At 32.4% G+C, this 139,633-nt stretch overlaps 13 protein-coding genes and 1 long non-coding RNA gene across 42 annotated transcripts; 7 read left to right on the plus strand and 7 right to left on the minus strand.

Annotated features, from left to right (window-relative positions):
- Positions 1-12,437: 12,437 nt before the first annotated feature.
- On the minus strand, positions 12,438-16,674 carry LOC101267485 (RNA-binding protein 1). The gene is made up of 4 exons (XM_019212087.3): positions 16,157-16,674; positions 14,452-15,181; positions 14,005-14,185; positions 12,438-12,652 (listed from the first exon to the last, which is right to left on the minus strand). Exons 1-3 carry the CDS (start codon positions 16,382-16,384, stop codon positions 14,031-14,033), a joined length of 1,113 nt encoding a protein of 370 aa, XP_019067632.1. The 5' UTR covers positions 16,385-16,674; the 3' UTR covers positions 12,438-12,652; positions 14,005-14,030.
- Positions 16,675-20,390: 3,716 nt separating this feature from the next.
- LOC101248840 (thioredoxin-like protein AAED1, chloroplastic) lies at positions 20,391-27,520 on the minus strand. The gene is made up of 7 exons (XM_004233417.5): positions 27,005-27,520; positions 25,104-25,150; positions 24,885-24,999; positions 22,299-22,343; positions 22,145-22,204; positions 21,959-22,054; positions 20,391-20,814 (listed from the first exon to the last, which is right to left on the minus strand). Exons 1-7 carry the CDS (start codon positions 27,284-27,286, stop codon positions 20,695-20,697), a joined length of 765 nt encoding a protein of 254 aa, XP_004233465.1. The 5' UTR covers positions 27,287-27,520; the 3' UTR covers positions 20,391-20,694.
- A 1,223-nt stretch (positions 27,521-28,743) lies between these two features.
- Positions 28,744-29,757, minus strand: LOC109118706 (protein PHLOEM PROTEIN 2-LIKE A10-like). Its single transcript, XM_004233905.3, has one exon. The coding sequence runs from the start codon at positions 29,755-29,757 to the stop codon at positions 28,744-28,746; it is 1,014 nt and encodes a 337-aa protein (XP_004233953.2).
- Positions 29,758-39,325: 9,568 nt separating this feature from the next.
- On the plus strand, positions 39,326-48,138 carry LOC101248544 (uncharacterized). Its single transcript, XM_004233416.5, has 10 exons — positions 39,326-39,501; positions 42,031-42,247; positions 43,797-43,954; positions 44,062-44,207; positions 46,252-46,314; positions 46,415-46,507; positions 46,828-46,989; positions 47,113-47,219; positions 47,394-47,515; positions 47,591-48,138. The coding sequence occupies exons 1-10, from the start codon at positions 39,393-39,395 to the stop codon at positions 47,845-47,847; spliced, it is 1,434 nt and encodes a 477-aa protein (XP_004233464.1). The 5' UTR covers positions 39,326-39,392; the 3' UTR covers positions 47,848-48,138.
- A 1,194-nt stretch (positions 48,139-49,332) lies between these two features.
- LOC101266905 (uncharacterized) lies at positions 49,333-59,207 on the plus strand. 3 transcript variants are annotated; one of them, XM_004233904.5, is made up of 7 exons: positions 49,333-50,880; positions 51,496-51,947; positions 52,564-52,749; positions 53,154-53,261; positions 55,690-55,893; positions 55,968-57,835; positions 58,166-59,207. In XM_004233904.5, exons 1-7 carry the CDS (start codon positions 50,805-50,807, stop codon positions 58,731-58,733), a joined length of 3,462 nt encoding a protein of 1,153 aa, XP_004233952.1. In that variant the 5' UTR covers positions 49,333-50,804; the 3' UTR covers positions 58,734-59,207. The 3 variants fall into 3 exon arrangements, with proteins under 3 accessions (XP_004233952.1, XP_025885030.1, XP_010317179.1); XM_026029245.2 differs by lacking the exons at positions 49,333-50,880; positions 51,496-51,947; positions 52,564-52,749 and adding an exon at positions 53,771-53,955 and having other exon boundaries at positions 53,155-53,261; XM_010318877.4 differs by lacking the exons at positions 49,333-50,880; positions 51,496-51,947; positions 52,564-52,749; positions 53,154-53,261 and adding exons at positions 53,401-53,520; positions 53,771-53,955.
- A 260-nt stretch (positions 59,208-59,467) lies between these two features.
- Positions 59,468-70,901, plus strand: LOC138341740 (uncharacterized). 6 transcript variants are annotated; one of them, XM_069293399.1, is made up of 9 exons: positions 59,468-59,576; positions 59,676-59,778; positions 62,369-62,484; positions 63,100-63,551; positions 64,168-64,353; positions 64,758-64,865; positions 67,294-67,497; positions 67,572-69,439; positions 69,770-70,901. In XM_069293399.1, the coding sequence occupies exons 3-9, from the start codon at positions 62,409-62,411 to the stop codon at positions 70,335-70,337; spliced, it is 3,462 nt and encodes a 1,153-aa protein (XP_069149500.1). In that variant the 5' UTR covers positions 59,468-59,576; positions 59,676-59,778; positions 62,369-62,408; the 3' UTR covers positions 70,338-70,901. The 6 variants fall into 6 exon arrangements, with proteins under 6 accessions (XP_069149500.1, XP_069149499.1, XP_069149498.1 ...); XM_069293398.1 differs by having other exon boundaries at positions 59,676-59,753; positions 62,364-62,484; XM_069293397.1 differs by having other exon boundaries at positions 59,676-59,753.
- A 170-nt stretch (positions 70,902-71,071) lies between these two features.
- On the plus strand, positions 71,072-82,505 carry LOC101266601 (uncharacterized). Of its 6 annotated transcripts, none has more exons than XM_069293405.1 (9): positions 71,072-71,180; positions 71,280-71,382; positions 73,973-74,088; positions 74,704-75,155; positions 75,772-75,957; positions 76,362-76,469; positions 78,898-79,101; positions 79,176-81,043; positions 81,374-82,505. In XM_069293405.1, the coding sequence occupies exons 3-9, from the start codon at positions 74,013-74,015 to the stop codon at positions 81,939-81,941; spliced, it is 3,462 nt and encodes a 1,153-aa protein (XP_069149506.1). In that variant the 5' UTR covers positions 71,072-71,180; positions 71,280-71,382; positions 73,973-74,012; the 3' UTR covers positions 81,942-82,505. The 6 variants fall into 6 exon arrangements, with proteins under 6 accessions (XP_069149506.1, XP_069149505.1, XP_069149504.1 ...); XM_069293404.1 differs by having other exon boundaries at positions 71,280-71,357; positions 73,968-74,088; XM_069293403.1 differs by having other exon boundaries at positions 71,280-71,357.
- Positions 82,506-82,646: 141 nt separating this feature from the next.
- Positions 82,647-93,008, plus strand: LOC101248266 (single myb histone 6). Of its 17 annotated transcripts, none has more exons than XM_019212195.3 (8): positions 82,647-82,784; positions 82,884-82,961; positions 85,076-85,293; positions 85,509-85,723; positions 86,642-86,726; positions 88,137-88,220; positions 89,156-89,502; positions 92,452-93,008. In XM_019212195.3, coding segments are annotated over exons 3-8 (882 nt in total). In that variant the 5' UTR covers positions 82,647-82,784; positions 82,884-82,961; positions 85,076-85,143; the 3' UTR covers positions 92,453-93,008. The 17 variants fall into 17 exon arrangements, with proteins under 17 accessions (XP_019067740.1, XP_019067739.1, XP_025885034.1 ...); XM_019212194.3 differs by having other exon boundaries at positions 82,659-82,784; positions 85,093-85,293; XM_026029249.2 differs by having other exon boundaries at positions 82,673-82,784; positions 82,884-82,986; positions 85,093-85,293.
- A 118-nt stretch (positions 93,009-93,126) lies between these two features.
- LOC101247784 (ADP-ribosylation factor-like protein 8a) lies at positions 93,127-95,888 on the minus strand. The gene is made up of 6 exons (XM_004233413.5): positions 95,680-95,888; positions 94,169-94,250; positions 94,023-94,055; positions 93,811-93,932; positions 93,531-93,692; positions 93,127-93,369 (listed from the first exon to the last, which is right to left on the minus strand). Exons 1-6 carry the CDS (start codon positions 95,715-95,717, stop codon positions 93,252-93,254), a joined length of 555 nt encoding a protein of 184 aa, XP_004233461.1. The 5' UTR covers positions 95,718-95,888; the 3' UTR covers positions 93,127-93,251.
- A 1,468-nt stretch (positions 95,889-97,356) lies between these two features.
- LOC101247286 (adenylyl-sulfate kinase 3) lies at positions 97,357-102,295 on the minus strand. The gene is made up of 7 exons (XM_004233411.5): positions 101,561-102,295; positions 100,342-100,482; positions 99,008-99,157; positions 98,787-98,905; positions 98,603-98,687; positions 97,968-98,014; positions 97,357-97,667 (listed from the first exon to the last, which is right to left on the minus strand). Exons 1-7 carry the CDS (start codon positions 101,877-101,879, stop codon positions 97,569-97,571), a joined length of 960 nt encoding a protein of 319 aa, XP_004233459.1. The 5' UTR covers positions 101,880-102,295; the 3' UTR covers positions 97,357-97,568.
- An 8,822-nt stretch (positions 102,296-111,117) lies between these two features.
- Positions 111,118-114,012, minus strand: LOC138341742 (uncharacterized). The gene is made up of 2 exons (XR_011214622.1): positions 113,485-114,012; positions 111,118-111,350 (listed from the first exon to the last, which is right to left on the minus strand). It is a non-coding gene; the product is annotated as an uncharacterized lncRNA (long non-coding RNA).
- A 534-nt stretch (positions 114,013-114,546) lies between these two features.
- Positions 114,547-115,415, plus strand: LOC101246988 (large ribosomal subunit protein uL24z). Its single transcript, XM_004233410.5, has one exon. The coding sequence runs from the start codon at positions 114,736-114,738 to the stop codon at positions 115,174-115,176; it is 441 nt and encodes a 146-aa protein (XP_004233458.1). The 5' UTR covers positions 114,547-114,735; the 3' UTR covers positions 115,177-115,415.
- A 722-nt stretch (positions 115,416-116,137) lies between these two features.
- LOC101246688 (calcium-transporting ATPase 2, plasma membrane-type-like) lies at positions 116,138-125,657 on the plus strand. Its single transcript, XM_004233409.5, has 7 exons — positions 116,138-120,388; positions 121,523-121,577; positions 121,656-123,607; positions 123,729-123,887; positions 124,382-124,553; positions 124,689-124,987; positions 125,080-125,657. Exons 1-7 carry the CDS (start codon positions 120,212-120,214, stop codon positions 125,317-125,319), a joined length of 3,054 nt encoding a protein of 1,017 aa, XP_004233457.1. The 5' UTR covers positions 116,138-120,211; the 3' UTR covers positions 125,320-125,657.
- Positions 125,658-134,114: 8,457 nt separating this feature from the next.
- On the minus strand, positions 134,115-136,576 carry LOC101246400 (probable N-acetyltransferase HLS1). The gene is made up of 3 exons (XM_004233408.5): positions 136,030-136,576; positions 135,753-135,946; positions 134,115-135,324 (listed from the first exon to the last, which is right to left on the minus strand). The coding sequence occupies exons 1-3, from the start codon at positions 136,213-136,215 to the stop codon at positions 134,463-134,465; spliced, it is 1,242 nt and encodes a 413-aa protein (XP_004233456.1). The 5' UTR covers positions 136,216-136,576; the 3' UTR covers positions 134,115-134,462.
- Positions 136,577-139,633: the final 3,057 nt, after the last annotated feature.

The following is a 139,633-nucleotide window of genomic DNA, read 5'->3' on the forward strand; positions in this document are numbered from 1 at the left end:
TAAGAGTTTACTACGAATATCGTAAGAGAAACCATAACCTACCTCCACCGAATACTAGTGATCAAGCAAGAATTTCCCAAAGCCTTGTGTTTTTCCTCTTCGTTCGTCTCTCTCTATCGATTCTCCTTCTCTCTCTTTCTGTTCTTTTCTTTTTCTTATCAAAACCTCTTTCTTTTACCCTAATTAGCATATAATTTAAGAATAAAATATGGCAATAATAACCCACTAATTTACTCAAGGTTACCTCTTTTAACCCCCAAGTAATTAGACTTATTAACATAAACCCACTAACTTTATAATTAAAGTAGGAATAGTCCAAAACGTCCCTTAAAACGTGTAAAGAAATTTGACCTCGCCTGAGATTACGCAGCCTGTGACGGGTCGTCGTGCCTGCGACGGTCCGTCCTGCTGCTCCGTCACAGAGTTCAGAGACTGAAATTCTCTGAAGAGTGTGTGACGGTCCGTCACGCCTGTGACGGTCCGTCCTGCTATTCCGTTACGAAGTTCAGAGAGTCGATTTTCAGTACCCAATTTCAGAATTTCTAAGTGTTTTGAAACGAGACCCCTCGACGGTCCGTCGTGCCCATGACGGTCCGTCGTGGGTTCCGTCGTCTCAGCCTGTTTTTCCAGAAATAAAATCTGCTACTCAAAACGACTAAACAGGTCGTTACAATAGATACCAATTTACCCATCGTTCGTCCCCGAACGATCACAAGAAGAAAAATAAGGGCGAGAAGGAGTACCTGAATCTTTAAACAGATGTGGATATCTTTCTTGCATATCTGCCTCCATCTCCCAAGTGGCTTCTTCAACCGGTCAATTCTTCCATTGCACCTTGATGGATGCAATCTCCCTTGACCTCAACTTGCGAATTTCTCTATCTAGGATGGCAACAGGCTCCTCCTCATAAGTCAAATTTTCATCAAGCAAGACTGAATCCCAACGAATAATATAGTTTATATCCCCATGGTATCTTTTCAACATAGACACATGAAATACCGGATGTACTCCGGACAGCCCTGGAGGCAAGGCTAACTCATAAGTCACCTCCCCTACTCGCTTAAGTACTTCAAAGGGACCAATGTACCTTGGGCTTAGCTTGCCTCTTTTACCAAACCGCATCACCTCTTTCATTGGCGAAACTTTCAACAAGACTTGTTCACCCTCCATGAACTCTAAGTCTCTAACCTTTCGATCTGCATATTCTTTTTGCCTACTTTGCGCCGCTAGAAGCTTTTCTTGAATAGATTTCACTTTCTCTATCGAATCCCTCAAAAGGTCAGTACCCCAAGGTCTAACCTCGAATGCATCAAACCAACCAATGGGGGACCTACATCTCCTACCATACAATGCTTCAAATGGAGCCATATCAATGCTTGAGTGATAGCTATTATTGTATGAAAACTCCGCTAAGGGTAAGAAGTTATCCCAATGGCCACCAAATTCTATCACACACACATGAAGCATATCCTCCAACACTTGAATCGTTCGCTCAGACTGACCATCGGTCTGAGGATGGAACGCGGTACTAAGGTCCAACCTAGTACCCAATTCCGCATGCAATGTTTTCCAAAACTTAGAAGTAAACTGCGTACCTCTATCTGATATGATGAAGAGCAGAACCCCATGCAATTGAACGATTTCTGAGATATAGATCTTGGCTAACTTCTCGGCATTGTAAGTCACCTTAACCGGAATGAAATGAGCAGACTTAGTTAACCTATCAACAATCACCCAAATAGAGTCGTACTTACTCATCGTCTTTGGAAGACCAACCACGAAGTCCATTGCGATTCTCTCCCATTTCCATTCTGGAATGCGCATTCTCTGAAGTGTTCCTCCGGGCCTCTGGTGTTCATACTTTACTTGCTGACAATTTGGACATTTGGCAACAAAATCAACAATGTCGCGCTTCATTCTACTCCACCAAAAGTGTTGCTTTAGGTCACGGCATCTTGGTTGCACCAGGATGTATAGAATATCTGGAACTATGAGCCTCTGTAAGAATAGTGTAAATCAAATCATCAACGCGGGGTACACATACCCTTCCCTTGATTCTCAAAACACCTTCTTCATCGATCTGTGCTTCCTTAGCCTCTCCTCGTAATACCATATCCCTGATTCGGCTTAGTTTCTCATCGTCAAACTGCTTTCCCTTGATCTTGTCAAGAAAAGAAGATCTCGCCTCTACACAAGCCAAAAATCCTCCCTTCTCATTTACTTCTAATCTCATAAGGTCGTTAGCCAGAATCTGAACTTCTCTAGCCAATGGACGTCTAGAAACTTACAAGTGAGCTAGACTTCCCATGCTTCCCGCCTTTCTACTTAAAGCATCCGCTACAACATTCGCCTTCCCCGAATGATACAAAATAGTGATGTCGTAGTCCTTCAGTAGTTCCATCCATCTCCTCTGTCTCAAGTTCAAATCTTTCTGAGTAAAGACATACTGTAGGCTACGATGATCCGTATAGACCTCATACTTAACCCCATATAAATAGTGTCTCCATTGCTTTAATGCAAACACTACCGCAACCAATTCTAAATCATGAGTTGGATAGTTACGTTCATGCATTTTTAATTGTCTTGAAGCATAAGCAATCATATTCTTCTCTTGCATTAGCACTGCACCCAAACCCGAATAGGATGCATCACAATAGACAATGAAATTCTTACCTTCCACTGGCAAGGTGAGAATTGGTGCAGTAGTCAACAGAGTCTTGAGCTTCTGAAAGCTTTCCTCACACTCATCCGACCATACAAATGGAACATTTTGCTTAGTCAAGTTCGTCAGTTGGGAAACAATAGAAGAGAATCCCTTGACAAATCGGCGGTAGTAGCTAGCTAACCCAACAAAGCTCCTTATTTCTGACACATTAGTAGGTCTTACCCAATTCTTCACTGTCTCAATCTTAGAAGGATCCACCATCACTCCATCCTTAGAAACCACGTGCCCCAAGAAGGACACTGCATCTAGCCAAAACTCACACTTAGAGAACTTGGCATAAAGCTTTTTCTCCCTCAACATTTCCAATACCATTCTCAAATGCTCCTCATGTTCCTTCTTGATCTTTGAGTATACCAATATATCATCAATAAATACGATCACAAATAGATCCAGATATAGCTTAAAAATCCCGTTCATCAAACTCATGAACGCAGCAGGGGCATTCGTAAGACCAAAAGACATCACTACAAATTCGTAATACCCATACCTGGTTCTAAAAGCAGTCTTTGGCACATCCGTTGCCCGTATTTTCAATTGATGATAACCGGATCTCAAGTCAATCTTAGAGAAGACACAAGCTCCTTGTAACTGATCGAACAAGTCATCAATGCGAGGAAGAGGATACTTGTTCTTTATGGTTACCTTGTTTAGTTGTCTGTAGTCTATGCACATTCGAAAACTCCCATCCTTCTTCTTCACAAACAAAATCGGAGCACCCCAAGGAGATGCACTTGGTCTAATGAAGCCTTTGTTCAACAACTCTTGAAGTTGGGCTTTTAACTCTCTTAACTCCGCAGGAGCCATTCTATAAGGGGGTATAGAAATGGGGCGAGTACCCGGTTTAAGGTCAATACAGAAGTCAATATCCCTATCTGGTGGCATACCAGGAAGATCTGCAGGGAACACATCCAGAAACTCACGGACCACCGAAACCGACTCAATCGAAGGTACTTGGGTAGTGTCATCCTTGAGATGTGCCAAGAAAGCTAAACACCCTTTACTAACCATTTTCTTAGAACGAAGAAAGGAGATGATACGAACCGGATTGGAAGTGTAGTCACCCTCCCACACTAACGGATCTGTCCCAGGCTTGGCTAACGTCACAGTTTTAGCATTACAATCCAAGATCGCAAAATTTGGAGAAAGCCAAGTCATGCCCAGAATTACATCGAAGTCAACCATTTCTAAGATAACCAACTCTACATGAGTATTGCTCCCCATAAAAGTTACAAGACAAGACCTATACACCTTTTCAACTATCACAGACTCACCCACCGGAGTAGAAACACGAATAGGCATGTCAAGCAAATTCACAATGTAAATCAAGACCATTAGCAAATGCGGAAGATACATATGAAAATGTAGAGCCAGGGTCAAACAATACAAAATCCATGCAATCACAAACCGAAAGATTACCTGTGATAACAGCATCTGATGTTTCCGCTTCTGACCGCCCGGGGAAAGCGTAACAATGGGCCCTCTCACCTGTCTGTCCGTTGCCCCTACCATGTTGTGATGTAGTGGCTCCAGCTTGCCCATCACCCCGACCGTTTTGGTGGCCACCATTACCTCGACCACCACGTCCTCCAGAATAACGGCCTCTTCCATAACCACCTCTACCTCTAACATTTGGAGGTCTGTAACTCTGTTTTGGACAATACTTCTTAATGTGTCCAGTCTCCCCACATCCATAACACTCTCTAGATTCGAGCATAGGTCTCTCAGAGAAGTGTTGACCGGTCTGAGGGGGAGCCCCAACTACAGTTTGTAGTGAAGACTGAATGGGTCGAACTGAGTAACCTCCGGAGCCCTGTCCTCTCGAGTAAGAACCATTAAACTCACCTCCCTTTCGAAACCTCTTTGATGTCGATGCCATGGTGAATTCATCTGGCTTCACTCCTTCCACCTCTATCACGAAGTCTACCACTTCTTGAAAAGATTTCGCTGTAGCCGCTACCTGTAAGGCTGAAATCCGCAACTCTGACCTCAACCCCCTCACAAAACGACGAATCCGCTCTTGTGGACTGAAACAAAGTTGGGTGGCATACCTTGATAGTGCACGAAACTTAGCCTCATATGCATTGACCGACATCCTACCTTGCTCTAGGCTCAAGAACTCATCCCTTTTCCTATCCCTCAAAGTCCGGGGGATATACTTCTCCATAAACAAACTAGAGAATGAGGCCCAAGTCATAGGTGGTGCCTCTATTGGTTGACACTCAACATGTGACCGCCACCACATTTTGGCGTTCCCTTGAAACTGATAACTCACGAACTCAACACCAAACCGTTCTACTATACCCATCTTGTGTAGTAGCTCATGACAGTCAACCAGAAAATCGTAAGCATCCTCAGACTCAGCACCCTTGAAGACTGAAGGTTTCAATTTCAAGAACTTACTGAAAATTTCATGCTGATCATTTGTCATTACAGGCCCTGTAGTCAGACGAGGAAATGTGCCTATTTCCAATGAGGCATCCATGCGGGGAGCCATAGTGGCTGCATGTTGTACCTCTGAAACCGGAGGTGTTGGTGCAGAAAACACTGGAGGTGCCTGACCTTGATCAGACAACCCACTAAGATAAGCGAGAACCTGATTGATCATCTCTGGGGTAGGTTGGGGTGGCAATCCCTCATTCTGCACTTGTTCATTTTCCCCATCCTCCCCTTCTCTTATTACTTCTTCAGTCGGTGGAGGAGTCACCGCCCCAGTATCAGATGGGCTAGGTGCTCGTCCTCTTCCTCTAGAGAACGTCCTCCCACGACCTCTACCACGGCCTCTTGCCGCTGCTCTTCCTCGAGCTACAGCCCCAGTGGCTGGCTCAGACGCACCCTATCCCACCGGTGCTGGTGTTGGCGCGGTTGTTGCTCTAGTTCTAACCATCTGCAAAATAGAGTGAAAATGGTCAGATACCAATTTGTATCACCTAGATACCAATTGGACCCAAGTAATAGCATGAAAGAAAGAAAGAAAGAATGGAATTTTCCTAAAGTCTTATAGCCTCTTAAAGAAAAGTAAAGGCGTCCCCCTACCGTTCCTTAAGACTCTACTAGACTCGTTCTTGTGTGATGAGACTAACGAACCTAATGCTCTGATACCAAGTTTGTCACGACCCAAAACCGGGCCGCGACTGGCACCCAAACTTACCCTCCTATGTGAGCGAACCAACCAATCTAAACCTTAGCATTTCAATGTAATATCAACATAAAGTAATGCGGAAGACTTAAACTCATTAATAAAAACCAATTCAATAACTATTATTTCCCCAAAATCTGGAAGTCATCATCACAAGAACATCTACTTCAAATTACTAAATCTAAGAGTTTCTAAGAAGCTAAAAATACATAAAAGCTAGTCCATGCCGGAACTTCAAGGCATCAAGACATGAAGAGGAAGATCCAGTCCAAGCTAGAAGCATTAGCTCACCCTCATATCCGGAATAATGAAGACTGACTAGAGTTGCGGTTGAGTTGAAGACGATGGCACGTTTGCTGCACTCCACAATAACAAGAAGAAAACATAAAAGTAGGGGGTCAGTACAAACACAAGTACTGAGTAGGTATCATCGGCCAACTCAAAATAGAAAACAGTATATATCAGATAATATCATAAAATCAACTAATATCCTTAGCATGCAGCATTTACGATTACCATAACCCTTGGTTACAACACCAAGCTCATCAATGAGGACTCACGCCTCCTCATCATACTCATTTGGGAATTAGGTTCATTAGATTGAATATATTAACATCTTTCAAGATTCATTATCTTTATTCCTCTCGTGTCGGTACGTGACACTCCGCTCCTCAATATACTATCCTGGTGTCAGAACGTGACACTCCGATCCTCATTCTATCCTGGTACCGGAACGTGGAACCCGATCCATATACTATCCTGGTGTCAGAACGTGACACTCCGATCCTCATTCTATCCTGGTACCGGAACGTGGCACCCGATCCATATTCTATCCTGGTGTCGGAACGTGATACTCCGATCCTCATATACTATCCTGGTACAGGAACGTGGCACCCGATCCCCTAATCTCACTACTTTCGTCCATCAAGCCTTCTTTTATGCCAAGGCCTCATCATTAACAAAGAGATTAAGGTTTTGCAAGATTTGGGATTCAATAACTTCATCATGTTTATATAATCACAATTATATAATTACATTCATGCAAGCATACAATTAAGCACATAGCAGGGTTTACAATACTATCAATACATATCATTCGCTATTAAGAGTTTACTACGAATATCGTAAGAGAAACCATAACCTACCTCCACCGAAGACTAGTGATCAAGCAAGAATTTCCCAAAGCCTTGTGTTTTTCCTCTTCGTTCGTCTCTCTCTATCGATTCTCCTTCTCTCTCTTTCTGTTCTTTTCTTTTTCTTATTCAAACCATCTTTCTTTTACCCTAATTAGCATATAATTTAAGAATAAAAGATGGCAATAATAACCCACTAATTTACTCAAGGTTACCTCTTTTAACCCCCAAGTAATTAGACTTATTAACATAAACCCACTAACTTTATAATTAAAGTAGGAATAGTCCAAAACGTCCCTTAAAACGTGTAAAGAAATTCGACCTCGCCTGGGATTACGCAGCCTGTGACGGGCCATCGTGCCTGTGACGGGCCTTCGTGCCTGCGACGGGCCGTCTTTGCTGCTCCGTCACAGAGTTCAGAGACTGAAATTCTCTGAAGAGTCTGTGACGGTCCGTCACGCCTGTGACGGTCCGTCACGCCTGTGACGGTCCGTCACGCCTGTGACGGTCCGTCCTGCTATTCCGTTATGAAGTTCAGAGAGTCGATTTTCAGTACCCAATTTCAGAATTTCTAAGTGTTTTGAAACGAGACCCCTCGACGGTCCGTCGTGGGTTCCGTCGTCTCAGCCTGTTTTTCCAGAAATAAAATCTGCTGCTCAAAACGACTAAACAGGTCGTTACATAAAATTTGAGAGTTATGAGGAGTTAGAGATTATAGAAATATAAGTTATGAAGTTAAAGAGATACATATTTCTTAGTTTAAGAAGGGAAAATTAACGAGATTAATTTTAGGGAATGCTAAATTCAAAGTTCCAATTATGTTTGTAAGATTAGTTTCTCCCTTATCTATTTAATAGGAGAAAATGAAAAGGTAAGAAACTTAAAATGTTATTAATAACAAATTACAATAAAAAAAAAGTTCTCTCGTCGAAATTAATTTTATTAATTACAAATTTACATATATTCTCATACGGTTTCATTACTAGCTTAAAAAATACAAACTTTATATGTTTAATTAAAACAACAACAATGTAGTGTATTCTTACAAAGTGATACCGAGTGTGCTCAATTAGAATATATCATTAAAAATATTCAATACTGAAAAAAATATTTATTCATTTATTTTGTGATTGATTACTAATATAATAGACCATATCATATATTTTTAGGGACAAAAATATTCAGTAGATATTATAAAAAAGTGTACCATAGATAATATACCTTTAATTCAACCATGAAAAAATCTAAAATATTAATTATATATATATATATATATATATATATATATATGGAATAATAATTTTTTTCATCTTCAACAACAACAACAATGAATAGAATAATCATTTTTTTTTTGTTCAAAATGAAGAAATAAAATAAAAGAGAATAGAATAATATTAATTGGAATCAAAATAATACAACAATGAATTTTCAAAATGTTTGGAAATCATTCAAACTTTTATAATACTATGACTCTATCTTCCGGAATCTCCAAGATAATTATGCTTCCTTCTTCATTTTGTTGAACTTATACCAAATAATGTGATGAATCTTTGAAGAATATATTTATGATCTTCATCAAAGTGAAGGTCATATTGTGACATCATCTTTTTTATGTCTTCTTTTTATTATATACATGATTGATGAATAAAAAGACGAAGAAAAGAAAATTAAAAACCTATACTACTAAAAGGAAAGAATGAAAAAATGAAAATGAACATTCAACATCTCTATAGATGATAGGTATTTATAGATTGGATAAGCCACAAAAATAGTTAGAAGGAAATTGAAAAGATATGCAATTTAAGTGAGAATATCAATAGATGGAGGTTTTTTTGTAAGCATTATATATAATTACAATAATAAATATACTTGAATTTTTTTAATTAATAAACAAATTATTTCATTAAAAGAAAGAAGAAAAAATGTCAAAAAAGAGAGAAAATGAAAAAAAGGAATGGAGGCCATAGAGAGGTGCCACATCACCTTGTCTATGGTCCTCATTTATATATATATATATATTGATTTGAGAGCTTCAAGGGAAATCAATTAAAGTAGTAAATACTTCCATCATTTTTATTTATTCACTATTTTTAAAATATTTTTTTATTTTACATATCATTTTTCACATATCAAAGAAAAACAATTATTTTTTATATGTTTTAGTCTTAGCATTTAGTAGTACTAAACATCCATTAATAGAAATAATATGATAAAATAGCCATGTCAATCATTTTTCTATTGAGGTGAAAAATTCAAATTTGACAAGTAAAAGTAAATCGAGAATATTATAAATATCAACTCGTAGTAGTAAAAGTGAACAAAATAGTAAGACTTACTTGAAACTCTATTAATTCTATGTACTTTAGGTGTCATCTTCAGAATTGATCTGAAGAATTTTCACCAAGTGTTCTTTTTCACCAATATTTTCTTTTGTATTGTCGTGAAAATTTTTCTCCAAGTCATCTTTTTCTCGAGTTTATATTTCTTTCTCTAGTGGCGTTGTACTCTCATTAGCTACATCACAAATAAACTAATCATGAAGTGTAATTTCAAAGGCTTTAGAATGTACCACACAATTATATATGACGTGTTACTGCACTATATATAAGTTTCAAACGTTTTCCTTTCATTCTTAAATTTTATACCCAATCAAACATTATTACATAATTTTGAATTGATGCTTATTATAAAAATAAATTTATAATTACCTTATGAACTCTTTTTAAAAAAATATTACATAAAACTCACATGTAAATCCAATTGAGTGATAAAAAAAATTCAACAGAGAAGATGAAAACTAAATTTACCTGGAAGTGAATCATTTCCAACAAGTTGAACCTCAATAATATTGCATTCTTGGATATTCCCTTCATTTATCACATTATTTTGAATAAAAGTTAAGTAAGAGCCCCTATTATGATCCACTTGATTATGTGTTGAAATGTAGCAATTGACGAATAATGTAGAAATAAAATATAATACAACAGTTTGTGGGAAGACAAATAAATTTGAACCCGAATGATTAAACGAACTAGTCCAATTATTAGGTACCATAGTATGATTGTGGCAATAATGAGGGGCAAAACTTCCATTATCACAATTATAAATTTGCCACATTTCATAGTCAGGGTAAAATTTAAGATAATTACTATTGATAAGTCTCTGTTCCCTTGGCTTTGCTTTTTTTAACTCAACATATTCATTTATCAACCAGTCTCTTGCAATACATATATTACAAATTCTTTTGAATCATACGTAACAAACCCAAATCCTTAAGGCGTTTTGATTTCTTTGTCGAAGATAAGGTTAACTTGTAAAATTATTTCAAATTTTTCAAAATATATTTTAAAATCTTCTTCCGATAAATTAAGAGGCAGTCCACCAACGAAAATCTTTCTTCTGTTACTTTTGCCATTATTTTCTTGTCTTTGAAAATTTAAACATTCTGGACCAAATTGACTTTGACCGCTTGCACCTTTAGATATCACCAATTTAACAACAACCTACAATAATAATCATCAAACACAAAGCACATATCAATAGGTCACTAAACTAATATAGTTATACACAAATTTTTTTATAATAACAACAAAATGAAAGTGAGTTTTGGAGTGTAAGGAGAATAGGAGATATTACAAGTAATTATTTTTGATAGATCAAAAAATAAACCAAAATATTATAAGACAAGAAATATACAAAATTGATTAAAAATTAAGTTCTTATATCTTTTCATTGATTAAAAGTTGTACTTATTAAATTCTTAATTTTGTGAATTAAAAAAAAAAACATCCTCCTTGGAAATCCTTTTTCACACACGCACAAAAATGTTTTTAATTGCTTTTTGGCCGTCAGGCCTTTTTCATGTAAAATAACTTTTTTGGAAAGGTTTTCTTACAATTCTATAAAATAAAAAAATAAAAATAAAAAGAAACTTAATTAAAAAACTTTGAAATTAGAACTTTTTAATTTCCCTTTTTTTCTTACAACAAAGGAGATTTTCAATGCATAAGAATATTTTCTATATAGTAAATGAACATAATTTAAGAGAATTGAATTAAAGTTTTAAGTTAGTTTTTGTTGATTTATTTTCAGATTGGTTTGTACCAATTCATAATTTGTTTTTCTTTTTTAAGTTTGTAGATTTATGCGAAATTTTTTACGCTAATATTTCGAATTATTTAATTAAACCAGAGGGAAACAAAGAAAAAACGCGATCTGAATTATTTGAATAATTTAAAATAGCATCTTTAACTATTTATCGAATTTATTCTTTTAACTATTTCGAACTTTACCAAATTTGATTCCTTAAACATATACTTAACAATTTTAGTTAAAGAAGACTAAATCTGATACTATTTAGTTAAGAAATTATTTTTGACCTACTCCAGTAATTTAGGAACCATGTTCAACCACGAAAGCCAAGGGCAATATAGGTATTTTGAAGAGCTAAATTTTGTATTAGAAAATACATAAAAAATCACGTGCTAATGCTAATTTCATTGTAAAACTCTCTTTTAAAAATAAAATTTAAAAAGAAAACATAAAATTTCAATTTTATGTATTAACATCACGTCACTGTAATTATGCATAATAAACTGTGGACAAAATCAATGTTAAAATAGACCAAAAAAATAATAATAATTAAGAGAGGACTAAAAATGCATTAATATTACAAATATGAAAAATAATTAATACTTCATGCAAAAAATATAATACAAAATGACTTCGAATCTTAATGGAAAGATAAAAGACTATTTTGAACTTTTTTTCGATTAAAGTTGGTCAAATTTTGGCAAAGTTATGCTGTTATGTATTAACATCACGTCACGGTAATTATACATGATAACTGTGGACCAAATCAATGTTAAAATAGAAAAAAAAATTAAGTGAGGACTAAAAATGCATTAATATTACAAATACGAGAAATAATTAATGTTTTATGTAAAAATATAATACAAAATGACTTCGAATCTCAACGGAAAGATAAAAGACTATTTAGACTTTTTTTTTTGATTAAAGTTGGTCAAGCTTGGCAAGTTATGTACAACATCATAAAAGTAAAATACTCGAGAGAGGTCCCTCATGTTTGTAACATTGATGTATTTTTTGTCCTCCGCTAAACTTTTGCCTATTTTTTAACATTAATATTGTTCATAATTTTGTGTAAGGAATGTTCCATCGTCTTTTATATATTCAGTAGAAAAAATAATTTTATGTGAGAGAAGGTGAAAGAATACCTTGTTCTGTTCAATATAAATATAATTGCATCTAAACTAAGTCATTTTAACATATGACATTGCAAGAAAAGAAAAATTTATACTATTGTACATAAAATCGTCGTGAATCGTGATGAATCTTTCGACTTTATCTACAATACGATTTCTACGAAATAAAATAAGGTATTTTTCTTGTCACAATCTTTCGCACTGAGTTATTATTTCTACTAAATATATAAAATGATGATTAAGCATTTCATACGTAAATTATGAATAAAATCAATGTTAAAAATAGACAAAATTGTGAAGAAGATCAAAAGTGCATCAATATTGCAAACATGAGAGACTATTAATGTTTCTTATGAAAATTCAAAGATGACTTTGAATCTTAACCCAAAAATAAGCAACATTTTCTCTAAAATACTCTATATCAAAATACACCCTGCAAAAAAAATAATTAGACAATATGTTATTACCTTATAATGATAAGTTGAAAAAAGATGTATGTGCCAGGATTCAATATATATTATTCATTCTATCCCAATTTATGTGATATAAATAAATTTAAAAAAATAAACAAAATTTTACTATATTTTTTAAATATTTAAATTATTTAATATATATAACTCCATATGTTTCAATTCAAGGAATACAAGAGAGTCACTCAATTTTTTTTAAAATATCTTAAACAACTAATTATTGTAATTTATAATTATTTTATATATTATAATTTCCGATATATATATATATATATATATATATATATATATATATGGAAAATTTGTAGTAACACCTTGAAGAATGCTTTTTTGAAACTAGAGTAATACCTATCTTACCTTTTTGAAATATTAAAATTTGTAATAAAAATCAACATAATTGATTTCATAAGCAGTAAATATATTTAATTAATTTAATACAAAATTACAATTAATGATATTACCTAGTTATACTTATTGTCTGAACAATTTGTCATTCCTTAATTATTAGTAGTTTAAAATTGGAGTAGTTATAACTTTTTTTAAATCAATGATAAAAAAAAATTCTATTTAATTTGATTAGTTGCAGTAAGTTTAACTACTAGTGCATTTAAAAGCCAAGAAAACCAAAGAATGACCGCGCACGTACTATAAAATTTATACATGTGGGGTCTACAGAGTCAAAAAATAGTGCTATCTTTTTTATAGGGCAAATAAGTAAATAAATATACATGTTTTGACATTTTCGTCCAAGAATAAACTAATACAATCATAACAGCTTTGATTACAAGTCAGTCAAAGCTCTTAATTTGTAATATACCAAAATTATCCCTTAGTCGACAACCAAGTATGTCGACCAAGAGCTGCTATATATAGTAGTAAAATAATATGAACTAATAATAATTTACACTGTGCATATTCAGAACTAATTACATCATATTAATAAATATATACTTTATTTATGAGTGAATTGTTGAATTTTGATATAACTGTTAAAAATAAAGCGGTCTCATTATCATACTACAATTCATATTGATACCTATTTTTATTTTTATTTATTCACTATTTCAAAATATATTTTTATTTTTATCTATCATTTTTCACAAATCAAAGAAAAATAATTATTTTCTATATGTTTTACTCTTAGCATTTTATAGTACTAAACGTTCATGAATAGGAACAGTATGATAAAATAGTCATGTCAATTATTTTTCTTAATGGAGACGATAAATTTAAAAGATGATAAGCAAAAGTAAATAGAGAGAGAATTATAAATACCAACTCATAGTAGTAAACTAAACAAAATTGAAACACTTACTTGAAACTCCATTAATTTTCTGTACTTTATGTGTCATCTTCAGAATTGACCTGGAGAATTTTCACCAAGTGATCTATTTCACCATTATCTTCTTTCGTATTATCATAGAGAATTTCCTTCAAGTCATCTTTTTCACCACCATTGTCTGTTTCTTTCTCTAGTGACTTTGCACTCTCATTAGCTACATCACAAATAAACTAATCATACAGTGTACTTTCAAAGGCTTTAAAATATACCACAAAAATATATATGACTTGTTTTCAGACTATATATATTTTTCAAACATCTTCCTTTCATTCTTAAATTTTATATACAGTCAAACATTATTATATAAACTAGAGTAGATACTTATTATAAAGATAAATTTATAATTACCTTATAAACTTTTTAATGAATTACTATATAAACTCATACGTAAATCCAAAGAGTAGTTGAAAACTAAATTACCTGGAAGTGAACCATCTCCAACAAGTTGAACCTCGATATTATTGCATTCTTGGCCATTCTCTTCATTTATCACATTATTCTGAGTAAAGGTTGAGTAAGAGCCCCTATTATGATCCACTTGATTTTGTGTGGAACAGTAGCAGTTGATTGGATACCTATGCGTTGAACCATAGTAGTTGACTGGATATGTAGGGGTAAAATATGGTACAATAGGTTGCGGATGAACAAATTGATTTGTACCCAAATGATTAAACGAACTAGTCCAATTAGTAGGTACCATAGTATGATTGTGGCAGTACTGAGGGGCAAAAATTTCATTATTACAATCATAAATTTGCCACATTCCATAGCCAGGATAAAAATTATGATAATTACTATTGATAACTCTCCGTTCCCTTGGCTCTGCTTTTTTTACCTCAACATATTTATTTATCAACCAATGAAGTTTCTCTTGCAATGCATGTGTTACAGATTCTTCTGAATCATAAGTAACAAACCCAAATCCTCGAGGCGTTTTGATTTCTTTGTTGGAGATAAGATTAACTTGTGAAATTGTTCCAAATTTTTCAAAGTACGTTTTAAATTCTTCTTCCGACAAATTAAGAGGCAATCCACCAACAAAAATCTTTCTTCTGTTATTATTGCTATCTTGTCTTTGAAAATTTGGACATTCTGAACCAAGTTGGCATTGACCGCTTGCACCTTTAGGTATCGCTAATTTAACATCAACCTACAATAATAATCATCAAACACGAAGCACATATCAATATGGTAGCTCAACTAATATAGCTATACACAATTTTTTTAAAAATAGTATAAGTGAAGAAATATACAAAATTGATTATAAATTAAGTACTTATATCTTTTCATTGATTAAAAGTTTTGCTTATTAAATTCTTAATTTCGTGAATTAAAAAAAAAAAACCACCCTCCTTGTAAAACCTTTTCACACACGCACTCGATCAAAAAAGGTTTTAAATTGCTTTTTGGCCGTCAGGCCTTTTTTTTTAATGTAAAATAAACTTTTTTGGAAAGGTTTTTCTCACAATTCTATTTTTAGAAAATCAAAAAAAAAAAAACTTTGAACTTACAACTTCTTAATTTCCCTTTTTTTCTTACCACAACAGGGATTTTCTAGGCATAAGAATATTTTCTATATAGTAAATGAACATAATATAAGAGAACTGAATTCAGTTTTAAGTTAGTTTCTGTTGATTTATTTTCCGATTTATTTGTACTTATCCAAAACACATGAATGTTTTTCTTTTTTTGCAAGTTCGTAGATTTTTTGCGAAATGTTTAGGCTAATATTTCGAATTACTTAATTAACCCATAGGGCAAACAGAGAGAAAACTGAACTATTTGAATAGTATAAAATAATTTCTCAACTACACTACATAGATTTGGACTTTTACCATCTCAAATTTCATTAAATTTTAATCCCTTAATTATATATTTATTGATTTTAATTAAGAACTAAATCTGATAATACATAGTTAAAAAACTATTTTTGACTTACGAATAACCAGCAATCGAAAGCCAAAAAAAACTAACATGAAATTGAAATTTTATGTACGGACATGACGTCACGGTAATCATCCATAAAAAAAAAATTGTAATATAAAAATACAATAAGTTAGTTATATTTATCAGTGAACAAAAGTTAAATTCGAGAGAAAAAAAATAAAGTTCGAAGTATTAGTACCGTTCTTCCAAGGATTATGTGTTGCTGATGAATAAGTTGCTCGATAAGAGAAGCATCAGCAAAGGTAACAAAACCAAATCCTTTTCCACAATTAGTGTCTCGATATTTAATTACCTGTGACTTCACCACTTCTCCATAACGACTAAAGTGTTGCGTAAGTACTTCTTCACTTGTCTCCGACGATATTCCCCCAACAAATATTTTACCTTGCACACAATTACTCTCCATTGACGGAGAATGAGAAATAATTATGAAATTGAAATTCGAAAAGAGTTTAAATTTTTATAAACGGACAAATCGAAGAAGAGAGGAAAAAAAGGGATTATGAAAGAGTCGCAGTTTGATTGGAAGTGCTGCCCTTAATTGATTTTATAATCTTTATATAGTTGTGGGTTTTCTAATAGTACGAGGAAACCCGATTATTTTGGGGCAATATCCGAATAAACCTGGGTAGAAAGGCGGGCTTTAAAGTCCAAATCCAATAAAACTTAGGTAAAAAGGCGGGCTCCACTAATAAAAAAAGGAAAATTTTGTGATTTTTTTTTCAAAAATAAATAAATACTTTTTCGAGTCAATCTACATATAACAGGAGAATAAATAAGAATACATATCAGTATCATAAAATTTAGAATTATAAATAATTAAATATTTAAAATAAAAATATATATGTCAAATAAGATCAATTTGTTATAAAAGTCCACTTCAGATCAGTTTAAAAATTCAAAAAATGTATTTTTTTAAAATTATATCTAGGGTAGATTTTAATATTTTTTAAGAAAATTAATTTGTACTTTTTTTAAAGTGGCATTTATACGAACACAGATAAACTGCCATCTATATATATATATATTAAAACACTCATAAATGTCATATCGAAAAAAATAAGTATATACTATTTTTAATATCTCATAAACAAATTACTTTTTAATATCGTATAAAGCGGATTTTTGAAAACTTTTAAATCTGCCTTCCTTTTTATTGGAGGCTGATCTTTTTTCAAAAAAAAGTTAATAATATTGACAAAAGAAAGTGAATTTGTTTAGCAGATCTATAAAAAGTAGAAAACGTTTTAAATTCTCAAAAGAAATATTTTTTAAAACAATTTCAAAAGAACTCAAACAGACTATTTGCAATTCTTCTAATAAATGAGTTTTTAAAAAATGGTTACAAAACAGAAAATATTTATATATATACTAATACTACAGCGATGTTGGCAAACCATTCTTTCAACTTTATTTGTATCAGTTTTTCTTTTATCCTTGTCTTATTTGTATGTATATTCACTCCATTTTTGCTAAAATTGTTCAATCTAAATGTTAAATTTCGATATATTCTTTTAATGCGTTAAATTTTGATATAATTTTTTTAGTGCGTTTGTGTGTCAAAGTTTAATATTTGGAAGATTCTTGGAGTATAAAATCAACACTAGATGTAAGTATTTATAATTTTATATTTTAAAATTTTAAATATAAATTTTGAATTTAAGCGCAAGATAAATTAGTCATGATCATAAATATAATACAAAATTTTAACATATATTTTATTTGATCATATAAACAATCATGAAATGATCTTAATATTTTATTGAAGTTATCTAAGATTCTATACTTAGTTTGATGATGCTTAAGTTTTAAGTAGTCGAATAATTAGTTTGTTCATTTTATTTTTGATACTCTAATAATATAAGGTAGTAAAAAACTATTTTAAAATTATAAAAAAAAAATCTACAGAGTTACATAATATTTTTAAGTACTATTACTGTGAAGAGTATAATGTTTAAACATATGTTATACATTTTCTTATAAAGTTTGATAAAATTATTAGGAAAAATTACATAAAAAATATATTTTTAAAATAATTACTGATTTAAGCGATACTTTTTGTTTATTATCAATTATAATCATATTGGTAAATCTGTAATAAGTATTAAAAGTAAATTATGTGTCCAATATATTTGAATTATAATTATTTTTGAAATATATTATTTTTGTTTGGTAAAAAATTGTCCCATTGTATTATAAGTGTATAAATGTATTATCCATCATTAAAACCTGTATTATATTTGAATAATAAATTTATCTTTATAATATGTATTAAACTTGTGTTATAAATGAATTAAAAGTGGTCAATTGAAAAAAAAAATGTTATTGTTATAAATGGTAAATATTTTTTTATTATAATATATTTATGTAAGTTTCCCTATTTGTCTTATAGAAGGGATATCTTTGATAATTCTATCTTTTTTTATTAGAGCATATTCGTATATATTGATAACTTATGATTTATAAGACAAAAGTCACAAAATAGAATTACTAAAATCTTATTGCAATAGAAATATAATTTCCTTATTAAATTTAATAATTTGTGATGATATTAAATTCTAAGCTAAAATTTTAAAAATTAATTCTTATTAAAGATTACTTAAAATTTAAGAAAATACATAAAATTTATATAACCATTTAAGAAAATACATAAAATTTATATTTATATAAACATAACGATAGAAAATTTTAAAATTTAAGTGATCCACTTTTTAATTTTAAAAAAATATTTAAATAAAATGTGAATATAAAACAAAGTTACTAACTAAATATTATCATGTTTTTTTTTCTAATATTCTAATATTAAACTTTTATTTACAATTAGAATTTAAATAGTAGGTTTTACAACTTTTCCCCTGTACACGAACATTTAAACCTGATTAACAAAAAATATAGTAAAATAAAAAAAAATTAGATTTTGTTGATAATAAAAATAAATTTATTTATTTGCAAATTCACTAAATATGGTTACTAGAAAAGTGTAAATCGTGATTCTTTTACCCCTTTTGAATAGCAACCGCAAGGCAAGTTTTTGCCTCTTGTTATGATTAAAATAATTAATTTATCTCCAATTATCAATGAGTTGTTTTTTTTAATTATTAAGCACAATTTTAAATTTGTGTATTGTAGTTTTATGATAGAATCCTAAAATTAAGTGAACTGATTAAGAACTTCTTCGCTTAACGTATTTTGGATCATACCTTCATCATGAAAAATAATTTCAAAGTAAATTTTGCAAGTATTTATTATTAACAAGAGATGATAAAAAAATTTGACATGCTTAACTTATCCATATAGAAAAAAAAAATTAAAAAAATAACTTATTCATAAAAACACGTTCCTAAATTATAGGTGCACACACAATAAACCATTTATCTCCAATCCAAAATAACATGTAAATAGAAAAAAAAAATTACAAACATGAAAAATTCAATCTCTTTTTTCAAACTTAAATAATTATAAAAATAGATATAGATAGTTTTTTTAAAAGCATAATTATAAAAATAAAGATAGACATGCAACATATACATTGGGTTATTCAATTATAAATATGAATAGTCCGTATTAGTTAAATATATTATTTTTTAAAAGAATAAAATTTATTTATTTCTTAAAAATGGATAACTATTATTATATTAACCGCATACAAATAACCTTATTAATTTTTAGCATAATAAAACACTACAAAGAAAATAGTGTTTATGGCCTAAATTTTTGTGTTGATAAAAATAATAATCATATCCAAGCAACAGAAATATTAATGGGAAGAAAATAAAAATATATTGTTAAATATATTTTTTTAAAAATAAAAATAAATTGTAGTACGAAGTGATGAAATCATATTATATGTATTTATTTGAAAAGTAATTCTTTTAAACTATTAACATATACTTAAGATAAATGAACCGTTTAACTTTTAGAATATAGAAAGCTATAAAATGTCCATAGATTCTTAATGAAACTGGTACAAAAAAGACCTATTATTTTTCTAATGTTATACTAATTTAAGGATATAAAAAAAAATTAACTTCTTATTCAAAGAAAACATTTACAAAATAAACCAACAAGTCATTTAACATTTTAATGTAAAAAGTTTAAACTTTTAATATGAAAAATAATAATTTATTAATACAACATAACAATAATACATGACAAACATTTAAAAATATTTGAACTATTTTATATTTTCTGAAATTAAAAAAAAAATTAGTATATCCACACAATGTACGGGTAAATATAGTTATAACAAAAATAGAGTACTTTTTTTCAAAATAAACAAATTTTAAAAGCTTGATCAAACAAACTATAAAATTATTCCCGTAAAATGTCTATTTATAAATATTTAACTAAAGGATCCTCCTATCATGTAGAACGAGATTCAACCTTACAAAGGTAAGTAGGATGATACAAAATTTACCAAAACATAACCTTTGTGATTTTCCAGTACTAGATAATATAATTTCATACAATTTCAAATTCTGATATGGACTATTTACCTCCCATCCTCATATACTAGAGGTGATGGAACAAAGTTATTTCACGATTTTATACCAACCCATCCTAAAATTAAAAATTATCCCTTAATCTCGTACCAAATGAGCCCTTAGTTACAAGTTTCAGAATTACATACAACATATACAATTAGAGAACTAAACCAATATATGCATCCACTTCCCTTGGAAATTCGAATAGAGATGAAACACAGATTGAAGGCATTTATGCAACAGGAACTTTGCAGCAAATATCAAAGATATCTTCCATAGGAGCATGGTCACCGGTCCCTTCATCCTTCCATGCATACAACAACTGCTTCCCTTTAAACAGAAACATCCCTCCCTGGTATCAACATACAAACGAATATTACTATCTCGACATAAACCAAGAGCTTGACGGAAATCTTGATTGTACGGGTGTCAAATGAGCGGGTTGGACTATATTTGGGTCAACATGATATACGGGCTGGATCACAACCCACTCAATAGTTTCTCGGTTGACGATGAGCCAACTAATTTAGACTAAACAATACTCCCTCCGTCCACTATTGTTTGTAAGGATAAGATCATGCACAACCCTTAAAGAAAAATTTAATATAAGGTGCAATTTGACTAATATAACCCTATTATCAATCATTATTAAAATGGTTTGTACTTTTTGAAAATTGTAAAAACAACTTTTCTTTCACATTAAAGTAGTCTTGTAACTTTTAAATGGTTACTTTTTGAAATAAGTAGTTATGTAATTATTAAGGGCAGAATTGAAAAGAAAAAAAAGACCAATTGTTTCTTGATTGTTTTAAGTGACAATCAAGTTTTGGACAACTATTTTTAGTATACATGAAAAACAATAGTGGATGGAGGGAGTAGTTCATAACCCCAAGCCATCCAAGTCAATTTATGGTTCATTTGTTCTTTTATACTTTGTCTAATTACTAAATCAAACTAATAAAGCTTTATTCTTTTGTTTATCATAGCTATATCAAATAAATCAAACTCAAAAAGGCCAACTTTTCTCTTTTTGGATAACCGTGGTGTCCGGGCCAGCTTTTGCGCAACAGCAGGTACCAGGTAACTATGTCGATCAGGGCTAGAACAAATGGGAAGAATTCTCCTAGTGTTTTTTGTCTCCATCTGAGATTTGAACCTGAGACTTCAATGCTCTTAACTACTTTATTGGCCACTAGGCCACACCCTTGGGTGCATGCTTACTTTTCTATGTTCGATAAGCTTTTGTATGGGTCAATTTGGGCTTCATATACAAGCGTAAATTGAACCAATCTTTTACATGAGCTAACTTTGGCTACATATGAAGTACAAATTGTCCTAAGATTTTAAATGAGTTTAACTTGGGTTATGCCAACTAATATATACCCAGACTAACCCGCTCAAGTCTGGATGTGTTGGACAGGTTATATTTTTATGGGCTAAACATGACACCCCTAATTCATGAATAACAATGCAGCAGTAGAAGAAAGAGCTTAAACCTGCTGCAAGACACCACTTCTGTCATCAGGGGTTGCTTCAATGGTGTAGTTCTTCGTAGCTTCCCGCAGTTCATTGAATCTAGAGAGCACTTTAGCCTGACAAGGGAAAAAATTAGTTAAAGATCAAGTCATTCTCATGGAGCAGAATGATCATTTTTATGAAGGGAAACTCCTTGAGATCATTACACTAGCTGGGTTGAAAAATGTGCGGCCAACACCATAATACAGGCCTAGAACATCGTATGCCTGAGATACAAGGAAAGTGTCAAAATCTCCAAGAAAAAATCGTGAAAGGCAAAATGAAGCAGTCACATAGTTGTGGAGATAGGCAGATACTAACCTTGCGGTCTGGATCAGCATACAAGCAATCCAATGGAAATGGTAACTGGCCATAAATATGAAGCAAAAAGAATCAGCTCAGGATCCTTCAAATATATAATCAAGTTGTTGACAGCATGATGATTCACAGTTTCAATTAAGAAGCATGCCACGGTACTAAATAACTTTGGAAGAATCCTCAATTTTCATTCCACCTTTTAAAACAGTTTCCTTCCGTTGTCAACGAGTTGGTCTCTTAAGACAAATTTAATCCAACTAATGTATGTCTACAACACCAGCCTAATATAAGTGTACCAAAATCACTAAGTTTACTCCCAATTAGTTGGCATCGAACTTTATGAAATACAAATTAAGGAAGCAATTCAAAATACTCTATTATTATGTTCTTTGATTCCAAAATCGGAACTATTTTAATGAATCAGTACTGCAGCTTTAGCTTATAAAAAAGGCTAGATCTGCCGTGCATAAGATGGAGCTAGGCAGCTTCTGGAGTATTGGAGTTCAAAATAAATGCATCCTTACCACACCAGATGTCACTTATAGAGGCAAAACATATTAACAGAGAATATAAGTCCACATTAGCAGCAACAACAACAGCAGTGCTCTTTGTTATCCGTGGTGTTGGGGCCAGCTTGTATGCACCTTAACATACAAAGTTCTTGATATTTTTATAGGTAAAATCTGCGATGAGGTTATAATACTCCTAGATAAACAATAGGTTCAAAATCCACATACTAATATGACCAAAAACTCATTTGCAACAAGTAAATATCACCTATATAGATTTTTTTCTTCCATTGTCGTCATATTCTTAGCTAAGTTTGCATTGGTTCCAAGAAATTATAGCTCTTTCGAGACAACTTCTTTCCCCGTGATTTTAGGTCTACCTAGTTCCCTTTTAACACCTTCCATCACCATAGTTTCACATCTACAGAATGATGCATACGTAGGTAGGTCGATTAAAGACATGACCAAACCATCTCAAGCGATCTTCTCTCATTTTATCCTCAACTCGTGTTACTTGCACCTTTTGCCTAATATGCTCATTTTTAATCTTTTCTGATCTTGTATGACCACATATCCATCTTAGCGGTCACATCTCTGGAACACTCATCTTGTGAATATGTTGGATTTTAGTAATCCAACATTCACTACCATATATATAACATTATTGGTATAATTGTCCTTTAGAACTTACCTTTCACTTTTGTAGACATCCTCTGATTACATAAAACCTTAGTGGTAGTTTTCCTTTTCAACAACAACACCAACATATCCAATGTAATTCACAAGTGGGGTCTAGGAAGATAGAGTGTACCCAAACCTTACCCTTACTGAGCTGTTTTCGAAAGACTCTTGGCTCAGTAGTTTTCCTTTTCAACCATCTAACATTCTATGAGTAACGCTCATCTGCCATTCCAGTCTCCTGAAACGACAAGCCTAGATATCTAAGCATTTGGCACCACTCATCTAGCCTCATCTCAACTTCACTCTTCTCATGCGGACTAAACTCGTCGTGCATGTATTCTGTCGTACTTCTATTCATCCTAAAACCCGTATCTAACTGCTTCCCCATTGATCAAGCTTCTGGTTGACATCCCTGTTGGTTTCAGCAATCAACACTTTTGTCAGCAAATACACCCCATAGAACCATCTTGTATTTTGGTGGTTAGCTCATTCATAACTAGGTAAACAAGTAGGGACTCAATATCAATCTCTGTTATAGACTCAATGTTATAGGAATTCTTTTTTGTATCTCCTACTATTTTCACACTAGTAACAACTTCTTTATACATGTCCTTTATGGCCTTAAGATATTTAATATGGACTATTTTCTTTTCCATCACCCACCAAAGGACCAGAGGACCTTTCATGGTACTTTATCATATGTTTTCTCTCGATGACACCATGTTTAGATCTTTCTTGATAAATTTTGATCAATCTTCTTAGCAGAAATATAGCCTTTGTTGTAGATATACCATGCATAAGTCCATATTGGTTCTCTGTTTAGGACATACTAACTCTATATTTAAGTAGCAAAATCAAGCAAACTTCTTCCAAATCAGAATAGAGGCAAATTCGGACAAACAGTATCAAATTTCAACCGACGACATATAGTTCTATTGCTTCCAAACTAAGGTCAGTCAATAGTTGAGGCAAGTGACACTATTTTCTTGCAGAAACCACATTTTGACATTTCTTGAATCAATTATGTGGTGTTTGTTTGTGGACTTGACTTGCAAATAAAGAGATTTAAGCTTGCATGTCAACTTTAATTCATGAAACTGAGAACGCAATTGTAACTTAAACTTGAATAAATTTTTTCAAGTTGAAGGCATATTTCGAGTAAGTTTTCACAAATATTCAACTTCCACTCATGGATTTCATATTTGAACGAAACAATTCAAACAAAAACTTCAACTTTGAATTTAAATATGTTTCTGAAGGAACCTTAAGTTCATGGAGTCAATTGAGCCAGAAGTTTGATATGACATGTATGACCTTAACTAGCTTATTTGAAACATTAGAAATAATATGTCAAAGAACTAAATCATTCGAAGTAACAGCCAAGGTGAAATGAAGATACCCTTTCAGCAAGAATACGTGCTTTGTTAGGAGCACCAATACCAACTGCAATTAGCTTTACACCAGCAGAATCAAATCTCTCCTTTGTCTCTTTGAGTGCTTTAGCAAGTTCCCAGCTAACAAACAGCAATGCATATCGAACAAGAATATCAAAAACAAAAATTGTATATAAAACACCAAAACAAAAAGTCTTGATAGAAAAAGTGAGGTCATAATTTACCAGCAAGGACAGCCAAAATGCCTCAGAAGTGCAACAACAGCTACTCCCTGGTGAAGATAACGACCCAATAACAAAATGTAATTATGCTACCAGAAAACGTCGGTCAGCCATTTGAAATTCATGAAACGGAGATAGGTAGCTCCATGATAACATAGGCATCAAGCCCCATTTTTCCATTTAAACCATATATGCACCACCGAATTGTTTGCCTTAAGTTTCTAATCTTTCCTGCCCCTATTAAGTAAATTTCCATTTTTTTTCTTCTTTATTGTTTCAGTCAGCCTGGGCATACCTTAAATATGTACTAGTTATACTGTTATCTTTTTATTATTATTTAATTTTTAATGACCATGGTGTCCACCCTACCTTTAGCACACCTCAACTAATTCCACGAGATACTTGCACCTCCCACCAGCACCAGGTATACCACCTAGGCTAGTACAAATGAGAAGAACCACCTACTGTTTTTATTTCTAGATTTAATTTACGACATCAAGGCTCTCAACAACTTAATTAGTCACTTGTTGTATTGTTATAGTAAGAAAGGATTCTCTTTACAGTTTGTCCGAGTAATTGTTAAGTATTGTTTCATAATGTATCATATTATGTTATATTGTATCATACTGTATTGTTTTAAGATTGTATTGTTCTCCGTCATTACATAATGTCACACATCCATAATTTAACCAATAAACCTAATAGATAAGTAGGATACGTGGTTGAACTACTATGAAAAAGGTAGTATAAAAGATGAAATATAATTATTAAAATTGTTATCAACCTGTATTTATAAGGTTAACAAATAAACAGAAACAGAAATAAGATGAAGCAGAAAAAATACAAAATAATTCGAGTCCATAGAAACTACCGTGTCTCCTTAAGAAATTTAATCCCACTGTACACGAGGTTATGGATTAATTTCTCCCAAGATAAAATGGATTAATCCTGTTAAAGAAATAGCGGTACCTCAAACTTCTTTAACTTCAGCGAACTTAAGAACAACAACAAGTCACACAGACTCAGTCGATCGACACTTTGATTTTGAGAGAAAAATATATGCAGAGAAGGAAAATTTCAGTGTTTGAAAAAACGAAAAATGACTTCCTTTTATAGTCATTTTTAGCAAGAAACGTGTCTGTTCAGAAAAATGTGTTCAGACCCGTTTTTTCGGAAAATGAGTCTGTTAGGAAATAACGACTTTTCGAAAAGAGTAATAACTTTTTGAAATGTTACTGTAATCAGCGAATTAATTCCGTTAATTAACTAATTAACTAACGATCTAAATTAATTTATAAGAGATAATATTAACAGAATTTATTTGATTAACAAAAATTGATTCAATCACACGAATTAATTCTGTTAATTAACTAACGTTCTAAATTAATTTAAGAGATAATATTTAATAGAATTTATTTGATTAACAAAGATTGTTTCAATCACATCATTTTTGCCGAACTTAGCTCTTTAAGAAGTAAAGGAAGTGTTTCCTCTTTATATAAGGACAACAATTTTCCTTTCTTTTGCCGATATAAGAGAAATGACTTTTCATTTGCAAAATTTTCATTTTCACTCCAAAATAGTTCCCTCACTTTTCATATCACTCTTTTCTTTTCCCATTTACACTTGCTAAACCCAACAAAAATAATTTTAAATAAGGGATCACACCAAATTCGATCATTACGTAAAATGAATCTTGAAATTAAATCAAAAGATAAAATAGATACTTAAAAACATTGTATTTAAACTAACAATACAATACCGTACTGCGTTAACAACCATCCAAACAAGGTGTTAGCAATCCAGAAATTTGCACAGCACATTAAAACAAATAGTTGGGAAGATGAAAAGAAAAATCCCCAAAAATAGGAAATTGAGTTGTTAGAATTGTGAAATAGCAATACCTCATTTTGATCCCAAAGGTCCTCAAACTTGACGGACTGACCAGTAGCAGTGAAAATTGAAACATCTGCTAGTACATCACCAATGTCTTGAGCAAAGGCAGCGGTGGAAGCAGCAGCTTTAGGCACAAAACTAGAAATTCGTTTTGGTGTAGTGGCGGTGAGAGGAATAGCAGAGGAAGGGAAAGGGTGAAGAAACTTGAAGGTGTTGGGAGTGGGAGAGAAGGAACAAAAAGAAGGAAATTTTGTAGCAAATGTTAGGCTACTCTGCTGGAGAGATTCCATGGTTGCAGATTGCAAGTGGGTTGAAATGAAAATTTGTGGAAGAAAAAATTGGCAACTTCTTAGCCCAATTTTTCTAGCTAAGAGTATTTGATCAAAATATAACCATCCATTATTATTTTTATTTTCGTGGCTTTATTACGTTTAGACTAGACTAAATTTATCATTCCAAAATCAAAGATATAAAAGGTTGTTATCAAAATAAGTCATAAATAAAATAATACATGGATTATCCCTAAATATGAAAAATTGCAAGTTAAAAGTATTTTTAATTATGATAACTTTTGTTAGGTAAAATTAAATTTGTTCATTGATGTTATGCATAGGTTAAAAGTATTATTAACTATGACTATTTTCGTTAGGTAAAATTAAATTCATTCATTTATATTACGTGTGGTATAACTTTGTGTTACTATTTTTTTGTATTTAGGCATAACTTGAGTCACTTAACTTATGTTTTGGGCTTAATTTTTTTTGCCTTCAAATATAATGTGTCACTAAGCTTATGCCTTGGAGTATTACTAGTGTCTTAACGTAATTTCCTTTTTGTCTTAAGACATAATTTATATCACTGAATATATACCTTATGAAAAAAAATAAGTTAAGATTTTTTATTTTATTTTTTCGCTAATGACAATTTCAATTATTATTTTTATTCAAAGCTTTGAAGGAAAAAAATTTGAACATCAATATTTTAAGTGGTCACAATTAAAGACTACTCCAAAATAGGGGCATTAGTGCGATGGATCCCAAAAAAATAATCATAAAAAAATATAATATAAGGTTTTTTTATTAAAAAAAATTATATAGTTTTAAAGTTAGATTTCAATGCACATGGATTATATTCTTATTACATAATTTCGCAATCTCTCTTTTTTGAATTATTCATATCTAAGATGCAATTGTTATAATTATGCAAATATTTAACTGACGAGTGATTAACAAGATAACATTATATAAATTCTGTGCTTTCATGGCAATCGTGGTCCGCTTCACTTATGCAATAGATGGTAGTGTTATAAAAAAAATATGCTTCTCGAGGATTTAGTTATTACAATCGTCAAGAAATTGAGGATAGACAGATGTAGAAAAAATGTAGCAATAAAGTATTAAGTTAAAAGTAACTGTGCTCCAATTAAAAAGTTCGTAACTGTTAGCACGTTGGATTGAAGAAACAACGCAAGGACTTAAAATCTGTATCTTATTAGTATTATATAAATAACTTTATAATGGAAAGAAAGTTGAATGAAAAAAGATTCGTAAGAAATGTATCAGGTATCAAATAATATAAAACGAAGATAGTATCGATAAAACTAACTGAAGTAGACAATGTTTTCAACCAAAACCATGATCATACTCAATATAGAATGTAGAAATCAAATACAACAACTAAAAAACAGAGACAATACACTTTGAGATACAACATACACTGCTAAAATTCATCGCTCAACAACCCTGAACTAAGTTATAACCAAAATCCAAGGACCATTCAGTATGTCCCCACACAAAGTAAGACATAAGCTAACAACAACAGAATACAGGGAACTCACACACCTATAAACTTCAACACTCTTCTCCAAAACCTCCTCATTCATAAATTCAACATATCTTTTCAAACACTTCCACAACTTCTCCACAAAAGATCTAACACACTCAAAAACAACTCTCCCACTCAAATCAAGAATATACTTTTTACTCATTGGCACAGTTAAAGCAGTACTAGTTGACACTTTATCATCCATTTCTGTACTTGTCAAAATTTGATGAGAAGTTTTGACAAATGTTTCTGTTGCACCATTACATAAGGTCACCAACATTTCTCTCATTTTCGCTTCATTCTTCGGATTTGTCAAACCAGAAAAGATTTCATTGTAAGTGTTGATATTCATTGTTTTGTCAAGATAAACAGCAACAAGAGTGCTCACAAATACTTGCACACAATTCCCTATCAGAGTATCAACATATTCAGGAGGAACAGAGTAACCCTGTTTAACAGAACAAAATGTAAGTACCAAATTCCTGGCGAAACTCCCAACAATTACAGAAGCAAAACCACACCCTGCATCAGAAAACAGTTTATTTAAAACCTTATCGAACAAATCAGAATCCAATTCCTCTGTTTCTTGATTACAACAACCTCGAAGAACTCCGATAGTTAAAGCACTAGTGACCTTAACAATTGACTCTGAAAACTCATCTGAATTAGTAATCTTGGAAATTTGCTTCAGACTTTTTGGAATTTGATCAGAATTTGATAACATAAACTCCTTTAGATCTTTAGAGAAAATCCCAATTACATCAGCAGAATCAGACGACATTTCAGCTAAAGAAACAACAGAATCAAGAAGCTTCAACAATCTTTCCCTCTTTTTAACCATAGATGGTGAGTAATAAGCTTTATATGCACCAAAACCAGAGTCACCAAGAGCTCCTAAAGCAACAAGCAAGTTCTTGTTTTTTTGAGTATACCCCATACCCTTTTTTATTTGTTTCATATTCATACAATTCAGAGCACAATCTCCTTAATTCTCAAGACTCAAACGGGGTTTGAAAAACAGATTGAATATAACTTGCTTAATGTAGAAGAATATGAACGGAGTTTTTTTACTTTTTTTTTTTTGCCTTTTTGGGTTCAGAGAAGCTAATCCGGTAGAAATTATACATGTACTATGAATCTTTTGATAAGAACGACTTAGATCAGGACAACTGCTGGGGTCTCTGCATCTTCATTCACTCTAAGCTTGCAGGTGTCCACATTTTTGTGAGCTAAAAAATATATATTTTACACGCGTGTTAAAAAATTAAAAGGATAATTTTATCGATTCAATTGTTGAGAATTTTTTTGAAACTTTATAAATAAGTATAAACACTTTTAAAAAGAATAAATACTTTTTTAATTCAATAAGGTGATCACCTAAGTGAGATAACTATTTTTAGTATAGTGATCAACTAATATAAAATAGAAATAATAATTTGATTTGGTAAAGAAATTAAAAAATAAAATTAATAATTTAAAATAAATTATAAATATTTAAGCTAATATTATCTCTTATTTATGAAAATAGATTTATTTTGATCTCTTAAATATAATTTTGAGCATATTTAATTTCTTTCACTTTACTAAAGTGGAGCATTTTTAAATATACTTTGAAGGATCAAAATAAACATGCTCTCATAAATAAAAGATAATTTTAGCCCAAAATAAACCAACTCTCAAGTTTAAAATATGTTTTTTAATAGACTATAAAAAAAAAACAGCGTAAACAATAATTTATACACGTTTTTCGTTTGGCCATAAATAATTCGGAAATTTTAAAAATAAAATTATTTAAGTTATGTTTTTAAAAATAAATATATTTTTTAAATTTGTGTTTGAACATGAATTTTTATATATTTATAAGTAAAAATAAAATTTCTCTCAAAATATTTGATAGATTTTTGAAGAATTTTTTTACAACTGATCTAGTAAATAACGAGAAAATGCGCTCCAATGCACTTGTAGATAAGCTGAGCGTATATCAAGTACGTACAATGTTGGATTTAGAGTGGGTTCAATTAAATTCACTATTTTCCTACTCGAACTACAATTTATTGAATTTAAATTTTAAATTCGCTTCTGAGCAAAGATATTAGAGAACTGTGTTGGTATCCATAGAAGTACTAAGTGTATCGGGGCTCAAAAGAAGAGAGGAACACCACACGAAAGGAGGAGGAGATTGAGGTACGCCTAATGGAGTTGTGCCGCATGCTCCAAAAATAGTACCGTCCGGCACTGCAATTTGGGGTCCAACATATTTTTCTTCTGCGTGAATAATTGACTCATTAGGAATTTCGTCATTTGAAATCACCACTGAAGAGGAAGGAGGAAGAAACTCTCTCCATTGCCCACCATTAATATTATTGTTACTTGGTAATGAAGTTAATGAAAGATCACGAGCGGGAGGAGGAGGAGCCACCTATTCATGAAAATTAAACCTAATTAATAATTAGTTAAAATAGCTAGTAATGTTTTCTAATTTATGCGGTAAATCAAATTTACACTACTTAATTACTCATCATAGTTATAAGGCGAAATGGTCTAGTAAATTCTTATATATGTATTTATTTGTATTCTCGATTTTTCTACTTATTCTTTTGTCAACTGAATTCTTGAACCCATCTAAACACAATATTTTAAACACAATTTTAACGTAACATATATATGAATATTAATATGAAAGAACACTAAATTTAAAAGATTAATTAAAAAAAAAAAGGGAGAGAAGTCATCTTCTTCAAACATCCCTGCCCCCCCCCCTCCCCCTCCCATCCAAATCGCTGCCTCCATCCCAACCAAATTTCTTATATCCATTCCATTTCTTTTTTTCTTTCTTTGAATTTACCACCATTTCCTTGTTCTTCTTCTTTAACACCTCACATATTGTCCTTCCTCTAAATATTTTCTCAAAGTTTATCTTTTTGCTACAAATTATTTTTTATCGTAGTTCTTTTCGTTTTGTCATATTTATTTTTTAAAATCTCGATTTTGTGTATTTTTTTTGTGATTGTGGATATAAGGTATTGAAAAATGAAAACCTCCATTGGTAATTTGATGAAGCTTCAAGAATAACAAATGAGTTATGTGAATTTATGACTACATCGAGCTGTCATGGTGAAGATCTACAAAATCAAACCAACAAAGATACAATACAATCAACACACAAAAAAAAAAGATGAATAAAGTGAAGGAAAAATAAAAGAGAAGAAATTTGAAGAAAAAAATTAAAAAAGACAAGAGAAAAGCTCAAATTTTTCAAACAATGGTGTTGAGTGAAAATAAAGAAGAAAAGATGGTCTTTAAAGGTAAAAATTTGACTTTTTAAGGTGTTTCACGCTAGTTTTGTGTGTATCACACACTCCATGCGGAGTCTTTTCACATAGGATGTGACATAAAAAATTGTGTTTAAAAATAATGTGTTTGGATTAGTTCAGGGATCCAGATGATAAAAGGGTAAGTAGAAAGGTCCAAAATACAAATGGATACAAGTTTTAGGATCCATCGGACCATTTCGTCTAATTATAATTTGATATAATTACCACTCGCGACTAACATTATACATTAATTAATTAAGGGCTGACTTCGAGTTTGTATAATTTGTCACGTTTACATATGTATAATTCACCAAAATATACAAATATATGTATAATATACAATTATCTAATCAATATATATATACAATTCACCTCTCTCCTACTATATGCCCAATCTCGCTCGCCTCTCTCCCTCTTCCAATCTCTCTTTCTATATATACAAATGCATATGTATAATATACAATTATTTAACTAAAATACCTATACAATTCACCTCTCTCCCACCACTCTCTGCCCTCTCTCACTCGCCTCTCTCCCAATCTCGCTCACCTCTCTCCTCACTCTCCCAATCTTGCTCACTTCTCTCCTACCTCTCCCAATCTCACTCGCCTCTCTCCTCACTCTCTCATTCTCTCTTGCCATATATAGAAATACATATGTATAATATTCAATTATCTAATTCCCTATAACATGTAGCTGCGAATTGCAATTATCAAACTATAATTTTGAAGAATAATTAGGCTATTTTTGAGTGACTACATGTGAAAGTCCCCTTCATTTAATATGTAAGTTACTTTTTTAGGTCTGATCATACGATTCAAACATGATATTATACTGGATGCATATGTAAAGGGGAGTGCTTAAGATAATGCCTTAGCTGAAATGATCACACAATTCAATAGAGATGAGTAACCTCTGGTGAATGTGCGGGGATGGAGGTGGGATTGGAGTGAGATTGGAACTCTGGTGCAGCAGTTAACATTTGGACAACTTGTCTGAAATTAACAACTTCGACTCTATAGATTTTAGGAGGAATTGGTGGCGATGGAGCGATGGGCTTCTTGTTGATTAATCTTGATGGAAAGCTGCGAACTCTATGGAGAGAAGAAAGATATGGCTTTTCTTTCGTTTCTTCGTGTTGATCATGACCACCAAAAGAACTTGAAGAACTAGAGAAGGAAGAAGAAAATATTTTACTTGAATACGATTCCATTTTTCAGTTTGATATAAGTAGAATTTGTATTGTTAATTTTGTGGCCTTGTATATATAGTGAAAGTGGCTAACATAGTTGGGGGATTTTGTAAGAACAAAATATTAATTGTAGTAGTAATAGAAAGAAGGTTGTGAAGAAGATATTATTAAATGAAATGGAGGGAGGATGTAATGTGAAGTTTGTCTTGAGGCGTCGGCTATATATATGGATAGATGAAGTTGATCAAAGATAGCGGACACGTTTGGATTGATTTAAAAGTTGGTCAGATTTAATTTTTAATTAGTGTTTGACTTTTGAAAGTGTTCGACAAATATAAAATATATAATTAAAAAAAAATCAAAAATGAATTATAAATAAGTTAAAAAAACATTTTTCAAGATTGAAAATAATTTAAAATACGTTTAAAATGACTTAAAATAAGTCAAAAGTAAAAAGTATATCTATCTTACTTTTTACCTTTTTATTTTAAAATAATTTTAATTTGACTTTTTATTTTTGACTTAAAAATTATATTTTTTAAAATCAAGTTCAAACGAGCTCTTAGTCTTTAAATTATAAATAAATCCAATATTAATATACACTACTCAATTTTGACCTAATTTAAAAATTAATTTCTTTTTCTTCTTTCTAGTTATTTTCTTTATTTCAAATTACGTGATATTTTAATATTTCACTTTGTAATAAGATAGTGTTGAGTACAGTAAGGAAATATGAGAAATGAAGTGTTCCCCTATACTTTAGTAGAACATTCTTCTTCAGAAAAAGTTTAATTTTTAAATAAGAAAATGCTTCTACTTGTTATTAAAAAAATTGAGAAAAGGAATTTCTCGCACCATTGTCGATAGGCTACGACTATAACTATTTTCTTCTCTTTTGATATTATTTTTGACATGATACAAATTAATTTTTTTTTTACTAATTTTAACTTTTTGATTTTGAAAATTGATATTTGAATTCTTGTTTCTTGCAAAATTCTGTAAAGTTATTATTTCAAGTATCTTGAATCAAATAGATGATGATATTTTAGGATTGTAAAAAGGAACTGACTTTATTTTTAAAAAGTTATCCATGATACAAAATGATTAAATAGTGTTTTTTTTAAATTATTATTATTATGAGTAATAAAAAAATTAAGATATTCCTTATTTTTATAAAAATAAATAGTTTTTTCACTCCATCTAACTACACCATTAATTTTGATACTAATAAAGTATCTCTTTTTAAATGCTTGATGAGACTATGTGAGGACTAAGCTCAGCTACACGTACAATTCAGTCTAATCTGCTGATGAAGAATTTTAGCTAGGGATGTATAAAGAAAATCAGTATTCCGACTAAATTGATAATTCGAATTAAATTGAAAAAAACAAATCAATGATTAGTAATTTCATCTGACTATTTCTTTAAGCTTAGCTTAAGTTATAAGTAATAATTTTGACGTAATAAAATAATTCAACAATTTAACATCATCACTGCCATATGTAAATAGGACTACAAATGGACGGTCTGTTGAATTTGTTTATAATTCATTTTTACTTGTTTTATATTATAAAAATAGTTTTATTTTTATTTGTTATTTTAACGTATTAAGAAAAAGTAATTAGTTTTTTCATCTTTTACCTCTAGTATAGATATCTAATGCTAACCATTGATTGATATGAATATCATTATTAAATCATTACATCAATCATTATTTTAAAAATATATAAATTTAAAAATAAATGAATAGAATATAACAAAATACAATACTGTGCAGTGTGCAAAAGGACCGTCACACAGTCTATTCAAACCTTCATTTATGGAAATCCATATTCAATCTTATTTAAAAATTCAACCAAACAGAGTCATAGTTCTTGAGAAAGACGGAATTCTTCTAGAACTTAATTAATATCCTGAATTTTATTTTTTTTAATCATTCGGAATAACGTTTTCAATAGGATTTTCTTATATTCATAGCTCGAATTCGAAATCTCTGATAAAGGATAAATTACTTTCATCGATATACCACAATCCTTGTTGATAATATAATATTGTCTGACGCTAATTTAATTTGACGTCCATATTACATGTTTCTGTAAAAAAATTTATACATATATTTCACTCAAGGTAATTAATTTAGTATGTGACCAACTTATTTATCGATAATTACTAATTAAAACAGTAAGTACAAATTGGAAGAAAAAAACAATTGTATCAAATAACCTTTAAAAAAAAAACGCAAAAGGGTATATTTTGAAATAAATTAAATTAAATTGCAGATTATTATAGTGAAAAATTAATCAAATGCACAAAAAATACTCGATAAAGACTATAGTAAAAGTTATAGCAATCGCAAATTATATCCTTAAATCAAAAAATATTAAAGTTATCAAAACAATCTATATTTGAGTCAGGTTGCATCGTTCTTGGATTTATATAGTCTAACTACATACTGTCAATACTTGCAATCACTTTTGATATCAATTATTCCATCTATCTCTATTTATATGATATTATTTATTTTTTAAAATCAAAACTATGTAAATTTTGATTGACATTTTAAAATAGTGCTGTGATATTTTTTCATCCTATTGGATGACAATTTATACTATCTCCGTTTATTTTTAATTACAATAGTTTATTTTTTAAAATTACACGACAATAATTTTGACTAACATTTTATGATATATTTTTCATTATATTAATATGTAAAATATTGATATTTATAGTACTGTTTATATAATTTTTAAATATTCTATTTTTTATTTAAAATATTAAATTATTATAATTAAATTTAACTTTAAAAATAATTAAATTGACTTTTAAAAACTTTAATAAACGATCAGTTAAATATCTTTTAAAAAAAATATATATAATGTAAATTAATAGGATTGAAATAAAAGCTTATACTATAATATGCCTTAAATATCGTGACGTCTTGGGACGGATGGAGTGGTCATCTGCTTCTTGTTACGAATATTTAATTATCAAAATGTATTGACTGCCAAGAATTTGGAATTCAACAAAGCAGTACACTGAAGAACAAGAGTTTTGGTCTTTGAATAACAAACTCACTTGTAATAATTCAAAACAAAGACCAACTAGTACTGCCCAACTTGTTGCAAAGTCTTGAATCTTTCAAAGCTCATTATTGAAAGTCATACGTACTACTCCTCCGTTCAGAATTGTTTATTATATTGTATTTATTAAAAGTTAATTTGATTAATTTTTAAAAATAAATTAAATTATATTAATTCGATATTTTTTTAAACAAAAAAATTAGATATTCTAAAACTATATGAAAAATATTATAAATTATAATGTTTTGCATATTAATATAATAAAAAAATACATCTTAAAATGTTAGTCAACATTTTTATAGTTTGACTCTAAAAATAGAATTCCATGATAAATATTGCCGAAAGAAGAGAATAGTATATTATTTAGTTTTGACTACGAAAGCATTATATTAAAAGTAATTTATTAATTTTATATATAAAATAAAGAAATCATTTATCACTTAATTTTTAATTACAATTTTTCAAGACATTAAAGTTATTATATTCAAAGAGTAGAGTGATATAGAAAAATTGTCATTTTATTTACTACTCTTTAAGAGATATAACAAATTAATAATGGACAGACTACCATATATTTTTGAATTTTGTCTGCTTTAATTTTCTCGATTCTTTTTCTCTAATCCTATTTAGCTTTTTTTTTAAAAAAATAAAATAAAATAAATTGGAAAGACATATAAAAAGCTGAGGTAAAGTTTAATTTTTTTTACCTGTACTTTTTCCTTTTGAAAATATTGCTCATTTTTTTAAATTAAAGACATAATCACACGGTTGAGTGAAGTGAATTTGCTTAAATAAAACAACAAATTAATTAGATATTAATGCATCAAGGTGGAGGCATTAGTTGAGAAAATTATAGGTGTTGGTGCTCATGGACAATCCATCAATATTTTGTTTCAATAGAAAACAATACAGTATTTGAATTCTTCGTGAATTAATTATGAAAAAATATAATTAAAATGTTAATGCTACTAATTACTATAGTTGATACAAATTTTGAAGTCTTATGCAAATTGGTCAACAACAATTACCTCCTTTTTTTTTTTTTTTACCATTATCATTTTTTTCACTATTTTTGAACCTTCATAGAGGCTCCACCACCATAGATTTATGGATCCTATAACAAGTTACAAGCTTATAATGAATGTAAAATTTTAACCCTAAAGTAATTTGAATTTGGATTAGATTTGAACTAAATTTCAGTTTTGGCTTTTAGAGTTTGTTAGTTATTTGTGTTGGTTCAATAGATATTAAACATCAAGAGGAGTACAAAATTTAAATTTGCAATAGAATTGAGGTAAATTTTAAAGAGGCGCAACAAAAAAAGATAGAAGTATTTTTGTATTATAATGTTATGTAAAATAAGGAATTGACATGTATATATAATCCATAAATTAAATTCACATATTTTAGTCAAATAAATATTTAGCAAATAAAGGAATTTTTTTTTATAGATAACAATTGACAAACATAACATACAACTATATTAGAACTGCACAAACAGCGGGATTCGTTGTAGAGAACATTTAGGGCAGAGAGAAAATGAAATATATATAAAAAAATATAGAGAAAAAAAAAAACTACACTTATGAAGAGACGGAAAAAATAAAGAAAATATTTCTCAATATGACAACGCCAAAATAAATATAAAAAATTGTAAAAAAATTAAAGTGAACTATTTACTGTCAATTAATATTATAATTTGAATAATATTTATATAATAGTGTGTATTTATTTATTTGATAGCGAATACAATTAATTTTTTATCGACGGGCAAAATGCGTAATTTCCTATTACTCAAATTAGGGGTGTATAAAATCAAATCAAAAACGAATCAAACTGTAAATTAAGTCAAATCGAAAAAAAAAATCCGACTAGTGGTTTGCAACTGGAAAAAAATCCGGTTATTTTTGTGTTAGTTTGATTTTAACTAAAAAAAAATCCAATTCGAAACCAAACCAATCGACATTATATATATAATTTTAAAATTTTATTTTATACATAAAAATATTTTTAAAATTTACTTTGATATCATTTAAAAATATTTTTATATTATTTCATAGTTTTTATCTTTTAATATATTATTTCAAGTTGAAAACTTTGAATTCAGAACGGTTCAATAAAAATTATAGTTCATAAATGTTGATAATTATAATAAAATTTAAATCAAAATCAAATTAATACTAATGAAAAAATCAATTTAACAATAAGAATGACAATAATGTTAAATATTTGTTCTTTAGTTTTACATTGATTTAGACAATTAAAAAACATAATCTAATTATATTTCTCCTTAAATATTTAGTAATGTAACTAATACTTATTAAACTTATTTTAGCATGATTTAATACTTTTAAATTATGGTTTTTTCATTATAAATTTACAATATTTATTTTATATGAGTATTTCATTATTATTTTTAATTGATTATTTTTGTGTCAGCAATACTCATTTCATTTTTTTTAGAAACACCTTAGATAATTGTACTTTGGTTGGATTAAAAAAATATTTTGAAGCACAAGTTAATTATATGTTTGAATGATAACTTTACCGAAAAACTTAAAAAATCTGGAAAAAATTTGAGATTTATTAATTTGGTTTGATTTATAAATTTAAAAATTCGACACAATGATTTTGTTTGGCATTTGAAAAACCCGAACCAACCGAATTGAAAAATTCAAAAAAATCTAAATTTTACTAGTTTGATTTTATTTATAAAATTAAAATTTTTACACGAATAATCTAATTTTTTGATAATTGAAAAATTCGAACCAACCCGATCACATACACCCCTAGCTCAAACTTCGTGTTTCTACCGTTGATGGGCCTAAAGGATCCTTTTAAGTTGGGCTTGCTCTAAAACTTGCACGAGCCCAATCTTAAATTTCTTTACGTATAAACCAGAAAATAACGAAATGACCCCCAAAGGACTTGGTATTTTCAGTTTGCTCCTTGATAAAAACGCCTTCGTAGTTCCAAAGCTACTCGAATGGCAAAAACAATGGATGTAGCAATTCCTTCGCGTGGAGTATTTGCTCTTCTTCTATGGCTCCTCGTCGCATTAACCTCCATAGTCCGCGCTGATGAACTTTCTTTAGGTAACTTTCTTTTAAATTTTAGGGTTCTGAAATATTCTTTTATCTTATCTTTCACGACTTAACGCAAAATTTTCAGGAGAAATTACTGAAGTATGTTAAGATTAGTGAGTTTTTTGACACTTTAAAGTATTGCTTTAGGATTTTAGTCCGTGTAAATTACTATAATTACAGAAAACTATGCCTCAACCCCGCATGCGGGGATTACAGTGGGTATCTTCTTGTTGTTGTGGTTGTAATTCTAAGAAGGGCTTACTGGTTTTGAGTTTTGACGTTGAAGTTGCTATAATTTGATGGTGTAATTTTAAGCTGTATTTAAGTTTTGATGGGTTAAAGTAGAAAAAGATAAATCTGTTCTTTACTTTGCTTGTTGTTTGTCAAAACTGCGATATTGAGAAGATACATTTTTTTAAAAAAGACCAGCAACAAGGATGTACTTGAGCAAGCATTGAGAAAATTATAAGCACATGTTGGTTAGAACAGAGTATGTTTGTTGGATATCAAGCATGCCTGACCCAGGATAACTTCATATGTGTTCAGTAGGAAGGAAATTGTTTTCCAACAAAACATTTTCTAGGAAAATAAGTGGTTTCTTATTTATATTCTTGCATTCGGTATGTAAGTAAAGAATATTATCCTAAAATTATTTCTATATGTCTAAGACAAGGGAAAGGAGGTAGGGGGGCCAGGGAGTGGGATGGGGCTGGACGGGTGTAGGTGGTGGGGTTGTGGGTGGTTGTGAGGGCGGGGAGGAGACAATGTGTCTTGCTTTCCCGATTTCCATTATGAAAATCATTTTCCTTATTTTAAAGGAGCTTCTTTTTCTAAAGCAAATATTTTCTAATTGTTTTGACCAACCAAATACTGGAAAATGTTTTCCTCCATACTGAATACTTCCTTTAATCAGAATATCTTTTCACTTCACTTAGTCAACAATTTCTACATGTGCAAGCAGAACGCAGAAACTACTCGACATCTTCAACTACACTGCCCAGTAACAGGAGATTAGTGGAACATATTTTTGTCTCTTTTTGGACTGAACTGGGTAACGTCTGGTAGTATAAAGGAGGAAGCCTATGTGAGATAGAATAACTGGATAGTTGGTATGTCCATCAGAAGAATCTGGAACTAATCCCTTTTTGTATCCTTTGGTGTGCTTGGAATGAAAGAAACAGTAGATATTTTGACGGAATAGTAATTCCAATACACTCCCTTAAAGCTAGATGTATTATATTTTTATACAGTTGGATTTGCCCTAACACATGTGAGTCCCCTGACAAATTTTTGGACTTCGTTATTTCCTTAACCTAGCATATGATGTACTATATTGGAGCTAACAAACTTTTGTGTTTTCTTCCTATTTTAAATTTTTGCATCTTCATGATGGCATCAATGATATCACTTCATAAACAAGGAGTTTAAAAAGTCAAACATGGACTCAACATCTTGAGAAACATTTGCATTTGCAATGTTGTCACGAAAAGATAGAAACATTACAGGCATTTTGTTGCTTATCAGAATTGGTACATTGAATATGGTATAAAAAAGGGGTTCCTGTGCTCCACAACTAGATGGCCTGGATATGTTTTCTATTTTTTCACTAACTGTAGTTCCCTTGTGGTTTTCACTTCTCAACTATCGGTAATACTGATTTCAATTCACTATAACCTCATGAATTGGTACTAGCATGTTCTTTGTTTGTTTGTTTTATTTTTATATTTCATATTCAAGTACTTGAACATATTGTGCTTTCTCCTTTTTTGAGTTCGCTTTGATGTTTTAAATCCTTATTTTGTGTCCATACATTGAGAGAGAGAGAGAGCTTAGTCAGCAAGTATTGGAAGTTTTCCTTGATAGCTCCTTCTTTAGTGTGGTTGGTGGCGCACTGCCCTTGCATAAATTTGAACAGTTAGGATTGGGCTTGCTGGTAAGAGGTGATCTCCTTAGGTGAAAAAGAGTTGTATAGAGTTCTTAGTTGTCCTTTTTGGCTATAGCTGTTAGCCAAGCATGAGCTCCTACAGAACATCAGTGGCGGACCCAGTATTTTCGTTTAGGGGGTTTCATAAATAAAAGTATAAACGTGTAAGCCTTTAAAAATGGGAACCTTGATCTTTTTGGTGTTTAAAACCACACTTTTAACACATTATTTAAAGTAAAAAAAAAACACTAAAAAAATGAGAAACAGTACACAATTTAAAAAAACTGAAAAAGAAAAATAGAACGCTCACTGGGATTCAAGCCAGTGACACACAACTTAATTTCAAGGGGACTTGCCACTGTGCCATCAACTTTTCTTTGTAATTGAGGAGGTTCAATATATATATATATATATATATATATATATATATATCTACTGAAATACAGGAAATTTACTTTATATATACGGTGTAATTTTTTGCCGAACCCCCTGCACGTGGGTCCGCCCCTGCAGAACATTATATCATGTTTATACCTTGAAATGGTGTATTTTTTTTGAACAATTAGTAGCTGGTTATACTCATTATAGTTTCTTTTTCTCTTTGTGTTGGACAGTTGTATCTCAATCTACCACGCTGCAGATATCTCCAGGAATAGTAGTGGAAAATTCTCCTGGCTCTAAGCCAGGAACGAAAGTTATTTGTGAGAGAGTTCAGATCCATGGATTGTCAAGGCTAAAAAGTCTAAGAAAGTATGCCCATTCAGTAAAGGTGAATGTGTCATATCTGAATCCAAGTGGGCGTCCACCTAATGCTGAGGTCTGTTTCCATAGGTGAGCCACTAACCCTTTGTTCCTTTGCTTATTAAACTAAGAAAATGTCTCCAATGATGCTTCTTATAGCACATTTTATTTCTTCTGCTGATCAGTAGTAATAGCATAATGGCTTTTATGATTGTGAAAAATCACAGTAGATGATTTTCTCAAAGAGAAAAATCATAATCGATGAGTTGCTGACAACTTGATATTTATAATATCGGTGTATGGTCTATCATCCTTCTTTTTATTAATATTACCTAGCTCTCTGCATAACAATGAGTTATGTGATAAAGAAATTGTTTTGAATCAGATGGCATGTTATTTAATCTCCAACCTTAAGTATTTGTTGCTACTCGTTAAAGTTGTGTCTGTATGTCATCATTTTTTTATTGGTCTGATAGATACCTAGGAATTCAGGTGTTAAATCTGTATGTTTGAGGGACATCATTTCAAGAGGTAAAATTGACACCCTTCCTCTTGTGTAATATAATGGCTAAACTAAACGTATGACCCATTTATAAGAAAAAAGTAACAGAAAATTCTAGTATGACTTGTCTAATGGTAGTTGGTTTTGCTTCCAAGTTTATACCTTTGAGCTCTTTTCTTTGAGAATGGTAAACTTTACTTCTATATATCTATACTACAACAAAATGTAGTCCCCCATCACAAAAAGTTGTCTCTTTCCAAAATCCTAATAATATAATTAATTAGAGCCAATCAATTACATTAAAAACATCTTTTGTGGCTCTGTGCAATGTGCCGTCTATAACTACTTGTTAACACCAAAAATAGTAAAACCCTAAGCAGTCTGTCTTGATCTTTCGTATGTTGCTCTTTTGCCTTCAAAACATCTCTGATTCCTCTCTTTCCATATGGTCCGCCTAATACATGAGGAACCTGGAACAATCTTCCAGCTCTCCTCCTCCTTCACTGCTTTCTCTGTTCCAGCTTTTTAGCACTTATTTGATTCTCCCAGGTTTCACCTACCTGATCTTCCTATTATGGATGAATGTTTGCCGCAACTGGTCTGTCCATTTGTTGTGCATAAAGAGATGGTTGACTGGCTCTATCTGTTCTTCAAATAGATAGCATCTAGACCATAGGTTGACTTTCCTCTTGTTAAGGTTTTCGTGTGTGAGGACTGCTTCCTTTGCTAATAACCATGTAAAGTAGTTTACCGTATAACGGTATAAGGCACTTTGGTCTTCAAGATCATTCTCCATGTCCATCCTATCTCCTGAGTATTTGTTGTAAGCTGACCTGACAGTTAAAATACCTCTGCTATCCACCTTCCACTCCAAGCTGTCCTTTTCTTCTGTAAAAATGGAGCTTTGAGGGACTGTATTATGAAAAGCTGTTTTAAAGGTCATTTCCCAGTCATTTAGGTTCTATCCTTTTGAGCTCATAATATGAAACTTCTCCAACTGAAATGTCATCTGATATAAAAGGAAGATCAAGAGTCAGAGTTAGAACCTTTCGAAAGTTAGACAGGTATAGGTGATCCTCTTCATCTTTACTGTCTTAAATTTTTATAAATTGTTAAGGGTCATTATCATCTTTGCAGGAATCAATCCGTGGCAATTGGGATGTGTCCGCCAGGCCAATGGATGAAAATAACCAAGGGTTCATGGGTGCGATCAATGTCACCTTTCGAGCACAGGTTTTTGGATATTAGGATGACAGGCTCATCTAAGGACACTTTTCAGGTCTCGCTGCACGAAGGTTTGTTCTCCTGGGCCAATCTGAAATCAACTTCTTTTTGTTGTTTTGTTGCTTTTGGAATTTTAATTCAATTTACCAACCTTAATATACTTCATCCTTCTATGCAGATTTTTATTTGTATCGTGTTGTGTTTCTGGTATTGGGTATATTGCTACTTGCTCTGGCATCCTTCCTTAGCAAGTCTCTAGTATTTTTCTATGGTGGTGCGATGGCAGTAGGGGTTATTCTTGTGATACTGATGGTCCTTTTCCAGGTAACTTTGTACCCTTCATTATCAAAGAAGTATGCATACTTCCGTAAACTTGTCTGTTTTCTGAGTGCAAAGAAGAGCCTCTGCTAGGATTTCTAGATTCCCTTTTTTTAATATTGAAGAAGCATGCGCGCTCTTGTTGGGATTGTCTTTTCAGTTTCAAATCTTGATATTTTAGTTCAAATTTACATAGCAAACTGTTTTAGTTGATTTCAGTAGTTAAAATAATTTTTCACTCGTATTGTGCGAGATAATATTCTTCTTGAAATGTGAATTGTTTTGCAAATGTAAACTGCAGAGTAGCACCATAATAACTCCATGTTACTATTTTTACAAAAATCTTGTGCTGCTGAAGATGTATCTTTAACTTAGAAAAATCACCCCTATGTTGGCGGGAAAAAGAGGGAGAATAAAGCTAACTGTAAATTTTTGAATTTTTTTGGATTTGAGAATGATGACACCCCCTGGGGGTTTGTATATCCCTCCTCATCAATTCCTTGATGAGCTCTTTTGTGTGAATACAAAGTTACCCATTTCAAAAAAAAAAAAAAAAGCTAACAAGCTCGCTAAAATTGTTGACTAATCACATCACAAAGTAGATAAAGATAAGATATTGAAGAAGTTTAAAGTATCTTTGTTACCTGAGATTTGGACTTGGAAAGTATTTTTGACTAATTTTTTTTCTTTTGCAGTGATATTTTTTCCGAATATAATGAATCTTTAACTTCTAAAGTGTATAATTCATCTTTAATAGTTTAGGTTTCTTCCCCTAAATGGCACATGTGAATTAAATCGCAGATATGCTTAAAAAGAGGGAGGAAATGAGAACAATACAAATATAAGAATATCATAAATTACTTATTTTATTGCAAGGCATTTTCTGGATGTCCCAGGTTTCTGTGAAATAATGTTGTAAAAGGTCTTGCATAACTTATATAATATAAGATTGGCTATTATGCCCACTTTGGAGAAATGACATTTTTTGGGCCATTAGAAGGATTTGTAGGCAAACCAATCCCAACAAAGAAAAGGATAAGTAGGCAACTAAATTGAACAAAGGGAGTACAAGTACAACTTATCAACAATTTTTTTTTTGAGTTGTTAGTTCAAATTCTCATTTTATTCTTACCTCACGACAATATAATAATTATGAAATGGTGGAAATCTGGAAAATAATAATTTCTGCTGTTCAGAACTACAACAAATATAGCATGTGAACTGAAAAGCATACGGACGGATATGAAATAATTCCTAATTACTAATCATTAAATAGATGTTTCTCTAAAGAAAGCTAAATGGCTTTTAGGTGATACTATTCCATTGCAAAATTGGCAGGTGGTGTCCTGACTAACGATGGATGAGAGATCTGATCTCCGTGTATATAGAAACAAAAGAAACAATTTTATGTCCGCTTTACATATCAATAATTTTTTATAGCTGTTAATCTTATAATTATCATGTTAAAGAAGGCAACTCTTTTTAAACTATAAAGAAGGCAAATTACTTTAAAACTATAAATAAAAATTTTACACTGTTGTAGACGTGATTTCCTGTTTCAGATGAATTAATTCAACTTGAAGTGGACAGTTGATATCTGTGGTGAATTAGTCCTAATTTTGATTTCATGATGTAGGCAAAGATCGTGGTATTTTAGAGGTGTACAAGATATTTTTTTAAGTTACTTGAAGTCTTAGTGTTATGTGGTAAATTAGTTTTAGCTTAATAAAAAGCTTATATTCCAATCTGGGAGCCAATCAAGAAATTATAGATTTACAACTTTGAATGCTACATTAGAAACATCATCATTCCAACTTACAATCCAATCATGTGACTTTGAGTATGTCATAGTCAACAATGTTAATCAATCAGAAAATATTCAATATTTTATTTTATCTTGAGCTATGTGCATGACAGCTGTATCATGTACGAATGTGTGTAGATGTATAATTGTAGGTATAATATCATCCTTATCAAGAAAACTAAACATGTAGGTCTATCAGGCTTCTATGTTGAAATTTTCTGATTGGTAGTTGTATTCTAATGACAGGGAATGAAGCTTCTTCCGACTGGTAGGAAGAGTTCACTAGCAATATTCTTGTATTCATCCATTGTGAGTATCTTTGCTAGTATGAGTATACTATTTAACAGTTATTCTTTGAGTCATTCTTTTGAAATTTTGTTACTAAGAGTTGCCATCGTTTTGCATTCAGGTTGGTGTAGGATCTTTCATTCTAAGCTATGTGCCCCAATTGTTGCGTTCAATACTGCGCGAGATTGGTGTTGGTGAAGACATGTACAACCCTGTATGTAAGTTCTTATTGGTTTTATTAGTTGCCTTATTGTTTGAACTTAGGGTTCATCTATTCATTTCGTTTAATATTGGGTTCTTGTTAGGAAAAACCTTTTGCTGAGAGTTTTCATGCCAGTAAAATCTACCTCATATAACTTGATTTTGAGTGCCTTTATACGTTAAATGTCAAAATTTAATGGCTGAAAAGCATATGCTGCTAACTCCTGCTGTTATTTCACGATAAGATGACTGAACTTTAATCTGATTGGTTTATGCACTGAGCATTCCACTTACCATGGAATTTAGGATGACATGGACCGTCTTTTATTGCAGCTGGCAATATTTCTGCTGCTTTTCCTTGTGATTGCTGGAGCTTGGTTGGGGTTTTGGGTTGTTCACAAACTCGTACTTGAAGAAGATGGATCAATTGACACCGGAGTATCTCAATTTGTTGCTTGGTCCATTCGATTTCTCGCTTCTGCGTTGATTCTTCAGGTTTCCATTTATATGATAATACTACGAATCAATTTAATCCTCCAAAGTTCTCTCACTTTTTGTTAGTCTATATCCCTCAATAGAGTTCAATTGGGCACTGACATAACTTCATTTGTTTGTCAGAGTTCTGTGGATCCTTTATTGTGTGCCGAGGCATGGATATGTGGAGTTCTGATCTCATCAATCTTGAGGAGACTATGCCGTCCCAAATATGTTCTGCGCTTTTTCAAGTGAGTGCCTTTTTTAAAAAAAACTAAATAAAATCTTTTACCATCCTTCCTCTCCATTTTCTGAGTGATGCTTATGTAGTCTAGTTACTTTATTCTATTGTTATGTATATGGATGGATGACTTCCATTTTGGAGTCACTTTGTATTTTCACACTCCGGTTTTCATGCAAAGCAGGAATTTGTCACAAATAGACACGAGTTATCTCTGGGAATCTCAGGAATTGTACGCATCACCGACAAAAGGGTCATATGATTCCAGGACGTTCAAGACAAATCTAAATGGCACAATCCGCCCAGGTTTGCCTAAACTAATTATTAGTAGAAATGAAGAAGTATTAGGTGGAGTTTCTCTGAAGTGTATTTTTCCTGCAGGTTTTCCTCTCAAGCCACGAAGTTTGTTGTCAGAAAAAGATACTTACTATTCTACTTTCCATAAAACTCCTGAACAGAAGAAGCTTTCAAAGGATGAGTATGACAAGATAACTAAAGACACCACAAAGAAGGCTATGGAAGAGCTTGTTTCTTCCCCGGATTTTAGCAAATGGGCTGTTGCTCACGCAGATAGGATTACTCTTGCTCCAAAGAAAGAGACAACTGCTAGGCAGAGAAGGTGGTACCAATGGCTATGACTTGAAAATGTGATTATAGTGGCGGAGAACTTAGGTGTCCAGACTTGTTGTAATGTGTTCCGCGTTTTTCACGTAGGTAGTGATCTTTTTTTTTTTTAAGTATGTCTTATGCTGTAGTTCTCCACATAAAAAAAGGTTTGTATTATGGTGTGATTACATTCTTATTACTCTGAGCTAGTGTAACATTATTGACTTTTACAAGGCACTGAAACTGACTGCTTCAAGGACTGTGCTTTAATGTTTAATGAATGTAACAACTGGATAGTGGAGATAACATTTTGCCACTGTAAATGTCTTGATGCTTTGATGTTACTGCTTGGCCTTGGTGCAGATTTGATGTAGAGCTTGAATGAGCATCATCACAGAGTAACTATTATTTTATAAGACAGCTAATTTTCATCACTGTCTCCCTCTCTTTTATTTAACTTGACCTATGTTAACTAGGCACAATGCTTAAAGAAACTTATTACAGATGTATTTTAATGTGTACTAACTTTATTAATGAGAGTCATTTGCACAAATGCCTCCATTTAAGAATGGTCTTTAATTTTTTCAAATTCATAATTTTTACTATTGCCTCTACAGATTGTTTTATAATAATTTATGGGTCAAATTATCATTATCAAAATCTAATTCCGCTGGACAATCAATTGTGCAAAACAAAAATTTTAAAGAATGTTTTGCCTTGAGACACTAGTCCTGTAGTAGACTACTAAAGAACTTTGCTTGCTTAAACTTAGTCAAATTTATGTCTCGTGTCACTAAATCTTGAAATTAATACAATCCACGCAAAAAAATTTACATACCTTGAGAAAAATATTTAAGGACATAAATTAAAAATTACTTTCCATTATTCCTCTGTTGATTGTTTTCAGATTAGGTTCCTAAAAAATGTAACACAGTTAAGATTCTCATTAAATGATTGGTTAAATATGTAAAGTAAAGTCCGAAGACTTTTTTTAATTTTGAATAATTCACTTAATTCAAACTATGAAAAAAAAACTTAATAATTCACTTGATATAATTATTTAATACTAAACATAATAGGTAGAGAAAGTAATAAAACCCTCCTATTTTACTATAAAGAACAAATAAAATAATTATTTTTAGAATAGAACAAAGTAAAATAAAATGGAAGAATAATCTAATTTTTCAAATATTTCTATAAAAAAATTTTTTTGGAAAAAGGTTGTATTCCCATTTAAAGTTTAATAGTTTCTCTTTTTTATATTAGAGGAAATACATAGAAACCTCATTAAAGTACGACTCTTTTTTTAAAAAAATATTTAAACTTTGCGAGGATATTAATACACCTTATACTAGTTTAAAGTGAAATTATTGAATCCTTTTTTAAATTTAAGATAGAGAATGTACACCAATCATTTGTAGAGCGTGAAAACTAAAAAAAAAAAATGATTAAACTTTCTTTTTACAATATTTTTTATCAAATATATGAATAATCTTTTATTTTTGAGTTAATTTTTTTTCTTTCTTCTCCTTCCTAAGCTTTCACCATTGTCCATTGGAGTAGACACTGACTTTGAGGTTTTCTTTTTCTTCTTCTTTTTCTCTTTCTCGTTCTCTTTTCAATTTCCATTCAAATTGGATTTTGATAGAGATCTAAATAATAAAATGTTTTTTTAGTTCAGTCACCGGTAAAAAGTTTTGTTTTAACAACTAGTTGATTTACTTTGCGATAGCGACGATGAAAGATTTACTGTTTCATCCTCAGATTTTTACTCCTCCTTCTTGCCCGATTTCCACTCCTCCTTCTTGGCCAGCGGGGTGAGACCGGCGGAGTGAGAAGCATCAGAAAATGATGCAACGTCGAAGAAAAAATCGTATTTCAAGTGACTTCTGATCGTTAACGGGGCTAAAATTATGTTCAAATCAACCAAAATTTATCTCATCTAAGCATGAATAGAACTTATGTTTTTCCAAATACAACTCATGTTGATTTAGAGCAAAAATCAATGCTACAATCACCAAAAGAAATTTTAATTTGATATTGGATTTGATTTCCTAATTTAATTTTGATTTGGTGATAGACAAAATGAAAATAATGTTATGACAACAAGGTTGTCAGCTAAGAAGACCAAAGACTGAGGTTAAACAAAATAGAAGAAGAAAATGAAAATATCTAATTAAAACTAAGAAATAAAAAGTATAAATAAAAACAAAGAATAGAAAATCATATAATAATTGACACGTGACAAACAGTAATTGGTGCGTGCATTCACTTCCTTTCTTATAAGTGGGATTGACCTGAAAATGAGATATTTTTATCACTTATAAATTGTTCAATGGTTCACTACTCTTGTAAAGTTTAAGTGTCTTTATAAAGATGAAAGAATATTAGAGAAAATGGAATTGATTTTAATTTGGAAACGATTCATTTGGTTTAGTGGGTCGAATTTGGATTGAAAAGAGAAAATCAGATAATTTCAATTGAAATCGAGTTAATTCGAATTGATTTAGAACTTTCCGTCAAATAAAAGGTATATATGGTGAGATTAGCAATGGTAGAGATAAAATTAATTTCACTTTAACAATAAAAATATAATTAACCAGTAAAATAAAAATGAGGAATATTTTTGACCCTTGTCCCTTAAAAAAAAATAAAAAAATATAGTGTCATTGATTTTATTTTCTCTTAATTTTACTCCGCTAAATTGTCCCAAAGTCCAAACCCTGACAAATATTTTATTGGGATTTTGTTTTCAAAAAGAAGAAAAGGTTCGTCGTGAAGCCTCACTCCGCCTCCGATGGCACGAATAGACTGATTGAACTCTCACTTTAAAAACGTATAATTTTCTTCTTCTTTTTTCCTTTTTCCGATTCTACAGAGGTACAATTTTCTCTCCACTCATCTCTCTCCTTACTATCCATTTTTTTTTTTGCTGTTGATTAAGTTCAGTTCAGAAAAATTCAAGCTCATTGTCCTTTGAGAGAAGACAATGGAGAAAACTCCATCCGCTTGTGCTATGCAATGGAGCATAGAACTTGAAAAAGGCCTCCGTTCTAAAAAACCTGGTGAGTAACAGTTTCTTTGTATGCTTATTACCTATTCTATCGTAATGTATTTTGTTGTTAGTTTGAATTTAGTATTTGTTTTCATTGTTACTTAAATTTATCCCATCAGATTTTTAAATTCATCTTTAAGTAGCTACTAAAAGTCTCATTTTACGTCATCATATCATTACTTTATTTTTTTTCTTCTCATTTTATCTTTGCTTATCATTCAAATAATCTTATTCTATGATAATTTTTTTTTAATAATAGTTCTACCTCGTATCCTTTATCTTGGAGATTAGTCCTTTAAATTGTTGATGTGTGGCACTATGTAACAACGGAAATGATACAATCTGGGCAAATGTTATATATCAAAGCAATACGATGCATTATGAAATGATATGTAACAACCATCTAAACAAAGTGTTATAGTGCTGTACTTTGTAATTTTGTCAGTCAAATCAATTCCTTTTTATAAGACCTTTTTGTTCTTAAAATTTGTCAATGATGATTCCAGTTTTATTGTCAATGTATGTTTAATGCTGTTATGAAGAATTATTGTTCAATTTAAACTATTTTATGATTACTATTATTGTTTCTGATTGATACTTTTGTATTCTTTCGCACGATGGTTAGGTAAATCTATCGAAGCCATACTAGATATTGGGCCAAGACTTGAGTGGTGGAGTAGAGAGTCCAATCTTCATGCTGCTGAGTACAAAATATTTGGCTTAATTCCGGGGGAAGATAAGCTATTTGCAAATGCTATCCTTCTTAGGCTTGCAGATGCATTTAAGTCGGGAGACGAACATATGAAGATTTGTATAGTGAAGATTTTCTTGTCAGAGCTCAAGCAGAGGAGGCAGCTGAGGAGCCAGGGAAGAAAAGATGAGGGAATCCTTTCGAAGGATAAAGTAGATAGCTATAGAGAACTTTTGACTAGAATAAAGATAGTATTCGACTCTGGAAACGTTGAAGAAAGAGCACTGGCTTTAGTTCTATTTGGTTGCTGGGCTCATATTGCAAAAGATAGTGCTGATGTTAGATACCTCATCCTTTCAAGCTTGTGTTCGATGCATATTCTGGAGGTAAAACCTGTCCATCTTAATGAGTACTATAGATTGTTTTAACATTATTAGCGTAACATTGCTTACTGTGGTTTTCCACTAAACAACTTTAAAGTACATTAAGGGCCTTCTATGAGAGAATTTCTTCACAACAGATTACCAGTGCTTGTAAGATTCAGCATAGGGAAGCCGTTATAAAGGTATAGGAGTACACAAAGTTTAATCTGATGTTGCAACCTGTCCTTAAAACATTTGGTTGGAAAATCTGCTTGCACTTGGAGCTTCCCGGTTCCCAACACACTATTATAGGGATGATCTGGAGCAAGGTGTGCTCAAGAGAATTACCTGTTGGGATGGAGCACTAGTGTTGTAAGATATGAATGATCGAAATTTCCTGCCATTTTACCGAAATAGGACGCCAAATAATTTCCAGATTTTGGCAGCTTACTATCCAGTCATAAATAAGCTCTCCATGTTTTTTTTTTTGCATAATTAAGGAAGTGCTTGTAGGAATTTACACTTGTGCAACACACTAATCTAGACTATTATATTATTTACAGCTGTTACATATTGTTCCGTTTGCCTCTAACTTTTGACATGATTGATAATTGAACAACCATTTTGCGTCTATCTACAGGCAAAGGCTTCTTTGTTTGCAGCCGGATGCTTTTCTGAACTGGCAGATGATTTTGCTTATGTATTTCTGGAGATGCTTGGAGGTCTGTTGGTCTCATCTGAAACATCAAGGGCTATAAGGTTAGCTGGAGGACGTGCTTTTGCTAAAATGTGGTGCCCAATTTTACTAGCAGATATAGCTCATAAGGTTCAGTATTTCTCTTTAATATGAGTTTCTGCCACCAAATACATGTAAATTTTCTTATTGCACCTGTGACTCATTCCATGGACCCCCTATCCTTCTGTCCCTTTCCGCTCTATTCTAAAAGAACTTGTTTTTTGAAAAAGCACTGTTCAGAAACCATGTAAATACTCATATAGATGACAAAATTATGCATAGTGAAATGCAATGTTTTTCTTTTTCATGCATGACATGCAAGTGATCATCTCTGAACTAATTGTGACTATTGCTCTAGTTTTTGTTACAAGTTCCTCAAAATAAGTTTTTAATGATACCAGGCCGATCTGTATTGTCTGACAATTTGCTTAAATGATGAAGAAGTGAGTTCAGATTTCTATTGCAGCACTAAAATTGACTTTTTCATATTGCAGACTGGTGTGAAGCTTATCCTAGAATCTTCGGAAGAAGAATTCTCTTTGGTGATGCTAGTTTCACTTTCCGAAATTGCTTCTAAGTGGACACCTTTAATTCCTAGACAGGTATATATTTTGCTCATTTTGTTTGATTTGCATCTTTTCTAATGTCAACCAATATAGGAAGAGAAAGACAGAGAAAAACAAAAATGATTAGGAAAATAAGAAAAGAAATGAAGTCTAAGTTTTTGTCTCTGAGATGAAGGTAAAAGAACCGCACACTCTAGGTTGTGGCCTTGCGGTCAACCAAATGGATTGAGACCTCAAATCTAGCAAAGGCAAAAAACACTAGGGGGTTGTTTGATAGCTGACTAGAGTTATACAGGTATTAGTAACTTAGTTATGAGAAAATTTATGTATTATTTTATGCAGGATTAGTTATGCATGGTTTAGTTATTCATGTATTACTTATAGATGTATTAGTTATTCCATCTTGTATCCTGCAAAAGTTATACATAGATTCCCTCATAATTTATACATGTATTCATTATGAAGGTTTCTAAATTACAAACCAAACATTGTATTAATTTACACATAATACTAACCAACTACCAAATATGGTGTTGTTTATGTAGGATCTAATACATGTAAAATATTTGTCCTAACAAGCTACCAAATGGCTCTGGGTGATTTCTTCCCATTTGTCCAAGCCATGGGGGATGTGCTGGTGGAAGGTAGGAGGTGCCCTGTGAAATTTGTTGGGCTACGCGCAAGGCACAAGCTGGCCCAGACAATATGTTTATCTCAAAAAATAAATAAGGTAAAGAACTTCAACAATTATAAAGTTAAAATATGAAGTCAGGTTAACTTTTTTGAAATAAAACTTAAAGGACCCTAAAGAGCACAAAAGAATGTTTATCATATTCGGAGGTCTCTATGTTATGCAACAAGATGGATATGTTAGTAAATTGTATGGCCTATAGGTCACAGGTTTGATATGTGGGAGCAAACAATAATGTTTGCATTAGAGCAGGTTATCTACATCACACCCCTCGAGGTGCGGCCCTTCCTAGGACCTCACTAATGTAGGATGCCTTCTGCAACAAACTGTCTTAATTTGAGGTTAATTATAGAGAAAACACATTAAAAAAAACCCGAACTTGCTCGGACAACTTACTTTAGCACTTAAACCATACGGGCATTTAAATACCCCCTTAACATCTTTGAAGTGAATTAAATACAACCCTAAGGGATGACGTGGCAAAGAGAGCGAATTCACTCACCTAATAGCGTGTGAAGAAATTAAAAAAGGAAAAAATAATTATAGAATCATACACATGGCATTTTTATATAGGTCAATATATAATTAGTATTTTAAATATTATTTTCCTTATATATTAACTTTTAATAAGATCCAAAAATAGATTAAAATGAAGTTTTTACCTCTTCTTGGCTTTAGCAACAACTTTAGCTTTGAAGTTTATTGTTAAAGATGTGGTGGATCTATTTTTGGATCTTGGAAGTAACTTGGAATCCGATAAAGATGTGGTAATGCTGGAGAAGGAAATGTGGAGTAAATTTTATGGGGCTGGGTTTAGAACTCCCTCTCAAAAGCTTTGAAGCTCACTCTTAATGGTGTATTTAGGAAGAGAGTGATAGCGAATTGGTGTTTTGGGAGTTACAATGATAGGAGTTTGGATGGTGAAGCTCGTTGAAAAATATGAAGAGGAACAAAAAAAATGAACAGTGAAAAGCTTAAAATGATGAGGCAGAAGAAGGAAGAAGAAAGAAGTGAGGGGGCTGGGTTTGGGGCGATGTATTTTTGATTAATTAATTAGTGCAAATTAATTTTAAGAACTGTTAAAGAAAATATGGTGAAATAAATTAATAGAAAAATTAATTAATGACGTGGTGCTGACATGGATATGTTGTGGTACTTACATGGCTATGATATGGCAAGTGAGAGTGGTATTATAATCTCAGGATGGTTTTTGTAACACTTCAAAAATGTTAAGGGGGTATTTAAACACCCGTGTAGTTTAAGTGTTAAAGTAAGTTGTCCTGCCAAGTTCGGAGGATTTTAAGTATTTTCTCTTAATTATATATTGTCATAATCTTGCAAAATTTTAAAACAGGATATGAAAAGAACCACGTGAGGTTGCCTAAGATGGTTTTAGCATCTCCTATGTGAACTTCCAGATATATCATTGTAGGCATGGGGCTGGTTATAGAGAAGCGTTTGCCAGTGGAAGCAAAGTCTGAAATATAGAGAATCTCCAGCTTTAGAAGACCCCTAATTTGCTTTAGAAGACTAATTTTTCACCAATATTAGAATGAAATAGGCCTGGATAAAGCACAATGTATATAGATGATTCATATTAACTTACACCTACTAGCTGGTTGATTGATTGATTTAATAGGAAAGCCATGCAATCTCAGTCATGGCTGAGTTGGTCTGTGCAAACAAGCTGAATATAAAATATTGAAATTAAGGATATCTATTATACTTAATATCTGATATTTTTGCATATTTATCTCTTGATTTTGGTTACAGGTGGAATTGCTTTCCTCATTTTTGACTAAGGACAGAGGTTTGCGCCTGCAAGTTATGGCATTAAAATGTCTTCGTTTCATTTTAGCCAAAGGAATGTATCACTTCCCGGCCAATTCAAATGTGACTCTAAAGTTGTTTGGCGTCATAAATCAGTTAGATTTTCCACCAGCTTTGCATTTTGATGCTCTAAGAGCTTTATGCAAGGTATTTCCTCTCGATCTGTCAAATTTGTGCTATTGTAATCATACTAGTACTGCTTACGGTCTCTTCCTTTGCAGATACTCCCCCCCAACCTAGATACAATTCCATGCACAGAGATCCTCACTATTTTCTCCAAGTTCTTACAAGTTGTTGAGGTCAAACTACAATCTCCAGTCATCTCAGAGAGGGTGTTTGCAATTCATGTATTAGCATGTATTTTTGACAAGCTTTTGGGGATACTGAAAGATGCAGCAGGTGGAATTGGCTCAATTGTTTCATCTCGCATGCTTACATTCACCTTAGATCGCATCTCCCAACTAATTAAGTTAGAGGTTGATAATCCTCATCCAGACAAAGGAACGGAGCAGGAGGTAAAGAGTTTACTTTTTATCTTAGTTGATTTGGTTGGAAGACATCAAGATCTCTGTGGTATTGTGCTGGATAAGATCTGTATAGTTATTGAACATCTGGTCGACGTGCTTAATGAAATTACTAGTATGACAAATTCAGTCTCAAAAGATCATCATATAACAGAGCTTGACAAAGAAAACCATACATCAACTGCATCAAGAGTCTTGATTTATTTATCTCAGATTCTGATAACTTGCTTTGAAAAGCTGGATATCTCCACTGGTGGTGCCACTGAAGTCTTTAACAGAATGGAGCACCTGGTTGAGCATGTGCACCAGTGCAGCTTACTTCCTGTTTACGTCCACCTAATATATGACTTTTTATTGCACTTCCATGCTGCATATCAGTGTAAGTGGCTAGAAATAGGGGAAGATCTGGGTTCTAATAGAAATTTTCGTCCATCTCGTTATAATTCTCTCTCACATGATGGTCCCCTGTCCCAGCATGAAATTCTCATTATTGATCGTGTGAAGCAAATTTTGGTTAAAAAGGATTATTGGTTGTCTTATAAGCTGGCAAAATATGCGGCATGCAATGGTGCATGGTTAGTAGCTGCTTACATATTTGGGGAGCTAATACCTATGGTCCAATCTGATCTCTGTTGTTTTTGGTTAAAATCCTTATCCCATCTTTCAGAATTAGAAAGGAAATTTCAGTTGTTCGGGCTTACTCTTTCTGGAAATGCAGCTGGGGAAATTATGACAGCTGATCAGATTGAAAATGTTATTGGGGCCGCCAACAAGCTTTGTTCTTTAGAGGAATCTTTTGATGCCTCTGTTTCTGGTCTTGCTTTTAGTTTTCAGAGATGGTTTATTACTTTAAGATCAAAGGTTGTTCGAACTGTGGCAGATGTACTAAAATTATTGAGCATGAATTTGCTTTCACAAGATGCCACCAGTACAAAACAAATAGAGGCGAGGATTTTGGTTTGGCACTCAAATTCTTCTAAAGGACTCAGCTCATTGTTGCAACTGCTTGCCCATGCTTCTTCCCAGTTCATGATGCTAGTAAAGGAATTTGATCTCTTAGCAGCGTCATTCATTGTCATGGACAGGAAAAGTATGAAGATAGTTTCTGATCTTGGATTGAGTTGTTCACTGTTAGCTTTTAGTACTGGATTGACATTACGTTTGGCCAGTTTCCGTGGTAAACAAAATTGTAGTACTTATGGTCTTGAAACTACAGACGAGCAATTTCATGCTCAGCTAGTTCATGACTTGTTAAGAAGACTTGGGTTTACAGACATAGAGACTAGCAAAAATCTGCGGCATCTTTTGGATTTCCATCGAAGCTCTAGGAGCTGTTCCACGCAAGAATTCCGAAATGAAGTCTCTACAACTTCTGTTGAAGCAAGAGATATTGCTAAACTTTGTAAATATTCCGTTCAGAGACTTCTTAGTTTGCAAGCGATTCTTGTACATGAAAATAATGGTATATCCCAAATTCCTCGTGATGCTTTGCCGTTGCTGTTCAATATTATTTTCTCGTGGATACAGATTCCTTTTCGGACTCCCAAGCATTTTTTTCAATTAAGGTAACTGAAGTTTCATTCATAGACTTCTACAATTAACTAGAAGGAACTATTATTGAATTTATTGAGATATTCTACTGCTGTTAGTCTGTTTCATATTTCATATGGTAGCCAACTTATACTTTAATGTCATCGACTCTTTTTGATCTGAAATTGTCTTCGGTGGGAATATAAGCAACAAGCAGCAAGCAGATCATTTGAAATGGTAGTGGATTTTTAGAGAAAACAAGTTTTGAGATCTGCTTGATTCAATTGGATTGGTTCTAGAGTTGTACATTTTTATTCAATATTAGAACTCTCATAGTATTCTAATATTGAACTGTGAAATGGCAGGCCCCCTATTTCTGCTGAACTTTTCATAACAAATGAAGATGGTAAAAGGATAGACGATATATCTGTCTTCTCAGGCTTTCAGCTCCCTCTAACTCTGTGTATTCAGCTAAGAAATATATCGCAAGACCAGCTGTCTCAAGTGTCGAAGTTGTATTGCATCCTTCACTCAAGGACATCCTTTCAAGTATTCAGTGCAAACAGGGATAAGAAGGTATCAGAGTCCATTTGCCAAGCTTGGAAAAGCGATCACATGGTAGGCCTTAATGACAAACTATTGCACTTCACAACAGGGACTACCGAGAGGGATGGATTACGTGCTATGGAAAATGCTGGAGGGAGTTCGGCTGTGGATAAATTTGTGTGTTTTGATCCTAATGAGAAAGGGCAAGGATTTGCAACCTGCTTGCTAAATGTTTCTGCATTCCCTGTGGGTTCTTACCAAATCAAATGGCACAGCTGTTGTATAGACAAAAATGGTGCTTACTGGAGCCTTATGCCCCTGAACACTAATCAGTTCTTCACTGTACAGGAATCTTTTAATAGTGGTCAGTCTGTTAGAGTGCCATAGATTGCAGTAATTTAGTTAGAGCTAGGATGATATTTCTATTATCAGAACAAACAATCTGAAGCTTATTGGTGAATTGCCTAGTGTAACATGGACCCAATCTGACTGTTAACAATAGTGCCAGATTTATAGCCATGTTTACACTATGGTTGATGCTGCAGGGTGGCTGTTAACTGCCACTGCTTGGTAGATGGTGGTGGATTAGACATGTGCTTGTGCCAGCAACGTGAAGAAAACAACGAACATATTTTGCTACATGTGTGTATATACTCAGGATTATGGAATAGAATCCTTCAATGGCTACAGGGACAACCTCCGGGATCACAAAGCTGGGAGCTTACACTTCCAATGGATATTAGGGAATACTATAGGGAATTTTAGAGCTGCACAAGCGTTTAAAATGATATATGCTAAATGTGTCAATTACATTGTTTGACGAAATTATATTTTATTAAAATGATGTCAAGAATCTTAAAACGAGAGCTAGATTAGAATTTTATTCATGCTCTCAAAAGAAGAAGAAAAAGGTTGAAAGTTGTTTTATATTTATTAAGTACTTTTGCTCAATATTGTTAATAATATATTTTTATTATATTATTATATACTATTATATTATCAAGTTCATACATAATATATTGATAAAGCAAATATTAACTAAACAAAATTTGATATTTTATTAATTAACTGTGCATAAATTGTGAATATTAATTTTCTATAAATAAATCAAACATTGCGAGAGCACATACATTATTTATGCAAAAATTCGTGATTGAAATTATTTTTTGTTAGTACGGACTAACGCCACGAAGTCGATACAATCGAGGACTGCTTGCAAATTTCGCAGAAGTTATTGCAAATCTCTTTTTCGTCCCTAGGGTTTCCAATTCATTTCGTCCCTTAAGATTTCAATTTCAACAGTTCACCGTGGTTTTTGTCAATTGACAGGATGACAATGGCGTAAATTCTGTTCACCGGCGAGTTACTTTGTCACCTTCACAGACTCTGCGCCGGCACTTTCTTCCGGTATGACATAAACAGAACTATCCAGGCAATTTATGCTCTCTAGTAACTTCGATTCCTTTTCTGATGTTATTGTTCTAACTTTAAGCTTGAGAAAACATATCTTTTCCGTGCATATATAAGTGTTTGGACTGAATTTCTTTTTGACACTTTAACCAAATACGCTAATGAATCTGACTTCTCCTTGTGGATTAGCTGAAATCAGTCTCAATTGGATTTATTTGTGTAGTAAATTAAGGCTTTATCACAATTGACAAAATTTTATGAGGAGCAAAATTGAAATTAACAATATCTCGTTGTTCTGAAGATGATCACGTTCTTTTTTTTTCTGAAACTGGTAGCGTTGTATTCCTCAGCGTCAAGGATATGCTGGAGAATATGGAAGAAACTACTTACAGAGAGTCTAACAGATCTACAAGCTCTAGTTTCTCTGTAACTGTTTCTTTACATCAAAACACCAAAAAGAAAAAGGGATTCAATACAATTCCATATAACTCTATGAATGGAATTGGACCTAGCTTCAAAAAATCTGCTATTCCTCTCTCCACATAGTCCACCAGATGCAATGTGGAATGATTTTCCACCGTCTCTTCTGGCTCTTGCGCCAACTCTTCTAATCCAGCAACACAGCAGATCTGCATTGTGCTCAGGCACGGTCTGTTTTGTGTCTGTGAGTAAAAAATAAATTCCATAGTTGTGCAATGAATATACGGTGCAAGAGAAGATGACAATATGATCTGTTTTCCCACCAAGTTGACATCTGGATACTATAATCCTCCATATTTTTCTTCAAAACCTCTAGCAACCATGTGAAACATTTTACTTTAGTTGGTGCTATGTTTTTCCAGACATTGTTCCATAAACCTTGTTATCTCACATTCTCTTAGTATTCGAAGCATGTTGAATGGAATTCAGAATTGTTCTCAAGTTCTAAATGAGGAATCAATAAAGTTTTAAGGAACTCTGCTCTGAATACTCTACTTCAATTTGCTGCTTCTAAACTAGGAAAGGATGCCTTTGTTATGTATGCTTTAGTATGCCTTTGTTATCCATACTAAAGTATACATAAAGTATGAGTGCAAGTGCCTTAAAGTTGACGTTCCACTGGTAAACAGCCAGTAGGACAAGGAATCACGTGTTTAGCTTTCCAATCTGAGTTGGCACACTAAAATTTATTCTAGTCAAATTTGATAAATAGTTTCTTCGTTCAACTTGTTTGATTGACTGTGTGCTGCAAATCTGCTGCTTCTTTTTTCAAATGTAAATGTGCTTCATTATGCATAAAATGGCATTTAAAATCCTGGCTACAAGAGATGTGCCACTGTCAAGGTACAAATTTGCTTTCCCTACCTTTATTCAGACAATTCCGGGTGGTCCTTCCACCACTTGCCATATAGATAGTGTACATGTTGGTGGCTGTATTACTATTTCTTCCTCAGATTTTTACTCCTTCTTGCCCGATTTCCACTCCTCCTTCTTGGCCGGCGGGGTGAGACTGGCGAAGTGAGAAGCATCAGAAGATGATGCAACGTCGAAGAAAAAATCGTATTTCAAGTGACTTCTGATCGTTAACGGGGCTAAAATTATGTTCAAATCAACCAAAATTTATCTCATCTAAGCATGAATAGAACTTATGTTTTTCCAAATACAACTCATGTTGATTTAGAGCAAAAATCAATGCTACAATCACCAAATGAAATTTTAATTTGATATTGGATTTGATTTCCTAATTTAATTTTGATTTGGTGATAGACAAAATGAAAATAATGTTATGACAACAAGGTTGTCAGCTAAGAAGACCAAAGACTGAGGTTAAACAAAATAGAAGAAGAAAATGAAAATATCTAATTAAAACTAAGAAATAAAAAGTATAAATTAAAACAAAGAATTGAAAATCATATAATAATTGACACGTGGCAAACAGTAATTGGTGCGTGCATTCACTTCCTTTCTTATAAGTGGGATTGACCTGAAAATGAGATATTTTTATCACTTATAAATTGTTCAATGGTTCACTACTCTTGTAAAGTTTAAGTGTCTTTATAAAGATGAAAGAATATTAGAGAAAATGGAATTGATTTTAATTTGGTAACGATTCATTTGGTTTAGTGGGTCGAATTTGGATTGAAAAGAGAAAATCAGATAATTTCAATTGAAATCGAGTTAATTCGAATTGATTTAGAACTTTCCGTCAAATAAAAGGTATATATGGTGAGATTAGCAATGGTAGAGATAAAATTAATTTCACTTTAACAATAAAAATATAATTAACCAGTAAAATAAAAATGAGGAATATTTTTGACCCTTGTCCCTTAAAAAAAATAAAAAAATATAGTGTCATTGATTTTATTTTCTCTTAATTTTACTCCGCTAAATTGTCCCAAAGTCCAAACCCTGACAAATATTTTATTGGGATTTTGTTTTCAAAAAGAAGAAAAGGTTCGTCGTGAAGCCTCACTCCGCCTCCGATGGCACGAATAGACTGATTGAACTCTCACTTTAAAAACATATAATTTTCTTCTTCTTTTTTCCTTTTTCCGATTCTACAGAGGTACAATTTTCTCTCCACTCATCTCTCTCCTTACTATCCATTTTTTTTTGCTGTTGATTAAGTTCAGTTCAGAAAAATTCAAGCTCATTGTCCTTTGAGAGAAGACAATGGAGAAAACTCCATCCGCTTGTGCTATGCAATGGAGCATAGAACTTGAAAAAGGCCTCCGTTCTAAAAAACCTGGTGAGTAACAGTTTCTTTGTATGCTTATTACCTATTCTATCGTAATGTATTTTGTTGTTAGTTTGAATTTAGTATTTGTTTTCATTGTTACTTAAATTTATCCCATCAGATTTTTAAATTCATCTTTAAGTAGCTACTAAAAGTCTCATTTTACGTCATCATATCATTACTTTATTTTTTTTCTTCTCATTTTATCTTTGCTTATCATTCAAATAATCTTATTCTATGATAATTTTTTTTTAATAATAGTTCTACCTCGTATCCTTTATCTTGGAGATTAGTCCTTTAAATTGTTGATGTGTGGCACTATGTAACAACGGAAATGATACAATCTGGGCAAATGTTATATATCAAAGCAATACGATGCATTATGAAATGATATGTAACAACCATCTAAACAAAGTGTTATAGTGCTGTACTTTGTAATTTTGTCAGTCAAATCAATTCCTTTTTATAAGACCTTTTTGTTCTTAAAATTTGTCAATGATGATTCCAGTTTTATTGTCAATGTATGTTTAATGCTGTTATGAAGAATTATTGTTCAATTTAAACTATTTTATGATTACTATTATTGTTTCTGATTGATACTTTTGTATTCTTTCGCACGATGGTTAGGTAAATCTATCGAAGCCATACTAGATATTGGGCCAAGACTTGAGTGGTGGAGTAGAGAGTCCAATCTTCATGCTGCTGAGTACAAAATATTTGGCTTAATTCCGGGGGAAGATAAGCTATTTGCAAATGCTATCCTTCTTAGGCTTGCAGATGCATTTAAGTCGGGAGACGAACATATGAAGATTTGTATAGTGAAGATTTTCTTGTCAGAGCTCAAGCAGAGGAGGCAGCTGAGGAGCCAGGGAAGAAAAGATGAGGGAATCCTTTCGAAGGATAAAGTAGATAGCTATAGAGAACTTTTGACTAGAATAAAGATAGTATTCGACTCTGGAAACGTTGAAGAAAGAGCACTGGCTTTAGTTCTATTTGGTTGCTGGGCTCATATTGCAAAAGATAGTGCTGATGTTAGATACCTCATCCTTTCAAGCTTGTGTTCGATGCATATTCTGGAGGTAAAACCTGTCCATCTTAATGAGTACTATAGATTGTTTTAACATTATTAGCGTAACATTGCTTACTGTGGTTTTCCACTAAACAACTTTAAAGTACATTAAGGGCCTTCTATGAGAGAATTTCTTCACAACAGATTACCAGTGCTTGTAAGATTCAGCATAGGGAAGCCGTTATAAAGGTATAGGAGTACACAAAGTTTAATCTGATGTTGCAACCTGTCCTTAAAACATTTGGTTGGAAAATCTGCTTGCACTTGGAGCTTCCCGGTTCCCAACACACTATTATAGGGATGATCTGGAGCAAGGTGTGCTCAAGAGAATTACCTGTTGGGATGGAGCACTAGTGTTGTAAGATATGAATGATCGAAATTTCCTGCCATTTTACCGAAATAGGACGCCAAATAATTTCCAGATTTTGGCAGCTTACTATCCAGTCATAAATAAGCTCTCCATGTTTTTTTTTTTGCATAATTAAGGAAGTGCTTGTAGGAATTTACACTTGTGCAACACACTAATCTAGACTATTATATTATTTACAGCTGTTACATATTGTTCCGTTTGCCTCTAACTTTTGACATGATTGATAATTGAACAACCATTTTGCGTCTATCTACAGGCAAAGGCTTCTTTGTTTGCAGCCGGATGCTTTTCTGAACTGGCAGATGATTTTGCTTATGTATTTCTGGAGATGCTTGGAGGTCTGTTGGTCTCATCTGAAACATCAAGGGCTATAAGGTTAGCTGGAGGACGTGCTTTTGCTAAAATGTGGTGCCCAATTTTACTAGCAGATATAGCTCATAAGGTTCAGTATTTCTCTTTAATATGAGTTTCTGCCACCAAATACATGTAAATTTTCTTATTGCACCTGTGACTCATTCCATGGACCCCCTATCCTTCTGTCCCTTTCCGCTCTATTCTAAAAGAACTTGTTTTTTGAAAAAGCACTGTTCAGAAACCATGTAAATACTCATATAGATGACAAAATTATGCATAGTGAAATGCAATGTTTTTCTTTTTCATGCATGACATGCAAGTGATCATCTCTGAACTAATTGTGACTATTGCTCTAGTTTTTGTTACAAGTTCCTCAAAATAAGTTTTTAATGATACCAGGCCGATCTGTATTGTCTGACAATTTGCTTAAATGATGAAGAAGTGAGTTCAGATTTCTATTGCAGCACTAAAATTGACTTTTTCATATTGCAGACTGGTGTGAAGCTTATCCTAGAATCTTCGGAAGAAGAATTCTCTTTGGTGATGCTAGTTTCACTTTCCGAAATTGCTTCTAAGTGGACACCTTTAATTCCTAGACAGGTATATATTTTGCTCATTTTGTTTGATTTGCATCTTTTCTAATGTCAACCAATATAGGAAGAGAAAGACAGAGAAAAACAAAAATGATTAGGAAAATAAGAAAAGAAATGAAGTCTAAGTTTTTGTCTCTGAGATGAAGGTAAAAGAACCGCACACTCTAGGTTGTGGCCTTGCGGTCAACCAAATGGATTGAGACCTCAAATCTAGCAAAGGCAAAAAACACTAGGGGGTTGTTTGATAGCTGACTAGAGTTATACAGGTATTAGTAACTTAGTTATGAGAAAATTTATGTATTATTTTATGCAGGATTAGTTATGCATGGTTTAGTTATTCATGTATTACTTATAGATGTATTAGTTATTCCATCTTGTATCCTGCAAAAGTTATACATAGATTCCCTCATAATTTATACATGTATTCATTATGAAGGTTTCTAAATTACAAACCAAACATTGTATTAATTTACACATAATACTAACCAACTACCAAATATGGTGTTGTTTATGTAGGATCTAATACATGTAAAATATTTGTCCTAACAAGCTACCAAATGGCTCTGGGTGATTTCTTCCCATTTGTCCAAGCCATGGGGGATGTGCTGGTGGAAGGTAGGAGGTGCCCTGTGAAATTTGTTGGGCTACGCGCAAGGCACAAGCTGGCCCAGACAATATGTTTATCTCAAAAAATAAATAAGGTAAAGAACTTCAACAATTATAAAGTTAAAATATGAAGTCAGGTTAACTTTTTTGAAATAAAACTTAAAGGACCCTAAAGAGCACAAAAGAATGTTTATCATATTCGGAGGTCTCTATGTTATGCAACAAGATGGATATGTTAGTAAATTGTATGGCCTATAGGTCACAGGTTTGATATGTGGGAGCAAACAATAATGCTTGCATTAGAGCAGGTTATCTACATCACACCCCTCGAGGTGCGGCCCTTCCTAGGACCTCACTAATGTAGGATGCCTTCTGCAACAAACTGTCTTAATTTGAGGTTAATTATAGAGAAAACACATTAAAAAAAACCCGAACTTGCTCGGACAACTTACTTTAGCACTTAAACCATACGGGCATTTAAATACCCCCTTAACATCTTTGAAGTGAATTAAATACAACCCTAAGGGATGACGTGGCAAAGAGAGCGAATTCACTCACCTAATAGCGTGTGAAGAAATTAAAAAAGGAAAAAATAATTATAGAATCATACACATGGCATTTTTATATAGGTCAATATATAATTAGTATTTTAAATATTATTTTCCTTATATATTAACTTTTAATAAGATCCAAAAATAGATTAAAATGAAGTTTTTACCTCTTCTTGGCTTTAGCAACAACTTTAGCTTTGAAGTTTATTGTTAAAGATGTGGTGGATCTATTTTTGGATCTTGGAAGTAACTTGGAATCCGATAAAGATGTGGTAATGCTGGAGAAGGAAATGTGGAGTAAATTTTATGGGGCTGGGTTTAGAACTCCCTCTCAAAAGCTTTGAAGCTCACTCTTAATGGTGTATTTAGGAAGAGAGTGATAGCGAATTGGTGTTTTGGGAGTTACAATGATAGGAGTTTGGATGGTGAAGCTCGTTGAAAAATATGAAGAGGAACAAAAAAAATGAACAGTGAAAAGCTTAAAATGATGAGGCAGAAGAAGGAAGAAGAAAGAAGTGAGGGGGCTGGGTTTGGGGCGATGTATTTTTGATTAATTAATTAGTGCAAATTAATTTTAAGAACTGTTAAAGAAAATATGGTGAAATAAATTAATAGAAAAATTAATTAATGACGTGGTGCTGACATGGATATGTTGTGGTACTTACATGGCTATGATATGGCAAGTGAGAGTGGTATTATAATCTCAGGATGGTTTTTGTAACACTTCAAAAATGTTAAGGGGGTATTTAAACACCCGTGTAGTTTAAGTGTTAAAGTAAGTTGTCCTGCCAAGTTCGGAGGATTTTAAGTATTTTCTCTTAATTATATATTGTCATAATCTTGCAAAATTTTAAAACAGGATATGAAAAGAACCACGTGAGGTTGCCTAAGATGGTTTTAGCATCTCCTATGTGAACTTCCAGATATATCATTGTAGGCATGGGGCTGGTTATAGAGAAGCGTTTGCCAGTGGAAGCAAAGTCTGAAATATAGAGAATCTCCAGCTTTAGAAGACCCCTAATTTGCTTTAGAAGACTAATTTTTCACCAATATTAGAATGAAATAGGCCTGGATAAAGCACAATGTATATAGATGATTCATATTAACTTACACCTACTAGCTGGTTGATTGATTGATTTAATAGGAAAGCCATGCAATCTCAGTCATGGCTGAGTTGGTCTGTGCAAACAAGCTGAATATAAAATATTGAAATTAAGGATATCTATTATACTTAATATCTGATATTTTTGCATATTTATCTCTTGATTTTGGTTACAGGTGGAATTGCTTTCCTCATTTTTGACTAAGGACAGAGGTTTGCGCCTGCAAGTTATGGCATTAAAATGTCTTCGTTTCATTTTAGCCAAAGGAATGTATCACTTCCCGGCCAATTCAAATGTGACTCTAAAGTTGTTTGGCGTCATAAATCAGTTAGATTTTCCACCAGCTTTGCATTTTGATGCTCTAAGAGCTTTATGCAAGGTATTTCCTCTCGATCTGTCAAATTTGTGCTATTGTAATCATACTAGTACTGCTTACGGTCTCTTCCTTTGCAGATACTCCCCCCCAACCTAGATACAATTCCATGCACAGAGATCCTCACTATTTTCTCCAAGTTCTTACAAGTTGTTGAGGTCAAACTACAATCTCCAGTCATCTCAGAGAGGGTGTTTGCAATTCATGTATTAGCATGTATTTTTGACAAGCTTTTGGGGATACTGAAAGATGCAGCAGGTGGAATTGGCTCAATTGTTTCATCTCGCATGCTTACATTCACCTTAGATCGCATCTCCCAACTAATTAAGTTAGAGGTTGATAATCCTCATCCAGACAAAGGAACGGAGCAGGAGGTAAAGAGTTTACTTTTTATCTTAGTTGATTTGGTTGGAAGACATCAAGATCTCTGTGGTATTGTGCTGGATAAGATCTGTATAGTTATTGAACATCTGGTCGACGTGCTTAATGAAATTACTAGTATGACAAATTCAGTCTCAAAAGATCATCATATAACAGAGCTTGACAAAGAAAACCATACATCAACTGCATCAAGAGTCTTGATTTATTTATCTCAGATTCTGATAACTTGCTTTGAAAAGCTGGATATCTCCACTGGTGGTGCCACTGAAGTCTTTAACAGAATGGAGCACCTGGTTGAGCATGTGCACCAGTGCAGCTTACTTCCTGTTTACGTCCACCTAATATATGACTTTTTATTGCACTTCCATGCTGCATATCAGTGTAAGTGGCTAGAAATAGGGGAAGATCTGGGTTCTAATAGAAATTTTCGTCCATCTCGTTATAATTCTCTCTCACATGATGGTCCCCTGTCCCAGCATGAAATTCTCATTATTGATCGTGTGAAGCAAATTTTGGTTAAAAAGGATTATTGGTTGTCTTATAAGCTGGCAAAATATGCGGCATGCAATGGTGCATGGTTAGTAGCTGCTTACATATTTGGGGAGCTAATACCTATGGTCCAATCTGATCTCTGTTGTTTTTGGTTAAAATCCTTATCCCATCTTTCAGAATTAGAAAGGAAATTTCAGTTGTTCGGGCTTACTCTTTCTGGAAATGCAGCTGGGGAAATTATGACAGCTGATCAGATTGAAAATGTTATTGGGGCCGCCAACAAGCTTTGTTCTTTAGAGGAATCTTTTGATGCCTCTGTTTCTGGTCTTGCTTTTAGTTTTCAGAGATGGTTTATTACTTTAAGATCAAAGGTTGTTCGAACTGTGGCAGATGTACTAAAATTATTGAGCATGAATTTGCTTTCACAAGATGCCACCAGTACAAAACAAATAGAGGCGAGGATTTTGGTTTGGCACTCAAATTCTTCTAAAGGACTCAGCTCATTGTTGCAACTGCTTGCCCATGCTTCTTCCCAGTTCATGATGCTAGTAAAGGAATTTGATCTCTTAGCAGCGTCATTCATTGTCATGGACAGGAAAAGTATGAAGATAGTTTCTGATCTTGGATTGAGTTGTTCACTGTTAGCTTTTAGTACTGGATTGACATTACGTTTGGCCAGTTTCCGTGGTAAACAAAATTGTAGTACTTATGGTCTTGAAACTACAGACGAGCAATTTCATGCTCAGCTAGTTCATGACTTGTTAAGAAGACTTGGGTTTACAGACATAGAGACTAGCAAAAATCTGCGGCATCTTTTGGATTTCCATCGAAGCTCTAGGAGCTGTTCCACGCAAGAATTCCGAAATGAAGTCTCTACAACTTCTGTTGAAGCAAGAGATATTGCTAAACTTTGTAAATATTCCGTTCAGAGACTTCTTAGTTTGCAAGCGATTCTTGTACATGAAAATAATGGTATATCCCAAATTCCTCGTGATGCTTTGCCGTTGCTGTTCAATATTATTTTCTCGTGGATACAGATTCCTTTTCGGACTCCCAAGCATTTTTTTCAATTAAGGTAACTGAAGTTTCATTCATAGACTTCTACAATTAACTAGAAGGAACTATTATTGAATTTATTGAGATATTCTACTGCTGTTAGTCTGTTTCATATTTCATATGGTAGCCAACTTATACTTTAATGTCATCGACTCTTTTTGATCTGAAATTGTCTTCGGTGGGAATATAAGCAACAAGCAGCAAGCAGATCATTTGAAATGGTAGTGGATTTTTAGAGAAAACAAGTTTTGAGATCTGCTTGATTCAATTGGATTGGTTCTAGAGTTGTACATTTTTATTCAATATTAGAACTCTCATAGTATTCTAATATTGAACTGTGAAATGGCAGGCCCCCTATTTCTGCTGAACTTTTCATAACAAATGAAGATGGTAAAAGGATAGACGATATATCTGTCTTCTCAGGCTTTCAGCTCCCTCTAACTCTGTGTATTCAGCTAAGAAATATATCGCAAGACCAGCTGTCTCAAGTGTCGAAGTTGTATTGCATCCTTCACTCAAGGACATCCTTTCAAGTATTCAGTGCAAACAGGGATAAGAAGGTATCAGAGTCCATTTGCCAAGCTTGGAAAAGCGATCACATGGTAGGCCTTAATGACAAACTATTGCACTTCACAACAGGGACTACCGAGAGGGATGGATTACGTGCTATGGAAAATGCTGGAGGGAGTTCGGCTGTGGATAAATTTGTGTGTTTTGATCCTAATGAGAAAGGGCAAGGATTTGCAACCTGCTTGCTAAATGTTTCTGCATTCCCTGTGGGTTCTTACCAAATCAAATGGCACAGCTGTTGTATAGACAAAAATGGTGCTTACTGGAGCCTTATGCCCCTGAACACTAATCAGTTCTTCACTGTACAGGAATCTTTTAATAGTGGTCAGTCTGTTAGAGTGCCATAGATTGCAGTAATTTAGTTAGAGCTAGGATGATATTTCTATTATCAGAACAAACAATCTGAAGCTTATTGGTGAATTGCCTAGTGTAACATGGACCCAATCTGACTGTTAACAATAGTGCCAGATTTATAGCCATGTTTACACTATGGTTGATGCTGCAGGGTGGCTGTTAACTGCCACTGCTTGGTAGATGGTGGTGGATTAGACATGTGCTTGTGCCAGCAACGTGAAGAAAACAACGAACATATTTTGCTACATGTGTGTATATACTCAGGATTATGGAATAGAATCCTTCAATGGCTACAGGGACAACCTCCGGGATCACAAAGCTGGGAGCTTACACTTCCAATGGATATTAGGGAATACTATAGGGAATTTTAGAGCTGCACAAGCGTTTAAAATGATATATGCTAAATGTGTCAATTACATTGTTTGACGAAATTATATTTTATTAAAATGATGTCAAGAATCTTAAAACGAGAGCTAGATTAGAATTTTATTCATGCTCTCAAAAGAAGAAGAAAAAGGTTGAAAGTTGTTTTATATTTATTAAGTACTTTTGCTCAATATTGTTAATAATATATTTTTATTATATTATTATATACTATTATATTATCAAGTTCATACATAATATATTGATAAAGCAAATATTAACTAAACAAAATTTGATATTTTATTAATTAACTGTGCATAAATTGTGAATATTAATTTTCTATAAATAAATCAAACATTGCGAGAGCACATACATTATTTATGCAAAAATTCGTGATTGAAATTATTTTTTGTTAGTACGGACTAACGCCACGAAGTCGATACAATCGAGGACTGCTTGCAAATTTCGCAGAAGTTATTGCAAATCTCTTTTTCGTCCCTAGGGTTTCCAATTCATTTCGTCCCTTAAGATTTCAATTTCAACAGTTCACCGTGGTTTTTGTCAATTGACAGGATGACAATGGCGTAAATTCTGTTCACCGGCGAGTTACTTTGTCACCTTCACAGACTCTGCGCCGGCACTTTCTTCCGGTATGACATAAACAGAACTATCCAGGCAATTTATGCTCTCTAGTAACTTCGATTCCTTTTCTGATGTTATTGTTCTAACTTTAAGCTTGAGAAAACATATCTTTTCCGTGCATATATAAGTGTTTGGACTGAATTTCTTTTTGACACTTTAACCAAATACGCTAATGAATCTGACTTCTCCTTGTGGATTAGCTGAAATCAGTCTCAATTGGATTTATTTGTGTAGTAAATTAAGGCTTTATCACAATTGACAAAATTTTATGAGGAGCAAAATTGAAATTAACAATATCTCGTTGTTCTGAAGATGATCACGTTCTTTTTTTTTCTGAAACTGGTAGCGTTGTATTCCTCAGCGTCAAGGATATGCTGGAGAATATGGAAGAAACTACTTACAGAGAGTCTAACAGATCTACAAGCTCTAGTTTCTCTGTAACTGTTTCTTTACATCAAAACACCAAAAAGAAAAAGGGATTCAATACAATTCCATATAACTCTATGAATGGAATTGGACCTAGCTTCAAAAAATCTGCTATTCCTCTCTCCACATAGTCCACCAGATGCAATGTGGAATGATTTTCCACCGTCTCTTCTGGCTCTTGCGCCAACTCTTCTAATCCAGCAACACAGCAGATCTGCATTGTGCTCAGGCACGGTCTGTTTTGTGTCTGTGAGTAAAAAATAAATTCCATAGTTGTGCAATGAATATACGGTGCAAGAGAAGATGACAATATGATCTGTTTTCCCACCAAGTTGACATCTGGATACTATAATCCTCCATATTTTTCTTCAAAACCTCTAGCAACCATGTGAAACATTTTACTTTAGTTGGTGCTATGTTTTTCCAGACATTGTTCCATAAACCTTGTTATCTCACATTCTCTTAGTATTCGAAGCATGTTGAATGGAATTCAGAATTGTTCTCAAGTTCTAAATGAGGAATCAATAAAGTTTTAAGGAACTCTGCTCTGAATACTCTACTTCAATTTGCTGCTTCTAAACTAGGAAAGGATGCCTTTGTTATGTATGCTTTAGTATGCCTTTGTTATCCATACTAAAGTATACATAAAGTATGAGTGCAAGTGCCTTAAAGTTGACGTTCCACTGGTAAACAGCCAGTAGGACAAGGAATCACGTGTTTAGCTTTCCAATCTGAGTTGGCACACTAAAATTTATTCTAGTCAAATTTGATAAATAGTTTCTTCGTTCAACTTGTTTGATTGACTGTGTGCTGCAAATCTGCTGCTTCTTTTTTCAAATGTAAATGTGCTTCATTATGCATAAAATGGCATTTAAAATCCTGGCTACAAGAGATGTGCCACTGTCAAGGTACAAATTTGCTTTCCCTACCTTTATTCAGACAATTCCGGGTGGTCCTTCCACCACTTGCCATATAGATAGTGTACATGTTGGTGGCTGTATTACTATTTCTTCCTCAGATTTTTACTCCTTCTTGCCCGATTTCCACTCCTCCTTCTTGGCCGGCGGGGTGAGACTGGCGAAGTGAGAAGCATCAGAAGATGATGCAACGTCGAAGAAAAAATCGTATTTCAAGTGACTTCTGATCGTTAACGGGGCTAAAATTATGTTCAAATCAACCAAAATTTATCTCATCTAAGCATGAATAGAACTTATGTTTTTCCAAATACAACTCATGTTGATTTAGAGCAAAAATCAATGCTACAATCACCAAATGAAATTTTAATTTGATATTGGATTTGATTTCCTAATTTAATTTTGATTTGGTGATAGACAAAATGAAAATAATGTTATGACAACAAGGTTGTCAGCTAAGAAGACCAAAGACTGAGGTTAAACAAAATAGAAGAAGAAAATGAAAATATCTAATTAAAACTAAGAAATAAAAAGTATAAATTAAAACAAAGAATTGAAAATCATATAATAATTGACACGTGGCAAACAGTAATTGGTGCGTGCATTCACTTCCTTTCTTATAAGTGGGATTGACCTGAAAATGAGATATTTTTATCACTTATAAATTGTTCAATGGTTCACTACTCTTGTAAAGTTTAAGTGTCTTTATAAAGATGAAAGAATATTAGAGAAAATGGAATTGATTTTAATTTGGTAACGATTCATTTGGTTTAGTGGGTCGAATTTGGATTGAAAAGAGAAAATCAGATAATTTCAATTGAAATCGAGTTAATTCGAATTGATTTAGAACTTTCCGTCAAATAAAAGGTATATATGGTGAGATTAGCAATGGTAGAGATAAAATTAATTTCACTTTAACAATAAAAATATAATTAACCAGTAAAATAAAAATGAGGAATATTTTTGACCCTTGTCCCTTAAAAAAAATAAAAAAATATAGTGTCATTGATTTTATTTTCTCTTAATTTTACTCCGCTAAATTGTCCCAAAGTCCAAACCCTGACAAATATTTTATTGGGATTTTGTTTTCAAAAAGAAGAAAAGGTTCGTCGTGAAGCCTCACTCCGCCTCCGATGGCACGAATAGACTGATTGAACTCTCACTTTAAAAACATATAATTTTCTTCTTCTTTTTTCCTTTTTCCGATTCTACAGAGGTACAATTTTCTCTCCACTCATCTCTCTCCTTACTATCCATTTTTTTTTGCTGTTGATTAAGTTCAGTTCAGAAAAATTCAAGCTCATTGTCCTTTGAGAGAAGACAATGGAGAAAACTCCATCCGCTTGTGCTATGCAATGGAGCATAGAACTTGAAAAAGGCCTCCGTTCTAAAAAACCTGGTGAGTAACAGTTTCTTTGTATGCTTATTACCTATTCTATCGTAATGTATTTTGTTGTTAGTTTGAATTTAGTATTTGTTTTCATTGTTACTTAAATTTATCCCATCAGATTTTTAAATTCATCTTTAAGTAGCTACTAAAAGTCTCATTTTACGTCATCATATCATTACTTTATTTTTTTTCTTCTCATTTTATCTTTGCTTATCATTCAAATAATCTTATTCTATGATAATTTTTTTTTAATAATAGTTCTACCTCGTATCCTTTATCTTGGAGATTAGTCCTTTAAATTGTTGATGTGTGGCACTATGTAACAACGGAAATGATACAATCTGGGCAAATGTTATATATCAAAGCAATACGATGCATTATGAAATGATATGTAACAACCATCTAAACAAAGTGTTATAGTGCTGTACTTTGTAATTTTGTCAGTCAAATCAATTCCTTTTTATAAGACCTTTTTGTTCTTAAAATTTGTCAATGATGATTCCAGTTTTATTGTCAATGTATGTTTAATGCTGTTATGAAGAATTATTGTTCAATTTAAACTATTTTATGATTACTATTATTGTTTCTGATTGATACTTTTGTATTCTTTCGCACGATGGTTAGGTAAATCTATCGAAGCCATACTAGATATTGGGCCAAGACTTGAGTGGTGGAGTAGAGAGTCCAATCTTCATGCTGCTGAGTACAAAATATTTGGCTTAATTCCGGGGGAAGATAAGCTATTTGCAAATGCTATCCTTCTTAGGCTTGCAGATGCATTTAAGTCGGGAGACGAACATATGAAGATTTGTATAGTGAAGATTTTCTTGTCAGAGCTCAAGCAGAGGAGGCAGCTGAGGAGCCAGGGAAGAAAAGATGAGGGAATCCTTTCGAAGGATAAAGTAGATAGCTATAGAGAACTTTTGACTAGAATAAAGATAGTATTCGACTCTGGAAACGTTGAAGAAAGAGCACTGGCTTTAGTTCTATTTGGTTGCTGGGCTCATATTGCAAAAGATAGTGCTGATGTTAGATACCTCATCCTTTCAAGCTTGTGTTCGATGCATATTCTGGAGGTAAAACCTGTCCATCTTAATGAGTACTATAGATTGTTTTAACATTATTAGCGTAACATTGCTTACTGTGGTTTTCCACTAAACAACTTTAAAGTACATTAAGGGCCTTCTATGAGAGAATTTCTTCACAACAGATTACCAGTGCTTGTAAGATTCAGCATAGGGAAGCCGTTATAAAGGTATAGGAGTACACAAAGTTTAATCTGATGTTGCAACCTGTCCTTAAAACATTTGGTTGGAAAATCTGCTTGCACTTGGAGCTTCCCGGTTCCCAACACACTATTATAGGGATGATCTGGAGCAAGGTGTGCTCAAGAGAATTACCTGTTGGGATGGAGCACTAGTGTTGTAAGATATGAATGATCGAAATTTCCTGCCATTTTACCGAAATAGGACGCCAAATAATTTCCAGATTTTGGCAGCTTACTATCCAGTCATAAATAAGCTCTCCATGTTTTTTTTTTTGCATAATTAAGGAAGTGCTTGTAGGAATTTACACTTGTGCAACACACTAATCTAGACTATTATATTATTTACAGCTGTTACATATTGTTCCGTTTGCCTCTAACTTTTGACATGATTGATAATTGAACAACCATTTTGCGTCTATCTACAGGCAAAGGCTTCTTTGTTTGCAGCCGGATGCTTTTCTGAACTGGCAGATGATTTTGCTTATGTATTTCTGGAGATGCTTGGAGGTCTGTTGGTCTCATCTGAAACATCAAGGGCTATAAGGTTAGCTGGAGGACGTGCTTTTGCTAAAATGTGGTGCCCAATTTTACTAGCAGATATAGCTCATAAGGTTCAGTATTTCTCTTTAATATGAGTTTCTGCCACCAAATACATGTAAATTTTCTTATTGCACCTGTGACTCATTCCATGGACCCCCTATCCTTCTGTCCCTTTCCGCTCTATTCTAAAAGAACTTGTTTTTTGAAAAAGCACTGTTCAGAAACCATGTAAATACTCATATAGATGACAAAATTATGCATAGTGAAATGCAATGTTTTTCTTTTTCATGCATGACATGCAAGTGATCATCTCTGAACTAATTGTGACTATTGCTCTAGTTTTTGTTACAAGTTCCTCAAAATAAGTTTTTAATGATACCAGGCCGATCTGTATTGTCTGACAATTTGCTTAAATGATGAAGAAGTGAGTTCAGATTTCTATTGCAGCACTAAAATTGACTTTTTCATATTGCAGACTGGTGTGAAGCTTATCCTAGAATCTTCGGAAGAAGAATTCTCTTTGGTGATGCTAGTTTCACTTTCCGAAATTGCTTCTAAGTGGACACCTTTAATTCCTAGACAGGTATATATTTTGCTCATTTTGTTTGATTTGCATCTTTTCTAATGTCAACCAATATAGGAAGAGAAAGACAGAGAAAAACAAAAATGATTAGGAAAATAAGAAAAGAAATGAAGTCTAAGTTTTTGTCTCTGAGATGAAGGTAAAAGAACCGCACACTCTAGGTTGTGGCCTTGCGGTCAACCAAATGGATTGAGACCTCAAATCTAGCAAAGGCAAAAAACACTAGGGGGTTGTTTGATAGCTGACTAGAGTTATACAGGTATTAGTAACTTAGTTATGAGAAAATTTATGTATTATTTTATGCAGGATTAGTTATGCATGGTTTAGTTATTCATGTATTACTTATAGATGTATTAGTTATTCCATCTTGTATCCTGCAAAAGTTATACATAGATTCCCTCATAATTTATACATGTATTCATTATGAAGGTTTCTAAATTACAAACCAAACATTGTATTAATTTACACATAATACTAACCAACTACCAAATATGGTGTTGTTTATGTAGGATCTAATACATGTAAAATATTTGTCCTAACAAGCTACCAAATGGCTCTGGGTGATTTCTTCCCATTTGTCCAAGCCATGGGGGATGTGCTGGTGGAAGGTAGGAGGTGCCCTGTGAAATTTGTTGGGCTACGCGCAAGGCACAAGCTGGCCCAGACAATATGTTTATCTCAAAAAATAAATAAGGTAAAGAACTTCAACAATTATAAAGTTAAAATATGAAGTCAGGTTAACTTTTTTGAAATAAAACTTAAAGGACCCTAAAGAGCACAAAAGAATGTTTATCATATTCGGAGGTCTCTATGTTATGCAACAAGATGGATATGTTAGTAAATTGTATGGCCTATAGGTCACAGGTTTGATATGTGGGAGCAAACAATAATGCTTGCATTAGAGCAGGTTATCTACATCACACCCCTCGAGGTGCGGCCCTTCCTAGGACCTCACTAATGTAGGATGCCTTCTGCAACAAACTGTCTTAATTTGAGGTTAATTATAGAGAAAACACATTAAAAAAAACCCGAACTTGCTCGGACAACTTACTTTAGCACTTAAACCATACGGGCATTTAAATACCCCCTTAACATCTTTGAAGTGAATTAAATACAACCCTAAGGGATGACGTGGCAAAGAGAGCGAATTCACTCACCTAATAGCGTGTGAAGAAATTAAAAAAGGAAAAAATAATTATAGAATCATACACATGGCATTTTTATATAGGTCAATATATAATTAGTATTTTAAATATTATTTTCCTTATATATTAACTTTTAATAAGATCCAAAAATAGATTAAAATGAAGTTTTTACCTCTTCTTGGCTTTAGCAACAACTTTAGCTTTGAAGTTTATTGTTAAAGATGTGGTGGATCTATTTTTGGATCTTGGAAGTAACTTGGAATCCGATAAAGATGTGGTAATGCTGGAGAAGGAAATGTGGAGTAAATTTTATGGGGCTGGGTTTAGAACTCCCTCTCAAAAGCTTTGAAGCTCACTCTTAATGGTGTATTTAGGAAGAGAGTGATAGCGAATTGGTGTTTTGGGAGTTACAATGATAGGAGTTTGGATGGTGAAGCTCGTTGAAAAATATGAAGAGGAACAAAAAAAATGAACAGTGAAAAGCTTAAAATGATGAGGCAGAAGAAGGAAGAAGAAAGAAGTGAGGGGGCTGGGTTTGGGGCGATGTATTTTTGATTAATTAATTAGTGCAAATTAATTTTAAGAACTGTTAAAGAAAATATGGTGAAATAAATTAATAGAAAAATTAATTAATGACGTGGTGCTGACATGGATATGTTGTGGTACTTACATGGCTATGATATGGCAAGTGAGAGTGGTATTATAATCTCAGGATGGTTTTTGTAACACTTCAAAAATGTTAAGGGGGTATTTAAACACCCGTGTAGTTTAAGTGTTAAAGTAAGTTGTCCTGCCAAGTTCGGAGGATTTTAAGTATTTTCTCTTAATTATATATTGTCATAATCTTGCAAAATTTTAAAACAGGATATGAAAAGAACCACGTGAGGTTGCCTAAGATGGTTTTAGCATCTCCTATGTGAACTTCCAGATATATCATTGTAGGCATGGGGCTGGTTATAGAGAAGCGTTTGCCAGTGGAAGCAAAGTCTGAAATATAGAGAATCTCCAGCTTTAGAAGACCCCTAATTTGCTTTAGAAGACTAATTTTTCACCAATATTAGAATGAAATAGGCCTGGATAAAGCACAATGTATATAGATGATTCATATTAACTTACACCTACTAGCTGGTTGATTGATTGATTTAATAGGAAAGCCATGCAATCTCAGTCATGGCTGAGTTGGTCTGTGCAAACAAGCTGAATATAAAATATTGAAATTAAGGATATCTATTATACTTAATATCTGATATTTTTGCATATTTATCTCTTGATTTTGGTTACAGGTGGAATTGCTTTCCTCATTTTTGACTAAGGACAGAGGTTTGCGCCTGCAAGTTATGGCATTAAAATGTCTTCGTTTCATTTTAGCCAAAGGAATGTATCACTTCCCGGCCAATTCAAATGTGACTCTAAAGTTGTTTGGCGTCATAAATCAGTTAGATTTTCCACCAGCTTTGCATTTTGATGCTCTAAGAGCTTTATGCAAGGTATTTCCTCTCGATCTGTCAAATTTGTGCTATTGTAATCATACTAGTACTGCTTACGGTCTCTTCCTTTGCAGATACTCCCCCCCAACCTAGATACAATTCCATGCACAGAGATCCTCACTATTTTCTCCAAGTTCTTACAAGTTGTTGAGGTCAAACTACAATCTCCAGTCATCTCAGAGAGGGTGTTTGCAATTCATGTATTAGCATGTATTTTTGACAAGCTTTTGGGGATACTGAAAGATGCAGCAGGTGGAATTGGCTCAATTGTTTCATCTCGCATGCTTACATTCACCTTAGATCGCATCTCCCAACTAATTAAGTTAGAGGTTGATAATCCTCATCCAGACAAAGGAACGGAGCAGGAGGTAAAGAGTTTACTTTTTATCTTAGTTGATTTGGTTGGAAGACATCAAGATCTCTGTGGTATTGTGCTGGATAAGATCTGTATAGTTATTGAACATCTGGTCGACGTGCTTAATGAAATTACTAGTATGACAAATTCAGTCTCAAAAGATCATCATATAACAGAGCTTGACAAAGAAAACCATACATCAACTGCATCAAGAGTCTTGATTTATTTATCTCAGATTCTGATAACTTGCTTTGAAAAGCTGGATATCTCCACTGGTGGTGCCACTGAAGTCTTTAACAGAATGGAGCACCTGGTTGAGCATGTGCACCAGTGCAGCTTACTTCCTGTTTACGTCCACCTAATATATGACTTTTTATTGCACTTCCATGCTGCATATCAGTGTAAGTGGCTAGAAATAGGGGAAGATCTGGGTTCTAATAGAAATTTTCGTCCATCTCGTTATAATTCTCTCTCACATGATGGTCCCCTGTCCCAGCATGAAATTCTCATTATTGATCGTGTGAAGCAAATTTTGGTTAAAAAGGATTATTGGTTGTCTTATAAGCTGGCAAAATATGCGGCATGCAATGGTGCATGGTTAGTAGCTGCTTACATATTTGGGGAGCTAATACCTATGGTCCAATCTGATCTCTGTTGTTTTTGGTTAAAATCCTTATCCCATCTTTCAGAATTAGAAAGGAAATTTCAGTTGTTCGGGCTTACTCTTTCTGGAAATGCAGCTGGGGAAATTATGACAGCTGATCAGATTGAAAATGTTATTGGGGCCGCCAACAAGCTTTGTTCTTTAGAGGAATCTTTTGATGCCTCTGTTTCTGGTCTTGCTTTTAGTTTTCAGAGATGGTTTATTACTTTAAGATCAAAGGTTGTTCGAACTGTGGCAGATGTACTAAAATTATTGAGCATGAATTTGCTTTCACAAGATGCCACCAGTACAAAACAAATAGAGGCGAGGATTTTGGTTTGGCACTCAAATTCTTCTAAAGGACTCAGCTCATTGTTGCAACTGCTTGCCCATGCTTCTTCCCAGTTCATGATGCTAGTAAAGGAATTTGATCTCTTAGCAGCGTCATTCATTGTCATGGACAGGAAAAGTATGAAGATAGTTTCTGATCTTGGATTGAGTTGTTCACTGTTAGCTTTTAGTACTGGATTGACATTACGTTTGGCCAGTTTCCGTGGTAAACAAAATTGTAGTACTTATGGTCTTGAAACTACAGACGAGCAATTTCATGCTCAGCTAGTTCATGACTTGTTAAGAAGACTTGGGTTTACAGACATAGAGACTAGCAAAAATCTGCGGCATCTTTTGGATTTCCATCGAAGCTCTAGGAGCTGTTCCACGCAAGAATTCCGAAATGAAGTCTCTACAACTTCTGTTGAAGCAAGAGATATTGCTAAACTTTGTAAATATTCCGTTCAGAGACTTCTTAGTTTGCAAGCGATTCTTGTACATGAAAATAATGGTATATCCCAAATTCCTCGTGATGCTTTGCCGTTGCTGTTCAATATTATTTTCTCGTGGATACAGATTCCTTTTCGGACTCCCAAGCATTTTTTTCAATTAAGGTAACTGAAGTTTCATTCATAGACTTCTACAATTAACTAGAAGGAACTATTATTGAATTTATTGAGATATTCTACTGCTGTTAGTCTGTTTCATATTTCATATGGTAGCCAACTTATACTTTAATGTCATCGACTCTTTTTGATCTGAAATTGTCTTCGGTGGGAATATAAGCAACAAGCAGCAAGCAGATCATTTGAAATGGTAGTGGATTTTTAGAGAAAACAAGTTTTGAGATCTGCTTGATTCAATTGGATTGGTTCTAGAGTTGTACATTTTTATTCAATATTAGAACTCTCATAGTATTCTAATATTGAACTGTGAAATGGCAGGCCCCCTATTTCTGCTGAACTTTTCATAACAAATGAAGATGGTAAAAGGATAGACGATATATCTGTCTTCTCAGGCTTTCAGCTCCCTCTAACTCTGTGTATTCAGCTAAGAAATATATCGCAAGACCAGCTGTCTCAAGTGTCGAAGTTGTATTGCATCCTTCACTCAAGGACATCCTTTCAAGTATTCAGTGCAAACAGGGATAAGAAGGTATCAGAGTCCATTTGCCAAGCTTGGAAAAGCGATCACATGGTAGGCCTTAATGACAAACTATTGCACTTCACAACAGGGACTACCGAGAGGGATGGATTACGTGCTATGGAAAATGCTGGAGGGAGTTCGGCTGTGGATAAATTTGTGTGTTTTGATCCTAATGAGAAAGGGCAAGGATTTGCAACCTGCTTGCTAAATGTTTCTGCATTCCCTGTGGGTTCTTACCAAATCAAATGGCACAGCTGTTGTATAGACAAAAATGGTGCTTACTGGAGCCTTATGCCCCTGAACACTAATCAGTTCTTCACTGTACAGGAATCTTTTAATAGTGGTCAGTCTGTTAGAGTGCCATAGATTGCAGTAATTTAGTTAGAGCTAGGATGATATTTCTATTATCAGAACAAACAATCTGAAGCTTATTGGTGAATTGCCTAGTGTAACATGGACCCAATCTGACTGTTAACAATAGTGCCAGATTTATAGCCATGTTTACACTATGGTTGATGCTGCAGGGTGGCTGTTAACTGCCACTGCTTGGTAGATGGTGGTGGATTAGACATGTGCTTGTGCCAGCAACGTGAAGAAAACAACGAACATATTTTGCTACATGTGTGTATATACTCAGGATTATGGAATAGAATCCTTCAATGGCTACAGGGACAACCTCCGGGATCACAAAGCTGGGAGCTTACACTTCCAATGGATATTAGGGAATACTATAGGGAATTTTAGAGCTGCACAAGCGTTTAAAATGATATATGCTAAATGTGTCAATTACATTGTTTGACGAAATTATATTTTATTAAAATGATGTCAAGAATCTTAAAACGAGAGCTAGATTAGAATTTTATTCATGCTCTCAAAAGAAGAAGAAAAAGGTTGAAAGTTGTTTTATATTTATTAAGTACTTTTGCTCAATATTGTTAATAATATATTTTTATTATATTATTATATACTATTATATTATCAAGTTCATACATAATATATTGATAAAGCAAATATTAACTAAACAAAATTTGATATTTTATTAATTAACTGTGCATAAATTGTGAATATTAATTTTCTATAAATAAATCAAACATTGCGAGAGCACATACATTATTTATGCAAAAATTCGTGATTGAAATTATTTTTTGTTAGTACGGACTAACGCCACGAAGTCGATACAATCGAGGACTGCTTGCAAATTTCGCAGAAGTTATTGCAAATCTCTTTTTCGTCCCTAGGGTTTCCAATTCATTTCGTCCCTTAAGATTTCAATTTCAACAGTTCACCGTGGTTTTTGTCAATTGACAGGATGACAATGGCGTAAATTCTGTTCACCGGCGAGTTACTTTGTCACCTTCACAGACTCTGCGCCGGCACTTTCTTCCGGTATGACATAAACAGAACTATCCAGGCAATTTATGCTCTCTAGTAACTTCGATTCCTTTTCTGATGTTATTGTTCTAACTTTAAGCTTGAGAAAACATATCTTTTCCGTGCATATATAAGTGTTTGGACTGAATTTCTTTTTGACACTTTAACCAAATACGCTAATGAATCTGACTTCTCCTTGTGGATTAGCTGAAATCAGTCTCAATTGGATTTATTTGTGTAGTAAATTAAGGCTTTATCACAATTGACAAAATTTTATGAGGAGCAAAATTGAAATTAACAATATCTCGTTGTTCTGAAGATGATCACGTTCTTTTTTTTTCTGAAACTGGTAGCGTTGTATTCCTCAGCGTCAAGGATATGCTGGAGAATATGGAAGAAACTACTTACAGAGAGTCTAACAGATCTACAAGCTCTAGTTTCTCTGTAACTGTTTCTTTACATCAAAACACCAAAAAGAAAAAGGGATTCAATACAATTCCATATAACTCTATGAATGGAATTGGACCTAGCTTCAAAAAATCTGCTATTCCTCTCTCCACATAGTCCACCAGATGCAATGTGGAATGATTTTCCACCGTCTCTTCTGGCTCTTGCGCCAACTCTTCTAATCCAGCAACACAGCAGATCTGCATTGTGCTCAGGCACGGTCTGTTTTGTGTCTGTGAGTAAAAAATAAATTCCATAGTTGTGCAATGAATATACGGTGCAAGAGAAGATGACAATATGATCTGTTTTCCCACCAAGTTGACATCTGGATACTATAATCCTCCATATTTTTCTTCAAAACCTCTAGCAACCATGTGAAACATTTTACTTTAGTTGGTGCTATGTTTTTCCAGACATTGTTCCATAAACCTTGTTATCTCACATTCTCTTAGTATTCGAAGCATGTTGAATGGAATTCAGAATTGTTCTCAAGTTCTAAATGAGGAATCAATAAAGTTTTAAGGAACTCTGCTCTGAATACTCTACTTCAATTTGCTGCTTCTAAACTAGGAAAGGATGCCTTTGTTATGTATGCTTTAGTATGCCTTTGTTATCCATACTAAAGTATACATAAAGTATGAGTGCAAGTGCCTTAAAGTTGACGTTCCACTGGTAAACAGCCAGTAGGACAAGGAATCACGTGTTTAGCTTTCCAATCTGAGTTGGCACACTAAAATTTATTCTAGTCAAATTTGATAAATAGTTTCTTCGTTCAACTTGTTTGATTGACTGTGTGCTGCAAATCTGCTGCTTCTTTTTTCAAATGTAAATGTGCTTCATTATGCATAAAATGGCATTTAAAATCCTGGCTACAAGAGATGTGCCACTGTCAAGGTACAAATTTGCTTTCCCTACCTTTATTCAGACAATTCCGGGTGGTCCTTCCACCACTTGCCATATAGATAGTGTACATGCTGGTGGCCGTATTACAGCTTCTCATACCTTGTCAATTAAGTGTTATCTTAAATAGTTGTCAGCCAAGTTTTGTTTTGTCAGTTTCAAATAATTCTTCTTTTGATCAGTCATATTGTTGAGTACTCTTTTGAGGATCAAAAAGGAGGTGGCGACTTCTTGTTGGACTGTTTTTCACTTTCCTTTTTCTGTACACCTTTGAGTATATCACTGATGGTGTTGGTGTGCTGACTCAGTTTTCAGTAGTTGTCAGTATTACGTAAAAGTGCTATCCTTCCAGCCTGGAACAGTGCCAAAAAAATTTAATTTGAGGTTTGCCAATTTAAGCTTGTACAAAATTTTCAGTAAAGTGTCGATTTCATCTTCCTGGGGAAAAAGTTTGACTGTAAAAGAAGTTCTCTTTCTCGAAAAGATGACTTTTGACTTTGTGCGTGTACGCAAAGGCTTATTTCACCTACTCTTTTTGTTGGTATTTGATTGTGTGTTTGGACTGATGATAAAGACAAACTGTTTTCACGTTTTCTGGGTTGTCTTTTTGTATGATGCTCTATTTTAGAAGAATAAGCAAGGTAGAACAAATACATCCTATTTTGTAGTTTTAAAATATGGTTACCTTGAGATGGTTTTGGCCCTAAAGGTTCTTTGAATAATTTATGCAATGGCATTGTTACTTTCTTTTTTCACAACTTAGCCTTTTAATTTCTGAATAGTGAAGACGCTTCTGTAGATAGGAGAGCTCAACTTCTGTGTTCAGTGCTAGAAAGTTGTCAACTTATTAATGGGTGCACCTAAGCAGAAGTGGACATCAGAAGAAGAAGCTGCCCTTAAAGCTGGTGTAGCGAAGTATGGGGTTGGCAAATGGAGCACCATTCTTAAAGATCCAGAGTTTGCTGTTGTGTTGCGCTCTCGCTCAAATGTGGACTTGAAGGTACTAGACATAACAATATTATCAAATCTTGTCTTCTCATTCTGTTGGAAGCTTGTTTAGCCAGCTGGAGTATGTCATATATCCACATAGTAACAGTGTTGATGCATTGCTATAATGTCGCTTCTGTGTGGTTTTGTTTTCTCTTTTTCCCATAGTTTTCTGGCTTGCTTTGGTTAGTAAAAGTTGCCTTGATGGGCTTAGTTTTGCCTGGACAGGATAAATGGAGGAATCTACATGTCATGGCAAGTGGATGGGGATCTCGGCATCGGGGGAAGATTGTGTCTAAAAGTGCTCAGCCTACACCGAAGCACGATGACAGCACCTTGGTTAGCTATGTGAGTGAGAATGATAGAGATATTCCTGATGTTAAACCTCTTGCATCGACTGGTGATGAACTGAAGGATGTTGGCTCAAAAAGACCACTTTCAAGGTTATTAAGCGACCCACTTAGATCTTCCTTATTGAAATCTTGGATTCTTTACAACTAGTCTTGAATGTTGTGCTGGAAGGGCGTTTGGAGAAAAATACTACTTTATTTGTTGACTTATATGAATCTGAAATCACTTTTTAAGAAAATAGTGTACTCCATAAGATATCTAACAATTATTTTTTGATATGGTGAAGTACTCAAACCTTGTTAGAAATAAATAAACAATCAAAGCATATTTTGAGATGCAACTTTTCATGCATTTAATGATTAATACTCCCTCCATTTCAATTTGTTTGTCTTACTTTCCTTTTTAGTCTCTTTAAAAAAGAAGCCACTTTCTATATATAGTAACTCCTTACCCCCATATCATACATGACATATTTAAGACAATAAGATTCAAAAGGAATTTTTGGTACTTACATATCTTTAGCAAGACCACATAATTCAAAAGTCTTCTTGATATCATGAACTCTGTCCTGATTTCAACTAGGACAAACAATGTGAAACACAGTGTAATATTTTTCATTAAAAGGATAATTGTAAGTTATCTAATTTAATTTTTTTTTAACTTCGTAACTTAAGTTATTTAATATAATATTTACTCACCTTTAGTAAAGGAACTTAATTTAAACCTTTTAGTTCTGAAAGTCAGTTGGCTCTGTTATACAAAAGGTTTAGTGGCCAACTTGGTATTTTCTTATTATTGATCCTTGTAGTCGTCCTTGATCTTGTCACCAACTATGTAGAATAGCTTTTTGAAAAATGATTGATTTATATCTTTTGGTCTGAGTTCAAAATTGTAATAACAAGTTTGGAACTCTTAGTAATTTAGTTCTACAATTGCCTCTTTTTTCCCTTCTCAAAAATACTCACACTTTACAATGCATCAAACTTGTGTTGTTTGTTCATTGGTTATAGATTAGATGATCTTATACTGGAGTCAATAGCCAAATTGAAGGAATCACGTGGATCTAGTCGGAATGCAATTTCTTCTTACATAGAGGTAATATTTTCCTATTTTGAGCTTTTTTGATATAAGTAAGTCCAAGAAAGTGATTTTTTTTTTCTCTTGAAGATTTAGTTAATTTTATATTGCTATACACATTAGTTGAGGGAACAGATTGTTGTCTTCTTAAATGGGTTTTGAGCAATTCTCACCAGATGAGCTAGTTTTGATGTTGAGTTAGGCCCACGGTCATCCATTTGTATTTTTGGTGTGTCCATGCTGGATTCCCATGTTATGTTGTACACACTCCATATGTCTTGTATTGGGCCTATGCCAGCAGTGGAGAGAGGGAGGGCATTGCTAGTCCCAAATGGGTGAGGGGATGATTTGTTTTCTCCTTATATGATTTTAGACAAGCCCTACTTAATTAACTTTTTGTCGAGTTAGGTCAAGGTCTATTTTCTTGAAATGTTTGGATTACCTAACTATTATACCAATCACTATAGGAGTCACCTTCTGTTTAATCTATGTTTTCAATTTTTGATGAAAAAACTAAGTGTATATGCTCTTAAGTTCTGCCTAGTTAAGCATTTTCAAGACATTTGTATTAATTTTATTTTTTTCTTCTAATGAAAATCTGCTGCCTCGTACACAAGAAGGAGAAGATAAACAAGATGTTGAGGTATTATGAGTCAAGCAGATAAACAAGTTCAAATTGTTCCTTGATTTTTCAAGAAAACAAAATGAACAAATATAAGTTGCTTTTCTGCCTTGTTTGAGCAAGTCCTGTAATATATGTTAACAATTTGCTATAAGTTAAACATGCATTTCCTGTCTGTATCTTAGTTGCTGATTTTACATGGAAGCCAAGATTACTATGAGCTAAACATGCCTGTGCTGTTTGTATCTTAGTAAGTGATAGTTATGCTGTAATTTATGTAATGTGGTTTTTCTTTATTTGGCAATGCCTTTTGATCTTCATTGCAAAAACCTGAGCACCCGAGAACTATATAAGAAGTATCAAACAGAAGAGGAAAGGTGGAAACCGGTAAAATGTACTAGGGAAAGGTTATGTGCCAACTGGAAACTGGCTCAACTTGGTCATTGAGACGGCCAAAGGTCTCAGGGAATTGGTAGTGGTAATTGTTCTACCCCATGTCTTGTGTTCTAGTCAAGTTTCTCATCGTACGCTGGGAGTCTTTTGTGTTTTCAACATAGACTAATGTAATGCTTCTTTTTGAGATGATAAGATGGTATTGCTTATAAAGGTTGAAGTTGCTCACTGGGCAAGGTTTCTTTAGTTTTAATTTGCAGTTTATACTAATTTTTATCCAAAAAAAAGTTCGTTTTATCCTTATTCATTCTACTCTTTATTTTTAACTTAGATTATACTAGTGTATGGACCTTGTACATGCTGGCATATTCTTTAGATCCCTAAATCAACAATTTCTTTTGTTTTGTTTAAAGGAGCGGTACGTAGCACCTCTAAACTTTGAAAGGCTGTTGGCAGCAAATTTGAAGGTGTTGACTGAAAAAGGAAGACTGATAAAGGTAATTAACATGGGAACTGGTATAAAATGATGCAGAAATCACTCTACCCCTTCTTTATGTTTAGCGAGGATGCATTTGCTGCAGTTTAAGACATGCAATGCCTGTTCCACGTTAATGTAGCATTAACATCAGCAGATCATGTTTAGTGATTACTAAGGAGAATTAAGATAAACTGTGTCATAGATTGAATTCTCCTTCTTGTTGTTGTTTTTTTCTTGTCAATATTTGGTTCTTTTCTATTGCTATGTTGAATTGGAGTTGGTGCATGTCAGCTTATCATGCCCCAAGATGTAAGTTTCATCACACTCTACAAAACTCTAACTAAAAGGTGGTTGCGTCTGTCTGTGATACCATGAAGAATATTAGTAAGAATCAATTTTACTTAAGGAAGCAATGTTGTAACTTATCAAGAATGGAAGGCTTCTAATTGACACTAAGCTCCATTTGTAGTATCACATCATGCCTAAAGTGAGGAAGGTATAAAGCAATGATAGAATGAAATGTCTGAATTCATTCTTTTTGGTTTGCCATCGTTCAGTAATGGACCCTTTCCTGAATCATAATGTGAATTCTTGAATTTAAGAAAATGAAAGCTCATTCTGTGGTCTTTTGGCTATTTTGGTTAGAGTCTTGAATTTTGTTAAAGAATGCTCAAAAATTTCAATGCATAGATGTTGGTTGCAGAGTAAAATTCTTCAATTGACTTGAAACTGCCACCATTTAATGCATGAATTTAACTTTACTATTGTTCAGTTGTTTTATAGTCATTCTTAGATCAGACAAGCACTGTGATAGGGTAAATGATCAAATTTCTATTTTTCCTTTCGGAGAATTTTTTTTTTAAAATACTATTATGTTGACACTGGACAGCCCAATTATAGATATTCTTGTCTGTTCCATAGCCTGGATCTTGATACCTCCATCCACATTGATAGGTAAAGCATCACTACAGGATTGCACCGAATAGAGCATCATCTGATGGCAAGGGAGGCCCTTTCTCTTTGCCTATGGGCGGAAAGCTTGATTCCACTATGGTAGAAAAGAATGAAACTAGAGTACTGACTAAAGAACAGATTGATGCGGACTTAGAGCAAATGAAGAGCATGAGTGCAGAGGAGGCTGCTGCAGCCGCAGCTCAAGCAGTTGCAGAGGCTGAAGTTGCCATTGCTGAGGCAGAACAGGCAGCAAGGATTGCAGAGGAGTATGAAGCGGAAGCAGAGGCAGCACAGTGCTTTGCTGAAGTAGCATCAAAGGCACTACAGCATCAGACTATCCTTGTCTGGTAAGCTAACTTTTTAAGAGTCAACTTCTCATGGTGATTGTTGACAAACTTCTTCTAACGCCACAATGAGCCCATTAATTCTCTAAAACATTGTATTATCAGGTGATGTTATGCTGGTGATTCTCCAACTGCTAAAATATCATTACAAGGAAAAGTTTTAAATTGTCAGGAATATTAGAATTCAAGTCTGAGGACATATTAAACATTAATAAAAATATTTCATTTTGTTAAATCTTTGGTGCAAAATGCCACACATATCATACGTAACTTACTTCCCTTCTTAAAACTCTTATGTTGCTTTAAACAATTTTCATTGTAATGTTTTTTTCAGAATTTAGAGTCTTGCTTCTCTTGTAACTAGAGGCGAACCCCGTATTTGAAGGCTTCGGGTGCACGGATATTATTTTAGCTCAAATATGAGCTCTTTAAGCTAAACTTAAAATAAATATAGTTGAAAAGGGCTTTAGCTGGATTCAAACCCTGGTCTCAGGAGTGATTCTTCAGGCTTGTACCAATGACACAAGGGCACTCATGCTCCTCATGGGTGCATTGTTAATTATATCCTAGTTCTTTTAGTTTCTCAAAATAGATATACATATATACACATGATTTTTTCTGAAGTTGACGGGTGCACGTGCACCCCCATGTATAGGTGTGGGTCCGCCTCTGCTAGGAACTAGAAATTTTAAAGACAGTCTACCTAATATGAATTAGTGACAGTATGACACCTGTTTTTTCTAGAGCAGCTAGTGCCATAAGAATTAGAAGAATTGCCATATATTAGAGATAAGTGAAATTCGTTCTTCCAACTGGACAGGGACGGATTGAGCATTTAAACTTGATGGGTTCAAACATTATGGTTTATAACAGTGAACTAATTTTACTTTCAAAATTATGGGTTCATATCTAGCATTTGCTAAATTTTAGTGGGTTTTCACACGTCTATACTCCCTGAAAAATATACTGGATACGGATGAACTCAATCCTAAAAAGGCTGGCTTGTTTTGCAGCAACCAGATAAGGTTATGCAATTTGTATTAAGGAAAAACATTTGATAACCATATGATTTTATATAGTCTGAAAGCAAATCCTCCTTTCTTTTCCATCCAAGTTTTTGAACTTAGGAAATTGATTATTATATTGTTGCTCATATTTCCCAGTGTTAAACCTGGTTTACATTAATTGAAAGGCATGTGGAAGAGCAGTAGCTTAAGTGACTAAGAGAAAATGAAAGTGCATGCCATAAGCATACATACTCTTCTTTTTTAATACTGAATAACAACAACAAACGCAATGTAATCTCATAGGTGGGGTCTGCAGAGGGTGGTGTGTTGGCAGCCTTACAGGCTATCTTTGATAGACCTAGGCTCAAGTAAAACATATCAAATTCAAGTATGGAAAGAAAATACAGTAATGAAGACATCATGCCAAATGAAATCCACAATAACATATTAAAATTCTTGTAAATTATGCTTGTAAGTCTTAATAGCAAATCCCCAGTTCTTCGCCACTCCATCATTAGAACTTCTGTATATAAATAATTAAAAGAAGGTATTGACAAAGTACCAACTACCAAGGGATATATAAAATGGAGAAATATCACAGCATCTATACATGAGGGCGGTTATGGAATACTAGAAGGGTGTATCTAATATGATAGTATGAGATCTTTCAGTCCAGAGGCATTAACCTGTATATAGCTTTTAGAGGGATCCACAGTCAAATCTTGTTTCTTTCAACAATCTACTCATTTAAATTTGTGTGTGTTCCGTACGCGCACGGCGCACACTACCTAATGTAATCTGATGTTTAAGTGTAATTTAATTTTAGCTACTCCCCTTTTCCCTAGAAAAATTGACCTGCTTACTTGGTGGAGAGCCAAAAGTAGTTCCCTTTAATAATGAATTTTTTAGTTTCCTTTAGTAATGAATCTTTTCGAGTTTTTTTTTTCCTTTTTTTACTTTTGATTTCAGATTATGTTTTAAAGAACATTCCTGTAGTTTCGAAATCTTTTAAGTTTGATTTCCATAAGACAAATAAATCACCTCAAAACGAATAGAAAATTGGTCAGTTTGACTATCGGTCTTTTATCTGGTCACCTTTTTCTGGGCCAGGGTTTAATTCATTGAAACTACTTTATCTTTGATTTGTATATTGGTCCGTATTTGCTGAAGTTCTGTTATGGAGTTAGGTTGTCATCAAAATCTGTGTTTTTAACATGATATATTTACGGTCATCTAGAACTTATATGCACCAAATTTCCTCTATAATGTTTAATAGTATTAACTGCATTTTGTTTAATTAGGATGAGTACTCCATTAACTTTGGTCTGTAGAAAGTGGGTTATCTGAAATTTTGTTAACTGCAAGAGAACATTTCTAAACTAGGGATTTTGCAACTATTGAATTATCTATTTTGTTGCAAGGGATTGATGAAAACTTGAAGCTCTTCTTTTTGTATGAGCACACAGGTTTACACAAACTTGTGTGAAGGCAACTTGCTAGATTCACATATGCTCAAATTAGATATTGACTCGTCATTTGGCATTGTATATAGTGTAGGTCCATATTGCATAGTGGATAGGTAGTTTCATGAAGTTACTGTAAGTTCTCATAATGAATGGTGCTATACCGCTTTAAGTGCTATTAGCACACATCATATTAAAATTCTCTCACATTCGCTTGATTTGGAGGCTGGAATGTTTTCAGCCTTCTGAAATACTGGTATCTCTTCCAATACAAGGTAGCGAAATGTTGTGTTCACTTCCGTAGGATCTGAATTTTTACCCTTTTTGTACTTCTGAAGTTTCTCATTATGTTGTATTTACCAAAAAGTTCGGCAATATGTGTTATCACACCAGTGGTTGATTTTAACTTGATTTAAGCTATGTTGTGCGACCTTGCTTTCTAAAATGTCATTTATTCACGAAATCTTTCCTTGTTTATGCAGATGGGACTATCTGGATCCACCGCTAGGGTTTTCATCTTCAGTACAGTTGGCAATTTATTGTTGATATGTGGATAGAGCTGTAAATGTGGAGATTTCTTTCATTGCTACTGATCTTTAAATATAGCATTGTGGTGATAATGAAGTTTATAGGCAAGTGGAGTTCAGTTGCCCTCTTTTCGGTGGTTGACAAGCGATTTGTATATCCTATAAAAAACTGTACCTTTTCCCTCTTTACTCTGGTTTGGTCCCAAGTGGCTGTACAAAATATGCTTAGTTGAATTTCGTTGATCCACAAACTTTTGGTGAACCAGGATTCAAAAGATTGACTATGTTGTGTTTTGAGGCTATGTTGAGCCCTCGCATACTGCTAAGAACTGTTGGTGGATGGAATTCATCAATGCATAGGATTGTCAAAAGAAGCATCAGCACTTCAATGGGGGTATGCTCTAAGCCAGAAAGCACAACTTTTTTGCTATGTGAAGCCTATCATATTTTTGTTCAACTTTTGCCAACTTTAGCTGTGTTGAATTATATATATCATATGGTATTTTCTTTCATTTCTGTTTGTTAAATTGTCCTAGCAATCCACGATACCACAGACGGTGATGTTTCAGCACAAGAAGCATAATGGAATCTACTCTGAATTGAAAAGGTATGGGATCCAAGCATATGATGTGACAACCAGAAAGAAAAGTTAGATAACCCTTTCAATCAGCAAGACAATTTAATTTACATTAGTAAAACAACTCTGGAGAAACCAATAGCCTCACAAATTTAATATACAAAATGAGTAGGTCTCCTTAACTCTTTGATTTTGAGTGCTTGACAAGCCAATCAATAACAGAGTCAATATTGGTGGAATTTTTGCATGATATCATATAGCAGCACACCTCTCTGTCTGTTATAGAATTCAATCCCCTGCACAACAAACAATTGTTCTTAAAAGAGTCCACATTGATATAAATATATATGCCCTTCCTTTAACTTGATTTCCAATTTTACCATATTCCAAGGGGAAAGATACGTATTCCCTAAATTCAACTAAGACAAAGCTTGCTCATGAAATATTGTCTGCTTACATCTCATCAGTCAAAGCCTGCTTGGACAGAGCTCCAGGTTTGTCAATCTTGTTCCCCAATACCAGCAACGGAATACCGCTCAATGATGTCTTGTTCAGCAGGTCATGGAGTTCACTTTTAGAAATGCTAAGATTATCATGATCAGCAGCATCAACAACATAACTACAGAGAAGGAGATAAAACGATTTGGAAACACAGTAGTTAAGTAGTAGAAGTTCAGTGAGGCAAGTAAAGCAGCTTCAACATAAGAAACGGAACAAACAAGAGAAATGATGCATACACTATAGCTGAAACTGCACGACAATATCTTTCCCACATACTTCGGAATCTGGGTTGACCTCCAAGGTCCCACAATTTTATAGTGACATTACCTTTAGTCACTTTCCTCATGTTAAATCCCACCTGAATATCCATCCAGTAATTCTCATATTGTTATCAATGAACCTATTAACATTGAAAGCGGTATCGTATAGCACTAAGATGGGAACTTACCGTTGGTATCATATCTTCACTATATCCACCAGTCTAAGAATGACAAAAGTGAGCAAGTTTAGTAAGACATCACGTCATATGGACATCAAAAGGTTAACGGTATATGTAAACGCTGGCACTAGAAAAGGTCTAAGTTTTCTACTCACAGCAATAACATTTACAAGTGAAGTTTTCCCTGCATTTTGCAGCCCTATCAAAGAAAGCTCCATTTCCTGTTTAAAGAAGAGGCTGCAGAATGAACAAGTTTCCATGAGCTCGTATGAGAAATCATACATATTGCTGTACAAGTGCAAATGCAATATGAAACTCCAACAATTTTATAATACTAGATGTCTAGACCAGCTCAGTATGCTATGAATGTCTAAATGGTCTGTGCTCAGTATGCTATGAATGGAACGAGGAAAGAGGGTAAACGAAAAATAAAACAATAAGTCAATAACTAGTCCATTGATGGAGCTCATTTTTCTAACCCAGTCCTCTTGAGCTTCATCAGACGTTCAAAGTTTCAGGCATAAGATGGAAGCTCGAAAAGAACTCTTAACTGCCAAAATGTAGAATCAGAATAACTGGCCGCTGACAATTCTCTTGACAAATTATTTCCATCTTTTAGTATCTAGACCTTAACAAACTAGAAAAAGTCATCCCGGCTATAAGGTCATGTGATACAGAGTCTTGCAGTAAACACCTACAGATTGTGTTTCTAATAATAGGTAGTCTCAATGACCATGCAACAATCTACTTACAGAAATATATCTCAAGTGCCACACACATTAAGAACCAGAACTTATGTAGAAAAATCTACAAATAATGGTGAAGAACTATGACAAGACTATTGAGATTTGAAATCCGACCTCTCTTGTTTCATTCATCCACAGTTGAGAAACGGAATAATGACCTTTTCTTGATCTCCTATTCCATTTTTATTTCTTTTTTTTTTTGATAAGGTAAAGGTTATTTTCCAATTTCTTTCTACTATATAGCTCTTTGCCTATCTTTCCCATGTCATCAACATCAGTGTTAGGGAATACGTAAGATGCAACAGGCATATCCTAAAATGGTCATTATTAACAAAATTTCTGAATAAAATTCACTATGAAATCTCATCAACTCAAAGACACTAATATGATTCACTAACAAACAAATCATTAACCTAAAGGTACACATCTCATGGTGAAACAAAAACGAATACTCATCGCTAATCCTGAAACAACCAAACAAAAAAAGTAAAATAAAACCACCGGTCATCTAATTAAAATTTCAAATATCTCAATCAAAACACACGAAAGAACAGTCGAATATAACCTCCGATCATAGTCTACATTAAACTTGATTGATTATATAGCAAATCATCAAAATACCTAAACATAAACAAAAACGAAGAAGAAAAACACAATTACAACACCAAAATATTTCCAAATTTAATCTAATCATACACATTGACAACAACAAAATTCAGCTCCGTGGATTTGCTTCAACTGTCAAACTCAACACCTAGTAAGAGAAAGTAGCGCAGAGCCAGAATTTTCACAAAGTGGTTCAAAAGCGTGAAGAAATAAAAGCCCTAGCCCTACTTGACTCCGCCCTTATAAGAGCTTGCAACGTAATGAACTACAGACTCAATCTGAAACTAGTTAACAAAGACAAATATGAAGCTTACCTTCGGAGCCAATTGAGAAAAGCTTCCCAAAGACCCATGGATGACGCGAGGTATCGGAAACGATAGATAAGCAAATCTCACTATAAACCACAGATCTCTCTCTGTCTCTTTCGTTGTTGAATTTACCATTACTTTTTTCTGCTTACTGTTTGCCTTATTACTATCTGCGTACGAAAATTTGAGAATGAAATGATTATGATTACAACATTACAAAATTTTGATAACATTTGCCCTTAATAATCAGATGTAATTACGAAATAGCCATGATTATTGGAAGCTACAGTTTGTTGTATGATGAGTACGTGGACCAATACGATATCATAAAGTTGTTATAAAGAGGAACACTCGCGAAGAAGTGCGCGTGTGAGTCACGACCAATGAAATTTAAAATTGGCTGGCGGAAGGTGAGATTTTGTGGATTGTATGTAGTGGACAAAAATGTTGATCCAACAAGTAAATGCACGCGTGATACGTGTGAACGAATTATTGGGTTCGGAAGTGATCATGGTGTCATATGAAAATTTACAATTCCAAATCAAGACGGTGATAAATTAGATGAGAAAAACATATACTAAAACATAATATTATAATATAAAAAAAAGATATTAGAACAATTGAGAGAATAAATTTCCCATAAACTAAACTGTTAAATATTATATTATGGATGTTATTGTGTTATTGATTTTTCCTTTAAAAAAAGTAAAAACTCAAAGTTAAAAAAAAATTAAGGAAGAATCCTAACACAAATATCTTCAGACATTAACAAGTACCACCAAGTTCATAATTAAAATCTCTCAATATTTTTGTAGGCAAATATCATATAGAATTGTCTCCTTATAAATTGACAGAATCTTCTCAATCCAAAAAGGAAAACATGTTAATCCTTTTCTTGAATAAAAAAACATGTGGTACTACTTTCTTCCTTTTCTCTAGAAAATATGATCGATTATATAATTAGATATTGAGGTTTATGGATATAATAATTAAAATAATCAAAGAAAAAAGGGTCATATTTATTCTATATTCTCATAAAAGAATCATATTTGTTTTATTTTTAGTCATATTTTTTTATATATTTATCCCTATCATCAATCTTTATGTACATATTTGCTCTTGAACGATTTATTTTGATTGACCCATTAATTGTCTTGGTGTATAGAAGCTTATCATGGAATATTTCGAGAGGAAAATAGCCTTGCTCCGCTTGGCAGCAGCATAACAACAGTATCAATTAACGCTGAGTTGACTTAGTTCTCTTCAGTGAGTTGAATTGGTTCTCTTAGGTTAAAAAAAAAAATTGGTTTCTTCAATTTTTCAACTTCAAATAAGTTACTGCTACTTAAATACTGTCCACACGCCTACCTAAAATAAAATGCTAGCCATCTTTCTCAGCTTGGTGACAATGGATACGCTTAGCGTCTGAAAAAACATATAAACTCCGGCCTGTCGATTAGTTGCGATGATATACTTCCATTTTTATCATATTTAGTTCTTTCTTCTGTTTCAGAGAATGTGAATATACCAGTGCAGTGTTTGGCATATATAAATATAAAAGACAATACACCATTGGCAAATGCAATTTTTCTACATGGTTGTAAATTGTAACGCATCCTTTTCCGAACAGATCTTAACGTATGATGGTGCCTATATTCATTATTTAACCTTGGCATTCAGTACTTGGATGTGAAACATGGTCTCCTCATAGACCCTAGATTTAGCAAGAACATGGCAAGTTGAGTGAAGTTAACTCAATTTGCATAAATTACAATCAACTTATACAAGAAGGAAAGGTGAAGTTTCCTAATTACGAGAAGGTTTTATATCACCAACACAATAGAAAATGGTGGATGCAGATTGAAGTTGCATGTCTGCATATGAGGTGTGAGAAATTAAGCTTTCAGGTACCCTTTTTTGTCCAAGTATGAAATAACAATATCGGCCAAATCATTAGGAGAGTCACATAGCCCTTGGTTCTGACGTAAAACTATCTGCAAATTGGAAATGACACAAAACCACAAGTAAAATGAGCTTTGAGGATGATGACAAGTAATTTGCTATCAAGTGAACATCCAAATTAAAGTAAGGTGACTCTGACAAACTCAAAGATGAGAGAATTGCAAAAACTGTATCAATGGCATATATTGACTGATCCTAAGTTTGATGCACTAGGTCAAAGCATGTAGCTAAAACATGCTGATAATCTGAAACAAGGAAATCCCAGAATCTAGGAGCACAATCAGTCCCCTTGTGTTAAAAATGTTAAACAAGCAAAACAGACTTGATCTTACCTCAGATGTTAGGGGTGGCTCGTATGGATCATCAACACCGGTAAAACCTGTGAAGTACAAAGATGTGAGAACCAAAATTAGGGGGATAGGGGTGTAAACTGACGAGCATACGAGTTTAACTAGCCCAACTAGTCCAAGGTTGGGAGGATAGGTTGGTAATCCGCCCATCTAAAAGTTTGGATCTTAACCAAGATAGCAAAAAATTGACACACAAAAGATGGGAAATATTTTATTTTTTTTTGGTTTGTTTTGGGATCATCCAACTTCTCTCTCTATAAAGAAAAGAAAGTTGTTTGTCGTTTGACTTGTTAAGCAGACAAATTATAAGAAAACGAACACAAAATTGGTTGAGCTGGTTGGATATGACCCATTGTTAAGGCTAAATTAACATAAACAATGGTTGAAGATATGGCCTCATTTAAACCTACGTAATCTGCTCAGACTTGGTTCAACTTGCCCATTTGGCATCCCTAAAGTAGGGTATATTGAAAAGTTAATCATCTAGCTACCCAATGGTTATTCACAGACTTCCAACTGACCGCCCTCGTCCATCAAGATAATAAAATTTTCTGATACAAAATGCTAGTTCACAAACAAAAAATGAAGCAAAGAGATGTCTACATAACAGGCAATACCTTTTATTTTCCCAGCTCGAGCAAGTTTGTACAAGCCCTTAGGATCCCTTGCCTCACATACATGCAGAGGAACATCCATGAACACCTAAAAAGTTATCCAACTCAATCACCTAATAATATGTGCCAAACAGCAATCGCTCACTGGAAAAGTTAATCTTTTAAGAATCATTATATTAACACAAACCTCAATGAAATCCCCTTCTGCCAGTAAAGCACGACAAGCATCTCGTTCCTTTCTATAGGGAGATATCAAACTGGCAATGCAAATAACTCCAGCATCCGCGAAAAGCTTTGCCACCTCCCCTGTTTATATATAAAGCATTTGGAATTGTTAATTTTCTAAGAATAATAAATAAGAGGGCTTGGGGAAATATTTGCAAAGGAAGGACCAGAAAAGAAGCCAACCAGTCCGTCTTATATTTTCTGCCCGATCTTCTGCTCTGAAACTAAGATCACGATTCAGACCATGGCGAACATTATCACCATCAAGGATATAGGTGAGTTTTCCTCTAGCGTGTAAGCCACGACCTAGAGCACATGCGAGAGTGCTCTTCCCTGAAATCAAGTTCAATATTAAAAAAAAAGTCCATGTGTGCATGTCGGTGTATGTGTGAGAGAGAAAGCTCAGTCATTAAAGTCCTAAAAATCAGAAATAAGAGTAGTGAACATGACAGCAGTATGCTGAATAATAAAAAGGAGCCCGGTGCACTAAGCTCCCACTATGCACGGGGTCCAGGGAAGAGCCAAACCATAAGGGTCTATTGTATGCTATATGATAGCATGTTGAAGAAACTAATCAGCATCAAGAGAAGAAATAGATATTCATACTAAAATGTTCTGCCAAAACCCACAACAATTCTTAGGTGTTTCCAAATCAAGGTACTCATATAGTATCTGGCAATAGCTTGTCGACAAATAATGTTTATTTCAAACAATCGACACTGCAATTGAAAATGAAATCAAGTGCCCTGTTCGAGGCTGGCAGAGTTCAGACACCCTTTTGCAGTATTTTGCTCTACTTTCAGCTTTCTATGATGAAGAGTGTCAAACTAATGACAATTTTGCTTCTTAACCAGAATTTAGTGTTCATTAAGCAGACCAACTGATAGGACTGACAGATGAAGGTAATGTCGCAAATACATGCAACATTATCTCATCATTCTCAATATTATAGTTTAATCAACTCTACAGCTCAACTTCCTAACACAACCAAACTGTCGAAAAAGGGGGGTAAAGTAGAGGGCCTTGTTGCTGATTTGAATTTTAGCTTTTCTGATTTTGGCATGTCCCATGTCATCTTTTCGAAGGAAGATTGAATCCCAAAATCATACAAACAGTATCTAGCTTTAAAACTAGGTTAGTTAGTTAAAACTTTTGTACTTCACTGGATAGTACCCTATAAAAGCAAAGATCTTGAGAAAGGCTGCTAGCAGCGAGTTGTTCTTCCTTCTATATTTTTACTAAGTAATCATGTGATATATTAACCACTCAGTAACTGCTGCTCTTGTTCATTATTAATTAAAGACATGGTGGATGCAAGGCTCAAGTTCTAATCATAACAATACCCAGAAATTTAGGAAATGGATAATGATGCATATAAAATAGTCGGAAATGGATTGTAAAACATATACAATGGTATGATAGAAAACAACATCTGCAAAGGCAAGAGATTCACAGAAAGAGAGAGAACAGAGAAAAACTCCAAATCCAATTAGAGGATTCTGGCATTTTAGACTAACCTGAACCACTGAGGCCAGTTACCCATATAACACAACCCCGTTGTTGAAGCAACTCTTCTCTGTCACATTTCTCTACAGAACACTTGTGCCAGACAATGTTTGTTGAATTACCAATTGTAGACATCTGAGGTATACCTTTACCTAGTTAGATGATTGTCCGATTAGTAACAAAATGGTGAAGCCAAAATTACATCCACTATAATTAAGAACTAGGAAGTCAAAATAATACGCTGTACATAAAGACAGAATAATCCATTATCCTTTTCATGTGCAGACTGCTGAATTTTGAGCTAATTAGAAGCATTGAATTAGAGATTGAAACTGTTGCTTAAATCCTAGGAAGTCACAGGTTCACAAAAAACAAAGAGCTTTCTTTTTTTTTCACAACAGCAAATGACAATATTGAGTCCAGGAGTCCATTCTCACATTGACTTAGCATTATATATATATATATATCAGCAAAGCATATTAGCACAACAATGTTAATGCGGGATGGATTGGTGTGGCTCCTCTACTCCTAGGACACCAGAATATCGAACCATGAATCCTTCAAGAATCTAGAGCACTTCGTTGAAATACATCCTGCATTTTCACCTTCCTATGCATAATCAGTACTATTGCCCCATTCATGGTTACTAATAAAATAACACCAAGAAACCAAAAACCAGACGTAATAGTAGGTATAAAGTAAATTCTCCAATGTTTCCAAATTAGTCCTACTTCGTACCATTTCCGGCATAAACAGTATATCTCAGAGAGATTGTATTTCTTTGGGTTGGTAATATTGAAATGCTTTCATCATCTAAAACAAAGAACATCTCCAACCGAAAGATAAGTTCAATATACCACTCACCGGTAAATAGCACAATACTTCTTGTTAATCTCCACGATCCACTTTACCCTGGAACTACAAATACACCGAATAGCCGATTGGGAGCTATACTCTTTCATAACTATACTAATAATGGGTGAGGGAACGGAAGTACAGAAATGAAGTAACGACAGCGGCTCAATTTTCACATTGATTTAGCATTATATATATATCAGCGCAGCAATCTAAATTAGCAGAATAATGTTAATGAATAGCATATAGCGAACATTTGAATTCAGCATTCCCCAACTAAGCAGAATTATTTCAGCATAAAAATGTAGCTAAGAAGAAAATAGGAAACAAATCAAATGAAAGAAATTTTTTTTTAAAAAAAAAAAAAACACCTACCAGCAAAACCATTGCAATCATTTGTAGGCAAGTCTTCGTTGGAATCACTCCCTGCCCGCTGAAATTTTTCAGCTTTTCCGTCGACATGAGACATCCTAGAAGCTTCAATTGCTCTTAAAGGCCTTACAAAGCTCGTTTTGACCTCGCTACCAGAAATACTAAAGCCAAAGGATTTACCTCCGTGATTGCATGCCGGTAGCTTTACTAACCCTAACTTTCCCGACGATGTCTCCGGAAAATCAAATTCCGTCGAAGTCCGATAAATCGATGAACATTTTCCAATTGCAACCATTTTGAATCGCACTGAGCGAATTATCATTTCTTCAAAATAAATAAGATGTACACTTATATAATAACAAATAAATTCATAAAAAAATGTAGAGTGGACATGAAGATAGGAGGAAAAAATCAAAAAATGGTAATCAATCAGATTCCAATGAGGATATATTATAAAATTACAGAATACAGTTATGTACAGAGAGAGAGGGGGAAGGTACGAGAAAAAGAAAATACAAGCTGGTGGGGTCAGAAATCCATGGAGATCGCGAATTGGCGTGCAGTGGTGCGGATTTTACGGTGGTTGGCGGTGGAAGTGGCGGATTTACGGTGGTGAGCTATATATGTGCCTTAAACAAAATTTGGATGAACAAACCAGCAAATGGTATATATAGCAATTAGCATAAGTAAGGGGTGGCTTTCAAATGCCAGATAAATTGGGATATTTTAGAATTAGATGTAGAATTAGCCGTCAATTTATTTTTTTTAATTTAGGAGTTAGGGCGTATTTGTTATCGGCAAAATGTTTTTCATGGAAAATGTTTTTCGGGAAAATAAGTAGATTTTAAATTTATTTTTTTATATTTGGTTGGTGAGTAGAAAATATTTTCTGAAAATAATTTTTAATATTTGATTTATGAGTGAAAAATATTTTTGAGGAACATCTTTTATTTTTACTATAAAACAAAATACTTTATGAAATTAAAAATATTTCTTAAAAATAATTTTTTTTGGGAGTGATGGTGATAGAGGGTGGGGATAGTGGGGATAATGGTGGGCAAAGGAAAGGTAAGACTGAAAAAAATAAAAATTTAAAGTTGATAGTATTTAAAAAAAAAAATTGGAGGATGGGGTGGGGGTGAGGGGGCTGGTAGGGGGGAGAGAGGTAGGAGATTTAAAATAAAAATTTGGAGTTGAAAATATTTTTAAAAAGCAAAATTAATTTTTTTGGGGAGAGAGTGGTGTTGGGGGAGGGGGCAGGGTGGTAAAAGATCGGGTGAAAAAATAAATTTTTGAAATTGAAAATATTTTTTAAAAAATTAATGTTTTTTCTAAAAAAAAATGTAATTTGAAATTGGAGGAGAGGTTTTCAAAATGTTTTCCGAATGAAAGTCATTTTCCTTAATTTTGAGGAAAATAAATTGATTTGAAAAACTTTTGCCCCAATCAAACATGACAAAATTGGAAAACATTTTCCATAAAATATTTTCCTTAATATCAAACTCTTAATTATTTCTCTTTTTCTGTCTATTTGTAAATTGTAATTTATCAAATTTATTTTAATTCACACCTCAAATACATGTACCTGATATATATAAAAATCATTTATATATAATTAATCAATCAATCATATATATATATATATATATATATATATATATATATATATATATATATAAAGTTGGATGTTAGGCATGCTGATGTGGTGCTTTTTTAGAATAAAAATTATATTTATCTATTTTCTTCTTTTTAAAATATTTTTTAATATATTATTGTTAGAGAATTATTTTCTCCATCTAATTAAACACCTAATGATAACACGAACTATATTAATTCTCCTCTCCCAATTAATAATAGCCCTTCCCTTTTTCATTGTAATATAGCCAATTATGACATTTCAATTGTCTTCTCCGAAATTTAAACATCTACCTCATTAAACATCTACCTCATTAGTGTGATAATGTGATAACCATTTACCCTTTCATCTTCTATTAATAAATAATTATTTTATTCAATAACAATATTCAATTATCTATTTTTTTTTATTGAGAGTAGTATTTAATTATTTATATACATTTTGGAAATTAGAAATTTGCAAAGGTCTTTACTCAAAATTGTTCATAGCAATATTCTAAAAATTGCTTTAAAAAATAAGTTTAAATTCATGTGCAATTCGATCTCCAATAGTTTTTCTTGAATTTCTAAAAATAAACAATATTTCGTCTAAATAAGAGGTTAATAGAGTGAATCAGACACCAATATTTTCTCAATATTTTGATATTTCAGAGTATTTCATTTTTCTTGGATCTCTAAAAATTAAGGTCATGATGAATTGAAATTAGACATGCTGATGAGGCTCTCCAAGACCAAGAAACCTATTTTTCTATTTTCTTATAATGAATTGATAGAAGGAGAGTCAAAAGTGACGCGAAAAATACTTGATAGTTTGCTAAAGATATTTCGCATAAAAGCTCTTCTTATTTTAAATTCTTTATTCTTGCTGTGAATTCTTTTTTTTTTAATTTTTGAAGTAGAATAATATAGCAGAATTGTATCGTTGATATATTACATGCGTAAATGTCTAGCATTTATGAGCTAACAAACAAGAATGTGTGTGAGTGCGTGCGTGTGTGTGCGTACGATGATTTTTTTGCGATAACTTTGTAATATTTTAATTCTTCTTTTATATGTATTTTTCATATGTTTGATCAGTTGATTTTTATATTCTGCACAAGTATATCTTAAATTTTATAATCTAATTGTAATTTTTCATTAATTATATTTTAAAAGATCGCACGTAGCACAAATAATTTCGCTAGTTATTATATAAGTCTGATTTGTAATGGCTGACTTGGAGTAGAGATATATTAAATTATAAAGAAATTTAAGAGGTTTATTTTAGATTAACTTAAAGGAGTAATATATGTAACTCCAAATTTAATAAGATCATTGAATAATAAATAATTATTTAAAAGTAATGTGTATGTGTGTATAAGATAAATAAAGTAATGTGTATGTGTGTATAAGACAAATGGGAGTTTGTTTATTATTTAAAGTTGACACGTAAGTTTAGTCAGTGATGTAAATTTAATTTTTATTTTATATTCTTTTGATGAATAAATAAATTCCAAAAAATTAGAATTTTAGAATAATTGAATTCAGGTACTGAAAACTTTCAAATTGCTTTTCTTGTCAAGCAACATTCGAGTTTTGCTTGTCGGAGAACTTTGAAAAACAAACTAAAAGGATCTAGAGGATGAGAGGATTTGCCAGAGTTGCAACAATGGTGGCTACTAGTCGAGCAGCAAAGAGAATAATAAAAAATAAAAAACATTTTTATTTGGGAGTTCACTTGAATTTAATGTAAATCCAATTTGATTTCATTTTTCAAATCTGTTTCAAATCTTTTTTTTGAATGATATAAAAACATGTCATTTTATCGTCAATTGAATTGATTGGTTCTTAAAAATTTTTTACATGAGAATTTAAAAGTCTGTGTAAAATTAATAATGGTAAGTCTGGCGAAGGACTTTGTTGGTCCAATGTTGGTTGATTTTTTTTCTACAAATTAGTGACACGTAGGTCCAAAAAGGGTAAAAAATTACTTATAAAATAAGTTCAGGGAGGTAATAAGACTTTAGTATAGTATAAATATGTTCTAAATTTCGGACATAGGTTGAAGGAGCTACTTGTGCATTTTTCCTTTATAAAAAGTAAAAAATTACCAAATTATAATTTATATTTTTTTTTTTAAAAAAGTTCGATATAGAAAATTGAAAAAATGATGATATATATATATATATATATAGAGAGAGAGAGAGAGAGAGAGAGAATAACGGTACATGATAAATTAATAGTATGTGCGTCATACTCTAAAACAATATCTGACTATTGATTTCTACTTAGACATTAAATAACGGTAAATGATAAAAAAAAATATTTATGTCATACTCTAAAATAATATTTGACTATTGATTTCTTCTTAGACATTCAAAAAAATTTAACCCAATATATTTTCATTGATTTCTACCCAGATATTCATAAACTTTAACCCAAATTTGTTTTTAAAAGTTATTGTTCTAACGTTTATTGTTGATCTGATTGCTATTATTCGATCTCTGACCTTCTATATGTACTATGTACTATTGTCCGTTCTATTTCTTTTTTGTTTGTTTGTTTGCTTTAATGCCATAGAATTATGTATTCAAAATCAAATTTTAATCTTTTCTAGGTTATCCCACTCATTTATTTATTATAGTGAATAATTGTTATTTGCTTTTCAAAAATTTAACTTCTGAAGGTAGCAACAGTTCAAGGACAACGAAACTAGTAAAATGTATATTGTATGTGCAAAATATTAATAGTGAGTTTAATAATTTTTTCTCACTTAAAATATTATTTTAGTTATAATAAAAATGTTCAAAATTTATATTTAAAAAATTACTCATCTATCATTAGCAATATTATAGAACTTTAAATTAAATTACTCAAATCTTCAAATTATTAAAATAAGTTATTAGAGTAACAATATTTAAGACAATGTTTTCTAATATCTCAATAACATAATTTGTGTTTTGTGATATTTAAGATTGTTTTTTTAAAAAAAATAGAACCCACGAGCATGGAATTCTGACTCCGCTTCTATTATGGAGATATTAATTTTAATTTTAAACCCTCCAAGAGGTGATAAGATTCTCATAAAGTTAAAATGTGTAGTTAAAAATTGGATATAAATTAGGGTTGGTTTTAGCCACTTTTTCTATTTAGAAGTGTAAATTTTATCATTTTTTAGTTTGATATATTTTCCTATGTCCTAGTTTTGAATTTTCAATAAAAACTTTTTTATGTATTTCTGGTTAAATAAATTAGATTGAATAATAATAGTTTAATTTATATTTAAAGAGGTAAAGAAATTTTTTATTTTAAATAAATTTAAAATTTATTATTCACTTATACAAAGATTACATTAAATTTACTTTAATAAAATATTTAAATTTGACGTAAATTATTAATTTTATTTTTAAATTATTAAAATTAAATTTAAATACAATTTAAATCTTACAATATGAATAAAATACCGCCAATTTTTTTTTTTTTTGTGTGTGTGTGTATTGCGAGGATCCTCCTTCAAAATGTGTTGGATTAAAAAAGAAAAATCACTTTTATCGGTATAGAGGGATTATTTTTTCCTTCAAGGAAAATGTGTTTGAATTAAAATGAACCGAATATAGAAAATATATAAATATAGTGGCACGCCTCACGAGGAAGTGCGTATGGAATACGATAAGTCTCAAATTTGAAGTTCAACAAGCATGTTAAATTATTATGATGGAAAATAAGAAATCTTTAAATGATTCTATTTGATCAAATATCAAACGTAGTATTATACTATTGTAAAAGTTTATCACTAAAATGCGAATTTTTTTTTTGGGAAAGTTGTTTGGAAAATATTTTAATTTTGATTGAAATTATTATTATGATATTAAATTTATGGATAATTTTTTATTTTTTGACTATTTAATAGAGTAATTTTTATCCTTGAACTATTTAATATGCATTTTAAAGATATATATATGCTCACGTGGATATATTACTATTTCTAATTATGTAATAATTTCTTTTATATCCACGTGGACATATATATACCTTTGGCATACACTATCAAATAGTACAGAAGTAAAAGATCCTTTTTAAAACTTGATATCGTAATATTAATTTTGATCGAAGTTTAAATATATTTTAAATTTTTATTTTTTTAATTTGTTCTAAACTAGATCGAATTTGATAACAATGTCCAATGTACGGTTTTGTAGTAGTTTATTTGATTAATAATTAAGTGCGTGTTTGGCATTAACTTTTTAATAATTAATGTGTAGTTATTGCTCGGTTTTAATTTTATTTGAAAAAGTATAATCAAAGCCCCAACAAAATAAATTCGATTTTGATTTCATTTATTTTTTAATTTGATTTTTTTATTTGACTATATAAATAATTAATAATATAATTAAAATTATATTTATAAGTTGACAAAAAAACATATAAAAGTAATAATTGTTACAATCTATTTAAGTGTGAATTTTCTTTTTATAACAACATAATGTGATGTATCTAATTAATTTAAGTCTTAAAGATGTACTTAAGTATTTAATTTATGATTGTAAACAAATGGTTTATTGTATATTCCATAATAGGGACCATGTGAAAGACATACTTGAAAGAGATTAAATAATACTTTCTATTCATTTTTATTATCGTGTCTTCTTTGTTTAGTATTATTGTATTTTTCTCTCGTTTTACAATACATTATCTGCATGAGTCTCTACCCATTAAAGCCTACTTAGTTTGAGATTATCATCTTTTTTTCTTCCTTTAAGTCAATCAATTTTCTTTTAAAGTCAAATATATATTATTTATAACAGTTCTAATAGGACTTGCATAAATCTATGATCTGCAATTTAATTGCCGTATACATAACTTACTTTAGGTATTATTATAATACTTTACTTGGTATAATAATTAGTACGTTCTGATTTATATCATTATATGCTTTTAATTTATAACTCTATCAGGTATCACTCTCTGTCCTTATTGAGTTGTCCACTTTAGAAGTGACACACATATTAATAAATGTCAGTTACAGTTTTACCCTTAACTTAAAAGATTATGCAACTCTCCAAGTATAATAAATGTATTTTCTGGTTCCAAAAAACATGCATTACAACTTAGTAATACTAGAAATTTTCTAAAATCAAATAAGGGCATATTAGGAAAAAAATTGTTGTTCTTTCTTGATTTGTTAAAATAGACAAGTAAATAGGAACAAATATAAAAGAAAAAATGGACAGAGGGAATACCAAACAATATGATAGTGTGCTAGATAGTAGATTGGATACTCGTAAATATTTTCTTGTCATACATTTATTTATAAGTATTTGTGGTCATAAAGAAGAATAATATTTATTAAGGGTGTGTTTGGTATAAAAGAAAATATTTTTTGAATTTTTATTTAAAGTCTCCATGTTTGGCTTATTTAAATATTTTGAAAAGTTTTTTGTAAATCAATTTATTTTCCTCTGATTTAAACAAAATGACTTCCCTTCAAAAATTATAGAAAATATCTTCCAAAATTCTACCTAGTCCTTAAATTACAATGAATGTTTTCTTTCCCTACCCGATAACCCTTCATATCCAAAAAAAAATAATTTGGTTTTTAAATTTTTTCTTATTTTTTAAATATCAAATATTATTCTACCCCTACCCTTACCCCTACGCCCCCTCCCCCAAACTAAAAAAATAAAAAATAAAAATTGAACAATATTTTTAAAAATTTAAAAATTATTTTTTGCCACCCCCACCACTTCGTCAATTTTCTTTTCAAGAAAATAATTTTTGAAATTTTTTTTAATTTTTTAAAAAAATATTCCTGACCCAGGTGATAAGTTAGATCTCAAAAATGAATTTTGAAACGATCATCGGGGTTGTGTCGTAGTTAGTGTGTCAAAGTCAGGTACAAATCGGTTATAGATGTTGGTTTTAGGGTCAGAATTTTTTCTAAAGAGTATCTTTTAGTCTAAAGCAGAAAATAAAAGATATTTTCTGGAAAAAGAATTTCATTCATCAATTAAACATTGAAAAATACTTACTAGAAAATATTTTATACTCACCAACTAACATAAGAAAGTAAGTTAGAAATCCACTTGTTTTCCAAGAAAATATTTATAAAAAAAAAAACAAATGAATTTCTATCTTATTTTCTCATGTTTGGCTCGTGAGTAGAAAATATTATTTAATAAGTATTTTCTTAATATTTAATTGGTGAAAGCTATGCTTTTTTTTATGATTTACCTCATAGAGTTTTAAAAAAAAATATTAATTGAAAAATTGATTTATACATTTATTCCATATATAAAAATCATCATTTTAAATTTACTCATGTTAGGTGTAAACGAATTGTTTATACCATGTGATATATTTGTATTAAATAATTAACTAGTTAGCTCTGTTATTGAATTTTTTTTATAAATTTAAAAAATTATAACCGCGATTATTTATTTATTAAAGAGATATGGAGATATGGGATTAATCATTTAACACCTTAGGCAGGATATTTTAAAATCTTGGTTATGAACTGCAAATAATTTGCTCATCCGATAAATGGGATGAAAAATGATTATTTAATAGTTTTTGTATCAAGTGAAAAATTCATAACATGTTTATTTAATTTTTTATTCATTATTTTAATTAATGTTTCTCTTATTATATTTTTTACTTTTCAATATTTTTTGTTTCTAACGTGGTTACAGGTATATGATATATCTTCTGGGCTCTGGCAAGCAATGTGAATGTCATTGTTATGTCGCCGTCAACCTGCATATTAAATCAAAATCTGAAAAAATCAAAGATCACCTTCGATCATCATTCACTCTCCAATGACTTATTCCATTACTAAAATCTATAAAAAAAAATAAAAATTGAAAAGAGTAATGATGATTATAGAAAAAAAGATTTTGAAAAAAATAAGGGAAAAAACTCAAATATATCATCAAACTTTTAGAAAAGACTTATTATTTATACCATCAGTTAAAAGTTTAGCTCATTTATGTCAGTACCGTTAAAGAAAAGACTCATTTATGCCATTATTTTTTAATAATGGTTTTACAAATCCATTTTTGACACGTGACCAATTATAACTCGGTCACGTTATCAATTTTTTTTAATTAAAAAATCATAATTCTGAAAAAAATTGAATTATTTTTTTCATTTTTTAGTTAAATAAATTGATTACTTGGCCGAATTATAATTGGCCACGCATCAATTTTTTAATAAAAAATATAAAAATTCTAAATAAAAATTGATTTTTTTAAATTTTTAGTTAAAAAATTGATGACGTGGCTAAATTATAATTGATCACGTGTCAGAAATGGTTTTGCAAAACAATTGTTAAAAAATAATGGCATGAGTGAGCCTTTTCTTTAATAGTAATGACATAAATGAGACAAATTTTTAACGACATATTTGAGCCTTTTTCCAAAAAACAAAGGTAAAAAAGATGAGGAAAAAGGAAACAATTGAAAAATAAAAGATAAAATAAAGGTATGTTTATAAACGAGAAAATGATCCAAAACATACTCATGTTGCTTTATTTTGGTCCTTAATATATAACACATGATTGAAAATGGTCCTTAATGTATTACAAAAAAGTGTCCAATTTAGTTTTTTACCCTAAATTTAACAAAGATGTTAAAAAGAAGAAGGTAACGATGGTTCCCACGTTGTCACATTCGGGAAGTACTATCGGCGGCGGCGTCCTCGGAGAGAACTAGGACTAGCTCTTAGCATGCATCATTACATTTATAGGTTAAAAATGCGGAAATTTAAAACTTTTCATCTACACTACTTTATGAGGTTTATTTAGACCTCTAGCTTACAAATAATATATTTATATGGAGTATACATAGACCCTTCATATAAGAAAATTACATAGTCTTCTACTTTTATGTCTTAAAAGGGATATGTGTGTGTGTGTGTATATATATATATATATATATAACTAACTAACATAATCTTAAAAGGGATGTCTCATATTAAACCATCTAAACATAGTCAAACCAACATGGGCATAAGCCCTTACACAATGTAGAAATGCCACTTAGGGCTTACAACAATATCTTGAAACAACATGAATGAAAAAATTGTCTTTAGACTATAACAATGTAACATAGGTAGTGTGATAGAAAGACATCATCCTCGGAACATGAGGACATTCCCACTTGGAGAATGATTCCAAGCCTTCCTAAAAAAGTCGTCACAAACCCTTTAACGACCGAAACTTATAATGTTGGGAAAAAAAGGGAGAAATGAGGTTCGCACATCACTTGTATTAAGTATGGAATCATATGCACATACAACATAGAAATAATGCTAAAAAGGGACATTTCATTAAAGCATGGTAATTTATTTTGAAAACACCTTATGCACATTTAAGAACCAATACAAGTCAATAGTACATATCATTAAGTCAAGACTATGTACATCTCAAGACCAACAATATCAAGTCTAGTCAAGTCAACATGCATATCAACATAATTAATCACATAATCAAGACAACTCTATCATCAAGTTATAATATCAACAAGCATGTATAAAAGTTCATAACTTCATAACCAAAGCAAGATCATTACTCATGAACCCTCATCAAGTCCATTAGTGAAATGACTAAGTAAGACCCCACAAGCTCACTCAACAAAGTAAACCTAACAAGAACCACAAGTAATGCCCAACTTCACATACTATATCATTAAGAGTAAACATCATCATACTTTAGCAATAGAGATCAAACACATGTTCATAAATGAAACCAACATCACATAGTGTCATTAACATGTAAGATCATCATATACATATTATTTACATTGGCTTATAAATACATAAACACATAAGAACATCCTCCTAAGACTTCCCTCAAGGCTAACTAACTAGTGCAATGTATAGGTAGAGTTCATACCTCTACCTAGACTAAGCTGAACCCCTTAGGTCATCCTAGTTAGACTTCACTTTATTACTTCGTTGTACCTTTTGGGAACATCTTGCCTTAACCGACATAGACCACATGAGCTAATGTGAAATTCGATGTCATGGAACCCTACACCAAAAGACGGCGGACTTTAGGACTTTGTACATTTTTTGTCACCTAAGGTCTCTTTGTGAGAAGGTCCTTATTATTAATTGCGACAGTAGAAGGAAAGCCTATTGCAATTGATAAAACAACACAAGATTGTACTAGGCCAAGTATGATTAGGGTTAAGTAATTCTAGACCTACTAGACAAGCATCCAGATCATGTAAGACTACAAATTCTGGAGAAAGAATCGAATAAAATTATTGAGCATTATCAAATAATTATCTATGACAATCTTCCAATATATTGTACTAATTGTAAACATCAAGGACATGAGGATGAGGAAAATGAATGTTGTTTATTACTAGGGAAGACATTGTCATAAGGTGATCGTTTAATCGATGAAACTGGTGAAGATGTTGCCCTTACACAATCTGATTCTGAGGCTAAGAATATGAAACAATTAACGGGAGATGCACATTATTTTTTGAACTCTAAGAGTTGCGAAAATATATATCAAACGACCAATTGACGATCAAAATGTGGTGCAACAATTGGCTAGGAATCATAGTTCTTTGACTATAGTTGATGGAGTCTCAAAGCTGCATGGTGTAAGTACTAATGAGTTTGGGGGTGATACGTTAGTGGATTCAACTCCTAAATCTACTTTGATTGGTGAAGAGGTAATAAAAGAGGGTGTGGACCATCAAGTAATACCCGAAGCTTCAATTTTACCGAATGAAAATTCTGCTCAGACTATTGAGAATGATTTGAAAGCCGATGTTTCTGGCATTGAGAATTCAAATTGCGAAAATCTTTAAATGAGGTCCCCTAACATGTTGAAAAATTGGTATGTTTAGCCATGGAACAGTGTTTTGGGAAGCGAGAAGCGGAAAAAAGCGACGAGGGCTTGCTTCACAGAAGCGAGAAGCGTGAAGCGAAGTGCGCGCTTTTTTTTTTAAAAAGGCGACAGTTAGTATAAAAATAAAAAAATATTAAATAACTAAAAAGAGGTAATATAGTCTTAGATTGAAAGAAATTACTTAGACAAAAATACTCACAAGTCATAACATATAAAGCAAAAAATCAAAAACATAATTAAATCACAAAATACTACAAACAAAAGGAAGTTTCAGAAAATAATAAAAAAAGGCTGCTAGCATACACACTGATCACCAAAAAAAAAAAAAAGAATTGAAAAAAAAAACAGAGGCAGCAGTCAGTAAGAACTAAGAAGAAAAGAGCAGGCAGCAGAGAATAGAGATGAAGAAAAGAAGAGAAGAAGAAGAAAAAAGAGATGAACAAATTACCTGCAGGCCTCAGTCGAGATCTTGAGGAGAGAAAGAAGGGAGGCAGCCAGCAGCCTCAGTCGAGATCTTCACGAGAAAAATAAGGGCGGCAGCCAGCAGCCTCAGTCGAGAGCTTCAGGAGAGAGAAGGGAAAGAAAGTCGTGAGGAGAGAAGGGAAAAGAGTCGCGAGGAGAGAAGGGAAAGAAGAGTTGTGAGGAGAGAGAAGTTATATTTCAATTTTTTTTAAAAAAAACCTAATTTTTTTAAAAAAATCCTAATTGTCGTTTTTTTTAAAATAAAAAGCGTGCTTTTTTGCGTTTTTTCCTCAGCGTCGCTTCTCGCTTCTTCCTCTGAAGCGAGTGCTTTTTTCAAATCGCCTCGCTTCAAGTTAAAAAAGCGCACAAAGGTCGCCTCACTTTGAAGCGCGCTTTTCTGCGCTTTTAACAACACTGCCATGGAAATTGTAATTTCAACTCCTATGAATATGAGTGAGGACATTTATGGCTCATTAGTAATAATGCTAGACAAGGATTTAAAAACAGGAAGAGGAACTAGTAGAAAAGATAACTGAAACATGGTCTTACGTAGGGAGATATCCTCTAAAGTTTCTCCTGGGTAGCAAAGTAATTCCTCAAATAACCTATTATGCTCGGATAGTTTTGATATTTTCTTGAAGGATACCATAAAAGATGATAATGTTATGACTCCAACATTAATATTAAACATTTTTAATCCTGAAGTAAATAAGATTGTACAAAATGTGAGGTGGATCTATTGATCGGTCATGTCATATAGGCCCGAGTTGGACATCCAATTGTTTCGATTTGAATCATCCGGAGAATGCAATGCCTGCCATGATACTCAAATTCAATTTAACAATCAAGCCACCCATAGTCACTTTGAACACCTTAGCTCACGAGGTTTCTACCCAATCTTTAGTGTCGTTTGGAAAATTTCGAAGTGAATCTGGACAGCTGATTTTTTCCAAAGGGAATGACCAAGATTTGGTGAAAGGAGAGAGATTGTTTCGAAAACGAATTAAGAAAAATACTACAAAGTAGAATAACCAATTAGAAATAGAGAAATAATAAATTTTCCCAGACATATGCAACACCAGAGCCCAAAAGTAAGCCCAACATATCGGCCTCTGAAAGCTGAAAAATCCAACTTTAAACCCTAGCTTCTCGAGCCCACCATTTATATTTTCTTCTTCTCCATCGGCTGCCATTCGCAGAGAAGCAGAGGAGGAAGCGACAGAGGAAGCAGCAAAATATGAAGTACAATCCAAGAGTATCCTCCTCTCGCCGGAAGAGCAGGAAGGCTCATTTCACGGCGCCTTCAAGTGCGCGCCGGATTTTAATGAGCGCACCCTTATCGTCCGAGTTACGTGTAAAGTACAACGTAAGATCTATGCCGGTGAGGAAAGATGACGAAGTTCAGGTTGTTCGTGGAACTTACAAGGGCCGTGACGGGAAAGTTGTCCAAGTGTACCGTAAGAAATGGGTGATCCACATTGAACGTATAACCAGAGAGAAGGTCAATGGATCTACTGTGAACGTTGGTATTCATCCTTCGAAGGTTGTTGTTACAAAGCTAAGGCTTGACAAAGACAGGAGATCACTACTCGACCGCAAGGCTAAGGGACGAGCTGCTGCTGACAAGGACAAGGGCACTAAGTTCACTTCTGAGGATATCATGCAGAAAATCGATTGATTTTTCACTCATTTTGTCTGGTATTGCTATTTTAGCTAAAGAGAATTTATATCAGTCCGTTTCAGTTCATTAGTGACATTTAATTTTGTTGAAGTTTCTGTTTTTGCTTAAATCAATGATGATGATACTTCAGAACTCCATAACATAGTTAGATTATTATGTTAGCTACTATATTCGACTGTTGGCTGTACCTGTAATTCTGCTCAAACACTCATGAATGATGCTGTTTAGCCGAGTGACTCGCGCTGGTGCTTAGTATGTATTTTACACAAGAAGCATTATAGCTTTGGAACTTTTCTAGTTAAATTATGATATTTTAGAGTATCCACATAGGGTGAACTTGAATCATTTGATATCCATTAGAAGTTGCTTTCTGAACCATGGACGATAGGATATACTATATGATTATCATCCATGTGAGCTTTGAAAACCATCAATATTTCTAAGCTTTTGGTGAACAATAACTACATGCCTGGTGTAATTCCACAGAGTGGAGTTTGGGAGCAGGGGCAGACTAGAGGTAGTCAAGGAATTATATTGTATGTGTAAAGTATTTTATAGAATTTTTATGTCTATAAATGATTTTGAACCTCCTAAATGTTGGCTTAGTGGTTGTGGGGCTGAAGCTCAACTTGAGGTTCCAAGATCAAATCTGAGGCTTTATTTTTTTCCATGCCCCTTAATGGACTAGATTCGCCATTGTTGGTGAGGTTAGAGTACACATTGACCTTTTCTCTACATTGTAGAGAAGCTTTAGTGAACCTATGTTCGAATTGGGGCAAACATAATAAACACCTCTAATGTACACTTCTCAATGTGTAGAATTGCTGGTTGGAATTGTGCTTTATATTTTTATGAGGCTTCTTATTTTCTGTTCTATCAACCTAGTGTTTTGTTTTTCATTTGAGCTCTCAACCATGCTCTGTTTGAATAGTAGGCATATTGGTGATGAATGATTTTTCGGAGTGGTGGGAGTGGAAGTAGAGCTAGGTTGTTTGAGTAGCTACTATATCTTTTTAGTTGAAGTTAGTTTACGTTAAGTTAATCATTCTGTATGCTACTTGGAAATAGTTTCCAATTAGTATGGCATACTTCTAAAATTTATTCATTATCTTGATACTTTCCAGTTTTATGCATTTTTGTAGAGGTCGTCTCTTAGCCAAGTGGTAGTGTGTTTTACTGCTAACTGGGATTTTTACTAGTTAGACTTGTATGACTTTCTTGAGATGCTAAAAGGTTGGTGATTTCAAATGTGTTATACCTTGCTGATACAGGTGCAAGTAGATGATCTTACCTGGAAATTACTGAGATTAGGTTATTTAGATATGCTGCTTTTTGAGTGCTCTACCACTATGTGTTTTCAATTTTCAGTTTTGTATGGTCAGTGTTTCTTTAGCCCTCTGGTCATGAAAAGTCTCAGTGGTCAGTTCAGTCAGCTATGTAGCAACTTGAAAAGTTTACAGAACTCATCTTCAAAAGTATTGTTGGAAGGCAATTTTGATATTTTATTCTCTTGTCCATTTGTAGTCATTTTCTAGCTATATTGGCCTATTTTGATCAATAGGCAAGTGTTTATTGTCCCTCTTGTCAACTTCGTCTCAGCTATCTGTCTTTATTCTTTGACAACTATTATGGGCATATATTTTTGTGTTTAAGCTGTTGAATGAAATGTTTGTTTTGTTGAACCCTTGGGGGTGGCTCAAATGGTTTGGCTTGGGTCTTCCATAATGGAGGGTTTAGTTCAAACCCCCTTGCCTGCCCTTGTTGTCGAGCTTGTTACACGGGGTTGCCTAGTGCAGTCTACCTTTCTTTTGTAGTTTGAGAGCTATTGCACTGGATTGGTATTTATTCCTCTGTACTAAAAGGATAGTTGCTGTGGGTTCTTTGTGGAATCATATATGAAGCTGTAAATTGCTCAAATTCCCCTTTTATGTCTTCCACCTCCTGCTCAGATCAGCATTACCTGCTAATGGGAAATGCCATGGATATATACTCTATACGATTAAAGCAAGATATGGATGGGCCCTCTGCTTATTTACCTACTAAAAACCGTCATCCTACCTTCAAGATATAGGGTGAGGTTTTTGTGCACTCTCAACTCTCTCCCACTTGTGTGCTTCCATCAACTGTTTAATTGTCCATGTCCTACTGAAAGCTTTTTCCCCCTTCTCTGATGTGTACATACATACTTTTGGGAATATAACTAATTTAAAGTTGTGCTTTAATTCTTACTTTGGTGTAAAATTGTCTCACCAAAGGGGATTCCATCCTAGGTCTCGAAGGTAAGTATTATAAATTATCACATGGATTGAGAGATGCACAACTGTTACGTATAATGGTACATCATTGTGCTGGAAAAGGAATTATTTAAAGATGAAATATGAAATTATTTGTGTTTGACTGAATTTTTGATTTTGATACATGTAGTCTTGTTATCTAAAGCTCCTTTTAAAAGTTCTTTGAAGAATAATTATGTTAAAATTCTAAATTATCCAAATAATTACAAGGAAAAACTGTGTTTTCTATTATTGAATGTATCAACCACTATAGGTTTATTTTTGTAGAATTTCAAATAATGATTTTAAATTAGATTAATTTGAAGTTGGAATTTTGTCTGGACATGGAATTTGCCTGATCCTGCTTATTTAGTGAAAATTTGGTGGATCAGAGACCTATTTGTTCGATCTAATTTGTTTTGGTGCAAGTTGTACCTAAAGTTTAGGAGTTAAATTAAAGCAATATATTTCAGTTCTTGCAGCATAAGTTTATAGGAAATAAGTTATGTTTTTTATGACATAATTTGTTGTTTAATTTTATATATAATTTAACAAATAAATGCATGCGTAGGGGGTGGATGGGAATAAAAAGACCATTTCTGATAACCAACATGCTTACCATGATATTTTATACTAACTACTACGAGAGCATTGTCATTAAGGTTTTTAATTAGAAATTAAAATAAGAAAGTGCTCATCAGATCTTAAATTTAGAAGTGTCAAAACAACAAATCTCTTGTGATTTGGCTTATAAACTTTTGGCATGGAGCAGTTAGACACACGTTTTGTTTCGAATGAGATAGCGCGAATAATGTTGCATTTTTTAACTATTAACTTTGAAAGAAATGGAATCCACGACGAAATTACAAAAAAGTTAGGTGTTGGACCACACACACAACGTAACGTATACCAAAAAAAAAAAAGAAGACCAGAAAAGTAGTAGTCGTATTTAAGTGAAAGAAAGAAAAAGAAGGTTCTCTACTTCCGCGTAAATGCCGTGTCTGACAGAACGCGTAACATATTGATTACTACCCTCCACTTCAGCTTAAAAGCAACATAGCACAATAATTAATTTGAGATATATATAAATATATATTTAATTTAATAAATAAATTTATGTGTCCTACGTAGTATCTTATATATATATATATATTTATCGTAAGATATACATACTTATTTATTTAACTTTATATAAATTTAATACTTATTATGCAAATCAAAAGTTGAAGCATATAAATATCAGCTAAAATCAAGTTAAATAGTACATTTTTATATGAAAAAATTACATGTATTATTGCATTTTTAATAAATAATTACTGATTTTAGTGATATATTTTATGTATTACAATTTATAACAATACTATGTTAAATATGTCATATATGTATCAAAAGTGAATTATGTATGCAATATATATGAATTATAATTGTTTTGTTGAAATATATTATGTTTATTTGATAAAAATTTGACACATTATATTATAAGTGTATTAAAATGTGTGATGAACATATTATCCACCATTAAAACTTATATTGTATGTGAATAATAAATTGTTCTTTGTAATACGATTCAAACTTGTATTGTAAATGAATTAAAAGTGATCAAGTGAAAAAAAATGCTGTAAATGATAAATATTTTTTTGTAGTATATTTATGTAGGTTTCCCTTTATATATTATGTTATAAATAAATAAAAATTTCTTGTTCAAAATTTATATTCTCACCCTTTCATATTAATTTAATTTCTGAGACAATTTTTATTTATTAAATTAACTTAATTGTTCAATTTTTAAGACTACTTTTACAGTGTTTTTTAAATTTTATCCTTCATTAGTTAGTATGTGAATTAATTATTAATTAATATTTAATTATTTTAAAAAAAATTCACAACAATTAACAAGGATAAAAATTAGAAAAGTGAAATTCAATTTATGTCTTAATCTACTTTTCTTAAAGAGCGTAAAATACCTTAAAATTATATTAATATGAAATAAAATAATAATAATTCATTATCTGTGGTCCGTTTGGATATGCCGTACTATTAATATGAATGTCCAAACATTAATTGGAAACTACGATTTTATATTACATGTAATGCTCAAATATCTCTATCTCCTATTAACAAATATTTATAAGTTTTTAGTTTTGCTGAACTTAAAAATCATAATTTTAACATACATAATTAAATATTTTTTCTGTCCAAATAACCTAATTGATGTTCAAATATCTCTGTCAACCTACATATTTATAATTTTAGTCTATGAAACAAAAACATGTTATAAATACAAAATAAATTAATAGAAATATCACATCAATAATTGCTTTTAGAGCATTGACCCCACAATTCCATTGACCCCTTCCTTTTTGATCACCAATACCATAAAACAAGGAATAAAAATTGAAAATGTAGTGATTAACACAGCTTATTTCTTCATGTCCATTGGCCATCAAACCTTTTAACACTTTCTCTTCCCCAAAATTCGGATCCTTTCTTCTTCCCTCTCTGAATCCTTCATCCATTTTTGTTTGTTCAATTTCCCCTAAATTTGTAGGTTTGTTCTTGCACCAAACTCCTCCATTTCGTTTCAGTTTCTACACAATGTGTGGGAACCTTCCTAATCCCTTTTAACTTTTTTTTTTTCACCGTGTAGGACACACAGGTTTTTGTACTTTGTTTGAACCCTCTAAAGTTCATTCTGTATATATATATATATATATGTATGTATTTCATTGTTTTGTAAAACAGAGAAATTAAGAACAAGTATGGAAAGCTATTTGAATGAAAATTTTGGAGATGTGAAGCCGAAGCACTCTTCGGAGGAAGTGCTGAAGCGATGGAGGAGCCTTTGTGGTGTTGTCAAGAACCCTAAACGTCGGTTTCGTTTCACTGCTAATCTATCCAAGCGTTATGAGGCTGCTGCAATGCGACGTACTAATCATGTACAGACCCTTCTCTCTCATTTTACTCTTTCTGTTTTTCAGTTCCCCTTCTTCACTAACCTTGACCTTGTACACTCCCTCTTAACATTAGATGTGTATTGTATCAAACTAATTTTATTGCTGATGTTTTGAAACTCTAAATTTTGTTTTTGTATGTAGTTGTTTAATATCGAGGATAGAAACAGAAAAATATAGTAAAATTTGATTTTGTAAATTGGACAAGTAAATTGAAACAACTATTTTTAGTATCTGTGTTAAGTCAGAGGAACTAGCTTTTCTTTATGTCTGCTGAAATTTGAACCCTGATCTCTTGTGAGTTCCACCATGACTTGAGGATAAACTAGCCTAATGTGTGAGCATAATTGGTTGAATACTTGAAGAAGAAAAGGGCTGTGTAAGAATGATAATAAAAAAAGTCAAAATTACTACATGAATTACTCATATTGATATGTATGATTCATGTAACCTATCTCAAGTAGTACTAGTTTCTTTCACTTAAGTTCTAAATTAGTGACTGATGTGTTTGAAGATACACGTAAAAATAATGAATATACAGAGCTTTCGACATGCTTTTTTGGTCAAGCTCATCGCACGGGCTTGTCTAGTGCGGTTTATAATTTGCGGATGGAGCGGGCTTTAACCTATGACACCCAAAGAGTAGATTGCATGGTTCCTTGTCAAAAAAATAAATAACCAAAGCTTTCAGTAGTCCTGCTGACTTTTTTTTTCCCAGTGTCAATATTTATCTGTAGTCTTCACTTCTATCCTGTTCCAATCAGCTTTATTCGTGCTGTTGGACTTGCCTCGCCTTTTACATTCAACATATTGTTATCATTCCTCCTAAAGCAAGGACCTTTTCAGGAGGAAATTCTACTATTAACAATGTATAAAGCTGTTATTGTTTGATGGGATCATATTCTTGTTTGTCACTTCTTCTTGAAGCAGTTCCACTTGCTAATGTCATTTTAAGGAAGACTTATTCTCTTGCCTGATTTTATGTGACTGATACTGTTGATTTAGGGATGCATTTGAATTTACAACAACATGGTGATAGGATTGAGTTGGGATGCATTTAGATTTGCTTCACCAATTTCATATGGTAAAACCTCTAAGCCTTTTTTTTTTATGTTACAGGAGAAACTAAGGGTAGCAGTTCTGGTTTCAAAGGCTGCATTTCAGTTTATACAAGGTGAATATATAATTTTTTTCTTTCTTTCTGTTTAGTTACCTCTTAAGATGTTCTTAGATCAATTCTTCAAAATGGCAGGCATGCAACCAAGTGATTACAGTGTACCAAAGGAAGTTGAAGGCGCCGGTTTTCAAATTGACGCTGACGAGCTAGCATCTGTTGTTGAAAGCCATGATCTGAAAAAAGTCAAATTTCATGGAGGAGTGGATGGGATTGCAAATAAGCTGTCCACGTCAAGTACCGATGGGATTTCTACTGATAATGAAACTGCCCTAACTCGCAGACAGGAACTTTTTGGAATTAACAAATTCCAAGAAAGTGAAGCTCGGAGCTTTTGGTTGTTTGTCTGGGAAGCTCTTCAAGACATGACTCTTATGATCCTTGGTGCATGTGCTTTTGTTTCTCTGATTGTTGGCATTGTAATGGAGGGATGGCCTGTGGGGGCCCATGATGGTCTTGGTATTGTAGCTAGTATTTTGCTGGTGGTCTTTGTTACAGCAACAAGTGATTATCGCCAATCCTTGCAGTTCAGAGACCTTGACAAAGAGAAGAAAAAGATATCTATCCAGGTTACTAGGAATGGATACAGACAAAAGATGTCCATTTATGATCTAGTTCCTGGTGACATAGTTCATCTTGCAATAGGAGATCAAGTCCCTGCAGATGGACTCTTTCTTTCAGGATTTTCTGTTTTAATTGATGAATCCAGCTTGACGGGAGAAAGTGAGCCAGTAATGGTCAATGCTCAAAATCCATTTCTTCTTTCTGGAACTAAGGTCCAAGATGGTTCTTGCAAGATGTTGGTTACAACAGTTGGGATGAGGACTCAGTGGGGAAAACTGATAGCAACACTCAGTGAAGGCGGAGATGATGAAACTCCATTACAGGTTAAACTGAATGGAGTGGCAACAATCATTGGAAAGATAGGCCTTTTCTTTGCTGTAGTGACTTTTGCTGTACTCTTGCAAAAAATGTTCGGCCGAAAACTGCTAGAGGGGTCCCACTGGAGCTGGTCTGGGGAAGAAGCTAGGGAAGTCTTGGAATACTTTGCCATTGCAGTTACCATTGTGGTTGTTGCAGTTCCTGAGGGACTTCCCTTGGCTGTGACCTTAAGCCTTGCTTTTGCCATGAAAAAGATGATGAATGATAAGGCACTTGTCCGCCATCTAGCAGCTTGCGAGACAATGGGATCAGCTACAACCATCTGTAGTGATAAAACTGGGACTCTAACAACCAACCGCATGACTGTAGTGAAAACATGCTTCTGTATGAATGTCAATGATGTGAGCAAACCAGGTGATGCATCTGCACTATGTTCTGAACTTGAAAAATCTGTGGTCAAAACTTTGCTGCAGTCGATTTTTAACAACACGAGTGGAGAAGTTGTAGCTACCAAGGGCAAGAAGCGTGAGATGTTGGGAACCCCAACTGAGACTGCTATATTGGAGTTCGGTTTAGCACTTGGTGGAGATTTTCTAGCAGAACGACAAGCAGGAAAGCTCATAAAAATCGAACCGTTCAACTCTACTAAGAAGCGGATGAGTGTGGTACTTGAGCTTCCTGAAGGAGGTTTAAGGGCTCATACCAAAGGCGCTTCAGAAATTATTTTGGCTGCCTGTGACAAAGTAGTCAACTCAGATGGTGACGTTGTTTCCTTGGATGAAACATTAAGAAATAATCTTAATGCCACCATTGAGCAGTTTGCTACTGAAGCTCTTCGTACCTTGTGTCTTGCCTATATTGATCTGGAAAATGGATTCTCTCCTAATGATGCTATTCCACTGTCTGGGTTCACTTGCATAGGTATTGTAGGTATAAAGGATCCCGTTCGTCCTGGAGTCAAGGAGTCTGTTGCACTTTGTCGTTCAGCAGGGGTGACTGTTCGGATGGTCACTGGAGATAACATTAATACTGCAAAAGCCATAGCTAGGGAATGTGGTATACTGACAGATGATGGCATCGCTATTGAAGGACCAGTTTTCCGGGAAATGAGTCAAGAGGAAATGCTTAAAGTGATTCCCAAAATTCAGGTACTGTAGTCATATTTCGTTTGTTGGAGAATGAAGTCATTATTGCAGGAGAATTCTTCTGGAAAAGTTCCACCCTAGTTGTGATTTCTCATTTAAGAAGACACTCTTTCTACTTCTTCAGGTGATGGCTAGGTCTTCTCCACTAGACAAACACACATTGGTAAAGCAATTGCGGACAACATTCAATGAAGTTGTTGCAGTCACTGGTGATGGGACCAACGATGCTCCTGCACTTCATGAAGCAGATATTGGACTTGCAATGGGCATTGCTGGAACTGAGGTGAATACAATAATTTCATTCCTTTTAGTTCATTTTAACCACAATCCATTGTCTGGATTCTTTATTAAGTACCAAATTGTCATTGCATGAGAGTTGAGATGGTTAAATGCACAATCAATTTTAGAACTACAAGTACAGTAGGACTGTAAATAGGAAGCAGGAGAATTAATTCACTACTTGCTTTTGCATTTTATTGTCTGGATCATTTTTTTCCAATAGGCAATGCTTCTAATGCTCGCAACAACTGCCCCAGAATATTTTTTTTCCTAGTGAGTAAATTAAAGGACTATTAAATGACAAATGAATTTTATGAAAAATAAGATGGGGATATGCGTCTGTCTTGGGGGGGGGGGGGCAACAAAAAGGAAATGAATTATGTCCCTCTTAGCTGTTCAGTTTCTAAGCCCACTGATTCTATATTGCAAAATTTTCCAGATAATACAAATTAGTTTGAGATGTAATATCATTGACCTTCCCCTGACTTTTCGTTTCAGGTTGCCAAAGAGAGTGCTGATGTTATCATACTGGATGATAACTTCTCTACAATTGTTACTGTAGCTAAATGGGGACGCTCTGTCTACATAAATATTCAGAAATTTGTTCAGTTTCAGCTGACTGTTAATATTGTTGCATTGGTAGTTAACTTCGCTTCAGCTTGTGTGACAGGTCAGGAGCCCTTTTCCTCTTGTTCTACCATTCTTTCAAATGTTTTTCTGTTTAGTCATATTTGCTGAATAGCCAATCAAAATGCATTTCTTTTGCTCACTCCTATGTTTTTTTTTTTTTGGAACTATGCTTCAGGGAGCGCTCCTCTTACCGCTGTTCAACTTCTGTGGGTCAACATGATCATGGATACCTTAGGAGCACTTGCTTTAGCAACAGAGCCCCCTAATGACGAACTAATGAAAAGAGCACCAGTAGGGAGGAAAGGAAACTTTATCAGCAACGTGATGTGGAGAAATATCTTGGGCCAATCTTTATATCAGTTCTTAGTTATATGGTTCCTACAAGTATATGGGAAAACAATATTTCGTCTTGATGGCCCGGATGCTAACCTTATCCTCAACACAATTATTTTCAACTCGTTCGTCTTCTGCCAGGTAAATTACAAACATTTTAAAAGTTTAGTGAAGTCTTGATTTCGAGTACCACATGCATGGTTTACCTGACACATTTGTGGCTCTAAATGCAGCTTTTCAATGAAGTGAACTCCCGAGAGATGGAAAAAATTGAGGTTTGGGAAGGCATACTGGATAACTATGTATTTGTGACAGTTATCGGTGTAACTCTCTTCTTCCAAATCATAATCATCGAATACCTGGGGACATTTGCTAACACTACTCCCCTCTCATTTGCTCAATGGTTCGTTAGTGTATTTTTCGGGTTCTTGGGCATGCCAATTGCTGTACACTTGAAAAAGATGCAGATATGAAGTCCATAGTGTTGTCATATCTTCTGTACAATCACTTGAAGGAGGAGCTGTTAATAGTAACTCACTCTACTTGGTAGCAAAATGACCTCTTGGCTCAACTAGGAGGAAACGAAGTAACAAATCTTGGTCCATTGTAGGCATCACTAACACAGTTGTAAGATACCAATTTTTTCCTTCTATTTCTCTGTTTTTTCTTTGTATTGAAGAAACAAAAGGAGGTAAATCTGTGTCTTAGGATATCATGCTCAAACTTGTAAAGCAATTTCTTGTAGTTCGCTTCAATTTCAGTGCATAGAAACAGTGCTGATCCTTCAAACTATGAAATTTTTTCGCGTTGAGCTTTGCTTCTGTTTCCTTGTTACTTTTTGTTAAATCTGATTATAGCTGCTTAAAAGATTTCTGATTAAAAACTCTTGAGCAAGTTATGCTTTAATCTAAGCATATAATCTTCTTGGAAGATTTCTTAGTAGGTTTATGAAATTTGGGTTCACTATTAGAACCTATGATATACTTGAATATGTCATCTTTATATTTAGTTTGATGAAACTTTCTTAGAGGGTGTCTATGGTTAAGCTTGCCTGAGTATCTTAAAATCTTAAAAGAAATTTATACCATATTAGGATGATCTAATGAAGTTGTTAGCTTAGTTTTTGAATAATCAACACAATAATGATACTGAACCAAGAAATTAAAAATTACTTCAATTCATCTTTGTTGTTTAGCTTGGCACACTACAAGGAGTAATACTTTCACAATTTATATCTGATTCAAATTTTATTGATTAATGAAAACGTCGTTGTTGTCCATCTTTATTTTCATTCAAGAATATCACCTCTAACTACGGACAACTATTGTTTCTATAAATCATTACTCCATTAACGAAGAATAACAACGTAGTAAAATTAAAATACTATATTATATTAGATTTGATTTTAGTATTCTAATTAATTTTTTCAGAGTACACGTTATAACCAAATGTACTCAAGGAGATTGATAAAAGGTGAGAAAGGTCAATGATGATTTCGATTACATATATCCACAAAAGATTCCTTGTTTTGGATTCTATTATCTATTTTAATTTCTTTAATTAATATAAACAGTCTGTTATGTAGATTTGATAAAATCAAAATCAACAAACCCAGTAATCCATTCAAGTTTTATGGGCTACTGATCTTATCTTTTTATTAGTTCAACTCATTTAAGCTATTAAAAATTATGTTGAGATATAGTCCGAATTGAATCATAAATAATCTTGTCAATTTTTTTTAGAAAAAAATTATATATAGCTATGCTAAAGAAAAATAATAGTTTTATTATCTGCTAAAAATTTATGAGAAAACAAATAAAACATTTAAAAACTTAATAAGAATCGAGTGAATTAAGTTACTATCTATATTTTAGTTTCGTTGCTCATTTCAGTCCAAGTAATTACTTCAATCCACAGTTTATCCCATTTAAAAATTTAGTAACTATTTTTAAAATTTGCTTTTTATTTTCATAGTTAAAAAAGAGAAAAGAAAAGGATGAAAGAACAAAAAGAGAAAATTTACTCAATTTATCCCCTTTTTTAAAAATCCAGTACAACTAAAACACACTATTTTTTTTTTATTTTCTAAATATCCAACTCAATTTATGTTTTTGAATATAAAATAATTACAGTTCTCTTTTATCTTTCAGCATGTTTTGACTTCTTTTCTATATAAAATATTATTTCTAAAAATTTAAAATTAATTATCTTTTACAATAATTTTGATATTTATCATTATTAAAACATTATCACTTTCAGAATTTGTTCTCTAAGAAAGACATGGTCACAAAAAATAATGAGCTTCAAATTTAGATTATAAAAATACGACATTATCTATTTGTCTCACTAGTGTCTACTTCTATTCTTCTTTGTAATTACCAATTCTTTAATCATTTCAATTCCATTTAAGCCCACAATTTAGATCAAAGTGATGTTAATATTGATTTTAGTTTTACATATGTAGATTAATAACAAGATTAATAAAGTTGTTAAGGAATAATCGATATCACTGCATTTAGGAAAATAGACAACTAATTCCTTAGACTATGATCGAAATCCAGAGACACACCTTAACTAAATCAATGTCCGTCATGACTTATTTTTTTTTTGTAATTTTGTGCACCTTTTTAACTTATATGACATCAAAATATCTCCGACGCGTCTCAATTACATGAAGTCACGGAGTATGCCACGTAAAACAAAAGTTGTATAAAATTACAAAAAAATTAATAAATTCAGGAGATAATAAGCCTTAATTTAATTAAAATATGTCTTTGAAATTTAGATCATAATCTAATTTTTCCGTGAAATCAGGGTTGAATTTTATTTGGTGTAAAGAAAATACGTAAGGTCAAACTTTTCAATGTACACCGATAAAATCGCTACTGATGTAGCAATTTATTTGGCCGATGTCAAAGAAAAATCGCTGATGAGGTAGCGACTTAAGTTTATATTTTTGTATGGTGAATGACGTTAAAGCCCAATCGGTACAATTTCAGGTACAATTTCAAATAAATTGAAATTAAATTGACGGTACAATTTCAAACAATGAAGAAGTCTAAATGGATAGTGAATATATTTAATGTAGGACTATTTTGAAGAATAAAAATAAAGACAAATAATAGTTATTACAAATTATTTTTAAAATATTGACATTTTGACATTTTGACTATGTATTTTAAAGTGTAGATATTTTTACTAATTAAATTAGGAATTGTGATCACTTTACTAATTTTTCTTTGAAAGTATTGCTAATGAGCCCTCTTAAATATTAAAATATTGACATTTTCAAAAATTTCTCAAAAAAAATATAGACTGCTTTGAGAAATAAGAGGAAAGCAAATCAATTATATTAGCATACATTATATTTGTTAAAATATTAATATATTAACATTTTCAACAATTATTTTAAAATACAGATATTTTTAATAATTATATTAATAATTATGACTGATTTACTAAATTTTCCTATTTTTATATTATATAAATGACACAGATGCAAAAGTCCAACATAGGTACGATGAAAAAAAATGTACAATCAGGATTAGTTGCATTTAATTTTTAAAAATATTGAAAAGTTTATATCATTATTGGAGTTTGAAAATTATTCTAAATTAAAACAAAATTTTAAGTAACGATTTTACCCATTAGCCACGAATTATAGAAGCCTATTATATATAGGGAAAATTGTATATAATAGCAAACTAATAACCTAAATTAAATGGAATAGTTAGGGTTTGATTAATTGTGCTCCATAGCAAACATTAGCTAAAATTTGCCAGCGTCTCTCTCCCAAAAATCTCGCTCGCCACTCTCCATTCTCGCTCGCCTCTCTCGCTTTATACACAGAAGTGTATAATTCTGTTTCTGTTTTGTATAAAGTGAGAGAAATTGTATATACACATGCAAAAATGTATATCTTCGTGTTATACACTTAATTATACAATTTACAAACATTTTACTTCAAATATTGCAGAGAAAAAGGCCAACGAATTATACAATTGCGAATTATACAATTGCAGTGAAATGCAATTTTGTCAAGCGAGAAAAACATATATCTTCTTGCTATACACTTATAATTATGCAATATACATACATTTTAATTCGATTCAACTGTATGCAAAACAAATTATACAATTGCAACGAAATAGGCCAGCGAGTTATACAATTTAGGCCAGCGAATTATACAATTGTATATGTATAGCAAATTATACAGTTTTAAGTTTGTTATGAATCGCAATTATGCAAAGTTTGCTATAGCATACAAATATGAATTTTTTGTTTGCTATATGTGAAAGTTGCCCTATATAAAAGCTGAAAAATTTAAATTTATTTTAAATGTAAAAAAAAATTGTCAATTTAATTTGTATTTTCTTTTTTTTTGAAAAAAATGAGCATTTTTAAGTAATTACAATCATATTTTCAAATCAAATTTGATTAGGAAATAACTTCAGGTACAATTTCAAATAATGTTAACTTAAAATAAATATATCAACTCAAAATTATTAGTTTTCAGAATTTTCAATTCAACAAAAATATATAGATTACAAAACGAATTTCTAATATGAAAATTGAGCGAAATTCAAATTATAACTAAAGAGTCTAATACTAATTCTAATGAAAAAATTATATTCAATTAAAGTATAATAATGCTTATCTTCAAAATCACGTTTTCTAATTTGGATTTCTTTATATATATATATATATATATATAAAATAATCATCTTTATTTTTTACTATTCTAGGAGATATTAATTACCGTAAAATTGAAGAATTCACCAAGTTATCGGAACAAGCTTGAAGTGTAATTTATGTATTTTCTTTGCCAAAATGTATGAACTATAGTCATATATATAGTACATGTACTTCATATTCAAATATTTGAACCGTATATATATATATATATATATATATATATATATATATATATATATATATATATATATATATATATATATATATATATATATATGCCTAAACTTCATAGCAAAATGTCTAAAGAGTAATTATTATATGTCTCAAGTTTGATCTTGCCAAGTTCAAAAGTGTAATAAAAGTGTGAAAAAATCAGGTTGAACTTCAGACAAAATACTCGATGTTTGACCTTGACATGACTACATTTTAGAAAAAAAGAACATATATTTATTGTGGCAAACTTAAAACATAAACATTTGCAACTTTAATCTCATATATCGAAATATTCCAAAATGAATATGTAAAAAGTATTTAAAAATTTGACCTTTGCATACAACTTGAGGTCCCAAAATTGAATGTTTGTTGTTATCGAAGAATGAAAAAAAGTTCCACATCGCTGATTAATGAAATGGGTGGACTCGTTATAAGGTTTGGTCAATTCTCCTTCCTTTGAGCTAGCTTTTGGGATGTGAGTCAGGCCTAAGACTTAATTTCACATGGTATCACAGACCTAATTTCACATTTGTACGCCCCGCTCTAATTTCACATTTGTACGCCCCGCCTTTAAACATAGTGCTCTAAAATAATACGAAATCGAAAAATTGGGTACAGTAGCCTTTTTTATTTTTTGGATTGATCTTAACCAAAACGTAATTCCAAAAGAATTTCTTTTTAATGCAAAAATATATTTGTGAATTTTGAGCTATCATAATTTGAATTTATGAACTTTTCGTGCAATTTTAATTTGATACCATTTGAACTCTATGTCAAAATGTTGCAGCTTGAACTCTAAGCAAGTTAAAACTGCATGAAAAATGTTTTAGCAGAAAATCTTAGAATTTAAATTCTAGAGGGTCTTTTGGTTTGATCAACATGAAATTAGTTATCTTAATATTATATTTCATTGGTAATTTAATTTATCATATTTAGAAATAACATGCACCTCATAATTTTCTAAAAATAAAGTTATTTTTATTTACAACGATACTCCCCGATCTTCATATTAATTAATTAGTAGAAGAAGGAATTGGAATATTTTTTGTATTTTCGTTATCTTATCTTGAGACAACTAATTTTAATATTATTATTCCACCCTCTAACAAATATAAGTTATTTTAATATTAATTACTAATTTTGTTATAACTAATTCTAGAATTAGAAATCAAATAGGCAGTATTCCTTCTAATCCTTTCTACTTGTCTATTATATTAAACATAGATTTCTTTTTTACTTATTCGATTTAAATAATTAAAAGATAATTTATCACTCAGTTCATAATTTAAGCTATTATTAAATATATAAATGTGCAGTAATACATATGAGACATGAAATTTGAATCACAAAGCAGGTCATTCTTGGATATTATTTCAATATAATATGATTCATTTGCATGTCAAAGAGGACAGAGTGTATTCTTTTTGAAAATTGGGAAAATTTCATACAATTATAATTATATAACTTATAATTTAAAAATATAATCCAAAACTACATTATAATTCTTAGTACAAAAAACATAATTTGGTATAAAATAATACACAAAACTTACATATTTTTTCAAATAGACATGTTTAAAAGTTTGATATACAATATTATGCATTTAATATATAATATTATACAAAATTAATTAAAGGTACAATCTGCAATTTTATACAGTAGTATACAAAGAAGAATTCTGTCGAGCTTAGTAAAATTTGATTGGAGAATATTCTGAAAATTATATTATAGTCTGCTCTTGAGATATTGCCACAATAATTTGCAATTTTTTTGAAGTTATGATTAAATTTTAAGACAATTCTTATTATGATATGTAAATTAATTTTTTGAACCGTATTATCTCTTAAAATTTTCCTTTGATACATATGTGGAGAACATTCGAAAGCTTCAATTACACACGTCTGTATAGCTGTAATGGCCAAAAAGAAAAAAAATTTCAATTATTACATATACTCTAGTAAGTATTTAATAAAAATGAAGCAAGATGTAGGGTGTGTTTGGTACGAACGAAAATGTTTTTCATGAAAAATGATTTTTTTAGAAAATATATTTTCGGATAATAAGTAGATATTTGACTTATTTTCTCATGTTTGCTTGGTGAGTAGAAACTATTTCTGAAAGAATATTTTAGTGTTTGGTTTTTGAATGAAAAATGTTTTTGAGAAATATCTTTTATTTTTTTTTACTAGAGTAGAAAATAATATTTGAAGTTGAATTTTTTTTAAAAAATCAAACTTAAAATCTTTTTCCTGGTGGAAGTGGGGGTTCGAGGATAAGGGTGAAAAATGAAGTTTTAAAATTTAAAATATTTTTTAAAAATAAATTTAAATTATTTTTTTGGGATGGAGGTGGTAGGGAGTGGATGGAGAGTCGAGAGTAGAGGTGAAAAAAAAATAATTTAAAGTTGAAAGTATTTTTTTAAAAATAAATTTAATTTTCTTTTTTTTGGGGGGGGGGGGGGCTTGTAGGGTGAGTTTTGGGATGGGGGGTTGGTAGGACAGGTGGGTAGGTGGGTTTGGGTGGGTGGGTGTGGGGGGGAGGGCTGGTAGGGGGATGCATTTGGTACTGGTAAGGTGGGGGGATAGGAAATGTTGGAAGAGAGTTTTAGAAAATATCTTTCTTAAGTTTTAAAGAATAATTATTTTTTAAAAAATTAATTAATTTAAAAAATATTTTTTAAAATATTTAAACTAACCAAATATAAAAAATTTGAAAATATTTTCCTTTCATACAAAACACACTCGCGTGAAGAGTCCCACTGGCATAATTAGACAAGTCGTGGTGGAATAAAACATCAGTTCGTAATCTTATGAAAAGAATGTTTTCCATAAATGTAAGGACAAACTCCTAAGCAAGTGGAGACCACAACAAATAAATTAGTGGAAATTTTAAAAGATCTTTGATCACCATCTTCCCATTGCTATATTACGTAAATATTGAGTTCATCATCTAAATTTTAAATAATTTTACTGTAATATATAATTTACCATATGAAAAGTCAAAGAAAATTCAACATTATAATACATATAACGAAATTTAACTTTTTTGTTAAAAATAATTTAAATGAAACAACCTTTCCTTAATGATTTCAACGTAATCATTTCTCTAAGATATCATCTTCGTATCAAACTATTATTTCTATCATCTTCTTTTTTTTATTCACCTGAGAAGTTAATAAAAAGGATGAACGATCTTTAAAATTTATGTAATATTTCCTTTTCTATTTTGAGGATAATTGACGAAAATAAATTTGTTTGTTACGGTTAACCCACAGAAGTAGTGATGATTATTTTAGAAATAGTCACTTTTAAATTATTGAATATAAAAAGTGTCTGTCTTAAGATCATATACCCCACTTCCTTTTGTGTCAAGAAAACAGGAAGTGTTACTGTGGCTTAAGAGAAAAACTAAATAAAACAAATTAAAGTAGTTAAGACGGACATATCATATCTGAATGAAGACTTGATAAACATATCAGTTCCAACTTCTTTTGAACAAAGTAAAAAACCCACATAGTAGAGTCGCCCCTTGTTTTCTATTATGATAAATGTATACATAATGAAATGATTGTCTCTTGTGAACTAAATATCTTTTTTGTTCCATTGTTAAAATAAGAAATTTAGGATTTTTTTATTCTTAATCAATTAGTGTCTATTTCATTTATTATCTGTTTTTATGTGAGATTACGTTATTTAATTTGACTATGTGCACATTCATAGAATGAAGGTATTTCATCTTTAACTATCAATAATTTCGAGGGGTTACATCAAATGGATCTAATTTTGATATCACGTCAAATTAGGTTAAGCATGGGCTTAATTCACCAGTATCTGTCGTGGAGCTCAGTAATCATTATTTGTGCTTTAAAGAACTATTTCTAGCATGGAATTGTGCTTGCAATAAGTTCTTTTTCATTTCAAACCTTAAAATAAAATTCTATAAAAAACAAGGAGATCTCAATCATTCTATTACAATTCAAATCAATAAAAAAAAGCTTAAATACGATTAGTTTATTAGTTTTATGAAGTTAGTATTATAAAAATTAACCGATTACTTTATTGGGTGTGAATCAATGCTTATAACAAATTTAAAAAAAAAATTGTAACATAAAAGACAATTGTTTTTGTTTTTATTTGTGCATACATATATTCTCAGAAATTGATTTACAAATAGTTCTTTCAATTGATTACGGTACTTATTTTTTTAGATCTAGAAGTAGGTAAACGCAAAGTCAAGAGATTAGAATCCCAAATAGCCAAATATAACATATGAAGATTATATATCTAGACACAAAGGGATAATTAATAACCCCTTTACAACAACAAACTAATCCCAAATGGCCAAATATAACATAGGAAGATTATCTAGAAACAAACGGATATTTACAAACCCCTTTACAACAACAATCAAAAAGTTTTGTACCCCATCTCTTTTTTGTTTCTTTTCACCTTTAAATCTTCTACAAAACAAGTTAAACCCAAAAAAGTGAAAAGTTGACTTCTAAATTATATTTACCCAAATCTACAAGACAAGATATATAATATATTGAAAGTTAAAATTCTCTACACATGTAATAGTAGTGGATGAAGGTTGTTTTTCGATCTCAGGTTCAAGTCATGAGTATCTTGTGTTTTCTTTGAGATCATATACAATTTTAATTAGTCAAACTTTAATGTAGATATCAAACTTAGTGGAATATCGAAAAAGTTTAAAATTCTCTGGGATCAACAAAGATAGAAAGACCAGGCCGTGATTTAGTCCAGTCACCCACAGACCCGTCACTATAGTCTTCCCCTAATCGTTTAATACACCACAAGTCCTCGGCGCATGATAGTTTTCTCCAGTGAGGAATTCCTAACTTAAGCGGTTCGCAGCTTGCTACTTCCGTCACCACCACTTCACAACCCGATTCAGCCGCTAAGTTATGGGCCAAATCACAAAGTGCCTTAGTTAATTTAACGGATAATGGGCCTTCCCCACCAAGCCCATACATAAAATGAAGCCCAAAAGGCCTGAAAACTTCGGGTACAGATGGAACCTTAAGCCATGGAAAAGCCCGGTCCATTAAACGGGTCGTTTTAGCTAAACCCTTCGTCATCCTCGATGCGCCTCGAACTTCGAGCTTGAACACGTCCTTACAGTTCCATACACTGAGTACAGCCCATGACTCAGGCGGATTCGTTAAGAACTCGTTGATACCTGGCCAATGACATGTAAATGTACCTTTTGGAACTGCTAGAAAAGTACCTAAATTGAGTTTATTGTTGAGAATTGAATCCATGTCTTTTGGGAAAAACTCTGTGGTGGAGAATTTATGGCGATACAGAGTTTCGGCTTCAGTCGGGGTGAGTTTGAAAATGGTTACGGATTTTGAGATTTTGACCCGGTGAGCGAAAACGGGTTGCACCAGAATGGATGGAGTACGGAACTTGGCGTAACCGCATTTGTGTGTGAAGAGTTTTACAGAAGCTTGGTTATCGTTTTCAGTTGCTATATATGAATACTCAGCCCCATTTTCTCTGAACCATTCTTCCATCTTCCGTACCAATTTCAACCCTATTCCCTTTCTCCTGAAAAAATTCACATATTTGTTATTGTTTGTTAGAGTTTCATTATACACAAATATTTTACGCTAAAAAATTAATTAAAAGCAAGCTATACAGCATGCACGTGCACTAGGTACAACTATTATATGCACCAATTTTTTGTGTAGGTCCATTATTCTAAACGACACTAAATCATATTCTTCGAATTATGTGATTAATTCAACTTAAGAAAATCAAACTAGCTAATATTCTAACACTCTGAATAATAATAATTATGATACATAATTAAACTTTAGAGGTATAATTTGAACCATTATAAAAATCTTGTTATATGATATATATTATAAACAACTCTATATTAATTATTATATGTATATACTATAAAGAAAAAAAAATACTTTGTTAGTTATGATGAAAAATATAAAATTAGAATAGAAGGAAAAATTAGTTACCGGTGATGAGGAGAGACACGAAGGCCTAAAATATAGGAAAGTTTAGTGAAAACAGGAAGGTGTTGTTGATGAGGCAATTTGGGGAAATCGTGATTGTTCCTCCACAGCCTCTTTCCACACGTAACGCTTTTGATACAACCTCTTATCATTCCTACTATTCCCCTGCTTTCTTCTCCCACTACTATCTCTGCCACCTATTAATCATCAAACCCAAAACAAAACTCACAATAAAATTCATAACTTGAACTCATCCAATTTAAATTCTAAATTATTTTACCAGCATCAGATACGCAGGGGAATGGCGAACTCTGCAAACTGGATCACCTAAAAGGTCAGTGAAAAGAGATAATTTTCCACTGGGACCAACTTCACATCTTCTTTCAACTTCTTCCACTTGTCTGCAATCTTTGTTCACGTTGAATTCTCTGATTACTATTCTCACTTGTTCATTAACCGCCATCATCTTTTCTTTTGAAATTTGAAAGTAGACTAATTAGAAATGCAGCTTTTGACAAAAGATAAATAGATTGGTGTACTTTACGTGACGTTGTAGCAGAGGAGAGGAGGGGGCCGTTAAGGAAAAACCTTTATTTCTATAATTTTGGGTGTCTCGTTAGAGAGTAGTTGGTTATAATTTGCAAAATTTGAATACTTTTCACAAGGATAATACCTCACTTCTTTCGATATAAATTGGCTGCCCACTCCATTTTATACTCATTTTGCCCCTTCACTCTCTCTCTCCGTATTCCCTATAAATTTTCATACTCATTGATGGCTAATTTACAATTTAATATCTATTCCGTCCAACAATGTTTATTTATAATAGATTTTACATATTTTTTAAAAAATTATAAATAAAAAAAATTATTATATTATTATTTAAATATAATAAATATAATATCTTGAAAAATATAATAGAATTAATTATAAAGATAAATTATGAACTAAATATAAAATTATTCATTCATATCAAAAATTGATAAGTATTGTTGGTTATCCCAAAAATGACTCCTTTATAAGAGTAAATTATAAACTAGACGTAAAATCTATTTTCTCAATTCACTTTTATTTGTCTATTTTAAATTTGATATATTCTTTTAAGTTTAAAAATATAATCGTCATAAATTTTTAAATAATAATAATAATAATAATTGTTTCCCTCCTTACGATCCCTGAGTTATCGGCACGTCTCTCATTTTACAAATAACTGTAAGCATATAGTTAGGAACACATTTAACAACTCCTATGACATGGCGGATGACTTAGGCGTTTCATTTCAGGTGAGTAAATTAAGATTAATTTCAAATACAGATGAAATTAGAGTAAACTAAGTTTCATTAATATAATTTTAGTGAAATACTTGAAAATTATTCAGTCGACTATTTTAGAAATAAAAATCTAAGATGGGATGGTAGTGACTTGAATTTCTTATTGTCAGTGATTAATTTAGTCCTTAATTTAGATAAGTTTTTTTTTTTTGGCAAGTCCCTTTCGATTCCTTTTGTGCAACTCTTCAACTTTCTCATTGGAAGTGGTGAGTGGTGATCCTGCTAATGATAATGAAAGAATTAATTAATGCAATTAATTCTCACAAAAGTAGAATTTAATTTTAGTAATGATCATCAAGAAAGTGGAAGAAATGGCTGCGGAGTTTCGTTCCACCTGTACTTTTAATATCCATAATATGATAGACCCTATTTTGTAATCATTGCCCTTCACAATAAAGTTTAATAGTACTAGTTCGTTTTTTTTTTTTAAAAAAAAAAAAGTTTTCATTCTTAATACTATATATATATATATATATTATTTTAAATATAAATGTTAATTTATTAAAATTATTTGATTTTTAACCTCTAACTAAATATACAATTTTAAATTACAAATTAATCAAATATTTAAAATGTACATTAATTTAATAAAATTATTGTTTAAATTTTAAAAATAAAATATTTATGTATAATAATGGTGGTAATAGCAATAATTGTTGGTGTTAAGGTTGGTAATGATGGTAGTGATAAGAATTAAGACGTAGGTAGTTAATATTGTAGTAACTGGTAATGATGATAACGATTGATAATGATGGTGAAGTTTGTTAATGTTAGTGGTGGTAATGATGGTGATAATCGAAAAATAAAGTGGTGATTAGTAACGTGTTAATGATGATTTATAATAATACCGATTGTAATGATTAAGCTAGTTGACAGTAGAAATTGCAAATTTCTAATTTTGCTTGCGCTTGCGAGCAACATTTGCAACTGTGAATTTGTGATATGAGAGATTTTTTTTCACCCATCTTTTGTCGTACAATATTTTCATTCCTTTTATCTGATTCCACTTCGATTCTTCTCAAATCCTCTTTCAAACCACACACACCAAGATCTTTCGCATAGTAGAAGTAAAGGACATAACACTAAAAGTAATGAGATTAAAATGTGAGGTAATTAATACGTGTGACTTCTCAAAATTGGAAAAGTAAGTTAGCGTTTGGCCATAAATTTTAAATATTTTTGGTAAATATTATTTGTGTGAAATTTGGATGAAATTTCACCATGTGTTCGCCAATAGTATTTTGTAAACAGAAAAGGGTCAAAAATACCTTGAACTATTCGAAATAACTCAAATATACCTTGAACTATATTTTGGTTCAAATATACTCTTCTCTTCAAATTATAGGGTCGAAAATACCCTTCTCATTAACAAGATTTGTTAAACGTTACTTGAATGACATGTGGATACTACATGGCATGCTACATAAGCCAATAGAATTCTACTCATGCCACATAGAAAATAAACTTACCGCTATTTTCCCCAAATTTTCTTTATTTCATTTAGAATTTAGAAACGATTTCACTGAAAAACATAGAACCCCTCTCCCTTAGAACTTATGTATTTTGTGAAATCGTTCTAAGGAAATGGAGAAATGAGGAAAAAGGGTTCTATGTTCTTCAGTGAATTCGTTTCTAAACTCTATGAAAAATGGAGAAAATTGGGGGAAATTAGGGGTAAGTTTATTAGTCTACGTGGCATGAGTGGAACTCTATTGACTTATGTGGCATGCCATGTGACATCCACATGACATCTAAGTGGCATTTAACTGATTCTGTTAATGAGAAGGGTATTTTTGATCTTATACTTTGAGGATAAAGGGTATGTTTGAACCGAAATATACTTCAAGGGTATATTTGAGCTATTTGTGATAGTTCAAGGGTATTTTTGACCTTTTATCAACTTGGTAAATATATTTCACTTTTTTTAGAAAAATATGATTTATACCCATAAGTTTTAAAAACTATCAAAACTAACCATAAGTTCATATTACAAATCAACTGGATCTTCGTTACAACAATAACAAATACTGTTCATGACACTAGAGCAATGTGGTAATTTGGAGTGAGTGCAACAAGCATCATTCCATACATCGTGAAGTAGAAAAAGCATATGACTTTTTTATCCTTATTCGATTGTTCATCATTTTCATCAATAACCATATCATCATTTAACATTCACTGAATATTTCATCACTACTTTGGTGTTAACGTAAAAAATTATGTAATATAACACAAGCAACAACTATAGAGGGTGTTTTTGTAAAAGATAAAAGTTTGGAGTAAAATTTCAATTTATAAAATATCCCAATAATGAGATTTGGGTCAAACACTAGAAAAAACTAATATTTGCGTATTTGAGATATTTATAAAAAATACCTATCAAATAATGACAAAGTATATGGAAAGCACTAGTTGCCAAATTCTTTTCCAAATATTATTTGAAAAATCTACAGCCAAACGGACGCTAATCACGGACATAAGAAGTATATTCTAATAATAGAAAATAATGAGGATATTAGGATGACTTGAGTGATTCTTCTAATGTGTTCCTTC

The sequence above is a fragment of the Solanum lycopersicum genome, chromosome 2 (assembly GCF_036512215.1).
Source record: "Solanum lycopersicum chromosome 2, SLM_r2.1".
NCBI lineage: Eukaryota > Viridiplantae > Streptophyta > Magnoliopsida > Solanales > Solanaceae > Solanum > Solanum lycopersicum.

Coding starts and splice junctions, on each gene's coding strand:
- LOC101267485 (XM_019212087.3), bottom strand. CDS start 16,384: ATGGAGAGTAATTGTGTGCAAGGTAAAATATTTGTTGGGGGAATATCG. Junction 15,182..16,156: donor ACATAATCCTTGGAAGAACG/GTACTAATACTT, acceptor TTATTATTGTAG/GTTGATGTTAAATTAGCGAT. Junction 14,186..14,451: donor TGGAGATGGTTCACTTCCAG/GTAATTTAGTTT, acceptor TTTGTGATGTAG/CTAATGAGAGTGCAAAGTCA.
- LOC101248840 (XM_004233417.5), bottom strand. CDS start 27,286: ATGGAATCTCTCCAGCAGAGTAGCCTAACATTTGCTACAAAATTTCCT. Junction 25,000..25,103: donor CATTTTGGCTGTCCTTGCTG/GTAAATTATGAC, acceptor GCTGTTTGTTAG/CTGGGAACTTGCTAAAGCAC. Junction 22,205..22,298: donor ATGCTGATCCAGACCGCAAG/GTTAGTATCTGC, acceptor CTTGTATCTCAG/GCATACGATGTTCTAGGCCT.
- LOC109118706 (XM_004233905.3), bottom strand. CDS start 29,757: ATGGGGTATACTCAAAAAAACAAGAACTTGCTTGTTGCTTTAGGAGCT.
- LOC101248544 (XM_004233416.5), top strand. CDS start 39,393: ATGGCAAAAACAATGGATGTAGCAATTCCTTCGCGTGGAGTATTTGCT. Junction 42,248..43,796: donor GCTGAGGTCTGTTTCCATAG/GTGAGCCACTAA, acceptor TCATCTTTGCAG/GAATCAATCCGTGGCAATTG. Junction 43,955..44,061: donor TCAGGTCTCGCTGCACGAAG/GTTTGTTCTCCT, acceptor CCTTCTATGCAG/ATTTTTATTTGTATCGTGTT.
- LOC101266905 (XM_004233904.5), top strand. CDS start 50,805: ATGGAGAAAACTCCATCCGCTTGTGCTATGCAATGGAGCATAGAACTT. Junction 52,750..53,153: donor TAGCAGATATAGCTCATAAG/GTTCAGTATTTC, acceptor TTCATATTGCAG/ACTGGTGTGAAGCTTATCCT. Junction 53,262..55,689: donor CACCTTTAATTCCTAGACAG/GTATATATTTTG, acceptor TTTTGGTTACAG/GTGGAATTGCTTTCCTCATT.
- LOC138341740 (XM_069293399.1), top strand. CDS start 62,409: ATGGAGAAAACTCCATCCGCTTGTGCTATGCAATGGAGCATAGAACTT. Junction 63,552..64,167: donor GTTCGATGCATATTCTGGAG/GTAAAACCTGTC, acceptor GTCTATCTACAG/GCAAAGGCTTCTTTGTTTGC. Junction 64,354..64,757: donor TAGCAGATATAGCTCATAAG/GTTCAGTATTTC, acceptor TTCATATTGCAG/ACTGGTGTGAAGCTTATCCT.
- LOC101266601 (XM_069293405.1), top strand. CDS start 74,013: ATGGAGAAAACTCCATCCGCTTGTGCTATGCAATGGAGCATAGAACTT. Junction 75,156..75,771: donor GTTCGATGCATATTCTGGAG/GTAAAACCTGTC, acceptor GTCTATCTACAG/GCAAAGGCTTCTTTGTTTGC. Junction 75,958..76,361: donor TAGCAGATATAGCTCATAAG/GTTCAGTATTTC, acceptor TTCATATTGCAG/ACTGGTGTGAAGCTTATCCT.
- LOC101248266 (XM_019212195.3), top strand. CDS start 85,144: ATGGGTGCACCTAAGCAGAAGTGGACATCAGAAGAAGAAGCTGCCCTT. Junction 85,294..85,508: donor GCTCAAATGTGGACTTGAAG/GTACTAGACATA, acceptor TTGCCTGGACAG/GATAAATGGAGGAATCTACA. Junction 86,727..88,136: donor CAATTTCTTCTTACATAGAG/GTAATATTTTCC, acceptor TTTTGTTTAAAG/GAGCGGTACGTAGCACCTCT.
- LOC101247784 (XM_004233413.5), bottom strand. CDS start 95,717: ATGGGTCTTTGGGAAGCTTTTCTCAATTGGCTCCGAAG. Junction 94,056..94,168: donor CACTTGTAAATGTTATTGCT/GTGAGTAGAAAA, acceptor TGTCATTCTTAG/ACTGGTGGATATAGTGAAGA. Junction 93,933..94,022: donor GTGAAGATATGATACCAACG/GTAAGTTCCCAT, acceptor ATGGATATTCAG/GTGGGATTTAACATGAGGAA.
- LOC101247286 (XM_004233411.5), bottom strand. CDS start 101,879: ATGATAATTCGCTCAGTGCGATTCAAAATGGTTGCAATTGGAAAATGT. Junction 98,906..99,007: donor AGAAAATATAAGACGGACTG/GTTGGCTTCTTT, acceptor ATATATAAACAG/GGGAGGTGGCAAAGCTTTTC. Junction 97,668..97,967: donor AGCCACCCCTAACATCTGAG/GTAAGATCAAGT, acceptor TCCAATTTGCAG/ATAGTTTTACGTCAGAACCA.
- LOC101246988 (XM_004233410.5), top strand. CDS start 114,736: ATGAAGTACAATCCAAGAGTATCCTCCTCTCGCCGGAAGAGCAGGAAG.
- LOC101246688 (XM_004233409.5), top strand. CDS start 120,212: ATGGAAAGCTATTTGAATGAAAATTTTGGAGATGTGAAGCCGAAGCAC. Junction 123,888..124,381: donor TGGGCATTGCTGGAACTGAG/GTGAATACAATA, acceptor TTTTCGTTTCAG/GTTGCCAAAGAGAGTGCTGA. Junction 124,988..125,079: donor ACTCGTTCGTCTTCTGCCAG/GTAAATTACAAA, acceptor CTCTAAATGCAG/CTTTTCAATGAAGTGAACTC.
- LOC101246400 (XM_004233408.5), bottom strand. CDS start 136,215: ATGATGGCGGTTAATGAACAAGTGAGAATAGTAATCAGAGAATTCAAC. Junction 135,947..136,029: donor CCCCTGCGTATCTGATGCTG/GTAAAATAATTT, acceptor GATGATTAATAG/GTGGCAGAGATAGTAGTGGG. Junction 135,325..135,752: donor CGTGTCTCTCCTCATCACCG/GTAACTAATTTT, acceptor GAATTTTTTCAG/GAGAAAGGGAATAGGGTTGA.